At 38.1% G+C, this 144,179-nt stretch overlaps 1 protein-coding gene across 3 annotated transcripts; it reads right to left on the reverse strand.

Annotated features, from left to right (window-relative positions):
* Positions 1-5,081: 5,081 nt before the first annotated feature.
* On the reverse strand, positions 5,082-74,887 carry GK (glycerol kinase). 3 transcript variants are annotated; one of them, XM_080910467.1, is made up of 21 exons: positions 74,756-74,887; positions 61,595-61,668; positions 60,724-60,830; positions 57,695-57,772; positions 49,052-49,128; positions 47,336-47,473; positions 45,238-45,347; positions 44,424-44,490; positions 43,354-43,371; positions 41,478-41,513; positions 41,005-41,072; positions 35,142-35,184; positions 34,478-34,558; positions 23,506-23,584; positions 22,214-22,310; positions 15,233-15,317; positions 14,530-14,650; positions 14,273-14,416; positions 13,180-13,260; positions 9,255-9,341; positions 5,082-7,438 (listed from the first exon to the last, which is right to left on the reverse strand). In XM_080910467.1, exons 1-21 carry the CDS (start codon positions 74,831-74,833, stop codon positions 7,428-7,430), a joined length of 1,680 nt encoding a protein of 559 aa, XP_080766593.1. In that variant the 5' UTR covers positions 74,834-74,887; the 3' UTR covers positions 5,082-7,427. The 3 variants fall into 3 exon arrangements, with proteins under 3 accessions (XP_080766593.1, XP_080766594.1, XP_080766595.1); XM_080910468.1 differs by lacking the exon at positions 43,354-43,371; XM_080910469.1 differs by lacking the exon at positions 9,255-9,341.
* Positions 74,888-144,179: the final 69,292 nt, after the last annotated feature.

The following is a 144,179-nucleotide window of genomic DNA, read 5'->3' on the forward strand; positions in this document are numbered from 1 at the left end:
GTCTGATTAATAGGGAGGAATTCATGCCTGGTACTATAAACCAAGGCAGCTACCCATAGAACAGGCATATACCTTAGAGTAAAAACTACTACCACCATTTTTCTAAAGCAATTTAATTGCTAACTACATTCTAAATGTTTATCCCTTTACCCACAAATAAATGTAGCTCTCACCCCTCATCAAAGGAATTTGATTTAACAGCTGGTAGTGACTATGACAGACACCTGCCACTGTTAAATCAGAATAAGAATCCTTGCAGTGGCCAGTCCCAGTTGATACATACACACTGCAACTAACAGCCCAGGGGACTTCTCAGAACTGGAGGCAGAAAATCTAAGAGACAGAAGACCTGGAAGCCTGCTGTTAGTGTCTTATTTATGACAGGGAAGCTGCAGCCATGTGATCTCAGCAACATGGTTACCTAAATAGCATCCGCATAATGACAGCACCAATCAACATGGCAATGCGAATGATTAAAAATTTCACAAGGCCCTACCTCTAGGTGAAGAACTGTAGGCAAGCAATGCCCGCTAAGATGAGAATCCATTTTGTTAAGTTGTCCAATCCCAAGTTCTCAGCCCTAAACACACACACACACATAATGAACACTAAATGGTTTTAGTCGGTCATTAATTTGAGGATAAGTGAAGATGGGACAAATGGGAGGTGCTGGAGAGGGAGAGATAGAAATGATATAAATATAGGACTTAGAAATTTAAAGAAAAACTACATCTGTCTCTACATTTGCTAGTTCTGGATGTCATAAACAGTACGAAATACATAAACAGTCATACAACACATGGCACTTTTGTCTATCTGCCTTCACTTTGCATAGCATTTTAAGACTCAAGATTTTTAAAACATTTTGATGAGTATTCCTTCGTACATACGTATAACTTTTCCTTATTGACTCATCTAGCTATTATGATTAATGTTTCTATAAAAATCCATGTACAATGGCCTTGAATTGAAGTTTAAAAATTAATTTTGTAATTTGTATATTAACAAGTATTGATAGTATGCATACTAAGATTTAAAATAGCTCGTGTGTGTGTGTGTGTGTGTGTGTGTGTGTGAGTACATGTATGCATGTTTGCACTCTTCAACTTGTTTTTTTTTTTAGTGTCATCATATCATTTTATTCTATATCCAGAAGATCAACACAAATAGGCACTTGTGTTTTGACCTACAAAGGGGGTTTCAATGTAGACATTCTCAGGACTAAATTAGCCTATGGAGGTTTTTCTTGTTAATTCATGTGGGAAGACCCAGATTACTGTGGGCATTTCATAAGCTAAGCCCTGCACTGTATAAGAGTAGAGAAAACAACCTGGAGTATTATGCAAGCACGGATGTCTTTCATTTTCTTTGCTCTTGACAGTGGATGTGATGTGGTTAACTGCTTTAGTTCCTGCCTTGACTTCCCCAAAATGATGTAATTTGCAATTACAAGCCAAAACCCAAAACAAAACCTTTCCTTCTTTAGAAAAGGAAAGAGGAATTTTGGGGTTTTTTCAGCAGTTTTGATTTGTTTGCACATTTTTGTGTTGCTTGATGAACACAGAACTCTGTGTGTTCTAGCCAAGTGTCCTGTCACTGAGCTACATTTTTATCCTTATCTGTTTTTGATAGGACACACTTGTTCCATAAGGTCACTGTGATGATTTGAATGAGGCTCATATATGTGAATGCTTGTACCTTACTTGGGGGAACTGTTTGGGAAGATTGAGGGTAGTATGCCAATAGAGGTGGGCTTTGAGGTTTCAAAAGCTCTTGTTTCTAGGTAGCTTTCTCTCTGACTCCTGCCTGAGGGATTTTCTGGTACTAAAAAGAATCAACCAATCAAAGATTGTATAAATGTAATCCCAGAAGAGGGTGAGGTTCTAGGCCAAGCAAGAAGATCAACTTGTGAGTCAGGGGAATCCCTGCATTGAGGCCCAAAAGTAGCATTGTATGAAAGCTGTGAAAGTAAAGCATGGATTGTTTTGGAGACTCCAATATGTTGAAGATGTCTGCTTTTTGGTTTATCTGCCACATAGAGCTTCATATAGAGTAGAAGCAGCCAAAGAAAGGTATGCTGCAGTCAGCATCACTCCAAGAATAGGGCTAAGCTCTTTGGTACCAAACATGGAGCTACAGGATTTGGAGTTTAGGCTTCTGGGTTTCAATCTTTCTTTGGTTCACCATTTCCTCACTGTCCCCTTTCATCGTTTTTAGAATAGTAATGCATATCCTGTTACATTATATGTTGGAAGTGCATAACTTCCTTTTAATTTACAGGGGTTATAACTAAGAGATTGTGTTAAGTCTTAGAAGTGACTTTGGACTTTGAAATTGTGTTAAGATTGAGGTATAATATGGGGACCTTTGAAGTTGAGCTAAATGTATTATACATTATATGACTATAAGCCTGTGGGAGCCAAGAAGTGGAATGTGGTGGTTTAAAAGAAAATGGTCCAATAGGCTATGTTTGAATTCTTGGTCCCCAGGAGGTAAAGCTGTTTGGGAAAAAAAAATATGAGGTATGGCTTTGTTAAAGGAGATCTGTCACTTGGGGCAGATTTTGATGTTTCAAAATTTTCCATTTCAACATCTTTCTGCCTTCTACATATACATAATAAGGATGCAAACTCTCAGCTACTGTTCCAATGCCACACTTGCCTGGTACCTGCAATGATGACCGTGAACTCAAACTCTAACATTAGTTGTAAATCCCAATAAACTAAGACAGTTGCAGTACACCAGTTTGACATGAGTTTTAATAGCAGATTGATGGTGAATGGATCACATTTCTTTAAACAAGGAAACAGTATTCTAAAGATCTTTATCCCAATGCTATGACATACTGAATGTCTTTTTCATAAACTTCAGAATAGGCTGACATTGATTTGTGAAATTTACATTGATTTCTCACTAACAAATGATGAGCTAAAATATTTTTGGGTTTTTTGTTATATTTGAATTGATGATTGCATTCAATTATGTCCTAGCAAATTTAAGACATGAATTCATTGGTATTTACATTGTTCTACTAAAGGCTAATGCTACCGTGACTTTGCTTACTTTCTCCAGAAAACTAGACTTACATTGCAGGACTGTAATGCTTTTTTCCTAAAACAGACATTAAACTGCTGTTGTCGGGTGTTATTTGTAGCTCTTTAGACTGTCAGAACATTTATTTATGGATATACAAAAGAACGCTGCCAAAGTCACATTTTTTTTGGCCACATGAGAATGACATTATTTAACTAATGAGTAAATACAACACATTTTAAACACATCGTAATTTATTTTTTATTTACTTTGGAGGTGACAGAAATCTTTAAAAAGGTGAAAAGGTGGGACTTGTAACTAGGAGGAGGAGACAAACTATATGTAACACAAAAGCAGAAGGGGGCTCGTATTTGGCAGAATCAACAAACTGAAGAATGACAAATGTGACAGTATTTTAACCCAGCCAAGCCAAAAAAAAAAAAAAAAAAAAAAAAAAAAAAAAAAAAAAAAAAAAAAAAGAAAGAAAGAAAAATAGGGCAATGGCTTAGTGCTGCAATGAATAGCATTTTCAAGTTGGCTTTGTATACTTAATGTATGGTTTCTGCACTGTTTTACACAATATATTATGGGCTTGCAGTAATTGATATGTTCAGGATTTGATGTGCTTTAGTGATTTGACTTTGTCTATGCTTGCTGGTCAACACACAAACATAATTTTTTAACACTGTGTCACAATATTTTCGTTTTAATTTTGTGTTTGTTTGGATGGTACATGTGCGTGTAAATACCACTAGAGGCAATAGGAGTGCATGAGATGTCCTGGAGCTGGAGTTACAGGGACCTGTCAGTGTGGCTGTTGGGAAAGTGGACTTGAGCCCTTAAAATAGTTCATGCTCTTAACCACCAAGCCACCTCTGTAGCTCCAAGTCAAGTGTAATTTTTACTTCTAAGATTTTTAGAAGGAATAACCAGAAAGTTAGTTGATATTTGTATTTACTAAAATAATCCTAAAATTAGAGGTCCAGTTTAAAAAAATAAACATAAGCAACCTATGTATACTTAAACAACTAATGTGTACTTAAAGTGATAAATGTTTGCAAGTTTAAGTAACACCAAGAATATTAAAATACTACTTTTAATTAAACCCTTACTTGTTCATAAGTTACATATTTCATGTTAAAATGTGGTACACTATCCAGGAATCTGCAACTTGCTTTTCTATACATTCTAAATGTTTCCATTTGTTTCTAGACAGTGTCTTCATTTTCTTGCAAAGCTACACTTTTCTTTGTGATTGTATTATAGTTTATTTACCCAAGTTCTTTTTCATATGTATTTTGGCAATTTAAATATTTTGCGTTAACAAAATTCACTTGTGAATGAATTATGTAACAATTAAAAACTATTAATATTTATCATGTTTAATAATGAAAAATAAAGACTGGTACAATGGTGCACTTAGGAGGCTGAAGCAAGAGGATCACTGTTCACCTGAGTATGGTCTACATTAGAAAAAAACTCAAACACATACACACACTCTTTTTCTCACACACTGTGTTGGTTTGAATATGCTTGGCCCAGGGAGTGGCACTATTAGGAGGTGTGACCTTGTTGAAGTAGATGTAGCCTTGTTGGAGGAAGTGTATTAGTGTGTAGGCGAGCTTTGAGGTCCTAGGTCAGGCTTCTCCCAGTATGGAAGAGACAGACCCTCCTCCTAGCTGCCTATGAGATAGTCTCTCCTAGCAGCAGTCAGATCAATAGGTAGAGCTCTCAGCTCCTCCTTCTCCAGTACCATGTCTTAGAAGCTGCCATGCTTGCCAACATGATAATGGACTGAACCTCTGAAAGTGTAAGTGAGCCCCAATATAATTAGTGTCTTTTATAATAGTTGACTTGGTTATGGTGTCTCTTCATAGCAATGAAACCCTAACAAAGAGACACAGGTGGTAGAAGTGGGGGATAGAGATAGAAAGACAATGAGACAGAATGTAAATGTTACTTAATTTTAATACTCCACAAGAAAAATTTTAAAAAGACTTGACATTCTAGGCATGGTGGCATATGTTCCAGCAGTTGGAAGAGACAGAGGCAGGCAAATCTCTGTGAATTCAAGGCCAGCTTGCTCTACATAATGAGTTGCAGGACAGTCAGGACTACATAGCAAAACCCTGTCTCAAAAAATGAAAAAACAAAAAAAGGATGCCAATGAAGAAACATTAGTGCATTACTTATTGTATAGAACAATTGGAGAGCAAAATGTGGCGATGTTGGCATTAGTATGAAAGAGCAATAGTGTTCCAGACCTCACTGACTAACCCAGGTAGACAAAAGCTGAGGCAAAGGATGAAGCATATATGTGTGTGTGTGCATGTAGGTAGGTAGGTCTCAGCCAGGTGAGACTATACTGATAATGGCCTTTGGCCTTGAAAATGGATTTTCTGAAAATGTTGAGGTAGAAACTATTCAGTCTGTTCTGAGTGATTAAGGTGTCTATCATTCCAGAAACCACTTCCACTGATAATCAGCTCCTGGGTGCATGTGAACAAGTGCTAAAAGGTGGCTTTGTGTCTGCTGAAACATCTCTGTTAACTGAACTTTCATCTGGAAATGAGAAGTACAAATAAGAAATAAGGGGTGAATTTATTTTAAGTAAATTTACTATTAATTATCGATGGGTACAATTTCCAACATTTATAAATCTTCCATTTTGTAGAAAAATTAATGTTATTTTCAAATTACTGGAACAGTGATTTACACAATTATTTACAATGAACTCAACCTGTCTTTGTAGAAACATAACTAAGTTTAAAAGTATCACTGTCATAATCATTTCACAGTACCTTTCCGTATCTATGCCACTTAAGTGGCAGGTGTATCAGTAAAAATCCAGCAGGTTCAATCATTAGGAGCACAATCATAACAGGAAATATAATCTACTTAATTCCAAATAAAACTTTTTCTATTAATATATCAATATTTTCCATTCAAAAATAACAAAGCAAAATAATTAGAAAGCATCGTTTTCTTATTTCTCTTCTATAAAAACAAATATATTTTAAATTAATGTTAGGAAGCTAGCTAGGTTAATGAGTTATAACCAACAATTCTAAATATTTTAGAAGTTATTGGTTTCACTGTGAGGCATTTGCAGTGATAGTTGTTTTTTTTTTTTTTTTTTTTTGCCAGTTATAACATTAAGTAGTGACAATTTTCCATCATACCTGAAAATAAGAACATCTTATTAATCAGTAATACCATTTTAAAGGCATTATTGGCGTTATTCACACATTTTTCCACTTAGATTTTGAATTTGACAATTCCTCAATAAGAGCTCAAATATGGAAAACATCAATTCAAAGGAAAAATTTTATTTGGATTAGAATCATGTTTGAGAAGAGAATTTGCTGTTACATGCCATAGTTGCTTTTCTTCCAGCTGAGATAATTAAATGGTAGATTATAAGAAATATAGTTGAAATTATAATATAGTACATTTTATTTGATTGACACTGAGTATATACTTAAATTTTAAATGTTTGATTTTATAAGAAAAATTTCTTCTGGTATATAATATGCATAACCGTTGCCCAAAAATGTATACATCTTGCCCTCCCCTCAAATTTATATACATAGTAGTCCACTTAAAACCAGCCCTCTTATAACTTACTGAATATAATTTGCTCTTTATTTATAAATGAGCTACCCTCAGCATATAAAATATATAGGCATGTATGTTATACATACAGAATAAAAATATTAAAAGGATAAATGAAAAAAGAGCAGAAAGTGTTCTATCCCTGTAAGATCCAGACAGAAAGCCATGAAGCCATGATAATTAGTGAGACAGTGTAAAACACCTGATAATTTTCAATTTTGGCAAACACTGTACAGAAAACGTCTAAGCAATGAGAATAGCAAATCATTATCCAATAATTCTTGAGATGTTTCCATTGAAATATCCAGTGATGTTGTGGTCTTCTAATATGTAGAAAAGAAGACATCTGAACTGTTAAAAGCAAACAAGCAAGAATCCACTCAGTTTGAAGTGGTTAGTAACAACCCCTTCTTCAGACGTGTAGGCCACCAGCATCTGAATATACTGGATGACACATTTCAATGGACAGATTACAAATTCATCCTAGACCTTTAAGGGGAGTAGCATCATGACAGTGGAGGCAGAAGTCAGCCCCAAAGGAGACTGACCCAATCTTAAGTATCAATGAAACCAAAAAATTAAATGTTTCTGGAGGATTCTTTCTGCTGCATTTTCTTTATTTCAAGCCATAGTTCTGCTTGGACGATCATGCAGCAGGTGGCTTATGAAAAAAAAAATCAGAGTCTATGAATAGCATCATTATATTATGAGACAGAATAGTCAAATTTTTATATCACATTAAAAGGCTTGCATCTTGGGAATCCATGAGGTGGTATTATTTATGGGATACCTAAAAGGGGACAAAACCCATAACAGTCAACAAGGCATATATGCATTTCAGGAGTTAAAACAATAAAGATTATTCAATTATTTTAAACTACAAATTCTATATTTTCTATATAACAAACTTCGTTATTTACAACAAATGTAACTGGGTGAACTTTAAAATTAGCAAATATCACTCTTGATAACTTTTTACTAAGGCAAGTAGTAGCTACTAGCATTGAATCTCAGCAAATGTCACCAAAAAGAAAGCCTAAAAATGGTGACCAGAAAGGAAGCCTATTAGTTTTGACATTTAACATATTATTAATGTAGAGAAACACTAGATGGCTCAGTATCTGTAGAGTTCAGAAATTTTCATGCTATCATAGTATCAAAGGAGAAAACCAAAACAAAATCAATGAAGCTTTCCAGCTATTTCTTTCCCCTTATCTTTCCTAGGTCATCATCATACAGCAAAAATACTCAGGATAACAAAAAAGTAACAGAACATTTTCTAAAACAGTATTTATTGTTTCAAAGTTAAATTTCTCATTGCAATGTTGAGTTTTCAGTTAAACATTTCTCATGAACAGAAAGAAAACAAAAGTCTAATTTAGTTACGGTTTTATAGATATAACCTTTAGAATATTAGCATCAATACCAAACAAAATAAGGTGTTGTTAGTACAGAAGTAGGCAATTAAAAAATGTATCCTAAGTATGCTTAAGAATATAGAAAAATGTAATATAGTCTAACTTAGGTGATCAAAAATTTTATCCTGAGTATAATTGAATATGAAGAAAACAGGCAAAGGTAATACAATCTAACTTTAAATTTTTATGCAAATAATTCAGTTTTATTACTTAAAATATAATCTCATGTTCTGGTGATGAAACATTTGCTTCATATTTTTATGCCATTAAACTGATGATGCCAATTCAAAGAAATGCTTGTCAGCTTTCCATAAACAGATTCCCTTTACAGGACTGAAGTGTACATTTTATATCTTAAACCAAGGCCATCATCACAGAAAATACAAGGATTAATCTTCATTTTTCCTCTAAATATAAAGCTTGAAAAATAAAAGCATGTTTAACTTTCATGGAAACTATGAAACCAGAAATCAATACTTTCCACTTAAGGTAAAAATCTGAAGAAAAACTGAAGAATTATCAGCAGTAGCTTCCAAACTTGCAATTATGTTTAAATTAGTACTACTGATGGTATGCATTTCATAACATGCTAAGCCATTATTTTCATATAAACATTCAATAGAAGCTAAAGTTCAAAGAATATTTCCATTTTATTTCAACCTGAATTTATTTAATTAATTTAAAAGACTTCACAAATGTATTATTTTCACTAAAAGGAAAGTGACTGAGTTTTAGAGTTTTACAGAAACTCAGCTAACAAGTTCTGACCAAAACCTCTTTCAAGAATGGATCTAGTAAGACATACTGAGAAAATATTTAGAAGTCTCAAAATTATACATTTAAATCCAAAATGGTATTATTATAATTTAATGTCCATCAGTCATTCTTAAATTCCTTTCAGTTAAAAATTAGCATTTGTACTTTTTGGTTTTGGTTATTGCTGCAGCTGATGGCAGCATGTAGACCTTCAAAGAAATCATCTGATAAAACTTTTAAAAATGCTTAAGCAAAGTCCTTAATTCTAACCATCACCAAAGATGAACCGATAAAACTTATTGAGCCTTTAATTGAGTTTCTGGGTTTTCAAACATAGGAAGAATGAAAAAACACTCTAAGCTTTTTTCTGCGTTACAAGCAAACACATTAAAGCTAACTAATGCAAGTTGTCTAATGTAAAGAGTAACTAACCTGAGATGTACCTTGCTCCGATTAACATTACCATGCTACTCACTATAAAAAAGCCCAAAGGCAGACTACAGAAGATACTAGGGTCACCTGTGGTCATCCAAGTAGAAGGGAATTCCAGTCAAGCAAACCAAAAGAGAGACACATAATTACAATATTTATGTTAAGAATCACATGATAGCAAAACAAGTTATAAAAATAGCATATTCATCAAAGCTTGCAAAGAGTTATTACTTCCAATCAAAAATTTAATCAATATCAAGGCTTATGAAAGTTAATATACAATACAGATAGCATGCCAGAAGTAGCCAAGAGCATAACACACAGAGCCCAACATCAGCTTTCTACTGGCAAAGCCGAAGGGAGCCTATGGAGAGCTTTTTGGGAGGCTATTGGTTTGGGCTTTCTAGATTCTTCTCCCAGTGATAGTAAATGCGTAATGTAATTCACCCAAGAATATATTAGAGAGGTTTTATTAATCTACTTTAGATAAGTTTAAAACTCTTTGTACAAATAATTTTTACTAAACGTGTTCTTTGAGGACTTCATACATATATTACATGCATTTTAGTCACTCTAACCTCTAACAGTCTACTAAATAATCACTATAACGTCTCTAATATCCCCCTACCCTATTAGCACTCCCTTCTCCCTATACATCCCTTGCCAACACATAGATCTTTTTGGTTTAAAAACTGATTTGTTCTTGTGTGCAAAACAAACTGGTGTAGAATGAAATAAATATGGAAGTATTGCTAAGACAAAATGGTATAATAAAACTAAATTTTATTAATTACTGGAGAACATAATTATACTTGTGACTGAGCATATGCATTGCACATATCCCTTAAATTTAAAGATTATGTACCCATGGGCTGGCAAAAGTGGGTAGAAGTACTTTCTGTGCAAATCTGGCAGCCAGAGCTGGATTCTTAGAACCCATTGAAAAGCTAGAAGGAGAAAAATCAACTGCAAAGTTGTCCGCTGCCCTATACACATACATGTGTGTGCGAAAACACACTCCTCTATACACGGTGTATCTAAACCATGTAGTACATTTGGGGATGTTAAAGATTAAACCTAGGGCTTTCTAGCTAGTCTTCCAGACCCTAGAATATAAGGTTCATGCCCAAGTGTTATAAAAATATAACCACCCTACAGGATATCATTGAAATATACCAGATAAGGATTCTCCTGGGCATATCTTATGCTATGTGGTCTGAAGATATCTGCTTCTATTTTGTAAAAAGCCTTTCTCTCTCACCATGTATTTCTTTCTCCCTTAGAAACTGGATTTTTCAATAAAGGGTTTAAGCAACCATTTTCCTTATTCTGTTTATGTTTCTTATTCTTAAATGGAAGGCAAACCATTTTCTATCCGTATTTGTAGAAATCACAATTTTTATTTTATAATTAAAATGTCTAGTTCTCTTAAAGAAAGCCATTAATTATAACTTACAGTAGCTGGTTTTTCTGATGCCCTTACAGTGAGTTCTGGTGTGATTGTGGCTAGGGGTGTAGAATGCTTGCCTACCATGCACCAAGCTCAAAGGTTCAATTCCTCAATACCACAAAAGCTAGGTGGTGGAGATGGAGGCAGAATTTCCAGAAGTTCATGGTCATCCTTTACTACATAGTGAACTGGAGGCAATCCTAAACTATATGAAACTGAGTTTCAAAAAGAAGAAAAGAAAAAAAAATAAGAAAAAGGAAGATGTGTAAAGCTCCTATCAATTTAGGTGGTACCCATTCAGTGAAGCTGTTTCTTTTCTAGTGGGATGGTCGCACATATGTCATATATGGTACATAAATATTCAGAGTCATATGTAATAAATTTATAAAGTGTTTGATCACACATATATGGTACATAGGTATTCATATATTCATATGCAATAAATTTATATTTTATGCACATTTATCATATATAGTTGTGCATTTCAATGTTTTTCTACAACTATTAAATATGCTAAATGACTGGTATAACTTCAGCAAGAATAAAATTAAGACCTGGATCTGGCAGTGAAAACCTGAATATTGGCTTCTTGGGAGTCTAGATCAGGACAATTAGGAAGTTCAAGGACTGGCTGGACTACAGACTGAGTTCCAGGACATCCTGAGCAATGGAATGAAGCCCTACTCGTGATAAAAAGTAAAAAAAGAAATGGCTGGAGATAAATAAATTGTTATGCTATAAATTAATTTTAAATGTGAATAAAAATGTATAAGAAGAACAAAAGGAGGGCTGGGCTATGGCCTTACATGTGTGATGCTGGGTTTAATCTATAGGACTAAAAAAAAAATTACAACTCTAAACAAATGAAGTCACCTTTACTACTGATGCTGGTAGAAACAAAATATAAAAAGCATAAAACTTTAAAGTTGGACATAATGGCATATATCTATAATCCCAGCAGAGGTGGAGGCAACAGGACCAGACATTCAAACTTCTACAACATAAATTCCTGGAAACCTTGGGCTAGATGAGACCACATGCAAACTAGGAAAGAAAAATGAAACAACAACAACTACTATTACTACTACTACTAACAATAATAATAATAATAATAATAATAATAATAGAAATTCAATTTTAGTTTTCCTTTACCATTTTTTTCAAATGTTACAGATTCATTGCCAATAAAGAACATAAATGGAAAACGATCAATTGCTTTTGCGAACATTATATCTTTAAGAGACAGTGAAGAAATGTGTATATGAAGTATGGGTGGAAGGGAAGAAGCCAGGCTGCTTGCTTCATTAACAAAACAATCAGCTAGTCCAAGAAGTCACAGACCCAACTTCACATTGCACTGATTTCAGGGAATAAGCAAAGAAATCAGAGCCCACATTTGTTATAGCTCACACAGAAGCCAGGACTGTGCTAGGAGCGTACTACTTATGACCAAGAAATGGAATTGCCAAGGCTCTCAAAACTGCAGTCATAGCAAACAGAAGCTAACTCACCATCTTAGAAAAGGAAGCTGAGCATGGGGTGTGCATGAGACTTAGCAAACAAATATTTTTTAAAAAGGAGAAATAGGAAACCTGGTCTCAAACCAAAAGCATATTAAATTTGGGTGTGTAAAGGCACAATTTTAAATAGGAACACCCAGGGCTAAAACTCCAGCTCACAATGACGTAGATGTCACAGGCAGTAATGGGGTAACTTGGAAGCCGTGTAATACTTCACTTATAAACTCTTTTTCAACAAAGTGTGCTATTCATTCTACTCCATATCTTGAATTTTGGTAAGGACTGTAATACTATGTCATCAAATGCAGCCTACCAGTATTTAAATCTGAATACTTTACTAAACCTGAATACTTTTCTGCCTAAGTGAATTGAAAGCTAAATAGTTCTTTATTTCTTCCTAATGGTATTTCTCAATTATAAAACTTCCAACTTACTATATTTAGTTTACTTCCTCCTGCCTGGTTTCATAGGAATTCACATTGCATCATGGTTTACTCAGCCTGAGTACTTTCTGTAAGTGTCTGGAATTAGATCTGGAAGTTAATACACCTCTTGATTGCTTTTAGTGACAAAAAAAGCCTCCCAAAAAGGTAGAAATGATCAAGGAGAGAAAAAAATAAAAGAGTCTAGTTGATTTTTTTCATTAAGAAAGGAACCAGAAATAATAATTTTACTTTTGGAAAACTGAGTTCCTCATTGACATGGCAGGGATAAATCAGCACGGAGTGATACGGCAAGATGGCGTAGAAGTGCGCTTAGGGACCTGTAAATGCCACTTGATGTCTAGAACTCTGAAGTGCTTTCAAAGTGTAAGGAACTTTACATATGTCATAACGCTTTTCTTCAGAGCAGCCTGGCTTAGTATAAACATCCATAGACTTGAATAAACTAACACACTAAGAAAAAGGTCCCTAATAAATAAAAACTCAACAATAGCCAATGAAGAACAATTTACCACTTTCTGGAGACTGAGTTGTAACCCAACCAATTGACTTCATCACAGCTTTCTTCCATGTGGAGTAACGAATTTCACTTTCTGAAATTAGAATTAGGAGAAACACACACATGCACACACACACATATGAGATGCAGATAAATGAGGTGATCAAAGTTCAATACTTATGATCAATTATTCAGACTCAGCACTCCTAACAAATCCTTCCATGCATTAAACCAAAGTGAGGCTTTACTGGAACATAGGTTGGAGAATCTGCATCTGGTGGTGAGTGGCGGTGAGTGGTGGTTACTCTGAAGGAGGAACTGTAATAGAAACTTAGCGTGAGGCTAGGGGAGATTGTGAGACAGGCTACCTGCTATGAAGAGGGAGCTAGTCACAAGAAAGTGGTGGTGATTCTAAAATAAAATCTTGCTTGATTTGTTTTCTCTTCTTGTGGGGGTGGTGGAGGTGGGGAGAGGGCTGACATAGGCAGAGAGGTGAAGTAGAATATGGAAAAACCAGAATTGAAGGAATTAGCCATTCGGTTGCTTGCAAGGTTCAAATCATAACTGCCCCATCACCATCTTAAATGGGATTTTTAAATGTGAAAATCTATAATATAAAAAGTACACAAAAGTAAACAATGATGTTGTCCAATTATAGATGCACACTCCTGCACAGGACTACTTAAACAAGTATATCTCCCTTCCCACTTTATATTTTTTAGAGTGTCTTTTCTTCTGAGACAGTGTTTTACTGTGTAGCCCTGGCTGGTCCAGAGCTTGTTATATAGACAAGACTGGCCTGGAACTCACAAGAGATTCATCTGCCTCTGCCTCCCAAGTTCAGGCATTAAAGGTGAGTGCCACCACATCTGGTTGTCTCTTCTCACTTAAATGATGAAACCCTAGACTGACAAGCAGATTGACAAAGTGGGAGCATCATTCTCTTCAACAGTATAAATGGGACCCATTTCATTCATTCATGCTTGCTCAGCAAAAGTCAGTGAGTTCAGCAGCCAAATGATTTCTCTTCATAACTTGTAAACAAATCAAAGGGTAGAAATCTCCCCCACCTGAAGGCCATTGCAAGTTTTGCTCTTTAACTATACCTTCAGCATTGATCTGAGGTTCGAACCGCTCCATTGTGACAGCTGACAAATCCTCAGGGTCAAGACTCCAAACACCAACTCCCTCTGCAGCCCCAGCCGCCATGGCAGCTCCTAGAGCAGTTGTTTCAGGCATGGAGGGTTTCACTGAGAGGAGAGAGCTATATCAGCAATTGTGTAGTTATGTATGTCCAAAGGATCCATTCTTCCCAAAGCAGCACTAGTACTTCTAGGGTTTAAAGGAGCAAAAGGTTACTAACCTACTGGAATATACAGAATGTCTGCTTGTAGCTGCATAAGAATTTTATTGCTGGTCATTCCTCCATCTACCTGCAAATGACTGAGTGGAATTCCACAGTCGCGGTTCATGGCATCCAAAATCTTAAATAAAGCAAATGCAATTAGCATCATGAAACTGCTTCACAGTTACTATGTCTAAAAATGGCACAACCCTTCATACAGAACTCTGGAAGCATTTCTCAAAGTCCAAAGAGTGACACTGAGACATCTTCATACCATACTTCCAAGCCCTCCTTATCTGATTGTGGTCAACCTTTTCTGGACTCATACTTCCGTATTCATCCAACTATTCAGCAAGATAAGCAACTCTCTTTGACATCTTCATTTCCTGTCTTGATGCCTGCGTTCTTTCCTTTGTCCTTGTGTGCTTTCCTTTGCCTAATATGTACTATTCTAGTACCCAGTCTTCTCCCTAACCTAGAATGCCAGTGGTTGATGGTAAATGTACTTATAAGGTAATGGTAGTTGGCAGGGGAGAGAGGGCACACTTGTATTTAGAGTACTGTTTTTGTGGGCCACATTTTTTTCAATTGAGAACATTTCGGGTACTTGATAAATTTTAGATATAAATATATAATTGATATTTAATTCAAGAGTGATAAGAATAGATTGGCCGCACACGCATGCGCGCACACACACACACACTAGGCCTATGTTCATTACCTCTCGGGTTTGGAAACAAACAGCTTCTAATGCAGCAAAAGCGATGTGACATTTATTGGTGAACTGAGTGAGTCCACAGATGATCCTAAAAAGACACACAAAGATTTTCAGACTGGAATAGTATAAATAGGCCATGGACTTCTTTTCCTTTCTCAATCCTACAATGTTTTTGTCCTCTCCTGTGATGGTCCCTCACTCTTTGCGATGGGGGTGTGGCTATCCCATTTACAGAGAAGCACTTTACTGACATTTATTTTCTGCACTCTGGCCAATTTGTGAATCTCTATATTAACTTCCTCTTCTCTGATGAGGACTGAGAGCTAAATTCATCTATGGGTATAAAGATGTCTACCACTCTGCTGAACCCCAGCCCTGTGATTAAGCTATCATGTCCCAAATACGTAAAAAGTGAATCCAACAGACAGAGATGTAGGCAGGAAAGAAAACTGGATACATTCATTTAGTAGTTCAGCCTAAAAGCCCTACATCCATCCACTGATGGAAGTATCTGTGATCTAAGGGGATACATATATTAACACAAAATCAAATCACATTCATTTAGACGTTAGTGATTTAATCTACAATGTATAAGTAAAAACAGAAAATGATTACTTAGTTATTAACTAATTTAGCAGATAATCAAGACCGCCTAACACGTACATATTCTCAGTGCTATTCCTCTTTTATATTCTTAATTTTTATTAGCATTTATTACTTAAACCTAATGAAATTCATTATAACATTTTCACATATCTACATAATGCTTTTGAACATACTCATTACTACCTCACTCCTCTTCTTTAATTTGAGATGTTATCCCTTTACCCCACCCTGCTCCAATCCCCTGTCCAATTGCATTCACAAAGGTGCTCTCCCTTCTGGTCCACCTCTCCACCCAATTGCCTTGTCATTCCCCTGCATTGGGAGAATGTGTCCTCTCTGGAACAAAAGTCTCTTCTCACACTGATGCCAGACACTGCTATCTTCAGCTACATAAGCAACTGGATCAACAGGTCTCACAAAGTGCGCACAGAGGTTGGTGTTTTACTCCATGGGAGTTTTGGAGGGTTTGGTTGGTTGATAATGTTGTTATCTTCCCATGAGATTTTAACCCCTTTCAGCTCATTAGGTCATTTCTTTAGCAACCTCATTGGATCCCAAGTTCAGACCTATGGTTAGCTGTAAACATGTTCAGCTATATCTATATGACTCTAGCATAGGCCCTGAGGAGTCATCTCTGTCTGGTTCCTGCCAGTAAGTACTTTTTGGGATCAATCATAGTGCTTGGATTTGAGGCTGCATATGTGGTGGATCCCCAGGTGAGGCAGCTTCTGAGTGATCTTTTCTTCAATCCCTGTTCCTCTATTTGACCTTGCATTTCCTCCCATGAGAGTTTCATTCTCTTTTCTAAGAAGGACTGAGGCATCCCCACTTTGACCTTCCTTCTATTTGAGCTTCATAATGTCTGTGAATTGCTTCTTGGGTATTGGGTATTCCAAGCTTATTTATTTATTCACTTATCAGTGAGTGCTTACCATGTGTGTTCTTTTGTGACTGGGTTACCTAACTCAGGATGATAGTCTTTAGTTCCATCCATTTGCCTACAAAGTTCATGAAGTCATTGTTTCTAATAGCTGAGTAGTACTCCAATGTGTGAATGTACCACATTTTCTGTATCCATTTATCTGTTGATGGACATCTGGGTTCTTTCCAGCTTCTGGCTATTATAAATAAGGCTGCTATAAACATGGTGGAACATGTGTCCTTGTTATATGTTGGAGCATCTTTGGGGTATATGCCCAGGAGTGGAATGGCTGGGTTTTCAGGCAGTACTATGTTCAGTTTTCTGAAGAAATACCAGATTGATTTCCAGAGTGGTTGTACCAGCTTACAACCCACCAACAGTGGAGGAGTTTCTCCACATCCTTGCCAGCACCTGCTGTCATCCGAGTTTTTTATCTTAGTCATTCTGACTGGTGAGGTGGAATCTCAGGGTTGTTTTGATTTGTATTTCCATGATGATTGGGGATGTTGAGCATTTCTTTAGGTGCTTCTCAGCCATTTGATATTCCTTAAGAACTCTTTGTTTAGCTCTGTGCCCCATTTTTAAATGGATTATCTAATTCTCAATAGCCCAGCTTTCTAAGTTCTTTGTATATATTGGATAATAGCCCTCTATCAGATGTAGAATTGGTAAAGATCCTTTGCCAATCTGTAGGCTGCCATTTTGTCTTCTTAACAGCTTCCTTAGACTTACAGAGGTTTTGCAATTTCATGAGATACTATTTCTTGATCTTAGAGTATAAACCATTGGTGTTCTGTTCAGAAAACTTTTCCCTGTGCCTATGTGTTCTAAGATCTTCCACACTTTCTCTTCTAATAGTTTCAGTGTACCTGGATTTATGTGGAGATCTTTCATTTACTTGGACTTGAGCTTTGTACAAGAGGATAGAGAAAAGGATAGATTTGCATTCTTCTCCATGCTAACTGCCAGTTGAACCAACATTTGTTGAAGAGGCTGTCCTTTCTTCATTGAAATTTTTAGCTCCTTTGTCAAAGATCAAGTGACCATAGGTTTGTGGGTTCATTTCTGGGTCCTCAATTCTGTTCCACTGATCTACCTGCCTATCTCTGTACCAATATGATGCAGTTTTTATCACAATTGCTTTGTAATATAGCTTGAGTTCAGGGATGGTGAGTCCCCTAGAAGTGTTTTTATTCTTGAGAATTGATTTTGCTATTCTAGGTTTTGTGCTATTCCAGATGAATTTACAAATTGACTTTTCTATCTCTATGAAGAATTGAGTTGGAATTTTGATGGGGATTGCTTTAGACAAGATGCTTTAGATTGTAAATTGTAGATTGCTTTAGACAAGATGGCCATTTTTACAATGTTGATCCTTCCAATCCATGACCATGGGACATCTTTCCATCTTCTGAGATCTACTTCAATTTTCTTCTTAAGAGTCTTGAAATTCTTTTCATAAAGATCCTTCACTTGCTTGGTTAGGGACACCCCGAGATATTTTATAGCCTTTGTGACTATTGTGAAGGGTGTAGATTCTCTATTTTTTTCTGAGTCTCTTTATTCTTTGAGTAGAGGAAAGCTACTGATTTGTTTGAGTTAATTTTATAGCCAGCCACTTTGTTGAAGTTGTTTATTGTATTATTTATTTGCTGGAGTTTTCTGGTGGAATTTTTGAGGTCACTTAAGTATACTATCATATCTGCAAATAGTGATATTTTTACTTATTCCTTTCTGATTTGTATCCCTTTAATTTCCTTTTGCTGTCTAATTGCTCTGGCAAGGACTTCCAGTACTATATTGAATAGGTAGGAGGGGAGTGGACAGCCTTGTCTAGTCCCTTATTTTAGTGGGATTGCTTCAAGGTTCTCTCCATTTAGTTTAATGTTGGCTACTGGTTTACTGTATATTGCTTTTACTATGTTTAGGTATGGGCCTTGGATTCCTGATCTTTCCAAGACTTTTATCATGAAGGGGTGTTGAATTTTGTATAATGCTTTCTCAGCATTAAGTGAGAGGATCATTTAATTTTTTTTTCCTTTGGGTTTGTTTATATGGTGGATTACGTTGATGGATTTCCATATGTTGAACCATCTCTGCATCCCTGGGATAAAGCCTACATGGTCATGATGGATGATTGTTTTGATGTGTTCTTGGATTTGGTTTCAAAAGTTGTATTGAGTATTTTTGCACTGATGTTCATGAGAGAAATTGGTCTGAAGATCTCTTTGTAGTGTCTTTGTGTGGTTTAGGTATGAGAGTAATTGTGGCTTCGAAGAATGAGTTAGGTGGTGTTCCTTCTGTTTCTGTTTTGTGTAATATTGGAGAATATGGGTATTAAATCTTTGATAGATGTCCAATAGAATTCTCCACTAAACCCATCTGGTCCTGTGCTTTTTATGGTTGGGAGGCTTTTGATGACTGCTTCTATTTCTGTAGGTGTTATAAGACAGTTTAGATGGTATATCTGATCCTCATTTAACTTTGGTATCTGGTATCTGTATAGAAATTTATTCATTTCCTCCAGATTTTCCAGCTTTGTTAAGTATAAGCTTTTGTAATAGGACCTAATAATTTCTTGAATTTCCTCAGTTTCTGTTGTTATGTTTCCCTTTTCATTTCTGATTTTGTTAATTTGGATATTCTCTTTTTGCCCTCTAGTTAGTCTGGCTAAGGGTTTATCAACCTTGTTGATTTAAAAATAATAATAATTAAAAAAAAAAACAGCTCTTGGTTTAGTTGATTCTTTGTATAGTTCTTCTGGTCTCTATTTGGTTGATTTCTGCTAAGTGTGTGATTATTTCCTGCCACTTACTCCTCTTGGGTATTTTTGTCTCTTTTTGTTCTAGACCCTTCAGCTGTGCTGCCAAGCTGCTAATGTATGTTCTTCCAGTTCCTTTTTGGAGGTGCTCAGAGCTATGAGTTTTCCTCTCAGTACTGCTTTCATTGCATCCCATTTGCTTGGGTATGTAGTGGTGTTATTTTCGTTAAATTCTAGAAAATCCTTGATTTTTTTTTTTATTTCTTCCTTGAACAAGCTATCACTGAGCAGAACATTATTCAGCTTCCATGTGTATGTGGGCTTTTTGTTGTTTGTGTTGGTATTAAAGACCAGCCTTAGTCCATGGTGATCTGATAGGATGCATGGGAGGAGTATTTTGATCTTCTTGTATCTGTTGAGGCCTGTTTTGTGACAGAATATATGGTCAATTTTGGAAAAAGTGCCATGAGGTGCTGAGAAGAAAGTATATTCTTTTGTTTTTGGATGAAATGTCCTGTAGATGTCTGTCAATTCCAGTTGGTTCATAACCTCTGCTAGTTTTGCTGTGTCTCTGTTCAGTTTCTGTCTCCATGATCTGTCCACTGATGAGAGTGGAGTGTTGAAGTCTCCCACTATTATTGTGTGTGGTGTAATATGTGCTTTGAACTTTAGTAGAATTTCTCTTATAAATATGTGTGCCCTTGTATTTGGAGCATAGATGTTCAAGAGTGGGAGTATCTTCTTGATAGATTTTTCCTGTGATGAGTAAAAAGTGTCCTTCCTTATCTTTTTTGATTATTTTTGGTTGAAAATCTATTTTGTTTGATATTAGAATAGCTACTCCAGCTTGTTTCCTGGACCCATTTGCTTGGAAGGTTTTTCCCAGCCTTTTACTCTGAGGTAATGTCTGTCTTTGTCTCTGAGATGAGTTTACTGTAGGCAGTTTACATATCCAGTCTGATAGTCTATGTCTTTTTATTGGAGAATTGAGTCTACTGATGTTAAGAAAAATTATAAAATAGTGATTTTTGTTTCTTGTTGTTAGAGGTAGATTTATGTTTGTATGCTTTTATTCTTCCTTTTTTTGCGTGATTAATTTTTTGCTTTTCTTTGGGTGTAGTTTCCTTCCTTGTGTTGGATTTTTCCATTTATCCTCCTTCGTAGGGCTTGATTTGTGGACAGATATTGTGTAGATTTGGTTTTGTCCTGGAATATTTTCGTTTCTTCATCCATGGTGATTGAGAATTTTACTAGATATAGTAACCCGGGATGGCATTTATTTGTGTACTCTTAGGGTCTGTATGATGTCTGTCCAGGATCTTCTAGCTTCCGTAGTCTCTGTTGAGAAGTCTGGTGGAATTCTGATTGGTCTACCTTTATATGTTACTTGTCCATTTTCCCTTACAGCTTTTAGGATTCTTTGTTTTGAATATTCATTGTTTTGACTATTATGTGTCAGGACGAGTTTCTTTTCTGGTCCAATTTATTTGGCGTTTTGTAGACTTTCTGTATGTTCTTGTTCATCTCATTCTTAAGGGTAGGAAAGTTTTCTTCTATAATTTTGTTGAAAATATTTACTGTGCCTTTTAGTTGATATTCTTCGCCCTCTTCTACACCTATTATCCTTAGGTTTGGTGTTCTCATTGTGTCCTGGATTTCCTGGACATTTTAGGTTAGGAGCTTTTTGGTTTTTGCCTCTTGTCTGACTGTTTTGTCTATGTTTTCAATGTTGTCTTCGGCCCCTGAGATCCTCTCTTCCATCCCTTGTAGTCTGTGGGAGATGCTTGCATCTGTGACTCCTGATTTCTTTTTTGGTTTTCCATCTCCGGGGTTGTCTCTTTTTGTGTTTTCTTTGTTGTTTTTATTTTCGTTTTCAATTCCTTTATCTGTTTGGTTGTGTTTTCCGGTAGTTCTTTGAGGGATTTTTCCTGGTGCTCCTGTAATTGTTTACGGGAGTTATTTATGTGCTTCTTTAAGATCTCTATCATCATCATGAAGTATGATTTCAAGTGTGAATCTTGTTTTTCTGGTATGTTTGGTAATCCACTACTTGCTGTGGTGGGAGATCTGGGTTCTGATGTTGCCAGGATGTCTTGGTTTCCATTGCTTAGGTTTTTTCACTTTCCTCTTGCCATCTTGTTATTTGTGATTATAGGTGATCTTGTTGTCTCTGTGTGGAGCCTGTCTCTCTTGTGGATCCTTCCACTTAGGATGGAAAGCATCCCTGCTGCTCTTCTGAGCTCCCAGGGACCTGTGTGTGGGCAGGCCGTCCTTCCAGATGCAGCTGGGCTGGGTCTGGCCTTGGGCTATAAGTGTGCACCCCTTTCAGTTCTGCTGCTTGAACTGCGAGAGCTCTGTGCAGCTTTTCCCGAGGTAAAACATGGGTAAAAGAAGTTGACTCACCCTTCCGCTTAGGATGGAAAGCGTTCCTCTACCTCACTGCTAATAATCCCTTTCCTCTTCCTAACTAGCCTACCCTCTGTTTTCTGGTCTTTCATCATCATTTACTTTTTAATTAATAAATAATAGTTGTATATATTACTGTCATGTTGTATGATGTTTAGAGAGATGTACATAATATGATATCTGACACCCCATGCATTTATCTTATCTGTGTAAAAGTAACATCTAATATCCTTTTTTCTGGCTGTTTTAAAATAGGTATTAAATTACTTATATCAATAGAAATACTTACCCTCTTGCACTGGGCTCCCAATAAGGTGCATATAACCCTGAAAATGCTGGAACAAAGTAGCAGCCATAAGAAGTACCCACTTCTTTAGCAAGTTTTTCTAGTATTAAGAAGGAGAAAGAAAATCAAACCAATATCTTACTTTGTTAAATAAACATATTTAGATCAAAAATTTTGATTTATAGTTCACTAGTATCAAAGTGTCAGTAATTATAGTAGAATGCTAAGAACAATAAGAACAATTCCCCTACACTGAATGCCCCCATCCTAAATAAACAGAGCTCAAGAAACCAAGGACCTGGATTCATTTCCTTTAGCCAGTTTAGCTTATTTCCATGTGTATGTGTGTTGTATGTGTACATGGTTAGGGTTGCATATATTTAAGGGCCAGAAGTTAACTTTGGGGGTTGTTCCTCAAAAGATGTCTATCTTATTCATTAAGACAATGTCTTTCACTGGCCTAGAACATGCCATAAAGGCAAGACTAATGCGCTGCAACTTTCCAACCTTGGGATTGGATGTGGAAGCCACCAAACTTGTTTTGTTTTTTAATGTAGATTCTGGGGACCAAATTCAGATCCCCGTACTTGCATTTTAAATATTTTACCTATTGAACTGTCTATCTCCCCAGCTCTATTTCTGTGATTTTTTTTTAAAGTTTCTTGACAAGGAGATGAGGGGAATGTATTTCTGATTGTCTAACCTTCAGGTAAAGTTAAACAAGTCAATAAAAGTGGAAATAGTTGAGTTTAAACCCATAGGCTGAACACAGCCAAATTAATAATTGATAAGTACCAGAGTTCTAATATTCACTTTAATCCAGAAGTTAAAGCTCTTTGTCATCAGATAACATGGAACTACACTGCTTTACATACAGATTTGGGCACTCTTGGTGTTCAATTTTACATATCAGTAATGTTTATTCCTGATCTTACCAGTTTATTAATAATTACGTCCATTGATTCTGCAATAAATCTTCATAAAACAGGATTTTATGTACAAATCAAATTTATAAGACACATCAACATGATTCATAGATCAAGTTAGTGGCAAAGTTAATCTTGACAGATTGCAGGGACAAAATATTAACATTTTTTCATTCTTCTACAGTTTGTTTTCTTTTGAAACCAAGACTCCCCGTGTAGCTGTGATTAGCCTGGAACTTGCTATACAGACCAGGCTGGTTTAGAACTCACATGGATCCTACCCTTGCCTTCTGAGAATTGGGATTAAAGGCATGCACCAGAACGCCTGGTTTCTTTAGATAGTTTAACTCTTTACGAAAATATGCTCACCAATTTCTTCAGAGGACTTAATAATTCCAAGGTTGTCTCTTAGCCAGCGGATCACAGCACCAGCTATAGCAACAGAACCCTGTAGGGAAAAAGGAAGCAAAGATAAAATGTGTGTTGCCACTAGAAAGGATATTCTCTATGTATGCTACTTCTAATTAGAAAATGTTCAGGTAATTCAATTTGGGGATCCCTACAAACATGAAAACTATGACTTCTAATATGAAGTCTATTATACCTAGACTATGTTATGGATAGGGGGAAAAGTGAACGCTGCAGCATACCCTTGAAAATATCTCAACGGGCGGCGACCCATCTTTTAAGCAGCTTGATCACTGTACAATTTGGTAAGCTACTTAGGCATAGTATCACCTATTAAAAAAATCGTACATCATCCACAAAGATACTGCAATTACTCACACTAAAAATTTAAGTATGTTTTATATAACTAGTAGCATGGAAAAAATAAAACAAAAAAACCAGTAAAGACACAAGTGATTATTCATACATTACAAGGATAAGGCACTGGGTTAGATCTCTAGTATCCCTTCTACACTCAGCCAATCTCCAGGGAATTGGGAGGGAGAAATAAGGGTGAAAACATATAATTGTAGTCATATTCGAATGTGAATTTTATTACTTAATTGCTATCTGATCTCAGATAAATTATATAGGCTTTCTAAGTTCTATTTTTAACCTACAGAGTGATGGTTACTATTACAATACTTATCTAAACAATCACTACCCTTACTATTAAGAATACATGTCAAGGTTCTTACTAAACAAAAACACTAGCTTAATTGATCTTTAATTATCCATATCATATACTATGATTACATATATATAGAATGTCGACGATCAGTAAATCTATAGGAAAAGAAAGTAGACTGATGACTGCTCAGGTCTGAATGGGTCAGGGTAGGATAGCGTGAGGTAGAGCTGTAAATGGGGTTTTGCTTTGGGGTTATGAAACATTCTTAAGTTGTTATGTTGTTGTTTGCAAAACACAATCTATGACCACTTTAGAAACCACAGACTTGTACACATGACAAAGATAAATTTGTGGCTAGAGTTGTAGCTTGATGGTAGAGTGTTTTCCTAGTGTATACTAGGCCCACACTTCCATTCCCAGCATCACAAAAAAGGAAAAAAATTTAAAAAGATGTTTTGGTACATAGGCCAAAATAAAGCAATTATAAAAATATACTAGACCAGGGGTTTAGCTGTGTCAGAGAGCTTGTCTGGCATGATTAAGGTCCTGGGTTCAATCTCCAATCCTACAAAAACATAGACAAACAAACAGATCCTAAAGGCAAACATATATCAAAAACAATAATTAAGGCTGCTAATTTATTATGCTGAAGTTTCATTCAAAAAATTACTTTCGTTGAGTCATTCTACACCAAGTATGAGATTTTATGAAGTACAGAAACATATCTCCATGTCAATTATATAAAGTTTGATTTGTCTTATTGGTAATCGTATTGCACATCTATAATTCTAAATGTGAGATGGGGAGAGAAGGATCTGGAGTTTAAGGCCATCCTGGGTTACTTAGTGAGTTGGAGCTCGAGCTATATGACATCTTTCCTTAAATTAAAAAAAAATAGCAGGAAAAAAAAAACAAAGGCAGGAGAGATGGCTCAGGGTTTGAGTACTAGCTGCTGTGCCAGAGAACCCAGGTTCAGTTCCTAGCATTCAGATGGCAGCTTACAACCAACTGAACACCACTCCCAGGTGACTCAATGCCCTCTTCTGGCTTCCCTGGACACTGCAAACATATGGGCAGGCAAAATACTCATAGCCATTAAATAAAAATAAAGGTTTAAAAAGTAAAACTTCTTGAAGTCAGCTGCCAAAATGCAGGTGAATCAGAACATACTGATATACTCCTGCAGTTTCTATAAAAAATCATTGTATGTACCCACAAAGAACAACAGTTTTTCTTTATACAGTGACTTTATACATTTTATTAATGATAGATTTACTAATTATTAATGATAGAATAGCTAACTGGTAGAATCAATAGAAATAAAGTTAAAGAGGTAAAATCAAAACACTTAACAATACATTAATCAGAATTTGAATATGTAATCAATATTAAAGTCACTGAGTTCTCTTTTGTACTGAATTTAAAATATAATACACATTTAAAATTATTTTTTATGTGTATGTGTTCATACACCTCTGCTACAGTGTAAGTGTGGAGGTCAGAGAACCACTTTCTGGAGTCATGAGATAGCTTACAAGTTAAAAGAAGCTTGCCACCAAGCTTGTTAACCAGTGCTCCATGACAGGAGAGCAGTGGTGGTGCACACCTTTAATCCCAGCACTCAGGAGACAGAGGCCAGTGTGATCTATAGAGTGAGTTTAAGGACAGACAGGGCTACATAATGAGACCATATCTCAAAAACTAGAATAGATTTAAAATTCCTCTCTCGCTCCACAGTAAGTTTGAAGTTAATTGGGGCACACAAGGTCTTGTTGAAAAGCAAACAAAAACAGTAACAAACAGCAAAAGCAACTAAAGAGGAAAAAAACATAGTTTCAGCAGAAGGTAAAACCAAGGTTTTGATAACAAGGTGACAACTATAGAGAATTACTTCAATGAAAACAAATGCTTTTAAAACTGAAAGGCCACAGGCTACATCAGTAGGTAAAGGCACTGCCTACCAAGCCTGAGCCAACCCATAGAGGAGAGACCTGTCCTCTGACTTCCACACCTGAAGAAATACAGTGAACAAGCAACAATAAAAAGTAGCTAAATATGTATCTGAAACAAGGATAAAGATTTGGTATCTGGATATAATACACAGTATGATTTAGGCTTTAAAGAATTTAATAAAAATGAGATAAACCTCTTACTAGAAAGAAAATCACATATGGTTGGGGAGAGGGTTGATAGTTAAAAACATTTGCTGCTCTTCCAGGACCCATGTTCAGTTTCCAGCACTCACATCAGGTGGCTTGAAACCACCTTCAATTCCAGCTCCAAGTAATCTGATAGGAGCCCTGTTTTGGTCTCTTTGAGCATCTGCAAACACCCACATAGACAAACACACAAGGACATAAATAAATACTGTGAAATGAATTGGTAAAAAGACATTTAGTCTTCTGAACTCAGAGTCAGGAAACAAAATAGATACAATGTTTTGAAGCTGAACAGGAAAAGAATCACAGAAGGAATCATATTTGTCCACTCATCAGGTTACTATAAATTATATCCTACATGCAAAGCTTCAATTTTTCAGTGTATCATCTATAAAGAGGAATCAGCCCTAGTTCTAAGCCTTAATTTTAGGACCTTAGTAAACTTAAGACATTGGTAATGGTGAACACACATAAACATAAGCGTCAACAGTTGCACATTTCACTTGAAAATGAGAAGGTATTTTAAAAATCAAATGATAAAAAGATGAATGTATTATTCAAAAACTATACATGCACCTCCCATGTGTTTGTGTGTGTGTGTGTGTGTGTGTATGCAAGTCCTCAGGTTGCTTTTTTTTCTTTTTTCTTTCTTTTTTTTTTTTTTTTTTTTGTAGAAAGGATCTGTCACTGGGCCTGAGGCTCACCAGTTATGTTAGACTGTGTTTGCTGGCCAGGGAGCCCTACAAATGTACTTATCCCTGCCAAGTACAAATCACAATGCTCAATTGTTTTTTACTTGGGTTCTGAGGATCAAACTCAGGCCCTTATGCCTGTAAAGAACACACCTTTAAAACTGAGCTACGCCTTCACCCCCACAAGAATATACTTTATAAAAGTCCACAAAATGTTCATTAGGAGCATATATTCAGATTCTTAAATTCACATAACTTTCATAATTCCTAATATTCACACTCTTTTATGATTTCCTGGTACAATAGAATCAATTAGTTGTTGCTAATTAAAGGTGGCAGGGTTATACAAAGATGAGTGTGATTATGTATGTAAGACTACAGCCTTAACTTGCTGGGTACCTCTGCTCTCCTTTATCTGTTGAGGAAGCCAGAGAAGTCCCACATGAAAAGGAACTACACATGACTTCTAGAAGCTGAGTGTGTTCTCTAGCTGGCCTATGAGAAAGAGCTAGATTCTGGCTGAAAGCAGATGGAGTGTCAGGTAAGCCCAGAGCCTCAGCTCACAGCTCACTCTAGCCTTTGAGATGCTAGATACCCAGCAATGAGAGGCAATGAATGAGCACTATTTAAGTCATCCAACCTTGTACTAATGTTGCTATAAATCACATCACTGGCAACTACAGAGGCTTCCACCTAAGATGTGGAATCTTGCACAAGAGTAAAAATCTCTAAAACTAGCATTAACATGGTAACCCTAAATCATAGCAGTATAGACTAGGTAAACAAAGACACAGTTAAAGATGCTAGTGGAAGAATATAGAAGCCTCTAATGCTTACATTTAAAAAAAAGAAAAATAGAGCTTAACATAGGATTTAGTTTGATGGGGTGTTAGGATAAAGGGATGGACAAAACAGACAGGTAGTCTGGCCTTTGAAACCTATGATGGGAATCAAGCTGTCCTCTGAGCTCACACACATTCCACATTCCATAGCACACTCATGCAGCCATGTGCTTAGACATTCACACACACACACATACACACACACACACACAGAGAGAGAGAGAGAGAGAGAGAGAGAGAGAGAGAGAGAGAGAGAGAGAGAGAGAGAGAGACTGAGACTATATGTCCTAATAAGAAAATACAAAACATGGAAGTCTCAAGATCCTACATAAAGTCAAGTTCATGACTATATTACAGGCCCCCAAACGGAGGTTGGTTTTATGAAACAATACTTAGAAAAAACAAGCGGAACAAGGAAAAGGAAAGCATGGCTTCAGGACCATAGTGTCCTACGGACAGATGACAGAGGGAAGCAGACCATATAATTGCCTCCCTTTGTTCTACTTTCTTCCAGCACAGAGAAACGCTTTCCAACCAAAAACAGCAGGACAAAGCATGACAGCTTGACATGAGACTACAGTTTCAGAATAACAGAAAGATCATGTGCTCTGATTCCTTTCCACCTAAGATGAAGAGAGAACTTGGAGATTTAAAAAGGCCTAGAAGCACCTGAGAGAAAGAGGGAAAAAAATTCCTCCTGGCAATGAAGATGATGTAGATGCTTATATAAACATGACCAGTCTGTACTTCTAAAGAGCTGTTTTGTTTTAAACACTGGCAAAATAAAGAAAGAAATACGCACTTAAACACAAAGGAGCGCTCCTGTGGACAAGACTGGGAATGACAGCATAGGTAAGCGTGCAGCTGCAAGCAGAGTGGCTTCTGATTTATTTCTCTGTGTGTGACAAGAAGTGGGAGTAGTAGCCAGAAACTGCTTCCTCAAGAGGAAACGAGTCCAAAATGCTTTGTGCAAGACAGGGAATACAGTCAGGCTCAATGTTTGTTTGAAGCCGGAGGCTTAGTAAGAGTTCTGCTTGTGTCAACTTACAAAGACTATGCACAATGGAATGTGCACATTTTTTAATTCATGAAAAAATCCATAAAAGTTCAGCCATCAAATTTACTGTCTGCAATAGAATTCATTTCAGTCTGGCAAAGACCTTAAAATAAGTGCTAAGAGTAGCTTAAGAGATAAATTGGAGCACGGCTTCTATTAGAAACAACAAGCAGCCCAAATGCAGGCATGGGGCACACACTTCTAAGCCAAGGATTGGGAGGCTTAAATAGGAGGCTGGCAAGTTTGAGTCCTGATGGAACTATAGTGTAAGGCCCTTTCTAAAACAAACAGGAAATTGTGACAAGGGAAAAAAGGAAAGAAAATCAGTTAAGTGTGAAAAACAAACAAAAATCCTATACCTGTAAATATTAAATGAAATGAAAGGGGCCAGCTCTAGAGCACACTGCTGATGGGTACAGCTCCCGAAGATACTGTGACAAAGTGGTGGCAAGAAACAATACACACAATCTATGGCCTAGAGGGTCTACTCTTGTAAAACTGTGAGCATATATTTGGACATATGACTGTGCATGTGTGTATGTCAGAAAACATATATAAACATATATATTATAATATGCAGACACCAAAGCCAACTCATATGCAATCAAAACTTATATTCTAAACCACAGCAATGAGAAGTAAAGAATCAGCTGTCTCTAAAAATAAGGGTAAATGTTATAAGAATAATGCCGAGTGAAAGAAGCCAGACGAAAGCATACAGGACTGAGACTCACAAGCACATGGTCATGTTTTTTTTTTGTTTTGTTTTTTTTTGTTTTTGTTTTTTTTTTTGTTTTTGTTTTTTTTTTTGCTGTTTTGCTGATCTCTCTCTCTCTCTCTCTCTCTCTCTCTCTCTCTCTCTCTCTCTCTCTCTCTCTCTCCCTACCTACTCTAACCTACCACCATCATGTACAGTGCTTAAGGTTACAGAGTTGAGCCTTAGAACTATGAATGACTATGATAAAAGCTAGGATACTTTGTATCAGGCAACATACAGGTCGCTGTGACTGTGGATGACATAAAGGCTTTACTGAAAGTTAGTGGTGTTCCGTGACCTGACGTGAGCAGAGATTATATCATATTCTCTTTGTAATTATTTGATAAGCTATACAGTGGTTTAATTTATATTTTGTTATGTAGTTTATTATTCAAAGCAAATTTTAAACTTAAATATATTTTATTATAGTCTCCAACTCTCAGTAGCCATATTCTTGTTGAGATCTATTTTTATGTGTTTTTTGCTTGCATGCAGTATCCGTGGAGGCCACAAGAGGGTGTCAGATTCCATGGGTCTGGAGTTCTAGAAGGTGTGAGCCACCATGTGGGTGTTAGGAATAGAAACTGGGTCATCTAAACTGCTAAGCCATCTCTCCAGCCCTAGTTCATATCTCTTCAGGTGTCTTAACATTTCACAAAGCAAAACAAATGGGTCTTTGGGTTCATTTTCAAGAAGTAATTTGGAAATGGAAGATAGATACTGAGTAACTCACCAGGGATGCAGCACAGAGAAACAAAGAGATTAAATCTATATAAGCAAGAGTAGTTAACAGACATGGAGCATGGTCAATACATTCCAAGTGTCATCCAATAACAAGTCCAGAAGATGGAAGAAATGGTAGAGGAGTAATATCTGAAGAGATAATTGCTGAGCACTTTCCAGATCTGATGATAGCCTGGGATCCAAGTACCTAACAGGACAAATAAAAATAAATCCAAACCCGGGTACATCACAGCAACACTCTAGAGCAGCAATGATAAAGAAATAACGTTAAAAGCTCCAGGCAATGAAAGCAACAATCTGCAAAGGAACTCCAGTTAAAAATGACAGTAGGGGTCTCATTGCGACGGGCCCAATACTCGGGAGGCAGAAAGAAAAAGATTTTTGTGGCCACTCTGGGTTCCATAGCAAGACTATGTTTTAAACAACTAAATGCACCCTAGGAAATATGGGGAAAATAATTGCTAATATAGAAATGTATACTTTCCCCAAATGAGGAAAACTAATAAGTAAAAGCCTAAAAGCAAATGGGCTTACTATTCTACATTTTTTACTAAAAGAATTACAAAAGAATGGCCCTCATCAAGAACAGCACGCACACACACACACACACACACACACACACATGCACACATATATGGGGACAAAAAAGGCATGGAAGCAAAGAAATGCTCCTGGAGCTGGGTGTGGTAGCAAGTATGCCTAATGCAAGCACTTGGTGGGCTGGGACAAGTACACTAGAGGCCAGCTTGTGATACACAGCAAGAGTAAGTCTCAAAACAATGGTACTAGAACAAACATGTATATAATGAGTCAATCAGCATTAGTTCTCTCAGTTGCAAAGAAGACTACCATCCATTGTATGCTGAAGGAAAATGAGACTTCAACACTTCTGGCAGAGTTTCTAGGAATAAAGTATTTGAGGTTCTCATCATAGTTGGGAGATTAAAACTATGAAATATTTATATACACATTCAGAAAACTACATAGCTGAATTATATTTTTGCATTGTAAAAGAAAAAAATCAATAACTTGAAAAAATTCTAATTCATACTACTCTCAAATCAGCAGGAGAATGAAGGAAGTCTCAAAAACCTGGCCATGGAGGCCCATCTCTACAAGCCCTTCACTTGACAGGCAGAGACAGGAGGCCTTCCTAGGCTATGCAGGAGAGTTCAAGAATCAAAACCAACAAAGTAGCAGGGGACTAGAAGGGTAGAGACAGGCAACTATAGTTTTAGTTTCTAAAGAGGGCAGAACTTAAAGCTGTGATAGTTTTGATTCCTAAGCCAACCAACAATCTATCAAGTGAAAAGCATTAAGCTCATATGGGCTGAAAACTGACACAAAGAATTAGTACAAAGTTTAATAATTATTCCTCTTTTTAAGTTTGTTTTGATTTCTTAAATTATTTGTTAACTGTCCATTTTTTCAGTAAAAATGGAAAGGGGAAATCCTATTTACTCTGGTTATAATAGAGAATGTATATGCATATATAGCAAGTGAAAGTATTTTGGATAATAGCAGAATGACCCTGTATAACTATCTTGAAAAGAGAGAGAGATAAAGCCTTAGGTTTAATAAACTGAACAGTGTTTTACAAGTACACAATGCGGCAAGATTGGCTTGAGAAAGAGAATATTTTAGCATATACTCTAAGGACCTACAGCATAAAGAAGTTATTAAACAAAATTAAATACATATTCAGGCAAGAATAGCAGAAGGATGCGTGGAAGCACAAATCACACTGTTGAATACATTGAGAGTGTCCTTTTCTCGCTAGAAAGATCGGGCATTTGGAATGGAAGTTCAAAACTGCCAAGCATGTGAGTGATACCTGGTCATCTGGGCAGTTTAAACTGGATGAGGAAAACTCAGAGAAAATGAATGCTGACTCCTAGCCTTTGCAGATATGACAGATGACCCAGGGCCATTTCTAGGGATGCTACAGTTTATAACTATGTGTAGTGGTAATGCCATTCAAAAAGGAAGGTCAGGATAAAGAAAAGTTATTCATCCTTAGCTATATAGCAAATTTTAGGCCTGCTAGAGATACACAAGACCCTGTCTCAATTAAAAACAAAAAACAAAAACAAAGCTCAGACTTTCTATTTTGGGACAGAAGTTTGGGGGGAGGCTTTTATGGAAAAAGAGAAAGAGAAAGATTTCATATCAGGTGGCATTGAAAGTAAGGTAGGTGACACCCCTGTCTCAGGGGCCTTTTTTCCTAGATCTCAACTACCTAAAATTAGGTTTCTCATGCAAGCTCAAACAAAGTATATTAATAGTACTACAGATGATTCTACAATTACTGGTAACCCCCTCCCAAAAAATCCATTTTTTATGTGAGCAATACTGTCCTGAGTGGTCTCTAAATTGGGGACTAAAGGAGAAAAGGACTTCATGTGATTTTAAATTCTGAGAAGTGTTAAGATAGCTTTAATATACAGATACCTTTGAGTAAAGAAAAGGGGTTGGGATTGTTATGGATATAGTTTATTTATAGGACACCTACCTAGCAGGTTCAAGGTCCTGGGCTCAACCATCAGTGTTATGAAGAAGGAGGCACAGTTTGGGAAGAGAGATTGCAACGTTTATGGGAAGGGTAAGAAAACTGGACTAATGTTCATCATGCTGTGGGCCTAACAGCAGAGAAAATGTTTTAATTATGACTAGCATTCAAAGCCCTTGACTAAATTATCATTAGGCATTCTAAGAAATAGACTTAAGTCCTAGTAAGTTACCAGGTAGTCCTTCCAATATTAGGCACACAGGGTTAGGGAAATAGCTTTGTTTCCCACATATGTAACAGGATACTTGAGACACATGTGAAGAGAGTTGCCCGGTGATCCACGACTGAACACTGGGACATTTTCCTCACTAACACAACATTTTAAGCTGAAAGAAATGTGACTCTGCCAATCTTATCATTAAACTGTAGATTGTCCTGAAGCTGTTTGTATTTTAATGTTAATTCCACTTTCTCAGGAAGGGCTGCCTAGTCACGTGACTCCAACTGAACCTTCCCATTTTAATAAGTAAAATAAAAGAGAGCCAGTGACTGGGCTGGGCGAGGTAGGTGGAGAGGCTGAGAGGTCTGAGGAAGTCAGAGGATGTCAGACGATGCAGGGGAAAGATCGTGGCAACATGGAGCTTCCCAAGGACCAGCTAGACCCAGGTGGGATTGACTGATGTTAAAAAGCTATGAACATTAAGGATTTTACTGGTCTAGTATCTCATATAAAAAGGCAGTTTGTATCTTTGTTTATTTGTAGACTGAGGGTTGAATATATAAACCCATATAAAAAGCTATCAGGCTGTAGAGTTGTATATATGTGGGATTTTGGGGTAGAGAAACACTCTGGGACAGAGGCAGAGAACAGGCAGTAGTAAACCGCCAGGGAAGGGAGTTGCGCAGACAAGTTGGGCTGTGGTGGCTCACACAGGGCACCAGAGGTGTGTGCAGCTCTGTATCAGGGTCGGGCCTGAGGAGTGAGACCTCAGGGCCGGAAAAGAGATCAGCATTTTTATTTTTTAATATTACTGCAACATTAAACATTAAGGATAGAAAAATTTAAATTATATGGCAAGTACATAATATCCCCATGGTGACAATATCAATTGTTAAAAACCAGAGATTACCATCTTGTCTCATGGGATCCTTGACCCCTACTTTAACCCAAGGTTCTTTCTACCCAATCAAATTTCAAAAAAAAAAAAAAAAAAAAAAAAAAAAACTGAAATATTTTGAGTCCTATAACATTAAAATGTGTGAGAAAAGATTTCAGAAAACATGGTAATTTTTCCAGGTGTGTTTGGCTGATCATGCAATTGTAGAGAGAGAATTGCCATAAGTTGAAGGACAATTTGAAAGACAATACAGAGCCTTTGACCAGCCAGGGGATACATGACAAGATTCTGTCTCAAAATAATAACTCTCCCTCTAAAATGCATGGTCATTTTCATTAAGTTCAAATGTATGTCATAACATCTAGACTGATTGAACAGAACTTACTTCCAATGCATAATACACAGGTTTGTCTCTGCCAAGTTTGTAAGCCACGGTTGTCAAAAGACCATGTTCAGAAAATACACACTGTAGGAAAGAAAAATAAATATTTTAGAGTGGAAAAACATTAAAAATAGTATGAAAACATTTTGGTTTTGACACAAAGTTTTACTGTGTTATACTGGTTAGCCTAGAACTCACTAGACTAGGATGGACTTGAACTCACAGAGATCTGCCCATCTCTGCCTCCCAAATGCTGGGATTAAAGGTGTGTGCCACCATGCCTGGTTAAAATAGATAATGTTTGTTCATAATAATTCTATCAAAATAATAATGATTAAAAGTAAGTCTAAGTCATTGGTAATAAGAACACAGCATTTTTTGTTTTGAACTGGATTTTCACTAAGGATCTGACATGGCACCAAGTCTATATTTTCCATTAATACAATCAAAAGGACACATATGAAATTTAAAAAGGCATAGAAGACCTCTTATTAAAACCACTCAAATTTTATGATTTCCATCATTTCTATTGAACCAAATTAAACCAAGATAAAGATTAAGTAAAAGATGAAGGCCCCAAAAGCACATTAATAACTAATTATATCTAAGCATTATATAGGAATATAAAGAAGACTTTCATTAATCTGAATTCAAAAGAAAAACCAACCTTATGGCCCGTGTTACACAGTAAGAAGCATCCTGTTCCATACCTATAGGTGGAGGCAAAATGAACAGATTGATAATTTTATCAAAAGCAAATAGCAAAACCTTAGCACTATAAGTGATCAAAACTGACATTTTACTAAGCACAATTAAAGTCATATTATGAAAAGTTCTGAAAGCTAACAAACATCACATAGTAAATCCTCTTTAAGAGTATTTAAAAAGTAAGTCTAGAAGGAAATATTGGGAGCAATTAATGAGGAAAAATGCAGGTATAGAATTTAGTTAGCACTTAGTCATAGGCCAAGGGTTGTGCTTGTAAAATATGACTGGATTGCAACAAATTATACATCCAGTTGCAGTTAAGTTACTACCAGTCTACACAGGGTGATCCATTATCACTAATAGCCATTCACCAATAAAGCTTGTTAGCTTAGCTCTATCACTAATAATAGCTATACGACTGAGAAACTCCACTAGGTTCTTGCAGGGAGAAGGGTGGAGCAGGGAATAGCAGAAAGGGTAGCTCAAAAGCTAGGATAAAAGTGGCATACAAGGGAAAGCTACTTAAAGCCTACTAATCTCATTTCCCCTGTATTTCCCCAGTGGTGGGATAATCAAAATCAGAACTCAGCACAGTTGACATGAAGAACCTGAACTTCATGGCAATCTTATTAATATAAGCTTTGGACTCAGCCACAAGCCTAGCACTTGAACATAATGGATAGTTTCAACTTGTGTATGGAAGATCAGTTACTAACCCCAACTGATGCTAGCAAGGGTCACAGAGAAACAGTTTTAAAGTGAGCAGGGATAACAAGACTGCTACAGCCACAGTTGACTCTGCCTGTGGTAGATTTAATAGGAATACCTCCCTCCCCATAGACTCGTGTTTGAATGCTTGGTCATAGGGAGTGGCATTATTAGGTGTGACTTTATTGAAAGAAATGTGTCACTGGGGTTTGGCATTCGTTTCAGAAGCTCAAACCAGGCCCAGTGGCTCATTCTTTCTTCCTGTTGCCTATAGATTCAGATACAGAATTCTCAGCTTCTTCTCCTGCACCATGTCTGCCTATGTGCCACCATACTTCCTACCATGACAATAATGGTCTAAACCTCTGAAACTATGAGCCAGCCCCAAGTAAGTGTTTTTCTTATCAAGAGTTGCCATGGTCTTGGAGTCTCTCCACAGCAATAGAAACCCTAAATAAGGTGATGCCTGAGCTTAGAAATCCTACCCCACATAGCCCCTATGCTATGTGCAACCATGGTTTTAGCTGTGTTGGTTCTAATACTGTGTAATCTCCTCGCTATTACTATTATCCTACTGGTTTCATTGTTTTTGGGCAACAAACATAAGCCAAATACATTTTCCTGATAAATACTTTCCTCATATAACATTATTATGAGTAAGGTTTATCCTAAAATATTTCATTTCTAAGTGGATTTTTGGCTTGCTAAATGAACAGGTGACACACCCAAGAGGTATGGGACTATGGAATACTTAAGTTTGTAGAAACACTTGTCAAATACACTAAGCATAGGCAATGCATTTACAAATTAAAGTACTTGAGTCGCAGTACTAATTTTTACTGCCCCATCACTAAAATGGAAGCTTATTATCTCTCCATGTTTTTTTATGAAACTGAGCTGAGATTTTATTAAAAGTACAAAGAAAGACACTCAGGAAAAAAACAAAACCATACCTAAAAATATGGGCTTTTCAAAGAGTTGCAGTTTACTGAAATATATTTTTAAAGCAGATTTTATGCTTTTTTTAGTAGATTTTATTGGCCTAGCTGACCCAGAACTTGTTATGTTGACTAAGCTAGACTTGGAACCCTGCAGAACAGCCCCAATAAAATGTTTTATTTCCATAAGAGTGGTCCTGGTCAGTGTCTCTTCACAGCAACAGAACCTAGGACTGAGCTTAATTTCTTGCCTGACAAGTCTTGATCCTAGGCTAGATCTTCCTGCCTGTGCATCTAGAGTGTTAGGATGATAACACAGATGACAACAGGGGCTGGAGAAGTGGCCCAGCAGTTAAGAGTACTTCTTGCTCTTTCTTGGAGGGTTTCTATTCTGAGCACCTACAACTATCTACAACTCCAGTTTCAGCTAAAATAGATGCTCTCCTTTGACTTCCATGTATTCTAAGCACATGTGGGCAACACACATAAAACCACTTATATTTAACTCCCATTTCATTTACTTGTAAGTATAATACATAACTGAGCAGTACCATAAACATGATCCAAACACAAGTTGTTTTACTGGACCTTTCCCTTACACTGAGTAATCCTAACCCACTGGTCTGTCACTGGCTCAAGGCTACACAATTAATTCTTCCCCCTTGGCTCTCTACAGTAACCTATGTATCCCTGCAGTCTCGCTTTCTGTCCTTGTCCTCTGAGTGTGTAATTTTAGGGTACAATGGCTTATACCATGGGTTCCTGCTCTCTAGCTTTTTCTTTTGTTGACCTAAGACTATCATCATATTAACTGACAACTCCAGTCACACCTAAGTACCAGTTCATACATGTTCAGAAGTTATCCATTACCTATCAAGTAGAAAAAAAAACAAAACAAACAAAAATCTTGGCCTGGAATTTATAGCTTTATAGAGTGTTCTACATGGTGTGAATGAAATAATCCCTTATTGACTCATGATCTGAACATTTGGTCCTCAGCTACGGAGGCTATTTTGGGAGGTTGTGGATGCTTTGGGAGATGAGCCTAGCTAGAGGATGTTTGTCACTGGATGTTTGCCTTTGAGGGTTATAATAAGTCCTCAATCTACTGTCCTCTATTTCTTCTTCCTGTTTGCCAGGATGGGAATTTCTCCAAGACATGTTCCTGTCATTACGTTGTTCTTCTAAGTACCACCTACTCCCACAGCTCTGACTTTTTTTTTTTTAATGATGAGTATCTTGGGCTGATGTGAAACTCACCACTTAGCACAGACGGTCTCCCAAGTGCCTGGAATACAAGCTAGAGCCACTGCGCTCATGTCTTATTTTCAGCCATTTTCCTAGCCTAATGTTCTCTTTATTCTCTATACTAAAGCTTCCTATTTGTACCCTTGTTAAGTGTCAACACTGCTCATTGTCAACAACAGCTCACTACTAGCATCATGGATTTTTATACTGCTGGAATCAAGCCCAGGGTGATCATCTGTGGTTTTTCTGGCCTCTCTTTGAAAGCCCATGACATTATTGCAATGTTTCTTATGTCATAGGCACTCAAATAATTTTTACCTAACTTCAATTAATAACTTACTTGGTAGACAATTATAAAAAGAGAAAGAGAAGAGAGGAGCATGAAAGCTATTTTACTGGGCTCCTATGATATACTGTATATTGTATTAGATAATAGAGATATCATCTGATTTACTAGCATTAGTCTTCCTGGTAGAGGAGGAAGGGGGAAAAACAGACTGCTTTTCTGTAACTCCTGATTCGGTTGCTGGAACCCCAATTCAAAGAAAATGTTTCCACACTTATGTTGACTCAAGTGTTCCTTTATAACCTGAGGTCAGCACAGCCCACACAGATTTTCATATATCCTCTTTCACGCAATCTTTCATTCAAATAAGGTCACCCTCTCACATGAGGATGGCTGGTCTTGCTGAATTACAACAGCATTTATTTTAGGGCTGCTAGATCTTTCATTATTTGTAAAAAAAGAACTTAATCACTTAAGCACAAAATAATGAAGTCATCATGGCAGTGCATGCCTGAAATCCCATCATTAATTTCCCAGAACTAAGGAGATAAGGACAGGAGTATAACAAGTCTAAGGACAGACTGGGCTACATGAGCCTTTGCTGACACATGCCTATAATCTTAACACTTGGAAGACTGAGGCAGAATGATAAGTTTCACAGCCGGCTGAGATGCAGAGCAAGCTCCAAGCAAAGGGTCTACTTAACAAGACCCTGTCTCTAAACAACAACAACAAAATCAAAATAAACTTTTAAAAACTAAATAATAAATCTAAACCAACTAACAAAAATCCTTGATGACAGAACTAGGAAATCCTCATGAAAATAAAAATCATTAAAGATACAATCCTCTGGCCCACAGAATCAGCTGACCAGGGCTCATGGCGGCTCACAGAGACCAGGGAGCTCGTAGGGATCTGACCCAGGTCCTTTGCACACATGCTATGGCTATGTAGCTTGGTGTTCTTGTGGGAATACTAACAGAGGGAGGGGAGAGAAACGGAGACACTGTCCTTGAAGCTTTTGCCTACTTGTGGGACCCTTTCCTCCTACTGAGTTGCATTATACAACCTTAATATGACAGCATATGCCTGGTCTCATTGTAGCTTTTTGTGCTGGGTTTGGTTGATGTCCCTGGGAGACCTGCTCTTTTCTGAGGGTTGGGGGAGCAGAATGAGGGTCGGGTGGGGATGGAGACTGGTAGCTGAAGATCTGGGAGAAAGGAAAGGTGGAAGAGAAGGAGACTGTGGAAGGGGAAACCATAGTTAGGATGCAATATATAAGAGAAGAATGAAATAAAAAGCTGGGCTGGAGAGATGGCTCAGCAGTTAAGAGCACTGACTGTTCCTCTAGAGGTCAATTCCCAGCAACCACCTGTAATGGGATCCGATGTCCTCTCCTGCTGTGCCTGAAGACAGTGACAGTGTACTTACTCATGTACATAAAATAAATAATTTTTTGTTAAAGGCTATAAATATATTTAAACGTTTTAAAAAGCAAACAAATATTTAAAAAATAAAAAAACAAAGGTAGGGGAAGTTATAGTTTTATTTTAAGTTTATGGAAATATTTTCTATATAGGGCAGCTAGGAAAGCTATAACTAAGGAACACCATGAATTAATGTATAAATATTATGCTTCTGGCTTACTATCTTCATGACATTACATGAATTAATTATTCTCTCTAAATCTTAGTTACCTGACTTATAACATAGGAATAATAGGGTTCTCAAATACTAGGATTAATGTGGGTTGAGTGATATCTCAAGTATATGGACCATTACATATAACACAACAGCCATTTTCTGAGCATATATTTTAATTGTCACTATTATTTCAGCTCTTGGGATATATAGTTTCTGCCACTGGAATGGGGTAGGTACTTTTTTAATAAAAACAAATTAAGAGAAAAGAATAGAAGGAAAATAGCATTATCATCAAGTTTTCTTTTCTTTCTTGCTGCTCTTAATCAGTGAATGGCATCAAATGTCCTACAAAAATATACTTTTGAGAACATAAACAGGATAATACACTGAAAATTATTTTTATTTTCCATTTCCTCAGTTCTTCACAACCCTCACCCATCAATTCCATCAATATAATATAGTATTTTTTTTAAAAAAAAGAATATGGCCTCGGGGGTAAACAACAAGACCAACCCCTGAATGGAGACAGGAGAATTTCCCAAGAAATTTGTGACTATCTTCAGCTACCTAGTTTGAATTTCTATAAGTTAGAATCAGGACCTATCTCAAAACACCAAAACCAGATTAAAACTGAAAAAACAAAATCAGACATAGGGATGCGGTTGATTTGACAGAATGCTAGCCAAACGTGTATGGGGTCCTGGGTGTAAGCCCCAGTGTGGCATAAAACCAGGTGTCCCGTGTCCTGGCATATGACTGTAAGTCTGGTACTTGAGTCAGGAAGATCAGGGATTTCCAGCCAGCCTTGGTTGTATAGGACTGAAGGCAGAGAGAAAAGGGTGAAGGGGAGAAAGGTGGAAACAAATTGTAAACACAGTGCGTATCTCCATACTGAAGTGACTGAAGTACTTTCTGCCTTTTGGCTGAGCTTTGATAGCGCCAGGAGAGAGAAGTAAACAAAACAACCTTGTTTCTTAAGCCAGGTCTCTTAAACTCACGTGTTTTTGGCCTGTCCATCCTGGAAGCACATTTGTCCCACCAAAGCAGCAGACTGGTCCCCCAAACACTAAAATTATAAATGACAATAAAAAATAAAAATACGGAGACATTACTCACTTCCTTCTCTGAAGAGTCATAAGTTTATTTTAGTGTTTTTCTTTAAAGTTATCAAGGAGTGAGCTATCTATGCCTCACATTTCCTCCCATTAGGATCTCACCCAGTTATTAATCAAGATTCCAAGTGCTGGGCTCGTACTACACCACATACCGGGCTTAGAATTCCCTCAAACTATTTTCACTGACCCATCCTATGTCCCAAAAGAAAAAAAGAACTGACCAGCATTGCTACTCTTATTCCCCACCCCCTTCAGAAAAGGCAGAAAGATTAAGATTGACAAGGTGAGGTACAACAATGGAGGACAGAGGTGGGGAGTGGGGGAGAGACAGGAAGATATTTGGTGCTGATACTTACCCCAGATATTGGCACACCTTCCAAGGCCCCGGCTTTCTGATAATTTTTTTTAAGAAAAAGGGATTAGGAATAGTCACAAAACTTATCTCTAGTAACATAACTACAATAGTAATGAACAAGAAGAGCCACATGCCAAAGGAAGTGAGCAGACATGCTAAAGGAAGTAAGCAGACATGACAAAGCAAGTGTTTCAGCTACATAAGCAGGACAGAACCAGAGACTATAAGTATTCATAGAGTAACAAGAAGAGACAGGGCATTGGAAAACGAACATAAAACACTCATCTGGCAGTCAGGAGACACAGGCTCTTCTGGTTAGTTAGTGTTAGGCCATAATCATTCACTGAATCATGCTACACAATTTATTTACTTACAAAGTGACAACTGGGCTATATGGTCACAGATCAAAGCTAGTGCTTTGATGTGGTTGCTGTTTTTATGGAACAGCCAACATATTTTAAAATAGCTATCAAACTAGCATGGAACAGAGTTTCCAGAAGGCTGCATTCTATCAACTAACTCTTCTTTCTACTCAAACTGCTTTTAAGAAACAAGAGTGCTCGGATTTTAGATGTTTGTTCAAAGAAAGTTAAATTTAGACAAATAACAATCTTTGAATATTAGTTGTTTATTTTAATTTCAACCAGTGTGGCCAACAAGAAGCAAACTTAAGTGGTTGGTCACCCAAAGTTTATAAAACAGTTTTTGAAAAACACATCTTACAAGGTCGAGGATACATCTGAGTGCTACAGCCTACTGCTCCCAGAGACCATGGTGGAGAAAACGTTCCCACAGAGCAATTTGTGCCAACATTAAGGGATTAGAGGAATTAAGAAATGTGATCCCTAAAGTAAGGATGATGTACCAGAAAGAACCCTAAGTGAAAAGCTGTGCATTGGCTCCTTTGCCTCCCATTTGTTAGAAATGGCCCTGAGACCTGTAGTGCCCTAGCCATTAACATGAAGACAGTGAGACTCTTATCCTTCTCATGAATTTCTGATAATGCAAAACACCATATAAATGGAGGCCAACTGCAAAATAAAAAATGTCCTGCATATTTTTACTATTACTTGCTTTCTTTCGTGCTTTCTGATAAAAGACCGGGTCTTTTTGAAAGCTGGATTTTAGTGCTAGAGATCAAATCCAGAGCCTATGAAAAGTAAGAAAGTGGTCTACTACCGAGCAATACTCCCTGCCTAAAACCTGATGTTTTGATTTATTGTATATATTCTTTGAAATAAAGCCTGGATACTAATAAAACCTAGACTCAATAAAAGGCTTAACTATGAATTATTATGAAACCTAGAGGCCTTCTATTCTGATATGTTTATTATAGAAAGGCTGCTTATACTTCCAAAATTATCAAACTTTTAACACTATCTAAGAAATGTTCAGGAATAAAAGCGCTGTTTTCTTTACTGGGACAGTCTTCTGGAGGGTTCCAGGAGGGTACTCTGAGGAAGCATGCAGAAAAAGTGACAGTGCATTTCCAACTAACTGCTCTGAGACACTGGGCAAGATATTATATCAGACAGATACACAGAATGTTTAAAATCCATGTCTAATGTCCCTGCTACATTTAAGGCCAAAGTATATCACAACTGTACGTTGTAACGGGTAGCATGCAAATCTCTGGATCCCCCAGAATTTTAGAAACATTGATTTTAATCTTATGGAAAACATAAATGAATAAACAAGATTCTGCTCCCTGTAAAAAACAAACTAAAATATGACTGCAGCTTATAATATTTTAGAAGGTCATGGAATTTCTAAATACATGTTTAGTAAATGAACTTAGGCTCGTCTGAAAAGAAATGGAAATGCACTGTATCTTTTCCGAATGAATGAGTAGCATAATCCATGGGTAGCCGACTCACCAGGCTATGAGAGATTTTCTAGTGTCAGCAAGGGCGAGAGAGGGGGACACAAGCAAGATATTTTAATGCCGATTTAAAGTTCTCTTTCATCATTCTCTGAAGCTAGTTCAAAAATAGCTTCCTTTTCTCTGACCCAAGTAAGTTTGTGAGCATCCTGAAACTATGAAAGCACTGTAGATAAGCAGTAACTACGCCTTCTCTAAGCAACTGTGCATTGCCTTAAAAAGCCTTATTCCACACAGAGCATTTAAAAATTCCTGCTCAACCATTAATAAAACATTTGGCATTCATTTTGTTTTTATTAACTCTACCAATGGATTTCCTAATATTTTTCATTTAATGGGTACTTTTGAAGTTTCCTTCCTTAAACTTATTTTGAAGTTTTATCATGCATTTAAAATTTGTGTGCTCAAATACTAGTTCATACCCTCCTAAAGGTTTCTATTCCTGATATGTGACTACACATTTTCAAAAATGCTAAGCACACTTACTTTTCTCCCTCTGGGTTTAAGTAAAATGCCCATTAAGGAAATTGCCTTAATTAGCAACTTAATTTAGAAACAGATTCTTTGCTTTTAGTTTCTTTGTTAAATTGTTCCAAACTGACAAAGAAGGAAATATTTCACAATGATTTAGCCATTAAAAGGGAGAATAAGTGAGAAAAAGAACACTATTAAGATGTGACTAGTACCTGTTCTAAATTCACAGCAGACATCACAACTACCACAGTTATATGGAAGGATAAACTATCCCAAACATCCCCAGACCACTGTTGAGTTATGTTATCTATAGTACTTTAAAATATTAATATTCAAATGACAAAACAATATTATTGAAAGGAAAGCCAATTAAAGTTTATAAATAGAAAATCAATGGGTAGTCAGGACTTGAAGGTTTTAGTTATAAAGCCATTGAAAACCATTAAATTCTTATTTTACAGACTACCAACATTCATAGAGAAAGTCTCAAATCCCAAGCTATAAAAACATAATAAAGTGAACTGTTAAATTCTAAATGGCATAAGTCTTCTTTTTTAAAATGAAATCCTTTTCTCCTACTATTTACTTTACCATTAGGCCATAGATCTCAGAAGAACTCCTAACATTGGGAAGAATTTCCATTGGAATTCCAAAAAATCTGAAAAAGAATAGCTTGGTGTATAAAACACTGTTTTGAATAAACGTGTAGAAACAGTTTAACTATACATAATTATAAAGTAGCATCTGGTCACAGCATTCAATAGTGGCAAAGACACAGCTTTATGTAGTCAACAGGCCAAACTCACAGTATAAGTCAATAAATTTTAAAGCGTGCTCAGGAAGAAAAGGACTGTTGTAAAAGAGGCTAACCCACGAAGAATAATCAATATGACCTGTTTATTCTATGTGCAGTATTCACTGTTGGTGCGATGGCTCAACAGGTATGAGTACTTACCAAGGAACTAAATGACCAGAGTTTGATACATGAAAGCTAGAGGACAGAAAGAAACCGACTTGTACAGGTGCCCTTTGGCATACATACACAGACCTTAGCTCTTGTGTTCTGGAATGTGAGTGTGCACGTTCACACATAATATATATATAAAGTTAAAACACACATACACAATAGAGTCTGGGTGTGGTAGTTCATTCCTATAATCCCAGACCTCATGAAGCTGAGGCAGGGGAATCACCACAAAATTCAAGATTAGCCTGGGCTACAGTGAGAAAAGATGCCACAATAATGCCCCCCAAACAACAAAACAAAAAGCTTCATACAAATATACACTTGCATCCTGTAGTTGAAATACCAACAATAACTGTTAGTACACAATGGCCATTCACAAATAGTACAATTCAGGTTCTAAATGTACAGAAAATCTATCGGGAAAACTGTGTAACTTACTCGCAGAGCTCTTTATCCCATTCCAGAGAATGAATGTTAAAAAGCATGGTCCTGCTGGCATTTGTTACATCTGTACAGTGGACACCCCCATTGATTCCTCCAGTTAAACTCTAGATGGAGTGAAAGGAACAGATAAACATATAATAAACAGATAATAAAAAAGTGGCTACATTAAAAACAAAGAAATAGAACTATAAAATATAACTGTATTTCCTATATTTCATCATATTTTATATTTAGCTACTATATCATATATAAAATAAGATATGGACATATAATCAGTAAAAATATTATCACTATACTTTCTTTGGTCTTAAATCTGAAATCTAGTATATCTTTTATATTTGTAATATCTCACGGTTCAGCCTGACAGCACTCCAATATTCACGGCCTCACTGGTGTGGATACTGTATTCATGCAATTCTAGTTAATTCCTGGCTAAGCAAAAGTCACTTTTGTTCTTTTAATCTTCTATATTTGGAAAATACTGAGCAGTAGAAAATTTGAGTAGGTGGAATTTACCCCTTCAAAGGTTCATAGACAACCTGTAAATTCACATTTTCTTTTTTAATAACATGTATCTTTTGCATGTATCTTGAAAGCAGACTTTGAAGCTCTCTATGACACCTTGGGAGGCAATGGTGCCTTCTTCCTTCAAGTGTAAGGAGAAGGAGGCAGGAAAAGAACAAAGGAGATAAATAGCATCCCATGGGTTGTAGCCCCAAAATGTTCCCTCCTGTCTCCTCCATATGACGTATGAGAAAACAGTCAGCGTCTACAAAGCACAAAGTATCCGTTCCCTGGCCAACTACAGAAGAGGAATAGGTAACTAACTCTTCCAGGACATGTTCTAAAAGACCTGCTGTATGGATTCAATAAATGAGAATAAGGACAATACTAGCTTGAAGTTCCTGCAAATGTTGAAAAAGTTCCTCGCATAGTTACTGAAGTTTTCACAAATGGAATTATGTGAGTACAATTATAGCAAGATTGGCACAAAGGTTTGTGATCTTATAGTTGGCTTTCTGTATTGCCTATATTGGCTATAATATTGTGAGTTTTGGAGCACATTAACAAAAAATGCCCATAAAAATGTAACAGATAAAAAGGGAGAGAGAACATGAACCATAAGAGGACATATACTATAAAGATACATATTGTGGAGCTGGAAAGATAGCTCAGTAATTAAGGGCATTAATCTAGGTAGGTTCAATCACCAGCACCCACATCAGTTCACAACTATATAAAGTCTAGTCCCAAGGGATATGACTGTCTCTTCTGACCTCAAAGGACACCTCATACACGTGGCAGACATACATGCAGGCCAAATACCCATTAATACAACTAATAAAATAATTTTTAAAAAAATAGAAAAATTATCTGCATTTCAAGCCAAGTGTGATGACATACACATATAATCCCAGAACTTGGGAGACAGAGGTAACTGGGTAGCTATGGTCTTCATAGAAAGTTCTAGGTCACCCAGAACTACACAGTGAAATCCTGCCACAGAGAGGGGGGAGGGGGAGGGAGGGGGGTTATAAATGTCTAGTTGTAGTGACCCTTGTGTGCATGTCAAGGCTCAGGGGCCAGAGGTGGAATGATTGGCAGAAGTTTAAGTCCAACAGGGTCTACACAGTGAACTGCAGGCCAGTCTGGTCTGTATACTGAGATTGAATGCAAAGAAAAAAAAGAGAAAAAAAAAAACAGAAAAATAATGGGTAATATAAATATCTGAAATGTTAATTATTAGTGACCCATGTTGAGGTCTGGAGAAAATATTTTAATACAAACTTCTGCTATGGTTTAGCTTTGTATCCTGGCATGATTTCACTAGAGAAAGTTATCAAATGTTGTCAGTAAAGAGAAAAATGTAGATTTTGGTAATTATCTTTCAATGTCACTCAAATCAAACAAGAAAAGGAAGAAGAGAAGTAGATAAAAATCTGTCAAATTGAGGCTGAGCCATTCTGCTGCCTTTTGAGTAGTTTTTCTAATTAATAATGCTAAATATGAGTCCAAAATGTTGATAGAAAATAGGAAAGTTAAAAAAAACCCCTCAAAACATTTTCTACACATACATCACAGTTAAACGTACCCAAATAAGCCATGAATCAATGGTCCCAAAAAGAGCTCTATTTTCTTCAACAGCCTCTTGGACCTTTCTCACATTGTCAAGGAGCCAACGAAGTTTCACTGCACTGAAGTAAGTGCTAAGTGGAAGGCCTGTCTTGGACTAAAACAGTTAGGAAGTTCAGTCAGTAAACTATACTTAGCACAGTTGAACTTTGAAATGAAAGCACTTTTTCTAACCCATGGTACATGAAATCATGCTCATGGACAAAGATCAGAGTGATTATGTTGGCAGTTCAAAGAGCATCCACGTAAGCAAGGTAAAGAGAAAACTAAGCAATACATCATCTTCTAACTAGATAGTGACAATATAATGCCATTGTACAATAAACTGTTCATCTGTAGATCTTAAACCAAAAAACCAAAATTCTACACTTTAGTTTTCATTTTTGGTAGACTGTGATATTTAATAGTCATAATTAATAATAAGAAAATCATTCTCAAATACATAGTTTAATAACATACTAAATTATGTGCAAATACATAAATACTCAAATAATAGAGTAATGCAAACTTAATGGGAAATGAGTGTGCCAGAGCTCAGTGACATGCCAGATTAAAGCAATGTGGAATTGTCATTCATTAGAAAGCAACTGGCTAAAGTCAGCAAATACAATGAATGGGTAAACAGGGGTGGATGAAACTCATGTATGCTTATTGATGTTTCTTGAGAATTTGGGTTTGGGGCCAGAAAGAATCAATGCTCACAAATAATGGAAGAAAATAACGTATCACAGTCTTGTGAACATCCGGGTATATTATTTGACTTGTCAGGGTCATCCCACAAAGGGACATTCCAAAGGATGTCCTCAAGAAGATCTTTAAAGCTAATGACACTGAGTCTTAAAATGATGCAGGTAGAGAGTGTAATAGTTGCCTGCAGTGGTGATGCAGCAAAAACTATGCAACCCTTGAAGCAGATGGAGGAATGGAAGGGTTTGCAGGGTGGGACAAGATGGAAACAACTTAGGCAAGGACGGGTACAGATATGGGATCATTTGCTAGCCTGTAATACTTAATGGTGTTTGAACATTCATTTCATATCTAAGAACCAATGTGTCCCACTGGCAAATAAAAAAGGGAACACACCTCACCAAAAACAAAATAAAACAAAGCACCAGAAAGAAAAATAAAAACTTCTCTTGCTGTTCTAGAATAACTTGAGCTTGCTAAGAAATTAATTTCATTTACCCAAAGAGAAAGAATCTATATGAGAATTTAAACTTAGATATTTTATTCTTCTTCGTGTGAAGAAAGTTGTTTTTTGTTTTTGTTTTTTAAGGTCTTTAGTGAATGTCTAGAAGACTGCCTATTTTTTTTTTCTCCCTGAATTCCTAAAAGCCTAAAAATCACCCAGAACTTTCAATAAGAAACTATGCTGACAGATTCTTAAACTATGAGTAACTTAAAGAAATACCCTTAGGGAGTATGATTTAAGCTATTAGGATGAATATAATTTCTACCAATCTATTCTCTTGGGGTATTATTACTCCAGTTACCTCACAGAACAAAAAAGACAGAAAGGTTAAGAACCAAATTGTCCCCAGATATATGAAGGAAATATTCTATAAGGTATATAAAATAATCACATTGCTATGGACCAAGATAGTCTGTCTCATGAAATCTGTGAATATTTTTTAAACAAACATTCTTACAGTGTACTTCTGAAAAGAGCTCTTACCTTGACAAAGTTGTTATTTCCTGGAATTCTTTTACTAAGGTTCTCAACAGTAGACTGGGTTCTTAGGTCAAGCCACACTATAGATCAAAACATAATAATATACAGATGAAGAACTTCATAAAAATAAGAACCTAGTGAAATCACTGTCACAGATATGAGACTGATTAGTTTCCATACGCAATTAAATTTAAAGGACAGAAATTAGAAGATTAGAAATAAATGGACATAATGTTAGACAAAAATATATTTACAAAGAAGAGTTGAAAGCTTTTATGCAAAATTACAGATCAAAAGTTTAAGAACAATACAAACCTTGGGGCTTTTATTTTGATAGGAAAAATAAAAATTATGGCAGAATTTTTGGAGTAGGGATTTTCCAAACACATATGAATGTTCAGAAGGCTTGAAACCAGAGCCGACTAGTTGACAGTGTAAGACACTCAGCTCAGGCTAGAATGTATAATTAAAAATCTTGGGAGAAGACTGTGACAAAGAGTAAGGGGAGAAGCTGATCCTATTACTGAAGTAATAAAGAATTCAGTCTCATGTATGGGATGTTTATTTACATTAAAATCTTTCAAAGGATACAAGATGTGAAATCATTAAAAGATTTTCTTTAATAACAATTCATTTCTTTGCTGGATTACATGGAGAAAACTCTTATGAACCACCATTTTCATTATTAAATTTCTGTTAGTTGCTTTCTGATCCCCAAGGAGAAAATATCTCATTTTGATTTGTGGTAGAAACTTGGGAAATAGAGAGCACTAAAAACTGTATAATAGTTTACATAACAAACAACCAGATTTGCTTTCTTTTTTTTTTATAAGACAGGGTCTATTGTATTTAACTTCTATAGCTTTTAATCTTGTAGTGGTAACCTGCTATTTTTAAATACTATGCTCAGATGCCTCCTGAGAAAATTCAAGGCCCACAGTCTATTTAAAGGATTCTGGGGGAGATAATGCAAGCTTGCACACTACATTTTTTAAATGCTGACAGATACCTAGTTTGACTCATTTAACTGTGCTATTGTATTCACATGCTTTAAAATCAGTTCTTTCCTGTAGTAAGTTCCAACAGATTCCTTCTAATTATTTAAATAGCTGTATGCTTCATTTTGATAGGACTGATTCCCGTGAGATTTTAACTGGAAACTTCCAGATGCAATACTGATTTTCACAGGCAGAAAAAGTAGCAAGCAAATGACCCATATGACAACCAAGACAATAGGACGGTAAACTTCACGCAAACACATTGGCCTATTGGTAAAAGCTACATATGGTACCCAGCACCTACTCCTCTTTCCACCAGAAGCATCATCTCCAATTCTCTTTGGGGATTTAGATTTCCATAATCCTCGGCCATGTGGTTGATCTGAGAATTCACCCTACCCCACATTCCAGGGTGGGGTAAAAACCCTAAATTATCACACAAGAGATCCTTCGCCAAATGACTCAACTGAGATTTATGTTCAGTCTACAACTGCCATTTATCTCAGCTTCATTTGGCACAGTGCATTTGAACTTGCTGTTCTCATGAGAAAAGACATGTCATTCTGTCATGTCAGGCGCCATCTCATCTGTATTCACAATGAATCGAAACCTAAACTAAGCTACCAGTGAGTAACTAGAACCATTAGTAAAATAAATCACTTTTGTCCTCACTTGACTTAATTGGAGTTTTCTATCACAATGTCAAAACACAAACCCCTAGCAATATCAGAGGTGGCGACACCTCCCACACCGAAGGAACAAGAGTCAACTACAGCTACTTTTTATAAGGAATAGCATTATGTGGTGGTGTCAAAAATAGACTTTTCTCCCAGACAAGCAAGCTTAGCAAATGTTACTGGATTAATGGGAATAATTGGGGGGAAACGGAAGAATTCAAAGAGAAGTTTTAAATCTGGAGTATGTATGATAAATGAGCACATCTTAATTTTCAGTGCTTTGAACCACAATGAACTATGAGTTTAAAACTCAATATAGTGAATTTTAATTTCTACTTCAAAAACTTAAACAGGATAGAAAATATTAGAATTAATCATACTTGGTAGGATTAAGGTGGATTTAGGAAACATTTGTTTTAGTTATATGTGTTTGCTGAATTATGACATAAAATACATTTCATAAAGAAAATGCTAAACAAATAGATTGGAAACCCACTGACTTGGCTTTCTAGCCTCATTTTTGATCATGTAAGCCTCCTATACCTAGTGTTCTCCCTCTTTCTCTCCTCCCTTTCCTCCCTACGGCCCTGCCCTCTCATTGAAGGGTGGGTAGAGGTGAACAGGGAGTGATACAAATGCCATACAAGTGCTCTTCCACTGACACTACTCCAGCAGTCCCTACTGACTCACAACTTACTGGATGCAACACTTATCAGGATGCTGAAAGCTGGGCCCCATACTCCACAATTCTGGGACAGGTGATCCATGAATAGGGCACACAAATTTGTCTTTAAACAAGTATCATTCTTTTCAGAAACTACTATTAGAACTCCACAGCCATAGTTCTTTTTTAGGAAGCATAAAGAAATCACCTTGAAAACTTTAAATTTATCTAACAATAACCTACCTTTCAGGATTCTGATTCAAACCTAGGCCAGGGTTGAGCCTATGTACTTTTCTGTGAGTATTCCAAGTTATCCAACAAATAGCAATGAGTGTGTCTTTTATAGGGCATGTTCTTTAGAGCAGCAATGTGTTCCAATTACTTAATTCAAAACTAAACCAAACACTGTCCATAAGGTAGCACTAGGAGTCTCAGTGGTCCTATGATTCTATTGCTCTTTAACAAATACAAGTTAACCAGACTTGTAGTTAAATTTGATAGTGGTATCCATCCACAGAAGTAAATTCTCTCCACAAAGAACCAAAACACTGAATGTAAAATCATGAAACCAACGTTCTAAGTTTGGCTTTGCTACCATCAAGCTTTGTGACTTATGTATTTTTAACCCTTCTTGACCTGGATTCCCTAAATATAAGATAAGGATGCTTTAGTGGATGGCATCCAAAGTCCTTTCCTTCAACTGTTCCAGAACTTACGGAGGTTGTCGTGATATTTACTTTGTGCAATCAGCAAGTCCATGGCAATTAGAGTACACAGAATGAATTAGTACAAATTGCAAAGGAAAAAAATGTCAGTGGTTGATACACTACCAAAACAATTCACAAATGTTCAAAATTAATTGAATTAAGAAAAAAAACAATTAGAAAACTCATTACAGAAGCTAAGATGACAGAATTAGATTTGCATAATAAGAGACCAAAAAGCCAAAGAGAAGATCCCGAAGCTGGAGGTAATTTCTGAGATCGGAAGAAGTGAAAGATCCAGATCTGATGGCAGCAGTCAATTTCCCCAACATGTCTGAGTTGGAAGGCTGGAGAGTGAGTGAGCAATAGCCAGAGCACCAATACCTGAGGAAGCACCAGCAGCTGGAACTGAAGAGCCAGAGGGGACAACGGCAACTGGAACTGAACAGCCAGGAGAAACTGGAGCAGCTGGAGCATTAGGAGAAATAATGGCAATTCATGCTAGAGATAGCCAGGTTCAAGGTTGATGTACGCTTGCTTTGAGATGGCAGATACTTGGGCAAGTTCATTAGAATGAATGGTGTTCTACACACGAATGTAGAAAAAGAAATGGAAGAGACATAGAGTAGAAGGGGAACAAAGAAGTCCAGTCTGAATGTCTCATTCACTAGTACATTTGGTAGTAGCATGTAAGTATGTGTTGCTCATTCAGAAAGATTTCCCTACATGGCAACATATATGCAATCATAATTCAAGGAACCACTGAACTGAAATCATGCATTATATATTACAGGAGCACATCTTCAGGGAATGTAAAAAAGAAATGCTCCCAAAGAACATCTAAGTTCCTGCCATGGTCATATGCCATAGGACATGAAAGAGCTATTTTGGGAAAGCACAATCCCAAGAAAGTACTTTCCTCATTGGGCAGCTGGAAGTAAAATCATTTCCACAGACAGGAACAACAATTTCTTAGGACATAGCTAACTGCTAGCCTCCAAGCTTATACATAGGAGGGAAATAATTCTAGGGTGTGCAAAATACTATATAGACCCCTTCTAGAAGGTATTAATAACATTTATTTAGAATAAGAAAATGAAAATTTCAATGGTCCGGATGATCCAATGAATAGCTTAGAAAAGTAGTTTGGAAGGTATGAATAGTCACACCTAATGCATGTGTAGTACATTTAGTTTGTCCAGATAAAAGAGTTTTACAAATGAAGAGAAATTTAGTTGCCTCTGTCTTCGTGAGCCAGGTAATTAAGTGATATACACAGTACAGGAGAAATCATCATCTTTAGAGGATACTAAATAATAAATCACACAAATCTGTACAATTTTACCTACTCATCACAACAGGAACCACACACATATAAGAAACAAAATAGAAAAAAGCCCTAGGGACCATCTAAGTCTGGTTGGCTAAACATAAAGAACATCATAAATCTCTTCAGAGATAATTTGTCCTGAGCAGTTTATAGTGTAGTAAGACAAAGAGGAGGCTCCATGTTATCCAACACACCATAAGCAAAGACCACCAGAGTTTTGCAAAATGCTACTGTCTTCTTTCCTTTCAATAATATAAGAATTGTAAATGTCAATAGTTAGGCTCTTAATGAGAAGAAAGGCAGGAAAATTAAAACCTCTCTCTCTCTCTCTCTCTCTCTTCTCTCTCTCTCTCTCTCTCTCTCTCTCTCTCTCTGTCTGTCTGTCTCTCTGTCTGTCTCTCTCTCTCTCTCTCTCTCTCTCTCTCTCTCTCTGTCTGTCTCTCTGTCTGTCTGTCTCTCTCTCTCTCTCTCTCTCTCTCTCTCTCTCTCTCTCTCTCTGTGTGTGTGTGTGTGTGTGTGTGTGTGTGTGTGTGTACAAATGCATGTGCATATACATGTAGGATCTGAAAGCAACTTTAGCTGTTAATATCTAAAAGCCAAAATGCCAATGACAGACTTTAGTGTTTAGGAAGCAGTAAAGCAAAGTGATGCTCCTCCTTAGATATTACACTAGACTCTACCTTGTTGATCTCAGAATTAACACACTAATTTTACACATATATGGTACATCTAAAGGTGGGCCATATGTACCTATGGGACCCACTCAGCTTTTACATCTGTTTCCAACTGGAAAAGATACCAGTATATACACAGCCTTACTGCAAGTCAGCAAAGCCTTTGTCAGGATTCAATTTGTTCAATTAACCTATGCCACCACTGAATCCTAAGACTCTTGTATCTTATTTTCCATGTTAGTATTCTAGGGGTAATCATACTTGGTGCTTATCACAAACATATACTCAAAAAGAAAGCCACATGGAAGGGATTGTTTTCATCATTTATTACATTTATTCATTCAGTATGTGTATACATATACATGTGACTGTGTACATTGCCCTAGCATGTGTGTGGAGGTCATGTGACACTTGCAGTTTGTCACTCTCTCCTTCTACATGTCCATCCCAGGACTCAAGCTCAGGTGATCAGGCTTGACAGCCAGCACTCAATGAGCCATCTCGGGAAATGTTTAAAGACAAACACAAATAGTTCTTGTTTGCCTGTTCACAATAAATACTTCCCATCGGTTGTTCTATAATTCAGTCAAGAAAATAGGAAAATGACAAGAACAGGCTAGAATGACAGAGCTTTACAAGGGAAAGAGGAAAAGGAAGGAATACTATGAACTGATTTGTTTTGTCTCATGTATCCCAGGCTGCCCTCAGAGTCACTGTATAGTTGAGAGTGAACTTGAACTCCTGATCTTCCTGCCTCCATGCCCCAAGTGCTTAGATCAAAGGTATCTATCTCATCATGACTGTTTAGACTGTGAACATGTCATAGAAAATTTTCATAGTGAATTCCTAACCCTGAATTTGAAAGAATCAGGATGAGAAACCTTTGGGAAATGATTCACTCAGCACCAGCAAGTCTTAAAAATGGGATTTGTACACTTATAAAAACACTGGAAAACCATCACTTTCTTACACTGTGCTCTCCACCATATGAAAACACAAGACAGACCAAATCAACTGGCACCTTGATTTCAGTCTTGAACTTTTAGCCTCTACAACTATAACAAACACATCTCTATTGAATAAGCTACTGACTCTATGGTGTTTTGGCTCTAGGAGCCTGAACTAAGAGAAAAAATTCAGATGTCAAACACTGCATCATAATTCAAACAAGCCACAGAAGCTTGACCACAAAGCCATGGGGCAAATCTAATTCTGTTCCCACTAATCCTGTCTGATCTTCCTTTTGAATAAAGCTGCCAAATATTTAATACCACAGTGAAACCCTCAACAGAAACCCACAAGTATGGATGATAGTTCCATGTTTTTTTTTTCTGGATGAAGTTAGAAGAGTCTAAACCAAGCATGTTCTTTGTCCAATTGTCTACTCTCTAGTTCTCTTCCCATTTCTTCTTCTAGCTCCCAAATTCCTACTCAACATCCCGGACAGAATGGTGACAGGCATCCTTGGTTTGTTGTGAGCTATACATAAGGATCACCACAGAACATGAAACACACAAAGGCATCTAGCTAAGGTTTTAGGTTTAATTGTACATTCATTTCTATGGTGAGATCATCTATAGTAATTTGAAACTTTCAAATCTGCTTTTAAAGAAATTTAAAGGCAAGTATGGTGGTGTGTAGCAGTAAACTAAGCCCTTGGGAGACAGAGGAAGGGAAGGTCAGGAGTTCAGGGACTGTGAGGCTCACAAAGGAGTATGTTTACCAACAGTAGAGCAGAGTCTGCTATCCCCCTGGATGGCCTAAGACTTAGCTCGGGTGTCTTCCTGGCCTGATGGTTGCCTGTGGCACTGCTACCTCAGATCATTATGTTATCCTCAGTGTTCTTGGCTAGGTGGTCAGGGGTGGTCGGAAGAAATCTGATGTTCCTTAAAATCAAAGTTGTCATGGCTCTCCTGGAAGCTCCGGGCATAGTAGAGGTCTCCATCACAGCCAGCACAGCGCATCCTCATCGCAGATACAGCACCAGGAGAGTTCTTCTTCTGCCTCAGTCTCTGCCTTGCAGGGTTGGGCCTGAGATCCGGGAGCTGGTTCTTCAGGGATGTTAAAGCCGCATCCAGGACAGCTTCTTCAGTGACCTGCTGCATGACTCTCTGGTTGGCTGCCATATATGTGTCAACTGTGTTAGCAGACCACTTCTGCTGGGCCTGGGTCCTGGTATCTGGTGCCTGGTATGTCATTCTCATGGTGTGAGGAGGCAGGACTCTGCCCTGCAATGCTGTAAGCCAATCCTCCATCTCTAGTATGGAAGGAATGGGGCCCTAGACCTCATCCTTCAATGAGGCTAGCTGTGCCTCTATCTCTGCTTGTGCGGGTACTGACTTGGGCTTGTTTTCCTGACGAAGCCAGGCTAGTGGCTCAGCCATGACTTGGTCTTTGTGGATCAGGCCTTGGCTCTGGGAAGTGCTGGGCTTTTTCTTGGCTTCCAAGGGCTGCCACATGCTTCTTATAGTTCTGAGGTGGTAACCACTTGGAGGCAGTGTCAGAAGACCCTCTGGTCAGGATGGTGTGGGACTGCTTACAGACTTTCTGTTGTGTGTTGCCAGCCCAGGATATCAGAGTGCTAAAGCTAAGATAGCCATTACAGAAGGCTCGGCCACAGTTCACAGCCATGCTCCTGGAAGACAGTGAACTCGACAGCACAGTTCTTGGTGCTGCAGAGTCGGTAGCTCTCACCAGCACAGTGCAGGCCTCTCAGACCCTCGGCTTGTGCAGCCCAGTCCCACATGCCTACCCGCGCTTCCAGGGGCGGCCTAGCGCTCCTTCTTTCTCTTTGAACTTAATTGTTTGTAACTTATTATGATAATTATTTATTATTTTATCTTTTCTTCTCTCTCTCTCTCTCTCTCTCTCTCTCTCTCTCTCTCTCTCTCTCTCTCTCTCTCTCTCTCTCTCTCTCTCTCTCTCTTGGAAACAGTTTTGCTTTACAGCACTCAGTGATCTAGAACATGCAAGGAAAGCCAGGTTGGCTCCTAACTTGAGGTAATCATCCTTCCTCGGCACTGGATCTACAGGCCTGTGCTACCCTAGCCAGAAAGATTTGCTACTTGTCACAGAAATCTTGGAGGATTATGAATGTAGGACAGTTTTCCTTTCAGGAAGTACCACGTAGTGCTCTGCAACTGCCGTGTGCTAAGGATGTTAGTCCAAATGGAGTAGTTAGAACTGTAACAGAGGCAGCTAAAAGTCTGATGATAAATCAAGTTCAAAATTTTTAGATAAGAAGTAGATGTACAAATAGTTTATAGATAATTTTGAGCACTTACAATTTTTATTTTTCAGAGTAGGAGATAGAAAGATGTCAAAAATACAGTGGGGAGTCAAGAAACCATCCTGGTAATATCCACCCACTTATAGTAATACCAAGAATCAGCAGAAAGAGCAAGCATGAGAGGAAATTCAATATATGAATAATATGATCTGAAAATTTTAAGTATACAACTCATCTTTTAAGAGAAGTCTGCTGGCCATCTTATCAGATTGAAAACATGAACATATGGTTTTTCAGTCAGATATATTAATGCGGATACCCGTGCAGTTGAAGCAAGACCCTGCGGGGCCTCTCTGCATGAATGACTCACCCACGGCATTGTAGAGTGGCTCTCCAGTTAGCTTGTCCCAGACTACTGTGGTTTCTCTCTGGTTGCTGACACCAATGGCTTTAACAAGAAAGCAAGCAGAAAGAAGGGAGGAAATCATGTAGACTATTAATTCAGAATAAAAGAAACAACTAAACATTTTTTTAAACTTGTAATTTTCTGAAATAGGCACTCACTATATGTAGCCTAGAGCTTCCCATGTAGTAGACAGACTGGCCTTAAATTAAGAGACCCCAGCATCCCACTACCTCTGCCTACAGCATGCTGAGTAAAATGCATATGCTACAACACACAGACTTCCATTTGAAATATTTTTGGTGGTATCTGGTTTATTTTCCTCAACTGCCCCTGGACGAAGTTAACATGCAATATAAAATTTTTAACTTCACTACAAGCACACCATGACGATCCGATTGTCTCGGGGGATGTAGTAACTTCACAGCCTTACAATTAGCATTTAGTTGCTCTGTTCTGAGTGGCAATAAATTCATTGTTTAATTCTTATTATGTGAAATTTCCCTTCCAATGTATATGTATGTATGTGTGTGTATGTATGTATGTATGTATGTATGTATATCTGCATTTTAAAAAAATAAACAGCCAGGCATGATAGTAAGAACGCATGCCTGTAATTCTAGTATTTGGGAGGTGAGTGAGGAAGGGGACCAGGACTCAAGGTCAGTTGAAGCCATATACAGAGCTTAAGTATTTTCTCTAAAAACAAAACAAAAAGGTGGCTGTTAAGATGATGATTCAACAAATGAAGGCACTTGCCACATGGGGCTGATGACTTTGGAGTTTGATACTTGGAATCCACTCAGAGGAAAAGAAAACTGCAAACACTCTACAAAGCTGTCCTCTGACCTGTATACACATGCCATGACACACACAAAACCCCACCCCCCACAACATACAACACATTGCCAGACCATGTCTGAAAGAAAGAAAGAAAGAAAGAAAGAAAGAAAGAAAGAAAGAAAGAAAGAAAGAAGGAAGGAAGGAAGGAAGGAAGGAAGGAAGGAAGGAAGGAAGGAAGAAGGGAGGGAGGGAGGGAGGGAGGAAGGAAGGGAGGAAGGAAGGAAGGAAGGAAGGAAGGAAGGAAGGAAGGAAGGAAGGAAGGAAATAGGAAGGGAGGAAAAGAAAGAGAGAAGTCTTAAGGAAAAATTCAGAAGCACTTAGGCTCACCAAAGCCAAATGGCTGGTGTTTAAATTCCAATCTTCAGTGCCCTTGCTTTGTCGTCTTACAATTTTATTTCATCTAAAGAGAGGAGACTAAAATCCCCACCTAAGTACAATAAGTCACTGTACATTAAAGCAGATGTCTGGGAAAACGTCACTCCTGTTCTCATCACCACTGAGTACAGAACAGAGTGACAGTTGCAGACAATAAGACTGAACTGAGCAGGACAACAGGACTCCCTGGGACCTCAGAGAGCACAACAGCAGGAGCCGAGCAAGGGCGGCTACAGTGGACCATTATGAAAGTGATTCGTTTCAAAATGAAAACTTCACAATGTGAATTCACAGCTAAGCGTCCATTTCCTTCTTGTTAATGTCCCTGTAAATCAGCTGGCTGCTCTTTTTAGTCACAATCCAAATCACAAGTCTGTCATCCTGCTGTTTTTTATTGGCTCCTCTGACTCATTGAAACTTTAATCTAGAGCTATTTCTATCTGATTCTTAGTCTAGGATTCCTCCCTGACCATTCCCTCTTTCTCCAGAATCTCAATTCTATTCCTTCGTGCCAAGTGAAACTAAACTGCCTTCCTTGTAGACAATCAAAGTCCAGAAATTGCTTTTCAGGATTTCTTTTTCAGCCACAGAAATTGTTATTACTGTACACGGGCCTCACACAATGCCGCTGAGCTTTCCCAGTGTTCCGACCTCCTACTTTACCCTAAAGTCCTCTTTTTCTTTTAAATTGCATTTACTTACATACATTTTTGTGGGGGGATTCTTGTATGTGAAAGTCAAAGAACAACTTGCAGAAATCAGGTCTCACCTTCCACTATGTAGGGCCTGGGGGCTGAACTCAGGTTGTAAGACTAAACAGCAGGTGCCTTTACCCACTGAGCCATCTTACCCACCCAAATCATTAATTGCGGCTAGTTTTGATTCTTGCTTTTACAGAAAACTGCATCCAGGTTTATTTCTTGCCCTCGTGGGACTATATTTAGAGATACAATCGTTCATATAAATAGAACCCAATGCGTTGGTTTTATATCGATTGGGTTCAGACTTTGCCTAATATTTTTAGGGGCTCTTTTCTCCTCAGTGACTGTTCGTAACAAAATTAAACTATGAAAATCTAGTAACCAAAGCCTAGCATGGTTTTGTGGGCCATGAGTATAGTCCCAGTATATTCTGAAGGCTGGAAAGGAGGGTTGTTATAGGGTTGAGGTTAGTCTTAGTACATATGAAGTTGCAGCAGCATGTCTGCCTGTGTGCCACCATGCTTCCTGCCACAACGATAACGGACTCAAACTCTGAACCTGTAAGCCAGTTCCAATTAAGTTTTTTTTTATTGGAGTTGCTGTGGTCTTGGTGTCTCTTCACAGCAATAGAAACCCTTCCTTAAACAGACCTTGTCTAAAAACAAAACTAACATAAAAATCAACAGTAACAACAAATATTTATCCCCAGTCACATGACTGACCCCTCAAGTCCCTTGAAATCTCAGCAAACAAAAAGAAAAATGATCTCCTCAGAGAAGAGAACCCTCTCGTGGCCACCTACTATGTGTAAGCCATATAGGCACACTCTATCATATCCTTCATTTTTTTATTTTCCACATGGCATTTGTTAGTATATAAAATTAACTTGAATAGTCTTTTATTGTTGATCAGAATAAAATGTCAGAGTGAACAGGGACTGAATCTTGTTTATTGTTGTGCCCACAAAGTCTTGCCAAAAAGGATTACAGTGTTATAAAGACTAAATTATAAGCTGAAAAATAAATTTATGAATGGGATTGGTTGACCCGGACTATATCAGGAAATTAATGAAAATACCTTTGATGTTGGAAATATCAATATTGAGCTGTCCAAGTTTCTCACACGTTTTCTCTATACACTCATAAACAGACTGCAGAATTTCCTTTGGGTCTTGTTCTACCCACCTTTGGAACAAAAGGGTAAACGTGTTAGTTTCCAAAAATACAATATAAATCTAAGATATTTCCATAAATACATTAACTTACTATGTGTGCCTGGTACATAAGTAAGAAAATTAGGGCAAACAAAGAATACCTGTATTCTACATTTTAAAGGAATAAAAAAAACTATTTCCCATACATTTTTCTTATTCTTCACAGACTAACAATAATCCATCCTTCTAAGGATGGTCATTAACCAGGTGTGGTGGCTCACACTACAAATCCCAACACTTGAGAGGCTAAGGCAGGATGACTGTCTAAGGCTGGTCTGTAGATTGACACTATGCTAATTCCAAAAACCATAAATAAAAGTAAAACAGAACAAACTCCTAAAAAGTAATCATTTTAGCACTGCTAGTAACAGGGACACAGAAAGAAATCACTTCACACTTAATGCATACTTTCTGATAATTAATATTCCTTTGTATTATAGTTCTCCCACCCCCCCCCCGTGTGTGTGTGTGTGTGTGTGTGTGTGTGTGTGTGTATGTGTGTGTGGGGGGGTATGTTACTTATACTTTGCTTTCTGTCAATGAATCCCTAAGTTACCCATTGTTCAGCTATGGTTGCTGAATTACTACATCATAGCTTCATTTCTTGACCAATTCCATTCTCTCAGGTCTTCTCCAAAAGGTGTTTGGCTAAGTTTACAATACCAATCCACAGCATACATTGGGTGAGATAACCAATAAATGTGATGTCTTTACATATTAAATTAAGAAACATACCCTTCTCTTGGGAATTCCTGTTTTATTTCTACTTGATGATGACTAAGAAGTTCAGCTGTTTTTGAATTGAAAACCTGAAAAAGACATCAGTATAAAATTGCAAGTTGATATCAAATCTGTTCGAAGTTACAGAGTAAATGAGGTTCTTATTAACATATAGAAAAGATTGACCCCATGGGAAAAACAACAACATCAAATAACCAAACCCTCCAGAGCTCCCAGGGACTAAAACACCACCAACCAATGAGCTCACATGGAGAGACCCATGGCTCCAGTTGCATATGTAGCAGAGGATAGCATTGTCTGACATCAGTGGGAGGAGAGGCATTTGTTCCAGTGAAGGCTCATTTCCCAGTGTAGGGGAATGCCAAGGTGATGAGGTGGGAGAGGGTTGTTGGGAGAGGGAGCACCTTCATAGAAGCAAGGGGAGGGGAGGGGGAAATGGGATAACATTTGAAATGTAAATACAGAGAATATTCAATAAAAATGAAAAAAAAATAGAAAAGACTGAACCAGATGGAATGACGACCAATAATGTTTGGCTTATTCTTCAGACAGAATCACAAAACATTACAATGTGGATGGCTGCAGAGATGATTCAGTGGTTAAGAACACTTGTTATTTTCCCAAAGGATCCAAGTTCAATTCCCAGCAATCAGTTCAGTTGGCTTATAACCTCCTGTGACTCCAAACACACACACGCACACACACACACACTCATTCACGCAAACACACACACACACACACACACACACACACGAGGAGGGGAGCATAAATACAGACATATGAATATGTATCTTAAAATTGTAATATTACACGAGAATTAACTTCTCATAACTGGGATCCATGGGTACTCAGGAGACGTGGGCAGAAAAATCCAGACTTTGAGGCTAACCTGAGTTATAATGTGACATTCTGTCTACAAAAATTGTAGACAATTTCTCAAAAAAGAAAGAAAGAGAGAGAGAGAGAGAGAGAGAGAGAGAGAGAGAGAGAGAGAGAGAGAGAAAGAAAGAGAGAGAAAGAAAGAAAGAAAGAAAGAAAGAAAGAAAGAAAGAAAGAGAGAAAGAAAGAAAGAAAGCTGGAGATGGATCCGCTGTTTAGAGCACTGGCTCTTCTTCCACAGGACCCCGGGTTCCATCTGTAGCACCTACAACACTCTGGTACTCCTGTGCCACATTTGACACTTCTATCCTCCATGGATATCAGGCATGCAGGTGCTGCACAGACATATGCACAGGCAAAACACATAAAATAAAAATAAGTCTTTTTAAAACAAAAGAAATGAAGGAATTTCTTATAAATGGAAACCTGGTCAGGGTCCTATGGCTAGGAACAGTATAGGTTCAGAAGGGATTAAACTGCCTTCTAAATACCCCTCCAAGACTCAGGAAACATCAAACAAGAAAGGATGAAGATGATACAAGAGCTGGAGGATGAGTAGTCACGGCACAAAATGTCTTCTGGACATGACATGGCTGTCATCATAAACTAACTGCAGCTGTGCTTCCCTGCACAGCACCTACATCAAATTCGGTCTGTAAGCATTTCATCAGAGATAGAGAGGCTCATGGGGCATCACTCTCCATGACTCACTTTCTGCAGTACCACTCTAATTAAAGTCAGTAGACCAATAAAAGGCAAAGTACAGCAAGCAGGTCTTCTTGGGCAGAAGGGTTTCAGCCGCAAATGGAGGAAAAGACGAGAGAAGGCAATGGGTGAAGAAAACTAAATTCATTGTCCCGATGATTGAACATGTTGAAGACTAAATGAGAAAACATATTTAAGAGAATTTCTCCTGAGAAAAGGAGACATAATAAAGCATTTTTAAATGAGGATGTTCCTGCCAGGAGTTGTAGTATACACTTGTAACCTCAGCACATACGTACATACTGGTATATATGTACTCTGGTACTTGAGTATCCATTTTCTTATGGTTCAGAAGAATGCATAACTTAACTAAAATTCACTCTCCAAATAACTGTAATTACAGCATAAAAGTCATTTCTATTCCGTTCCTAGAGTAGTGCCATGCCTCAGTTTCCTGTGGGAGAAAATTACCTGCTCAGTGCAGACTACAAAAAACAACAGTAAAATGAGAACACTCTCCGACCAGCTGTTTCCTTCCCTTGTCATAACATTGCCCGTTTTTCTGGAGAAGTGATAAACATAAAGCAAGAAAGCAAATTCTAAAGTTCTGTGAGAAGATAAGATATCTTATAAATCAAAGGTTAACTCAACGCCATAAAAAAACTGACAGAACTCCATGTCATATCTTATGATTTACAACTCACTACTAAAGTTATGTGACTAGGATGGAGGCTCAATTAGCAGTAATTTATTGACATATCCCCAAGACATAGAATGGTACCTTGCACATTTGTTGAAGATCTTAAAAAAATGTTCTATTGTAAGTACTACTTCAAGACAAATTATCAGATGAGAATAACCAAGGTAGGTATGGTGGCTCACATATGTAATCTAATACACTGGGAGACAGAGGTGGGGACTTGCTACAAGCTTGAGACTAGCTTGATATTAGATATCTACATATTGAGTTGCAGGTCAGCCAGGGGAACATAGTAAATAAACAAACATCTCAAACAAACGAAAATAAGGAAGAGATAAACTGTGGTGGTAGAGTGCTAGGGAGGTGTCGTTCAGGAGGAAGAATTGCTTGCCAAACATGTACTACAAGGCTTGGGTTTGAAACCCAGAACTGTAGAGATACATACCTATAAACCTACAATTCCGGCATTTAGGACTTATTGGCAGGAAGATCAAGAGTTCAAGGCTACTTGAAGCCTTGTAGGGTATGTTCTGAGAGAGGGCCCAGTCTATTATAGAGAGAGACAACCCTCTGCTGGTGGTCCCAGTTTTTATAAGAAAGTGGGCTAAGCAAGCCAAGATGAACAAGCCAGTAAGCATGGCCTTTGTATCAGCTCCTGCCTTCAGGTTCCTGCTCTGCTTTCAGTTCCTGTCCTGACTTCCTCCAATAATAATGTGGAATTGAAAGCTGAATAAACCCTTCCCTCCCCAAGTTGCTTTGATCGGTTGTTTAATCACAGCAAACACAGTGCTTTCCTACTTTGACACCATACTACCAAAATTATTACTTTTAACTACCTATTCCATAGTAATGATACAGAGAAATCTTTCCACAGTACAACTGCTAGGGATATGAAGAGCAAAAATCACGTCGCATGCAGACATGTGGGAGTCAGGTAAGGGCTCCCAGAAGAGGGATATTCTAAAGTGATTGAACAGAAATGGGTTACCTGAGGCAGGAAGAACATGTGTTCAGGGTGTATAGGTAGGGAGAGTACACAATGACCTCTACTGCTGTGGTGTAGACTACAAGACCTACTGCTGTGGTGTAGACTACAAGACCTACTGCTGTGGCGGCTGTAACATGAGGCAAGGCTGGGCCCAGGAAAGCTACAGTTTTGTACCTACCTTAATAACAAATATGACACATGGAAGGTTCCATCAGGAGAGCAGCAAGCAGTCGAAACTGACACTTGTAACAAAGAAAAAGGAAGCATTCCGAGAGCACATGGCATGTGGCAGGCTAGCATGTGGAGACAGTGTTATAAGGCAAAGAAGAGAGCAGGTACAGAACAGGAAATTTCTTTAAAATTTGGAGGCTTTAGGTATAACACAGTAGTAAAACATTTGCTTGAGTCCTGACTTAGATTCACAGTATCAGAATAATAAGGGGGTGAAGCTGGAAATATAGCTCAGTGATTAAGAACACTGCTACGCTTCCAGAGGACCCAAGTTTTGTGTCTAACACCCATATGGTTGCTCACAAGCCCAACTCCAGTTCTCGAAGACCTGATGTCCTCTTCTGGCCTCCTTGGATACCACATACATGCAGGCCATATACTCATGCACATAAAAATGTGAAGTACAAGAGAGCAAGAAGTTAATATATTGGCTGGAGATACAGTATAGGTGATAGAATATTTGCTAAGAATGCACAAATCCCCGAGTTTGATGTTCCACATGATAAACCAGGAATGGCAGTACATACCTATAAACTCTGCATGCAGGCAATAAAGTCAGGAGAATCAGAACTTGAGGTTATCATCAGCTATAGACTAAATTCAAGGTAAGCCTAAACTACATGAGTTCTCATGTACATAAAATAAAAGTTAATGTAGGAGGGACTTAGGCATGGTGCAGATATAGTACATATCCAATTGCTGTTTCCAGTACTAGAGTTGTCCCTCTCCTTCTACCTTTTTACTCTGATTACCTAGAAATGATAGGGACAGAATTAGATGTCACAAGATCTGTGCTAAGCAATAAGGCAAACACTTGGAATCCTAACACTTGGGAGATAAGAGGCAGGAAGATCTAGAGTTCAAAGCCAGCCTTGGCTATGTATCAAATTCAAAGGTTTGGGCTACATGAAATTCTGCATCAAAACAAATACATAAACAAACAAAAAAAATTAAAATTTCACCAGATCTCTATTTCACAACTAACGTACTATTTAATTTCAGAGATAGTATGAACTGCAGAATCAGAACTGTTATCTTAAAAGTTTTATAATAATCTGTTGAAGCATTTTGATGTATACATTCCCTGACTTATAAGAGTCATAGAAAGAGGATATGCTCAGGATCACTTTCCTAAGTGTCCTGTAGGGTTTGCCTCTGTCATCTTGTAACTAATTCAGCCACACCATCATAAACATGCACATTCCTTTTCCTACCCACACAATCCTTTCATCAGCCTACTCTTTATGGTACACTAAAATTTACTACATGATAAAACATTACATTATTCTGGAATGTCGGCTGGGTATGGTGACGCATGACTATAATCCAACAATTTGAGTTGAAAGGCAGGAACATTAGCAACTCAAGGTCATCCTCAACTACATGGCCAGTTTGAGACCAGCCTGTACCACATTACAACCTATGTCAAAACTCAAAAACAAACTTGGAAAAAGAAAACCATTTTACATAAACTTGAATGTCTAAGGGGCTAGAGAGATGGCTCAGTGTTTAAGAGCACTGACTGCTCTTCCAAAGGTCCTGAGTTCAATTCCCAACAACCACATGGTGGCTCACAGCCATCTGTAATAGGATCAGATCAGATGCCCTCTTCTGGTGTGTCTGAAGACAGCTAAGGTGTACAATAAACAAACAAATAAATAAATAAATAAATAAATAAATAAATAAATAAATATTTAAGAATTAAGTACTGACAAAAAATATTCATATAGTGTTATGCCAAAATGCCTTTAAAAATCTGTATATGTATCCCTCTTCTTTAAAATAAAGTTGTAAGAGGAGAGAGAGGAAAAAAAGAATGTCAAAAAACAAAAACAAAAAAATAATAGCCACAAATGTGCTACATTGCAAAACTGGTTTAATTGACTAATGCCACAGAAGATAACACAGAAATTATATATTTTTTCTCTTTTCTTTTCTTTTCCTAGAAAAGATCTTGCTGTATAGCCCAAGCTGGGCTCCAATTTGCAATCCTTTTGGCTTGTGTAATGGCTATTCTTGGTTGTCAACTTGACCATATCTGGAATGAACTACAATCCAGAATTGAAAGGCTCACCTGTAATCTAGATCTTGAGGCAAAGTCAATATGAATCTCAGGACACTAAGGCAAGGAGATCTCTGAATTCAAGTGCATCAGGGACAAAGTAAGTCCAAGATCCAGGCATGGTGGTACAGACCCTTAATCTGGGCTACATCTTCTGCTGGAGACCTACATTGGAAGAAGAATCTCTTCTTTGTCTGCCTACCTTGTGGGACCGAGCAACTACTAGATCCTTGGACTTCCATTCACAGCCTCTGCAAACCATTGTTGGGGAGTTGCACTATAGACTATAAGTCACCAAAAAATTCCCTTACTATGTAGAAACTACCCATAAGTTCTGTGACTCTAGAGAATCATGACCTGATAAGATTCCTAAGAATAAGATTCTTAAGAATAAAATTGCAGGGACCAGTGAGAAGAGTCATCAGGTACAGGCATTTGCTATCAAGCCAGATGACCTAAGTTCAATTCCTAGCATGTACATGATTGAAGAATCAACTCTGACAAATTGTCCTCTGACCTTCACACAAACACACATACACAGAGATACACCTTTATCAAATAAAATGTATCTTTTAAAGCATTTTGAATGAAGTCCATGCCTAGAGAAATGCCTCAGTAGCTAAGAGCACTTCGTGAAGAATCATGAGAATCAGATTTGGGATCCCAGTTGGGATAACTTCAGTTCCAAGTGATCTGACACACTCTTCTGACCTCTATAGGAATTGCACAGACACATATATGCATACAAAAATTAAAATCTTAAAAAAAAACAAGAACTGAATAAATGGCCCCACATGTTCTTCTAAAGGAATCAGATTCGAGTCCCAATAACCACATTGTAACAACTATTTATAACTCCAGTTCCAGGGGATCTGATGCCCTCTTCTGACCTGATTGCATCAGACATTCATGTAGCACACACAGGCACAGAGGCACACACACAAAGACATACACATACAATGCAGGCAAAACACCCATACATGTAAAATGAAATAAAAATAATTTTAAAGGCAAAATTTTTCTGGTACGATAGTTCAAGGGCAAAGGTGCTTGCTGCCATGCCTGACAGCCCGAGTTCAATCTTCAAGACTTACATGGTTAAATGACAGAATGAGCTCCGAGAAGTACAGGTTTTTTCAAGTACATGCACAGAGACATACACAGACACACACTATATTTAATTAGAAAAATTAATGAAATTTTAGGCTAGGTGTGGTGATACACATCTGCAAGCCCAGCACATGGGATGTGGAGACAGGTGGATCAGGAGTCATTGTGGTTATACACTGAGTTTAAGGCAAGCCCGGGTTTCTGAAAGAAGTTTGTAAAGTAAGGCATGTATGTAGCTCAGTTATACAGCTCCTATCTAGCATTTACAAGGTTTGGTCCCTAGCACCACAAAGTATCTTATTTCAAGACAGGCTGACATCTAATAGCTACTGGCCAAATTTTATATTTCCCAAGTTTTTCATTCAGTCAACACATCTCAATCCCAAGATTGTCATGTTGACTCATGCACTTGCTCTTATACAGTAAGTAACTATTGCATGCCTTTAGGGAAGTTCAAATGTGAAAGCTCCTAAAAGCTGGGCATGGTGGTTCATTCCTGTAATCTCAGTACTTAAGAAGTTAAGCAGGAAGATAGTCATGTGCTTAAGGCTAACCTACATTATACTGTGAGTTCTAGGTAAATATGGGCTCCAGTGATAAGACTGTCTCAAAACAAACAAACAAAAAACCCAAAAAACAAAAACATATTGTTGAATAAGAAAGGAAAAAAAGGAAGAAAGAAAAGAGAGAAAGGAAGCAAGAAGGGAGAGAGAGAGGGAAAAAGGGAGGGAGGGAAGGAGGGATGGAGGGAGGGAGGAGAGAGAGAGAGAGAGAGAGAGAGAGAGAGAGAGAGAGAGAGAGAGAGAGAGAGAGAGAGAAGGAAGAAAGAAAAAAAGGAAGGAAAGAGGGAAATCTGTCTATTAGCCTTTTGAGATCTCTAAGTATAACAAGACAACTGGGGCCAAGGCAATGTTTCTTGCCAACATAAGAATGGAACAACAATTCTTGTCATTCTTTATAAATACTGGCATTTGGAACAAACTGATTACACAACTATTATCCACAATGACACACCTGAGCCCTACCCAGGACCCACTGCACCTGAGTCACAGAATGATCATAACCTGCAGGACTTACTCAAAGCAGTATTTATTCACATCTTGTGAAACCAATTAGTAAGAATATTTTTCTTGGTGGAAATTCATTCATGTATGGCTCTAATCCTATAATCAGAGGTGACATGTGACTGGCTCGTCCTCCTTCAATCTCTCCCCTTTTCACCACTCTCAGAGTCTAAAAGACTTAGACTTGAATTCTAGTTCCACCAGTTATTAGGTGGCATGTGACCTTGGGCCCAATCCTCAAATCCTCAGGCACAATCTCATCACCCAGGTAAAGGTGTGTCCTTGAATACTATCTACACCCCATCAAATGACAGTCTACTGTGTCTTTAACATATTGCAAGTCATAACAGTCTCCAAGGCTTTTTGTAAACATTTGACTTAACGGGAAAAAGTTAAGTTACCAAAGTAAAGAAGGAAGTTGACTGCTTTGGCTGACAGAAACTGCCCCTCCTTAAAACCTGTAACTCTAATTCTCTTTCCAAGAAGTCCCTACTGTGCAACCTGTGTAGCCATGTGCCAACACAGGCTGACTTTCCTATCAGACAAGTTGGGGATTTTCCTCTAGTACAAACATTTGTGCCAGATCCCAAAACTTAGTTCTGTGACAAGTTGAGAAGTAAACATGGGGGTGGAGGAAATGGCTCAGTGGGGAAATGTGTGTTCCACCAAACTGGATGATCTGAGTTCAATCGACCAGACCTACAAGAAAGAAAGAAGTGACTCTCAAGCCAGGTAGTAGTGGTTCATATCTTGAATCTCAGCACTCAGGAGGCAGGAGGCAGAAGAAGGTGGATCTCTGAATCTGGTTTATAGACAGAGTTCCAGGTCAGGTCAAGGGGGGGGAGGGGGGAAACTAAAACAAAGAAACAAAAAAAGTCTCTTGGCTCTCGGAGTTGTCCTCTGGCTTCTACACAGGTGCCATACTGAGTACTAACACATACTAACACAGTAAATAATTAGATAAAAATATAAGAAATCAATTTGAAAGAAAGAAATGTGATTGAAATGAAAGGGCCAGGGGCTAGAAAGATGTTCAGTAGTATGGAGCACTTGCTCTTCCAAGGGACCCAGGTTCAAGTCCCAGCACCCATGTGGTGGGCTATAACCAGCCGTAACTCTGGCTTCAGGGGATCAGACAGACTCTTTTGACTTCCTTGGGCACTGCACACATGTGATACACATACAAGAATGCAAGCAAAACAGCCATACATGTAAAGAAACAAAGGAATAAATTGGAGGGTCTACTACTAACATCAAAGAGCACTTACTTCAGTATTCGTGAGGCTCACAATTGATCCTCAGCACCACAAAAAATAAAAATAAATAAGTTCTACAAGAAGAGGGAAAGCACTGATTAAGGGCTGGAGGAAAACTACTAAGCAAGAACAGGTGAACTACTATTTATAGGTAGAATAGAACCATATAAAAGAGATAAGCAACATGGAGTAAGAGGAGGCAGTCAACTTGGATGAAAGAACAGAAATATTTTTTACTAATAGAGTTTTACTAATAGAAAAGGGGGAAAAGCTTAATGAGGTTACTGGCCTCCAATAATTCAAATATGAAAATTAAATGAAGACCAATTAGACTGTAAATATCTTTACCTTTGTGAGTTTCCTTCCTATAACAGTTCCTACACACTGCACCCTTTCCTGAGAAGGTAAGCAATTAATTTTGAGTCACCATTACAACATGGAACAGTAATACAGGAACAACTCCTGGGAATCACCTTGTGACTGAAACACTTATTCAGCAAATCCACTATCTCCACTCCCGGGGGAGTGTTTTACAACTAAAGAGAACACTGCCTTGCTAAACCATTCCCCATTCCCAAGTTTTCCCAATTACCCACTCAGCCTTGGAAGCATGCTTTCTTAATTGTTTCTTAAGGAATGCACAATATTTTCTGTCAACATCTATTTTTATTTATTTGCCATTTAGTTTTTTTTCCTAAGACAAAGTCTCACTATGTAGCTCGAGTGGGCCTACAACTGAGTAGTCCAGGGAACTCAGCAATCTTCCTCCCTTAGCTTTCTAAGCACTGGGATTACAAGTGTGTACCACCAGGACTGGAGAGACAGTTTAAGGGATCTTCTAGAAGACCAAACTTCAGTTTTTCACTCCTGAATCATGCAGCTCCAGGGATTCCTTGTCCTCCAAAAGGACCCACACACATGTGAAATACACACACACACACACACACACACACAAACACACACACACACACCTAAATCTAAAGCAAAACAAAATAAAAAGGATAAACCACGCCAGACTTCTAATTTTTATACATCTTTTTTCCGAGCAGGGAAGACTCTTTTCAAATTGAACATGTATATTTTTAGTATGAAGTATCTACCTAGGACTTTATATATCCTAGGTAGTGCTTCACAAATGAGTAAACATTCCCAGTTTGAAACATAATTGTTATTTATTTGGTTTTTTTTTTTTTTTTGCTGTTTTTTTTTGGAGTTTTTTTGTTTTTTTTCCAAGATGGGGTTTCTCTTTGTAGCCCTGGCTGTCCTGAATTCCCTCTGTAGACCAGGCTGGCCTTCAACTCAGAGATCTGCCTGCCTCTGCTTCTCAAATACAGGGACTAAAGGTGTGTGCCACCGCTGCCAGACAGTGTTGTTGTTTTACATCAACTTCCTGTAGCCCAGGCTGACCTAGTGGATGTGAACTTCTCATCCTTCTGCCTGTCTACCACATGTGGGAATTCCACCATACCCAGTTTTTGAAACTTAATATTGTTCAAGTTACAAACTAAAAAATTCCTTATAGCATTATGAACTTGATAATTTTTTCTCTATCCATGTAAAAAAATGCTTTTAGGCAACAAAATATGAAGGACCAGAAACAATCTGCAGTGTATAAGAAACATGGACTACAAAAGTAGCACTATGAAGATCCCAAATGAAGGCAAGCTCAGCCAGCTGGCTAAGAAGGAAACCTTTAAAGTTATAAACTATTTTACTCATATTCATATATGGCTATACAAACTTAGAAACAATCATGCTTTGCTTGGCTTTCCATAATGCTTTGAGTTAACACTTAACCACTTACCGACTGGGAAGAGAAGAACAGGAAAGTTTTGCCAGGGACTCTAAAGCACCATCTCTCATTAGAATAAGTTATTACAATAATGCCACTGTGCTTGTGCCCTTCAACCTGTCTGACCCCTACAGTCATTAGCATGCGAATTTTAAAAATTATTTGTATTAAATGTATTTCTTTTTGTGGCATGTGTTCATGTCATAGCACACATGTGAAGGTTAAAGGGCAACTTGTGAGAGTTGTTGCTCTCCTTCTACCATGTAGGTCCTTAGGACCAAGATCAGATCATTAAGATTGGTGGCAAATGCCTTTATCCATCCACTGAGCCATCGCTCCAGCCCTTAGTGTGCCAGTCCTCAAATAAGGCTTCAAAATTCAACCAACATGGCTAATTATGGTGGCTTGTGCTCATAATTGTAGTACTTATGGGACTGAGGCAAAATTATTACAAGTTTCAGACCACCCTGTGCTACTAGTGAGTCATTAACAGCCTGAACTATAGCAAGATACTATCTTAAAATAATCCGCTCATGGAGAGACGGCCTAGGATCTGAAAGCACTAGGTGCTCTTCCAAAAGATCTTCATTTGATTGCCAACATTCACAGGGTAGCTCACAATTGTCTATAATTCAAATTCCAGGAGATCTGACACCCTCTTCTGGCCTCCTCAGGCAGTAGGCACACACGTGGCTTATAGATAAGTGTGTAGACAAAAATACCCACTCACATAAAATAAATACATTAAAAATATCCCCAGTTATTTAGTTCATGTTTTAATAAGCTCAGAAAAAAGATAATGACTTTGTAACTATATTATTGTTGCAGACATATAATTGAAATCCAGCCAAGCAGACTTATGTATGATTAATAATTACTTTATAAACATTTATATGAATGCAAGACAAAATGAACCCTACCTTTTGTTATCAAAAAGTTTAAAATGCAGATGTGAAACAATGTTCGGGAAACTCAAACCAGGGTTGTCACTAAGGAATATTTAAATTGAAAGTGGACTGAAAGTTTCTCAATTACAAAAAAAAAATAAATAAATAAAGACTTCTCTCGATCACAGCATAATCCATTTTCAGCCAAGTTCTAGTTGAAGAAAATACACACAGGTGTACGTGCTCACACTCACCATATAATACAGGAAGAGTTGGGGGTGTAGCTTAGCGATAGATTGCCTGCCTGCCTACCGTGCTACAGGCAAAGAGCACCAACCCCGAAGGGTACAACATAAATCAATAATTGATGAGAATCCATGTTTGATAAAGAAATAAAGAGGAAGGTAATTAATCACTAAATATTTACATCAACTTTCCAGGTTAGTCAAATGTCCACCGAAGCATGGGCTTTTAGCGGCTCTTTATTCACTTAAATTACTTTAAAATGATCTCACTGAACTGAATGCTTGATTACTTCAAAAGCTCGTTTCCTAGCTGTGAGCAAGCAGTGGCTCCTGCCCGTAATCCCAGCATTTGCCTGGCTGAGGCAGGAGGATCATGAGTTCCAGGCTTCTCTGGGGTAAATAGGCAGACCCCGTGTCAAAAGCAAAACAAGAAACGAAAAGGAAAAGAGCTAAACTTCTGTACTGCAAAACGAACCAGCCAAGAGATGTTTAAACAGCACCTCTTCATGGTACTTCTTGTCCTGCATACAAAATAGAATTGCCCTGTCACATTAAACAGTCGAGAAGAGTGGACAATATCTGGTGATAACTTAGGTCAAAGTATCTGAACTGAAATTATTAAGCTCTTGAAATGAAATAAAGATTACAGAAAATTGTAATGTGTCTGTTTCCTAATATGTTCCGCCACCCCCTCAAGAGCCTACCCTGTGCAATTTCTGTGGCAGAGGATGGCAATGCATCAGCATGCTAAATACTTTATTCGTTCTACCGCTCGAAAGGACACTATGTTGGGTTACCACAGCCGTGACACAGCTTTCCCTCCATCCAAGGACGTCCTGTGCTTAGCAGGCCAAACGCTGCTAGGGAAGACCTCAGCAGTGTCAATGTGACCACCTGTCCCCTACTGCACCGGGGTTGTTCTGCGCGGATGCTCCAAGAGTATTTACTCTCTTTGGGGGAAGAATCTCCCTATTGCTATGTGACTTGGCTTCACCACCAAGGCTGAGACTGCTCAACTCTACTGCGGGGGATCCTAAGAGGCTAAGGTCTCCCCAGGCCAGGACAGGGCAATCCCAAACATGGTAGGTCCCCTCTTTGGCCTCCCTTCCTCTTCCCAGCAGCTATGGCCCAGGAGAACAAGAGGCGCGGACTGAGGACGCAACACCCCGCCTTTCTGTCCTCCAGCTAGTGTCCCAGTTCAGTTCAGGGGCTGAGAAGATGTCACCCCGAGCTCACCAAAAAACGTGTCGAGCTGGTACCCTGGTCCACTGCTCCCACCAATGGCCCCAGAACTGCTTTCTTCGCGGCTGCCATGGAAATCAGTCAGCTTCAAAGCGGAGAGCTTAATGGGGCTGGTCTCCGGGGTGACTGTGGAGGGCTGCGGAGGGCGGAGCTGGGAGAGTGGAGGGCAAAGCAGCGCGCTTCTGCTGAGGGCTCGCGCGGCTCCTAGGCAGCCCTTTACTCGCGCCCGGCCGCGTCGCCCCGCCCCTCGGGCTCAGGCCCCGCCCCGCCCTACATTCCCTGAGGCCTCGGGAGGCGTGGCAAAGGGGGGGCGCTGTCTTCCGGGCCGGCCAATGAGCGACTACAGAAAGAGGCCCAGCGGCAGGCCAATCTGAGGGTTGTGAAACGTCACGGAGGCGGGGTCAGCGCACTGCGGGGGCGGTGGTCCGCGCGGTGGGTCACGTGGTTGGGAACAGGCGGAGCCTCTGTCTTTAGCCAAGCTAAGTCTTAGGGGAGGCGGGGCCTCACGGAACACTCCCTGCACCCGGCCCTGAGCCTTGCACCAAACCCTGAGACTTAACCCGCAGGAGCAACCTGAAGTGCAGAGCCGCCTCTTCCCTGACTGGTAGGCTGTGCAGAGTGCGATCTGAGTCGCCTGGTGGACGTTCCCGTCCTTTCGTCCCACCCCCCCGCTCCCCACGCCCCGCGAGCCCCTACTAATAACAATAAGCTCTTCTACCGGCATCATATCAGGGTGCGACCAGCTGCTGGAGCCAAGCGAACCCCTCACTTTTGTAGGCCAGGGAGAAGGAATGCCAAAGTTATTTCGGTTTATCACTGTAAGGAAAACGTGTCAAACCATTGTCTCCAAGTACCGCAACTCAGTTTGACCAACCGCTTAGGAAACACCCAGCACCTCTCAGTCCTGAATTGCCCTTGCCTTTTTCTCTAGGCTTCAGTGAGTGTGCCCTCCCCTGTGCGCCATTTCAGCTCTCTTTCTCACACACTGTGGACTAGGTAGGGAGCTAATTGGGATTCACACTTGACCTTGAATTTGCCTTGCCTCGATCCTTTGGAGGCCTATGTTCTAAAGGCTTTCAAACTTTGGGCTGAACCCACAGTGAGAAATAGTTTGCAAAACAGCCTGGGGCTGGTGTTTGTGGGCTGCTCACTGCATTTGCCTTTTTTGTGTATGCTTGTGTGTATTTTAAAATGTTTTCCAAAAGCACGTCTATCCATGCTATGCACTCTATGTATTTCATCCTATGGCATACCAATTTTTAACATCTTAATTGGGGAAAAAAATCATTAAATTGAGCTGGGTGATTTAGTGCAAGGCTATAACCCACTATGGAGGACGATCAGAAAGGAGTTCAAGGCCATTCTTGGCTACCTTTCAACCAAAAAGGGTGGGCGGGGGTGAGAGAAGGAAGCAAGCAAGTTCAGACATTGATTTTGTAAGCTACCATGCTGTCTGCCATTTTCAGAATTGATACTATTTCCAGTGTCTTTCCATTTATTTCTCAAATCTCACACTATTTTACAGCACCCTACAGTTTTCACTAGTTTACTCTATACCAGCTCATTCATGCATATTTGTTTATATACTTTGTGTGTTTATATAGTTTTACCCCACTTGCTCTTAAAGCATAGTTTCCTGTCCTAGTGTTCCAGAAGAGATGCTATGCTTGCTGAGAACTGATAAGCTTTCAGATAAGTCAGTATTTTTCTAATTTCCTGGAATAGAATAAGAAGCAAATAGGCAGAATAGAAAAATATTAAGATACTAGGCCAACTTCTCTGTCAAATTTGTGATAGGCAATAATTTAATAAATTATATGTGTAAGGATTCTCTTAGTTCTAGAAGTCAGTAAGAACAAAGCCACAGTCCTTATTATGTTGAACCATTAAAAAATCCTGACCACATCTGAACTTTAGCAACATAGCGGCTCGGATTCCTACAGGACAGCAAATCATTTGTTCAGCACCACAGTGGGGAGCAGACCTCAGTTACTTCAAATGAAATGAAAGCAGAAGCACGTGGAAGAGCCTCAAATTCATTTTTCCCATGATTCTTACAACAGTGAACATCTCACAACTTCAATGTTGTCACCATAACAAATGTGAAAAGCAACAATATTATTTTAATGTTCCCAAACCACTCATATCTCAAATGTCCTCTTTAAAAAAAAAAAAAAAAAAAAAACAGAAAAATACCCTAAATGGAAAACTCTAGCTCAGGCTATCTTAATTCCATACCCTAAATATTTACTCTAAACTTCAACAAATTTACTATCTCCCTTTTATCTGGTCAGCACATGTGTAGGTAGCGGCAGAATGATCAGGAATCCAAGGTCATCCCCAGCTACATAGGGAAGTGATACCAGACTGGGCTATGTAAAACCTTGTCTGAAAAGGAAGGCAAAGAAAAGAATTATTATGCTTTTCTTCCCCCCTTTCCCATTCCTTCAAGCCACAGCTTGAGTCCAAAAATTCTGTATAAATGTAAAACTGAATAATAGGGAATATAGCGGTTTTGATATTGTCAAATGAGACACTATTGAAGTGTTAAAAGTAACACTAAGACAGCTGAGTCCCAGAGAGAACAAACCATCTACATATTTGAGACCAGCCTCCAGTGTCACATCCAAGACTAGAATTTTATTTTGACCTGAAACCTAGTGCCCTTCATAACAGCCTTAGGGAATGGAGGCTGAGGGGAATTAGAAAGGAAAATGGATAAGAACAAGGAGGTGAAACACTGGTAGTATATCATCCTTGATCAATCATCCTTGATCAATCGTCTTTGCTCATCCCTGTCCACTAATACATATGTGAAAGCAAAGCAGCTGATGAAAGACTAGTGTCTCAGCTCTGCCATCCAACACTTAATCTTGATGACCTCAAGTAACCCATGGCTTCCTTTTGCTCACTGGCAAAATAGGGAAAATGTCACTTATAATGACGTGAATGAGTTACCGAGACTTAACTGATGTAATAATGTCTCTGGGTGCACAGTGTGAGCAGGGCAGCTCAGCAGGAAAGGCAAAATTCATGCTGTTTTATTGTCAAGTCAGCTTATATCAAGAAAATCCACATGTGAAAGCTAGGAGGGATGTGCTTCATGCAAATAGTTTAAGGAGTCCAAGTCATCTGAAGGATACATACACTGGCATTGTTTTTCTTCCCTTCCTCCCTTTTATTTTCCCCCCACTGGGTCTTAGGTAACCCATCCCAGCCCTTTCATCTCTATTTTGCCAAGGGCATTTAGGTAGATCCTTCTCCCTCCACTTCCTAGTGTTGGGATTGCTGCTATATGCCACCATTTCTGGCCCTTCCTGTCATGATTTCTGACTGGTAGAACAGGAAGCCAGTCTTAACCCCTGCTAGAGAATCTTCGGTGGGTTCAGCTATTCCTTCTCTGGATTTTCCTGTTGTTAATTTACTTATGTGGACTTTGCATAAACATAGAGTGTATTTTTCCCTAGAGAATAGTTTGGTAACACTCCTTGATCTTCTTATGTTTGCCCAATAACTAGCAGGAGACTGAGGCGGAGATTGCCAAAAATTAGAGGCCAGCCTGGCTACAGCAGGAGATCCTGTCCTTTTAAACACTTGTACTTAATTTAAAACCTAATCTATTTGGAAAGCTAACATTTTCTTAATACCACCTGTGTTTAATGATGTATATGGGTTGATATTAACAATAAAAACAAAAGATGGAAAGTCAGTGTTTAGAAATGTTTATTATTGAAAAGCACAGGCAAATATCACTTTATGGGTTTTGGGTGAATTAAGCAGATCTGTCAAGAGTTTGTGAAGAAACAGATAAAGAATTTAAACATATTCAATTTTTAGCCTCTTGGCAATGTAGAACACCTATTCTTATGCATGTTAGTAATCTAAATGTGATCTTAGCCTTGTGCCAAAGTCCTGTAATTCCAGATAGTTGGAAGACTAAAGGAAAAATAGTCAAAAGATTAATACCTGCGTAGACTAAAGAGTAAGTTCAAGGCCAGCCTAGGCAATTCAGTGAGACCCTGTTTCAAAATAAAATGTAAAAATAAAAAAGACTGGTGGGAATATGTTACCGGATATTTGAACTTGTTTCTAATTAAGGTGTGGCTCAGTCCTTAGAACATACCTTTAATCCTCCCCTCTGGCTGGAATACAGACACACCCTTAGTACACACCTTTAATCCCAAACAGTGAAGGTAAAGTTAGTTTGTAGAAGGAAGCACCTAAGCTTGAAAGTGATGTCTACTTGAGTGGAAGAAAAAAAGTGACAAAGCAAAGAAAGATTTGGCAGAAAAGGATCTGCCCAACTCTCAAGAAGAGAGAGAGGAAAGGGAAGCTACTTAATGGAGAGACGGGACAGGACGACAGTACAGTGCAGGAGGGATACAGTGCAGTTGAGATGGAGAGTCGAGCAGCCCAGAGAGGAAGGAGGCTGCAGAGAGAGAACAAGCTAGACACAGGTGAAGACAGAACAAACCAGAGGATGAGAAACAGCCAAAGGATCAGAACAAGTTGCTAGATTTAGTTTGGTGCCAAGCAGAGCTATTCAGGGGAGGCTGAGATAAGCCAAATTCAGTCAGTCAGCTTGGAGAGGAGTTTGTGCCAGAACAGCTAAGTTGAACCAGCGAGACAGCCAGAGCTCAGAACAAGGAAGGGATAAGCTTATTCAGCAACAAATCTCAGAGGCAGAACACATTCTAGGTCTAGATTAGGTTGTACAGAGGCTAGAAGCATCCAGGACTTGGCCTAGGTTAGCAGACAGATGTAATAAACCTCCTAGATGATAATTACATCAGGCAAATAAAAGTTACTATTACAGGAACCTAACTGTAAAGCACTTCCCTACCATGTGAGGTGGGGAAAATTGGTTTAGTATCCAGTACAAAAGAACCTGACTATTAATTGCACATCACTTTACAGTGTTGTGATCAGAACATAGTGAGACTATAACAGTGCCCTAGTAGCATTTTTTTGGTTTGGTTTGGTTTGACTTGGGGTTTTTTGTTTGTTTTATTTTTTGGTTTTTTGGGGGGGGGTTGGGGGGTGTTTGTGTGTGTGTACTTGACACACACCTCAACATATCTAGGAAGAGGGAATTTGTATTTAAGAGAATGTCTCCCTGAGATTGGCCTGTAGACAAGTCTGAGGTGCATTTTCTTAATGTAGAAGGGTTCAATTCACTGTTTTAGATGATCTCTGGACTGATGTTCCTTTTACTACGAAAAACATATTGAAGAAGCCACAAAGAATAAGTCACTAACACTAGTCCATGGCCTCTGCATAAGTTCCTGCCTCCAGGTTTCAGCATTGACTCCCTTTGGTGAGGGACTATGATATGGAAGTGCAAATCACTTAAACCCTCTCCTCCCTAAGTTGCTTTTGGATCATAGTGTTTAATCACCACAACAGAAGGCCTAGCTTGTGATAATATTTATAATTCCTGCACATTTAGAGATTAATAAAGAGAAAGGCTTGTTTTTTTCAGAACCTTTTAACTGTCAGCTTTATATAAAAAATACAAATATTTTCACATTTTTAAAGCATCATACAACAAAGAAATCTACATCAAAAAAATTAAAAACACCAACTCTGTCCACTAACTTAATACTGCAGTATTTAGGATGAGTCAACATTTTTTCATATTATCAACACTTAAGAAAAAAAGTTATTTCTAATATGTTGCTTTGATTAAAATAAAAACAACCACTTTTCTTTTTTCTTTTGGTTTTTAGAGAGAGGATTTTCTTGGCTGTCATGGAACTCACTCTGTAGACCAGGCTGGCCTCAAACTCAGAGATCCATGGAGTGCTGGGGTTAAAGGCTTCTGCTACCACTGCCCAGCAAACCAGTTTACAGCACCAAACTAAGCACTTGCATAAGACCCAAATCAAAATGATAGTGAATTGATGTAAACATTTCACATCTGAGAAAAATGCACTTCTTGTGAATTCTAACACTTAGCCACATATAATATCGTCTGTCAAAGGAACACTGTTGGCACTGTGACTGCAGCCAGGCTCTCTCAAGGTTTATTTACACTACTTGTGGCAAGCTCCTAGTGGGAAGATGGAATGGGATGAGATAACATAAGATAATTTGCCAACTTCTAGGGGTGGTGTGATCAGCTTTTCATTAATAGTTACATATTTGAACAGAAATAAAAACCAAGTATTTTGAAATGTTTATGTATCAAACTGAAATTTCTATCAAGGTCAAATCTGAAATTACATTTAAACATGTCTGTCTTGCAGAGAGTACATTCAGTATATACTTGTGTATTTTGTTCACAATTGCTAGACCATAGGAATTTTAGAAATATTAGTTACTTTAAAACAAGAATGAGTTCTTCTCATTTATGATAAATATAGTTCAATTATTTGGCAGGAAAAAGCATCACACACTTTCAGGCTTTATATCTCAAACACTCCGGAGAAAATAGTAAGGATAAAAGCAACTTTTTATGCCTTTTTAAAACCTCTTTTTCAGAGGCTGTTAAGATGTCAACAGATAATAACATGAAATACTAGTTAATGGGAAAACTAAAGGAACTACTGTCCACTTACATCTAACAGGGAAAAAAATTAAACTGACCTATTAACTGCAATGTAGAATGTGACTCAAAATGTAATGGAGCATGGTGTCTTTGCTAAATATAAGATCAAGTTTGTTCACTCACTTGAAAAGTACTCTCAGTGACATTATGAGTGCATTTAGTTTGGGGAAAATAGTTTAACAATTTTCTCAGGAAAAAAGTTTCACTTTTTCATAACAAACAAAATAGTGGTTACGAAATCCAGCGCCACCAAGCAACCTTCATATTCTTCCCATACTGCTGAGAATGAATCAAAGGCAGGACACACATCCAGGATAGTGAACTGGTAGTCCTTTTCCTCATGAAAGCACAGGGGACATAATGACAATCAGGACAGGATGTAATGATGGTTTTGACCCTGCACTGCTTCCTTGCACTGCCCCTTAGAGGCATGGTCTTTAATATGATATAGGCCTAATGGCCCATTGTTTGGATAGCTCTCTGAGCTCAGAGCAAAATGGGCACTCCTTTTACCAGCCCTGGGGTTTCTCTTTCTCTCCTTGTCTGTGGAACCTGAACCCCCACATTCACTACATGGAGAAGGTTGAATAGTCCTTGGCAGACCTAAAAGTTCAACTTCCTCTTTTCCCCTCCTCCCCATAAGAACCTGCCCATCAAGTACTTGGGATGCCTCTCCATGAAAAAAAGAAGCATTTATAGGACTTTAACCAATGATTTTCATTTACCCTACAAACTCATTTGAACTCTCCAAGGTCCATACAAGGGAACCAAGGTCCCTTGGTTTACCCTGAATAAAGTATATATGTACTAAGCCACCCCAATAAAGGTATATGCACAAGCTCACATTGTCTCAGAGAGCTGTTTTATTGAAGATCCTCAGAGAAGGCCTTTGCCTTAAAAAGCTGTAACACTAAGATCCTAAGAGAAAACCTTTCCCCCTACCCTCACTCAACCCCCAGCACTCCGAGCCAGGCTGGGATCCTATAGGACCCCACCCATTCTGAACTCTGCATCACTCTTCCATCTCTGTGTGCAGCAGCTTTTGCACACTTTGAGAGCGAGGAAGCAGAGGACAAGGAACCACGGCTGGCAACCCAAAAACAGAACCACAGATTTCTTTGTCAGGGTTTTCTCCATTTGCTGTGGGAACAGAACCTAATTGGATGTTACTCCTGGTGAACAGTCAACACACTTTCTCAGCATCCTTAAGTGTCAATTTTGGTACAAAATTGTCTTTCCTGCAATTTCTAACCGTGCTGGTTATTATGCTACTTACCTCCCTTCATCTAACTTAGTTTCTTAGTAAATCCTTTATAACTTAAGTTTTATTACTTCAAGTTTATCCTGACTAAGACTAAGATAAGCAGCAATTATCAAACTTTTCTTATAGCATAACAGCCTAGAAAATTTATTATAAATTCAGATAGCTGCCAGGCAGTAGTGGCACATGCTTTTAATCCTAACACTCAGGAGGCAGAGACGGCAGATATCTGTGAGTTTAAGGCCAGTCTGGTTTACAGAAAGAGTTCCAGGACAGCAGGGCTACAAAGAAATCTTGTCTCAACAATTCTGTTTCGGTGGTTCTAAGCTCTTCCTTAGCATACTTAAAATCCATGGTTCCATTATCAGCTTCTCAACACACACACACACACACACACACACACACACACACACACACAGAGAGAGAGAGAGAGAGAGAGAGAGAGAGAGAGAGAGAGAGAGAGAGAGAGAGAGAGAGAATGTCAATGGTGACAGGGAGAGAGAGAAAGAAAACACTACTACCATGCTTCCTAGGTAAAGCCTCTTCATGGCTAGAAAGTTACCTGGTGATTCTGCTGCTACTATATGGGCCACCCTTCCTTGTGGATACTCTCTATGAGAAGTTTGACAAAAGTGTTGAAAGGCTACAAGATTTTAAAAAGTCTTCTGGGCTGGGGAGATGGCACAGTGGGTAAAGTCATATGTCACCAAGCTTGACCACATGCATCAATCCCTGGGTCTACATCATGGAAGTAGAAAGTGCTCTCCTACAGGTTGTCGTCTGCTATCCATGTGCATAGTGCCACACGTCAATGCGTACATGAATGCACTGAGTACATTAATACCAATAGTTAAGAGGCTGACATTTGGTAGCATTGACTACTGTTCCAGAAGATCCAGGTTTAGTTCCTGGCACCCACATAGTATCTGTGACTGCAGGCCCAGGAGACTTGAGGCTCTCTTCTGGATGACATCTGCATTACCATATGTTGTTACCCAGACATACACACAGGAAAAACATCTATACACATAAAATTATTTTTTAAATGTAAGCCCTTTTTATGAGTTAGTGCCTCTTTCTCTGCAGTATTGGGTCTCTGTTAAGAACTGAGTAGCCCATCATTCTAGTAACACGTGCTTTCACTCCCAGCACATGTACAGACTGATGGAGGAGGGTGGTGAGTTCAAGACCAACCTAGACTGTATATCAAGTCCATATCCAAAAAGAGAAAAAAAGAAAGTCACAATTGATGTAGCCTCAGCACTCCAAGAGGTATAAGTAAGAGGATTGGGTCAAAATTATTCTCACCTATATGTTAAGTTTGAGGCCAGCCTGGTCCACATGAGACCCTGCCTCAAAAGACTAAATAAAGCAACTGAAAGAAATTAACTAGGATATTTGTTTTAAAATGCCATCTTCTTTTTTGAGGATAATTGGTTTTTTATTTTTAATTGAAATAAAAATTACATCACTTCCCCTGCTTCTTTCTTCCCCCCAGCCCCTTCAGATTCCTCCTGTTTATCTCCTCCAACTCTCAATTGATAGCTTTTTCCCTTTGACTACTATTATTACATGAATGTTTGTATATACACATATGTGTATGCACAAATATATATGAATACAACCTACTGAGTCTGTTTTTGTTAGTGATGTTTTTATGATTTCAAGGCTGATCCCTCTTCATTGAACAGCCAATAAGTGGACAAATCCCTAGTAGAAGCAAATTATTCTTCTTCTAGCAGCCTTCTTTTGTTTGTAGTTCTTTGTGTAGAGGTGAGAGCCCATGATTTCTTTCCTCTTTCACATTAACATGTTCATTGATAAGTGACATTGCTCTGGTCTTGTTTATGCAGCAGTTTCTAGGAGAGACTATTTCACAGCAGCCTTACTCAGTGTTCTAGCTTCATCCACTCTTCCGAGATGTTCCTTGAGCTGTAGATGCAGGAGCTGGGATGTCGATGTATCCATTGGGGCCAGGCTCCTCGTGCTCTCTTGACCTTTTTATTCTCTCTATTTTTTATGTTGATCTCCATTTGCTGTAAAGAGTAGTTTCTTTGAAGGAAGATAGCTACACTCATCTCTCAGTATAACAGTGTCTTAGTTAGGGGTTTAATTGCAATGAGGAGACACCATGACTATGGCAATTCTTCCAAAAGAAAGCATGTAATTAGGACTGGTTTATAGTTCAGAGGTTTAGTTCATTACCATCATGGTGGGAAGCATGGAAGTGCACTGGCAGACTTAGTTCTGCAGAGTTAGCTTAGTGTTGTATAACCTGATCAGCAGGCAATGGAAAGAAAGTGACATTAGGCCTGGCTTGAGCTTCTGACATCTCAAAGTCTACCTCTAGTGACACAGTTCCTCCAACAAGTCCATACCTACTCCAGCATAGCCATACCTCCAATAATGCCACTCTCTATAAGTCTAGGGGGTCATTTTCGTCAAACTACCACCAAAGAATAAGATTTAGAATGTAGTAATAAATTATGCTGGTCAAACAAAGCCAGAATCATGTTGTTGAAGCCACCACATTCTGCTTGCTAGTGCTGGAATTTGGTCCCCTCATTCAATTACATTTGCATTTGCCTTCTGTTGTTGATGGTTTCTTTCACTGCTTAAGCTCTCCTTCAATTTTTTTCTTAAGTGGGGAGCTATGCGGGGAGGAATCTTGCCCTAAAGTCACCAATCTCTTCATTCCGTTTGGCATCAGCCTTTTCTCGAAACTTTTTATCTATTTGGCAACTGGCCTTAGCTCCATTACATTTATTAGTGCTCCTTTTCTTTTTCAACTGTCCATTTTGTGTTTCTCTGTGCTCCACATGCTCCTTTTCATTGTAGATCTTCATAAGAGTCATTCTAACTACAGGCACAGTCAATACTAGGCTGTTTTCAAATCTCTGCCAGAACCTTCTGGCAAGTTTTTATGTCAAGTGAAGAAAACAGCTACGTTTTTGATAAAATATCATAAGAGCAGTCTAGTCCCCAAGCCACTTACTAATAACAGTTTTCCCTTCTGAAATTTCTTGAGTTGCCCCCTGCCCAGTTCAAATCACCTTCAGCACTCTCTTGCATGTCCTTGCTATAGTGACCCATTTAAGCTCCCACCAAAAGCATAAAACCCCTTTCTAGTCCAAAGTCTTTCATATTCTGCCCCCAAACAACATGATCAGGCCTGTCACAGCAATATCCCACTCCCAGTACCAACTTCTGCCTTAGTAAGTGTCCTATTCCTGTGAAGAGACAGTATAACAAAAGCAACTCTTATAAAAAAAAAGCTCTTAAATGGGGGCTTCCCTATACTTTTAGAAGATAAATCTATCATCATCATAGTGGAAAACAGCATGGTAGGCAGAAAGACATGGTCATGCTGGGAAATAGCTGAGAACTTTATAACCTGATCCACAGACTGAAAGAAACATACAGAGACATTCGAGGGAGGAAGGGAGGAGAGAGAGGGGAGGAGAGTGGATGGGGAAAGACTGGGCCTAGCATGGGCTTTTGAAACTTCAAAACCCAACCCCCAGTGACACACTTGGTACCAGGTAGGTTCCTTTGTACCAGGAATTTTGCCCAAAACAATATTCCTTGGGCCTGCAGTTTCTATCACTGGTGATTAAATGAATCTAGTTCTTTCTCAGGTACACACAAACAGTAGCTACTAGATAGGGGGCTCCTAATCACTGGTGTTTACTAGCAATAATGTTCTTTGTTTATCCCGCCCATGCTGAACGTGTGCTTGGACAACATGACTTATACAAGTGATGGAGTATTAACAAACACAATATATGCAGAAAAGCTTCTATGTAGAAGTTAGCCCTGCTCTGTAGGAACTCATCTATTATATTATGAGAAAGATAATCTATGCTGGCAGGAAATGAGATAGATACCCAAGGCATTCCAAGTTACCAGTCACAACGTTTAGAGATGGCAATAAAATAATCTTGGATATTGTAGTCCCAGCAAGTTTCCAGCTATTGAAGCTACTGGATGAGTGATCTAGTTAAATGAATGACTTTAGTCAATTCTGCATAGAACTTAAATTTCATTTTGCTGTGTCTATAATTAGTCTAAAGCATTATGGGAAGTAATAAACAGTTGTTGTTTTGAGCTCTTTATTATTTTGAAAGATTTATCTGCGGTTATACATATGCTAGTGTGTATATCTTTGTATTCGAAGGACAAAGGCAAGTGTTAGAGTCCTTGGGGCTCTAGTTATAGAAATTTGTGAGACATTCAACTTATTATGTGAGTGCTAGGATCTAAAATCTAATCCTCATGACAATACATTAATTGGTCTGAAATGATTAGCTATTTAAGCAACATATTCCATGTAATTTAAAAGTCACTTTTATGTAATAAATAGTGCATTTTATAATTTAGAGTCACCTATATGCAAATTAACACTTAATTTTTTTATAACTAAGAGATCATTTGGAAAAGTACTAATATGAGTATGCAAAATTTCTCTCTTTTCTAGTCTGGTATGGTGACACACAACTTAATCCTAGCACTGAAAAGGAATTGTATCCCTGTGAGTTCTATGCAAGCTAGATTAGTCTACAGAGTGAGGCCCAAGCCCTCAATACAATATAATGAGACCAGGGGGGGATTTCTCATTTCCAAACATGTTTGAAATATTAGTAGCTGCTACTTGTTGAGGCATTTATAGTTTGGAAACTTGTTTTGAAGGGAGGTTTCATGTGCCCCATTTTTCCCTGAAGATACATATGTACATAATTAATGAAGGATGAAAAAAACATTATCTTCAGTGGTTTACCCACTAGTAAGAAACAAGTGCTCCTCTAAATTCCTCCTTATTTTCCTGTAAACAACCATAATGAAGTTCATTGGAACACATACACAAATACATGGAAGCCGGGGGGGGGGGTGTTTACTTGGGAAGAGGAAGGAATCAATAATAATGGGAAGGGGACAAGAAAGGATAGCAGGGTTAAATATGGTCAAAATACTTTGTTCATATATAAAAATATCATGGTAAAACCTATTATTATTTTCCATGGCTATTCTCTGGCCAGAGCAGCCACCATCTTCAGCTTATTTGTACATACTTTCAAGAGTCTATCAAGAACAGACCTGCAGAATGTTGATATTCTCCTATAGAAGGAGAGTATGGTGGTGGGTCACTGGAACTTTGATATTCCTGCTACTTCTCCCTTTTAGATGCAATTTTGTCTTAGTTGCACATGGCATCACGGTCTAGGGGAAGTACAAGAAAATATTGACTGGGGGAAGACTAACCATAGGAAAACCATTGTTCATGCTGGGTGATGACCTTTCACTGAACTACTTTAGTGTCACCTATGTTCCTGCCCATAACTCTTCACCCACGCTCTGCAAATATGGCTAATAAATTCAGTGGTTCCCCAGAGTGAACTTTGTGGAATAATACATTGGTAGCTGTATTTGTTAGGTTTTCCATTGCTGTGAAGAGACATCATGACCATGGCAATTCTTATAAAGGAAAACATTTGAATGTGGCTGGCTTAGAGTTTCAGAGTCTATTATCATCATGACAAAAAGCATGGCAACATATAGGCCAACATGGTACTGGAGATGGAGCTGAGGGCTCTATATCTAGATCTGAAGACAGCAGAATAAGACTGTGTATAATAACACTGAGAATAGCTTGAGCATATATGACCTCAGAACTTACATCCACAGTGATAAACTTCCTCCAACAAGGATATACCTACTCTCACAAGGCCATACCTCCCAATAGTGCCATTCCATATGACCAAGCATTCAAACACATAAGTCTATGAGGGACAGTCCCATCAAACCACCACAGTAGTCATTTAAGTCTCCCTGGAGAAAAAAATCTTAAAGCACTTGGAATAGTCTGCAGGCTATGACAAAACCAGGGATCTGAGTTTCACGAACAATGGCATTGCTTCTGCTATGCATAATGAGACAGACAGATTCGACTAAATGTGTAGTATCCCCAGGGGAATTTTGACATGGCTGTCCATCCTCCACATGGCACATAATGGTTTGCTTTTTGTAGGTAGTAGCAGTGTCATGGCCAGTCTAGAGTATAGTGAGATATATAACTAAGGCAGGGCCATCTGAAGATGGAGTATCTATAGTGGCAATCTCAGAGTGGTAGCTTCTTCTAAGTGATATGGAGTAGCATGCTTGTTTATTGGGTGGGGAATGCCATGTACATCTAAAAATTATTTGAGAACTGTACAATGTTTTCAGCAGCTATTACATAAATAATCAAATTGCTGAGAATAAGTGACCATTGAGTACTCAGTCCCAAATTGAACACTATATCAAAACTTTTCTCACCAAAGCTCAGGAACCATCACTGAAGGAGAAATAGAAAAAACAGAAGAGCCAGAAGATGGTGAAGACTGGTGTAAAATGCTGTTCTCTGGACATTATATGGCCATTATACTTATGAACTCATAGCATCTGTGGTCACCTGCACAAAATCAAGCCAGCTGATATTCTAGCATGGATGGGAAAAAGGCTTGTGGAAAGCTCTTGGGGCTACTTCTAGAAATTTGGTAAGAATTTGAAGTTAGGCTTGGACAAGGAAGTAGGCTCAAGATCTTGACCATCTTGATACCACGGGACATTGCTTATTGCCTTGTTTGTTCAGTGACTATTTTTGTTTATGATTTTGTTCCTTGACCTAGAACTGACCTTATTCCTTGCATGTACTTAGAATGGTATAAAAGCAGGCTGGAAGATCATCCTATGACATGATTCTTCTGGTCTCCATCTGTGCTCAGGAGCTGAGGCTGTCCCACAGCTCTCCATAACCAAATCTCATGTAGAGAGAGGTGGTCTCCCAGGAATGATGTTACTCCTAAGCCCACAGGTGAGAACACCATTTTAGCTCCAATAACTGTTCAAAGAGGGACCCAACAGGAGTGCACATGGCACAAGAACCATGGAGCAGCCATTCTTCTGCTTTATATCTGTGCCCCCAAATTAATGCTATTCCATACCCCTCTGGACTCAAATCCTACCTGGAGGGAGCTGGTCTCCCAGGAATAATGACACACCTAAAATCACAGGCTTACGGGACCACAGGAAGGGCAAGTTCCAGTCAGAGACAGCAAGACCAAATAACACCAGAGATAAACCGATGGCAAGAGGCAAGTGCAAGAAAGTAAGCAACAGAAACCAAGGTCACTAAGCATCATCAGAGCCCAGTTTTTCCACCACAGGAATTGAACAAAACCATCTAAGCGTGGAAATAGAAACAGTAAAGAAAAAACAAAGGAAGACAACCCTGGAGATAGAAAACCTAGGAAAGAGATCAGAAGTCATAGATGCAAGCATCACCAACAGAATACAAGAGATGGAAGAGAGGATCTCAGGGGCAGAAGATAACATAGAAAAAACATTGACAAAACAGTCAAAAATGCAAAATCTAAAAGACTCCTTAACCAGAGCATCCAGAAAATCCAGGACACAATGAGAATATCAAACCTGAGGATAATAGGTATGTAAGAGAGTGAAGATTCCCAACTAAAAGCGCCATTATATATCTTCAACAAGATTGTGGAAGAAAACCTAAAGAAAGAGATGCCCATAAGCATACAAGAAGCCTACAGAACTCCAAAGAGAATGGGTCAGAAAAGAAATGGTCCTTGTCACATTATAGTCAAAATACCAAATGCACAAAACAAAGAAAAAATATTTTAAAAAGTAAGGGAAAAATGTCAAGTAACATATAAAGGCAGACCTATCAGAATTGCACCAGACTTCTCAACAGAGATTATGAAAGCTCCTGGGGAGATGTCATACAGATCCTAAGAGAAAACAAATGCCAGCCGAGGGTACTATACCCAGAAAAACTCTGAATCAACATGCATTAAGAAACCAAAATATTCCAGAAAAAATCCAAATTCAAACAGTATCTATCTATGAGTCCAACACTGCAAACGATAATGGATGATAAACTCCAACACAAGGAGGGAAACTACACCCTAGAAAAAACAAGTAAGTAATCTTCTTTCAACTAACCAAGAAGATAGCCACAAAAAACATTTTCACTTCAAACAACAAAAATATCAGGAAGCAACAATCACTATTCCTTTAATATCTCTTAACATCAATGGATTTAATTCTCCAATAAAAGGACATAGACTAACAGATTGGATACATAAACAGGACCCAGCATTTTACTGCATACAGGAAACATACCTTGGTGACAAAGACAAATACTACCTCAGAGGAAAAGGCTCAGAAAAATATTTCCAATCAAATAGTCCTAAGAACAAAGATTGAATAACCATTCAAATACTAAATAAAATCGACCTTCAAAAGAAGTTATCAAAAAAGATAAGGAAGGACATTTCAAACTCATCAAAGGAAAATTATACCAAAATAAACTCTTAATTCTGAACATTTATGCTCTAAATGCAAAGGTACCCACATTCATAAAAGAAACTTTCCTAAAGCTCAAAGTACAAATGGCACCACACAAAATAATAGTGGAAGACTTCAACACACACTCTCAGCAATAGAAAGATTGTAGAAACAGAAGCTAAAAAGAGACACAGTGAAACTAACAGAAATTTGAACAAAATTGATTCAGCATATATTTATAAAACATTTCACCCTAAAACAAATGAATATACCTTCTCAGCACCTCATGTTACCTTCTCCAAAATTGATCATATAATCGGTCACAAAACAGGTCTCAACAGATAAAACAAGTTTGAAATAACCCCACGTATCCCATCAGATCACCACGGACTAAGTGTGGCCTTCAAAAACAATAGAAAGCTCACCTACACATAGAAGCTGAACAATGCTCTACTCAACGGTAACTCAGTAAAGGAAGAAATAAAGAAAGAAATTAAAGACTTTTTAGAATTTAGTGATAATTAAGGCACAACATACCCAAACTTATGAAACAGAATGAAAACAGTACTAAGAGGAAAACTCATAGCTCAGAGTGCCTCCAAAAAGAAACTGGAGAGAGCATACACTAGCAGCTTGACAGCACACCTGAAAGCTCTAGAACAAAAAGAAGCAGATACACCCAAAAGGATCAGACAGTAGGAAATAATCAACTCAGGGCTGAAATCACCCAAGTAGAAACAAAAAAGAACTGTACAAAGAATCAACAAAACGAGGAGCTGGTTCTTTGAGAAAATAAACAAGATAGATCAACCCTTAGCCAGACTAACAAGAGGGCACAGAGAGAGTACACAAATTAACAAAATCAGAAATGAAAGGGGAAACATAACAACAGAAACTGAGGAGATTCAAAAAATCATCAGATCCTGCTACAAAAGTCTATACTCAACAAAAGTGGAAAATCTGGATGAAATGTACCATTTACTAGACAGATAAAAGGTACCAAAGTTAAATCATGATCAGATAAACCATCCAAACTGCCCCATAACTCCTAAAGAAATAGAAGAAGTCATTAAAAGTCACCTAATCAAAAAAAAAAAAAAAAAAAAAAAAAAACAAAAACAAAAAAAAAAACCTAGGACCAAATGAGTTTAGTTCAGAATTCTATCAGACATCCAAATGACACCTAATACCAAAACTATCCAAACTATTCCACAAAATAAAAACAGAAAGAACACTACCCAATTTTTTCTATGAAATCACAATTATGCTTATACCTAAACCACACAAAGACTGTACAATGAAAGAGAACTGTAGGCCAATTTCCTTTATAAATATTGATGCAAAGATACTCAGTAAAGTTCTTGCAAACTGAATCCAAGAATACATCTAAATGATCAATTACCATGATTGAGTAGGCTTCATTCCAGGGATGCAAGGATGGTTCAGTATTATATGGAAATCAATCAATCACTATATAAACAAACTCAAAGAAAATAACCACATGATCATCTCATTAGATGCTGAAAAAGCATTTGAAAAATTCAACACACCTTCATGACAAAAGTCTTGGAAAGATCAGGAATCCAACGCCTATACATAAACACAGTAAAAGCAATGCACAACAAATCAGTAGTCAATATCAAACTAAATGGAGAGAAACTTGAAGCAAGCCCATTAAATCAGGGACTAGACTAGGCTGCCCCCATCTTCCTGCCTTTTAAATATAGTACTCAACATCCTAGCCAGAGCAATTAGAAAACAATAGGAGGCTAAATAGATATAAATCAGAAAGGAAGAATTCAAAATATACCTATTTGTAGATGATATAATAGTATACTTCAGTGACCCCAAAAAAGTCCACCAAGTTCAGACAAGTGACTGGGTATAAAATTAATTTAAACAAATCAATAGCCTTTCTTTACTCAAAGGATAAACAGGCTGAGATACATATCAGGGAAACGACACCCTTCACAATAGTCACAAATACTCCCTTGGTGTGGCTCTGACCAAGCAATTGAAAGATCTGTATGACAAGAACTTCAATTCCCTGAAGAAAGAAATTAAAGCAGATCTCAGAAGATGGAAAACTCTCCCATGCTCATGGGTTGGCAGTATAAATATAGTAAAAATGACCATCTTGCTGAAAGCAATCTACAGATTCAATGTAATCCCCATCAAAATTCCAACTGAATTCTTCATTGAGTTAGAAAGCAATTTTCAAATTCATTTGGAATAACCAAAAACCCAGTATAGCAAAAAATATTCTCAACAATAGAAGAACTTCTGGGGAAATCACCATCTCTGACCTCAAGCTGTATTACAGAATAATGATAAAAATTTGTATGGTATTGGTACAGATACATGAAGGTAGATCAATGGAATAGAACTGAAGCCCCAGAAATGAACTATATACATATGGTCACTTGATCTTTGACAAAGGAGATAAAACCATACAGTGGAAAAAAAGAGCATTTTCAACAAATACTGCTGGTCCAACTGGTAGTCAGCATGTAGAAGAATGAAAATTGATCCATTCTTATTGCTTCTTATTGGTCCAAGTGGATCAACGACCTCCACATAAAACTAATAGAAAAGAAATTGGGGAAGGCCCTCAAACACATGGGCACTGGGGAAAATTTTCCTGAACAGAACACCAGTGGCTTATGCTCTTAAGATCAAGAATCTACAAATGGAACCTCATAAAATTGAAAATCTTCTGTAAAGCAAAGGATACAGTCATTAGGACAAAACGGCAACCAACAGAATGGGAAAAAATCTTTGCCAATCCTACATTAGGTAGAGGAGTGATATCCAATATATACAAAGAACTCAAGACTCCAGAGAATCAAATAACCCCCAAAATTCAGGTGACAGTAGATGCTAGTGGAGAAAGAGTAACACTTCTTCATTGATGGTGGGACTACCACTAACCAAAAGGTGCTTCAACATATAAGAAAGACACATGGTCTACTATGTTCAGAGCAGTCTTACTTATAATAGTCATAAGCTGGAAAGAATTCAGATGTCCTTCAACAGAGAAGGTAAATGTGGTAAATTTCCACAATAAAGTACTACTCTGCTATTAAAAACAGTGACTTCGTAAAATTCTTAGGCAAATGGATGGTATTGTAAAATATCAATTTTAAGTGAGGTCACCCTGACATAAAAGAACTCACTGATAAGTGGATATTAGCACAAAAGTTCAGAATACCCAAGATACAATTCACAGACCACATGAAGCTCAAGAAGAACAAAGATCAAAATGTGCATGCTTCAGTCCTTCTTAGAAGGGGGAACAAAATTCTCAGGGGAGGTAGAGGGTGAGAGGGACTTGGGAGGAAGAAAATTTGGGGGAGGGGAAAGTAAAGGTGGATGGTTTTAGAATAAATCGAACAAAATAATGCAAATGAGAAGAATTATCTTGCTTTAGCCTCACTGCATGCTGAAGTCAAGTTATATTATTGTCTAGTTGACTTTTTCTTTTCAATCTTCACTTTAGACACTGTCTGGCTGACTGAGCTGGCTTGCTTGGTCAGATAGTGCCTCAATGTAGGAGCTCAAGTGTGAGGGGCACTTTGAAGGACACTTCTGGGAAAGATGGTCCAGTGGTAAATAAACCCTGTAGAAGGGAAGGGACAAGGTAATATTTTGCTTTCCTTCTGTTTGTGAGTGTTGGCAGCAGAATCATGGTGGGCATGATGGAATTTCCCAAAGTTGTTTGTATCAATGCCAGCATGTTAATACAGTATATTGACTAAACTGTGTGCATTGTGGGGAACCTGGAAAATATCCATCCCACTGGAAAAATGTTTATTCTTTCAGATGCAGAAGGAAAACATTGAAGCATTGAATTGGTGGATCCACTTGACAAGACATCTCTAGAATTGTAGAAGTAGTTAGAAAAAGCCACACCCAAGGCAACCATACTGTGTGCACCCTATATCCTGTTTAAGGAAGATTGTCATTGCTTTGATCTTGAACTTCACAATAAAGTTGTATAAATTGTCAATGAGTTTCCCACGTTTTCTTTTTTTAGGACTTATACAACATGAATTAGCGTCTTGAATTTCTTAAGATTGCCAGTGATCCACATTGTAGGCAATTAAAGAAGACTTCTTCAGTTTAAGGCAGAGACTCCTATAATTTCTAATATTTAATTTTCTTTTTAAATATATTTTCTTGCAAATCTAGTACGACAGTTTACAAGTAAGTCTTTTATAATTTTTTAGTTGATACTTCAATATGTGGTTCAAATAATAAAAATCAAAATATCAAAAAGGGACAAGGTAATGGTAGAAGGATTGTTTAGAGTTCTGCTAAAATCAAGAGGAGCAAAGATAATTCTCATAGATGCTTTTAGTCTTTGGAACCTGATTAGGGATAGTTTAGACCTGGGGCATGAGAGGGAAGATGGGTTTCAGAAAAACAGTCCTCTCCTGTTCCAGGCATGCTTTGTTTAAAGAGAAGAAAAATGAACATAAGCTGTTCTAGATCTCTCCTAGGGACAGGAGGAGGGCAGGAGACATTCTGTTTCTTCTCTGGGTCCTACTGATGGACTACTTAGTTCTGGTTCTTGGTCCCGTAGGTAGAATATCTGGGTACCCTTGGGACATCTACTTCTCGTCACTCTCTATTTATTGTCTCTCCTTGGTGTGCTAATCTGTACATGTCTGTCAATTTATGTCTGTGTTGTCGTTTTGTTGTATGATTATTGCTATGTGTTTTGTATTCAAAAGAAAAAAATTGTTAAAACTTTATCTGCTAGACATTCACCTCTTGATTTAGTTTTAACTCATTTTCCTAAAGCAGTCTGGATTGAAAAAAAAATTCTGATAAACTGCCTTTGGAGCTCTGCTCCTGTAGCTAGGAGACTAGCACAGCTGTAGAAGCCCTGCTATGAGCTTATTGGGGCCGCTCTTAAAGGGGCCAGCAGCTTCTCTCCCTCTATGGTAAGAAATCTGATGGTTGTTTCTCCTAGAAAAGTTTCTGTGACTGTGATTATTGGGTTCTGCAAATGACAAGTGCTCCTCCCTTGAAATTACAGCTAGAAAAAGTAAGAAAATTTTATCTATCTATTTTAAATATATAAGACTGTGTAGCCAATTAATGTTTGTTTCTAAATGTTCCTAAATGATTAAACATGTTCTTCATGTCTTGGTTATAGATTATTGGCTTTAAGTTATTAGGTATGGTTAAAATTTTGTAACATTGGTGACAAAAAGTTGGCTTAAGACTGGTAACTCAGGGTTGGAGTCATTCTAGACAACAACATAAGAGAAACCCAGGCAAACAGGTCGCTAAATTGGGATAATATTTTGTGTAATTCTTGTCCTAGAAACCAGAAATAAAGATGGGACTTAAAATAATGTTTCTTTAATAAGGTATTAAAAGCTACACCATCATGTCATGCATTCATATACAAGAACTGGAAGCCAAACTTTAATATGAAAATGATGTGTTTGGTATTGATTTATAGAGAAAATGGATTGTTTACGCTGTTAAAATTTGGTTTTGCTTTCCAAAAGTATAGTTATGTTCTGATATTGCAAAAGAAACTTTTAAATTAAATATATATATAAAACTAGTGAAGCATTGGGAGTTTCAATTACTAGCTCAAGATTTTAATTCCCCTTGGAACTCGCCCAAATTTTGTGATAAAAATTAAATCAGTCACATGGAAATTATTGCAAGATTTAGAAAAGGTTAATGAAACTATGGAGCTTATGCAAGCATTACAACCTACTCCAGTTGCCATTCCACAAAATACATACAAAACCATCATAAATTTAAAATATTGTTTTATATTATTCAATTGCATCTTGATGATTGTAAAAGATTTGCATTTAGTGTGCCTCCTTGTAATTTTTAATAACCCATGAAGCGATATCCTTGGGAGGTTTTGCCACAGGAAATTGCTAATTGCCCTATATTATGTCAAAAAATTGTAGCTTCAATACAAGAAGTTAAGGCTTTAAATCCTTCATTGTCTATTATTCATTATATAGGTAATATATTATTAGGTTATCCCTCTGAAGAAATTTTACTATAAGCCTTTGCTCTTATACAACAAGCTGTAAAATTTTAGGGATTAGTTGTTGCTCCAGAAAAGTTTCAAAGACAATATTTTTTCAATATTTGGAGCTTCAGCTATATCTTAAATTGTGGCACAGAAAATTCAAATAAGAAAAGAAAATTTACTTACTTTAAATGATTTTCAAAAGCTGCTAGGAGCTGTTAATTCACTAAGATCTCAACTTAACCTCAGAAAGAAAAGAAAAGAAAAACTTCTGTTTGATATTCTCAAGGGAGATGCAAATCCTAATTCCTCATGACAATTAACTGATTAGGGACAAATAGTTTTGCAGGAAGTAGAGGAAGCTCTTAGCTAACAACAGATAACATATAGACTATGAGCAATTGTTGGTTGTTTGTGTTCTTGCTACTTCTCATGCACCAACAGCAGTATTTTTTTTCATAAAGGAGACCATTAATGTGGATTCATCTTTCTTCATCTCCAAGTAAAGTCCTAACACCTGTTTCTGTGTTAATACAGGATTGTAAGATAGAATCACAAAAATATTTTGGCAAAGAACCTGATGAAATATTTACTCTTTATTCCAAACAGCAATTAAGTTAGTTATTGCAGAATACTGATATTTGGCCTGTTCAGCATGCAAACTTCTCAGGCACAATTGATAACCATGATCCAAAAGACAAGTTACAAGATACCTCTATGCATGCTTTTGTATTTCCTGTATATTTACGAATGTAGCCCATAGAGAATGTGCTTACTGTATTTACAGATGGGTCACCTAATGGGAACATAGCATATGTAAATTGGGTTTCACGTTCATTCTCTTGAGTCCCCCTTCCCTGCTTCAGCACAAGTAGTTGAATTATGTGCTACTGCCATTGTTTTTGGAACATTGAAAAATCAAGCTTTTAATTTGTATACTGATAGCCAATATATAGTTCATGAGTTACAATTGCTTGAAACTTCCTTTTTTAGATACTGATAATTCTCGAATTTTGCAATTATTTATGCAAATACAACTTGATATAAGAGATTGCACTGTTTTTTACTTCATAGGACATTTAAGAGTTCATACTGGAATGCATAGACCCCTTAATGGGGGCAATGCCTCATTAGATTTATATACTGGCAGATTATAGGCCTTATACAGAAATAATTAGCCAAACATTTTCGTTTTTACATCATCGAAATAGTAATAGCTTGAGACAAGTATTTGGTACTTATAGAAAATGTGCATGTCAAATTGTAAAGACTTGTCCTCAATGTCCTCAATTTCTACCTGTACCACATAATGGTGTTAATCCTCAAGAAATTGTACCTAATACATTATGACAAATGGTTGTTACTAAAATTTCTGATTTTGGAAAATTAAAATATGTACATGTGACTATTGATACCTTCTCAGGCTTTCTTGTTGCAACTGCTTTAACAGGAGAAACAACTAAAAATGTAATTACTCACTGCCGACATTGTTCTTTATGCTGGGTGCTCCAAATCAGATTAAGACAGATAATGGAACTGCTACTGCAGTCAAGCATTTGAGATACCTTGTCAACAATTTAATATTACCCATATTACTGGGATTCATTAAAATCCTCAAGGACAAGGTATTGTGAAATAGGCCCAAGAAACTTTAAAACAATATCTTCATAAAATAAAAAAGGGGAAATATCCCCATACACCACAAAATTATCTAAATCATTCTCTTTTTATCTTAAAATTTCTAAAATTTGGATGCCAAGGAACTCTCTGCCAACCGTCTATTGCACACCTCAACTAGGCATACTTATGCCTAGGTGAAATTGAAGAATTCGATCCATTTATTGGCATATGACATGGTTGTAATCAGGTAGTAATATGGGAAAGAGGGCACATTTGAGTTTTTCACCCACAGAATGCTGAAAGAACATGGGGGCTTCTGGAGTGATTGGTGAAATATGCTGATAATGGGACAAAGAATGGTGCTGACCACGAGCTTACTTAGTGCCCTGACAGTGGTGACAGAGAAGCCGTATTGACCGTATGTTCCTGAACTATCCTTGCTTGCCTATATCCCAGATTGGACAAGCTTCCTTGCCTCAAGCTTTTAGACCTTGTGGGTAAGAGAATGTGGAGACTGTAGAAACTGCTTTAGAAAAAGGACAGCCTCTTCAACAAATGGTGCTGGTTCAACTGGCAGTCAGCATACAGAAGAATGCAAATCAATCTTTTCTTATCTCCTTGTACAAAGCTCGAGTCTTAGTGGATCAAAGACCTCCACATAAAACCAGCTATGCTGAAATCAATAAAACAGAAAGTGGGGAAGAGCTTAGAACACATAGGCACAGGGGGAAATTTCCTGAACAGAACACCAATGGCTTATGCTCTTAGATAAAGAATTGACGAATGGGACCTCATGAAAAGCTTCTGCAAAGTCAAAGGACACTGTCAAAAGGACAAAATGACAACCAACAGATTGGGAAAAAGATCTTTACCAATCCTACATCTGCTAGAGGGATAGTATCCAATATATACAAAGAACTCAGGAAGCTAGACTATAGAGAATCATATAGTCCTATTAAAAATGGGGTACAGAGCTAAACAAAGAATTCTCAACTGAGGAATATTGAATGGCTGAGAAGCACCTAAAGAAATGCTAAACATCCCTAGCCATCAGGGAAATGAAAATCAAAACAACCCTAAGATTCTACCTCACACCAGTCAGATCAAAACTAAGATCAAAAACTCAGATGACAGCAGATGCTGACAAGGATGTGGAGAAAGAGGAACACTCCTCCACTGTTGGTGGGATTGTAAACTGGTACAACCACTCTGGGAATCAGTCTGGTGGTTCCTCAGAAAATTGGACATAGTACTACCTGAGTACTCAGCTATACTTCTCCTGGGCATATACCCAAAAGAAACACCAACATGTAATAAGGACACATTCTCAAACATGTTCATAGCAGCCTTATTTGTAATAGCCAGAAGCTGGAAAGAACCCAGATGTCCTTCGATAGAGGAAAAGATACAGAAATTGTGGTACATATACACAATAGAGTACTACTCAGCTATTAAAAACAATGACTTTATGAAATTCCTAGGTAAATGGATGGAACTCAAAGCTATTGTCCTGAGTGAGGTAACCCAGACACAAATAAGCACTCATAGTATGTACTCACTTATAAGTGGATACTAGCCCAAAAAGCTCAGAATACCCAAGAAATCATCCACAGAACTTATGAAACTCAAAGAGAAGGAAGGCCAGAAAGTGGATGCCTCAGTTTTAGAAGGAAGAACAAACATTCATGGGAGAAAATAAATGGACAAATAGAGGAGCAGGGATTGGAGAAAAGATCATTCAGAGACTGCTTCACCTGGGGATCCACCCCAATATCCACCCAATAAACCCAAGCACTATTGCTGATGCCAAGTAGTGCTTACTGGCAAGTACCTGATATAGACACCTCCTCAGAGGCTCTGCCAGAGCCATACTGATAAAAAGGAGGATGCTTGCAGCTAACCATCAGTCTGAACATGAGGACCCCAAATGAAGAAGCTAGAGAGAGGACTGCATGAGCTGAAAGGGTCTGTAACCCCATGGGAAGAACAAAATTATCAACTAACCAAACCTACCACAGCTCCCAGGAACTAAAACATCAACCAATGAGCACACATGGAAAGACACATGGCCCCAGGTGCATATGCAGCAGAGGATAGCATTCTCTGGCATCAATGGGAGGAGAGTCCTTTGGTCCAGTGAAAGTTCTTTTTCCCAGTGTAGGGGAATGTCAAGGTGCTGAGGTGGAGAGGGTGGTTGGGAGAGGGAGCACCTTCATGGAGGCAAAGGGAGGGGGAGGAGGAATGGGGTTGTGGGAAAGGGATAACATCTGAAATGTAAATGCAGAGAATATTTAACTTTAAAAGTTGAAGAAAAAAGAAAAATTAATCAAATAGAGAAATTGTTATAATGACCCTTTTCTTTCTTTTATTATAACCAGTTATTCTGATTCAATCATGGGCTTGTCTGGAAATTATTCAAATACTTGAGAAAAGGAAATAACAGTGTTCAGCTGTTTCTGGACATTTTCAGAGACATATTTGAAAATAGACAACTGCCTTGTATGAACTTATATTTCCAGTGGATAAAATTGGGATAGGATCTTGATTTAGAACAATGACAGGATCTGGATTTCAATAAGTGTTAGTACATGTGTTAAGGCTCCTAATCTTTTTTTTTTCTCTTTTGTTTCATTTTTTAATTGCACAACTTTATTTTTTTTCTTTTATTTCTTTTTTTAAAAATTTAACTTTATTTTACTCCTAATCTTTTATTAATTGCTCATGTTAAAAGTACTTTTATTTCTTCTTCAGTATTCAATGTAAGTTGTGTTGACTGTACACTTTCTTTTTTGTTTTGTTTTTTGTTGTTGTTGTTGTTGTTTTCAATTGTTAATCTTTTTACTATATTTTGTAAAATATATAAGATGACAGCCTACATGGTTGTATTTTACCTATACAGAATGCAGTCAAGGCAATGGAATTGAAAAGAAACATTAAAATAAACCATCACACAGAGACTCATTTCAAAATTGTGTTCACAACTAAAAACTTCATTATTTATGTATAATATTTTATATCATATATGTACATATACATACACATATAAATAAATGCATGTACACTCACTCATTCTCTTTCTCTCTCTCTCTGTCTCTCTCTCTCTCTCTCTCTCTCTCTCTCACACACACACACACACACACACACACACATATATATATATACGTATATATATACATATATATATATATATATATATGGGGAGAGAGAGAGAGGCAGAGAGAGAGAGAGAGAGAGAGAGAGAGAGAGAGAGAGAGAGAGAGAGAGAGAGAGAGAGAGAGAAGAGGCAGAGAGAGAGAAAGAGAGAGAAAGATGGAGAGAGAGAGAGAGAGAAGCCTTGAACTGACTGGGATGGTTTAGAAATATCTCATATATATAATATGTGTGTGTAGTGTGTAAAATGTAAAACTCATGAACCTATTCTGCTGTATGTGTGTATCACACATGAGAGTCTGAAAGACAGACAGTCTAAAAGAAAAATAATGCATGAACTGGGGCTCTTCTTTTCTTTTTTTTCCCCTTTTTTTATTTAATCCACATCTGGGAGGTTCAGACAAATAGTTCCAATGCATAATTTGTTTCTTAGCTGTTCTTTATCAGAAACCCCTTTGAACAAAAATAGGTGCGAAATTAGGGGAGTTTGTTGAGACTGTACACTTTCTAATTGTGTTAGTGTATTGATATCTGGTATGTCTATTGTGGTGGTTTATCAACCAGCTTTCATTTTATTGCCTGTGAGTATTACAGGACCTTCCATTTTCTGAAAAGCTTCCAAATATCGGAAGAAATAAGTAAGGATTTAAGCAGAATAAGAGGGTAGTGAGCTGGATTATTGTTAGTATAGCAGGTTTGATTACATTAATAGCTAGCACAACTGCTTCTGCAATTGCTTTGACATAAGAAATTAAGACAGTTACTTCTGCTAATCATTTAGCAAAAATGTTACTAATGCTTTGAGTATTCAAGAGGATTTAGATAGGGGTTTAGAACAACAAACTGATATTCTTTATGAAACTATTCAAATCATTGGAGAAGGGGTTCAGAGTTTAAGAGTAAGAAGCCATCTTGGGTGTCATGCTAATGCCAGTGGATTTGTGTCACTTCTAAAATTTACAGTGATAGTCACTATAATTGAGAGAAAATGTGAATATATTTGGCATAATTCTAATGACTCTCTGGATGTTTTAACTTTGCATAATGAGATTATGAATTTAAAGAATGTTGTTCCACTGAGTTTTAATGCTGTGGATACTTCTGATAAAATTATTCAGGGATTAAGATCAGTATTTTCATTTTGGTCAAACTTCAAGAATAGTTTATATAGCTTGATCATGTTAGCCCTTCTTGTCCTGGGAATACTTTTATTCCTGCCCATTTTGATAAAACTTGCCTTTAACAACATCAACATGGCTAAAATACATGGCTTGAAACTGAAACTGGATCCCCAAACAGAGCCATTAATTGTACATGATGACAGTCAATGACAGATAAGTTTCTGCACAGAACCTTACCAACATAAAACAGAAATGGAAAGCTTTTGACAGTGCATATTCCATGACAGATAAGGAAGACATTTTGTCAGAACAACTTAAGACAGATGCAGTCTTGTTTATGAAATAAATAGTGGAAGATGTAGAGAGCTCTTGGGGGCACATTTAGGAATTTGGCAAGAATTTGACATTGGGCCAGGATAAGAAAATAGGCTTAGGCAGGAATTGACATTGGGCTAGGGAAAGGAAGTATGTTTAAGGTCTTGATCATCTTGATAAGTCACTGTACTGGCTGGTTTTGTGTCAACTTGATACAAGCTGGAGTTAATCACAGAGAAAGGAGCCTCAGCTGAGGAAATGCCTCCATGAGATCCAGCTGTAAGGCACTTTCTCAACTAGTGATCAAGGGGGGAGGGTCCAGCCCATTGTGGGTGGTGCCATCCCTGGGCTGGTAGACCTGTGTTCTATAAGAAAGCAGGCTGAGCGAGCCAGGGGATGCAAGCCAGTAAGTAACATCCCTCCATGGCCTCTGCATCAGCTCCTGCTTTCTGACCTGCTTGAGTTCCAGTCCTGACTTCCTCTGGTGATGAACAGCGATGTGGAAGTGTAAGCTGAATAAACCCTTTCCTCCCCAACTTGCTTCTTGGTCATGATGTTTTATGCAGGAATAGAAACCCTGGCTAAGACAGTCACTGAATACTACAGGACTTTGTTTATTGCCTTGTTTGTTCCTTGACTATTTTTGTTTATTGCTTTGTTTGTTCCTTGACCTAGAACTGACCTTATTCTTTCCATATACTTAGAATGGTATAAAAGCATACAGAAGAAAAATAAAATTGCTTCAGCCTCAGAACTAACTGGAGTCATAATGTTATCCAATTGTCTTTTTCTATTCTATCCTCACTCCCTCCCTTGAGATACTGTTTGACTGATTGAGCTTGGGTAGGGGCTCATGAAGCCCTATTCTTAGCCCAGTATCTATTGGCAATTAATAGCTGCTGTAGGAAAGTAAATCATTGTTTTTGTCAGGGGTATGGATACTCATAGTTGAATAGCTTCACACTCCTGTACATGGAAGCAGCTCTAATTGGTGTGTGTGTGTGTGTGTGTGTGTGTATGTGTGTGTGTGTGTGTGTTTAAAGATATGGATATGAGAAGGGGGAGAAGGAAATAAGTCTGGAGGGAGTAGAAGGAGAAATAAAGCATGAAATTTCCATTTTTAAAAAATTCTAAAATATTTGTAATTAACAGGGGTTCATGGACAGGATTAGAGCATGTGAGATTTTTTAGGATGTTAAAACTACTCAGTACGGACACTTAATGGTGACTATAGTTCATTGTATATATCTCAAAAGCCATAGAATGTACAATACCAAGAGTTATATTAATACACCTGGCATAGTGGCACATACCTGTAGTACCATGAGTTGAAAGGTAAAGTCAGAAAGATTAGAAGTTCAAGGTCATTCTGAACTATAATCACATAATTTTGCTACATGAAACCCTGTCTCAAACAAACAAACAAACAAAAATTAAACTAAAACAAAGAATGACCCCAATGCAACTATAGGCTTTGATTGATGATATAACAGTGTGGGTCTACCAGTTACAGTCATTACTCCACTCTGAAGTAGGAATCTGGCAATGGAGGAAGCATGCATATTACAACATTGGAGAAAAGTGTGTATGTGTATATGTATGTGTGTGTGTGTGTGTGTGTGTGTGTGTAGAGAGGGGGGAGAGAGAGAGAGAGAAAGAGAGAGAGAGAGAGAGAGAGAGAGAGAGAGAGAGAGAGAGAGAGAGAGAGAGAGAGAGAGAGAGAGAGAGAGAAAGAGAATTGGTGCATCTCAATTTGACTGTGAGCCCTAAAAGGCTTCATATAATGTCCATATAATAAAGCATATTTACCTGTTTTTTAAACTGCAGTATGGTGTTTATTGATTTAGATGTGATTCTCCTTTACCAGGTACTTATTTCATGCTTAGAATATATATGATGTTATTAGATTACCTTTTAGTTGTATTTAAGTATGCTTATTAATTTAGTATTTTTAAAAGATGAGGCACTTGCACATATTTTATAAGTTATTAGCACAAAATTAACTCACTAGTTTATCCAGAACAGATTTTCCCTTTATAAAGGGAAACTCTAGCATTAATCCCTGCATTGGGGATCTAGTTCAACTGGTAGATTGATTGATTAGTATGCCCAGAGCCATGTCAAACAAGTGTAGTAAAGCACCTTATCATATCAGCTCTTTGGTGGTGAAAGCAGTAGGTTCAAGATCATCACTCTATAGAGAGTTAGAGACTACCCTGGGTAAGAGAAGAACCTATCTCTAAAGAAATAGGGCTGGAAAGATGACTCAGTCAATAACGCTGCTTGCCACCAAGCCTGATGATTTGAGTTAAGCCCTGGGATCCACAAAGAAAGGAATCAACTGCTGAAGGTTGTCCTCTGACCTCTAGAACACCACAGCACATTCAGCACCCCCTCACATGCACTCATACATATACAACAAAAAGAATATTATAAAAATCCCACTTTCAATCCATGATAGGCCAAATTCAAGTACCTTTTCAGTTTAAGTGCCCTTAGCTTTTCTCTGCCCTTCATGGCCTTTCCCCTAATTGTTGATTAATGACACTACAAGCCACAAATGGAAATTTTTGTCATATTCAGTTTGTATCTGGCTGCTGGGAAATGAAGGTGATGTCACAATCATTGGTTTAAGTTAAGCAACATCCTAAGAGGAACCTGGTTAAAGGGGAAATGACTTCTATCTAAATGGGCATGTGCACAATGTAGAAACTCTTCAGTTTGCGTCTCATCTCCTGACTCCTTTTCTTCTGGATGGTGTAATGTGGCAACTTCCTACTAAAGGCACTTTGATGGTGTCCATGGGTAAACACTTCCCATGTCACTATATATTTAGTCTGTATATACAGAATACAGGTTTCTGAAATCTCTGGAAATCTCCAGTCTTTCAATCTCACACTGAAAATTAATATTTAGATCTACATGGCTGCCTAAAAGACTGACCACGTTGAACTTGGGATTCACAGCTATATGGTAATAAAGATGCAAGCCATCTCAAAGTGCTTGGTGCCTTTAGTTTTATACTTTGCTGAATCATTCTGTGCAGAATAGTTTTTTTTTCCTTCTGTAGTGGTGCTTATTTTTCTCTCAAATACAATAAAATTTGGAAGATAGGCATGACGGTTCTCACCTTCCAGGATGCTGATGCAGGAAGATTGCCATAATTTTGAACCCAGTTCATTTGTCGTTTTAAATTCTAGACCATCCAGGATTACAATATACAACACAAGAAAACAAAAGTATAAGTTCTATCAGGCTGGACAGATGGCTCCGTGGTCTAGAGCATGAGGGCTCTTTCACAGAGAGGAGTTTATTTTCCAGTACTCACATTGTGTGGCTCACAACTTACTAGAGCTCCAGCTCTAAGTGATCTGAGGCCCTCTTATGCATGTACCCACATACATATGCATACATACATATGTGTACACATAAATAAAAATTTCTTTAAAGGAAAATTTATGATATGGATTATACTCAAAAATATTTTCATTTTATTCATATTCCCTTGTTATTTCTGTTTTAATTATGTTTTTCTCAAGGAAGAAAGATGGAGCCTGGTGTGGTAATGCATGCCTGTAATGGCACATTGAGAGGTAAAATCTGGACAGTTTAGAGTTTAATGTTGGCCTTGAGTGCATAGCAAGATTGAGACCAATCTGAGCTACATAAAACTCTCTCTCAAGATGTCAAAAATAAAAACCTTATAAAATAGGTCTAAATATTCTCATTTGATGGAGTGATTTTTCTCTACCTACAATTCTCTCTGTATGTTCACCAGCACTGCATAAAACTGTAATCTCAGCATACAACAAGTGTAGGTTAGAGCCTCTTGTGTACTAAGTATTTTAGCATTTAAACTACACCCTTATCTCAGTTATTTTAGCACTATTTATTTATTTTTGATGTTTTGAAATAGGGTTTTACTTTGTACTCCAGACTGACCTCAAAATCATAAAAATCCCCCTGCCCTCAGTACCAGGAGTTCTGGGATTATAGTCAATCACCAATACATCTGATTCTGGATTAACTGCTTAAATCGATGTTTCCATGGTTTTGGAATTACGAGTCTATGAACACAAATATTATATCCTCCAAAGATGTATAATATTACTTTACAGAAAGCAGAAGGTAACTAAGTGTAGTAGCTCATATACTCCCTGAAATTCAGAGGCTGAGTCAGAATGTTCAGCTTGAGTTCAAAACCATTGCAGAGTCCATAGGGAGAAGGAACCCATCTCAAAAAGGAAACTAAAAAGTCGGGCTTGGTAGTTTGTGCCTATTAGCCCAACATTTGAATGACAGATAGAGGATGATCTGGACTTCTAGAAGATCCTCAACTACATATTAAATTTGAGGCCAGTCTAGGCTACAATAAGACCGTCTCAAAACCAAAATAATAAATCCAGAAGTAAAGAGAAGCATAGAATGGGAAAAGAGGGAGGGAGAGGACAGAGAACTGGAAGCTGAGGGTTTAGGCCTCATATGGCTGTAGAGTGCCTGCTTTGCATATGTGAGCCCCTAAATTCAGTCCCTGACATCAAAACAAAAACAGAAAATACCACACACTGGTAGTTTACTTAAATACATCTCGTTCGTTCCACTGGTCTTTGACCTTTGGCAGTTGCTTGAATACCCTTCCTCTTTTATCAGTATTTCCTTTCCTCCTCTCAAAGGCAATCTTTTATATACCGGGAATAGTAGCTTCCAGTGTGCTTACACCTCCATAAATTCAAGCCTTTCCTTAATTCCCATTCCCTCCAATTCCACGCTTACCCTGGTGACCAATGGGACAGTAGTCGATAGGATATAAACCGAGATTTCAAATGAGCTTCTTACTGGGGAATACTGGCTTAGTGCTCTAAAGGTTAGCAAATGTGAGACCCTAAATTTGATTCACAGTACTACAGAACAAAGAGCTTCTGGGAGACTAGTGGGAAAGGGAAAGAAAGGGTAATGGGGGCATAATATGATAAAAATACTATATGTACATGGATGAAAATGCAACATTGAAGTTCATTGTGTGTAGTTCACATATGTTAAAATATTTTCTAAAGCTTCTTCAGTGGGGTTAGACCGTCTTTGTTGCTCAGTTGGGAGCCCTTAGACCTTTATGTAAAGAAGCTTGTTAGAGAATCAAAGATCCCACAGAAGAGAGACAATTCATTTCCTGGAATGTTCCTCACAATAACCAGCTTGACAATCACAACTATGAGTGACCTACCCTAGAGCACTCTTCCTCAGCCTAGCCAGTGAAGACCAGGAACTTATCATGAGTATCCTGAGTATCACATACAACCCAAACAATTCCCCAAATTGTCTAAATCCCTAAACTTCAAGATGGATTGTGCTTATGGAAAAACAACTACACATCCCAGGTCCACCGTCAGTTCACTTTCTCACCATTTCAAAGACTACTGAATACATAATTGGTTGTCCCACCATTCCCTTTCTTTCCCTGTGAAAAGCATCCTACTGCTTCAGTTGCAAGGAACATAAACAAGTAAATGTAGCTAAAACCAAAGGTTTACGTGTCTACATGTATGTGGATTATACAAGTACATGAAATGAGTTGAAAATAAGGTGAACTTTTGTGTTATGTTGGGATTTAAATTCCATGTGTTTTGCCTACTAAGCAAGTGTTCTGTCATTGAGATATGTGTGTGTGTATGTGTGGTGTACGTGTACATGTGCATGGTGTGTGTATGCATGTGTACATATGTGTGTATGGTGTGTATATGTGCATGGTGTATATGTGTGTACATGGTATATGTGTTCATGATGTGTGTGTGTGTGCATGGTGTGGGTATATGTGTGCATGGTATATGTGTCTGTGCATGGTGTGTGTGTACATGGTGTATATGTGTGTGCATGGTGTATATGTGTGCATGATGTGGGTATATGTGTGCATAGTGTGTGTGTGCATGGTGTGTATGTGTGTACATGGTGTGTATGTGTGCATGGTATGTGTGTACATGGGGTGTGCATGATGTGTGTATGCATGTTGTGTATGTGTGTGCATGGTATGTGTATTCATGGTGTGTGTATGTGTGCATGGTGTGTGTATGTGTGCATAGTATGTATGTGTGTGCATGGTGTGTACATGTGCATGGGGTGTGTGTGTATGCATGGTATGTGTATGTGTACATGGTATGGATGTATGTGTACATGGGGTGTATTGTGTGCATGGTGTGTGCATGTGTGCATGGTATGGGTGTATATGTGCATGGTGTGTATGTGTGTGTGTGTGTGTGTGTGTGATGTGTAGGCCATGGCACATGTATGGAGGTCAGAGAATAACTTTCTGACTTTGCTTCTCTGCTATGGTTCTGGGGAATTAAGCTCAGATTGTCAGGCTTCACCTGCTGAGCCATCTTACCCTCTCATTTTGTTTTCTTTTGTTCATTGTGCTAAAGATAAAATTTAAGGTCTAGGAGAGAAGTTTCTGTGTTTACTGAGGAGTAGAATGTCATGTCTCAGATGCAGAGAATTGGTGTCATAAGATGATGTACAAGAAAATAGCTAAAACATCATCATTATTATTTTATGGATGAAACATGGGAATTTGTGCTTACATTTTACCCCATTAATGCTTCTTGGACAAGCAGATCTTGAATTGGCAATTCTCCTACTTGAGTCTCCCAAGTTTAGATTACAGACATACACTACCATACCCAGCTGAGGTGAGGGAAAATTTGATGACAAAACATACAATGTTTTTGACATAAGAACCTCAGCGTAAACAAGTTTTATCTTTGCTAGTGCTAGGACTGGACTCGGCTGAATCCACCCACGCATCCATCCTCTTCTCCCTCCTCACACTCTTGTCATCATCTGCTCTATTTTTCTTCTTCACTCTGAAGATAAGTTTTCTCAAGCATTCATCAGGATGCCCAGCTCCAAAGGATTCCTCAGTCTCCAAGTCCCCGGGACATCATTCTTTTGTGATTACAATCTATCCATAAATATAGGCCCTCATGAATAAATAGTTGCCTACTGCTTAGCATGAAATGGTCATTTTGATCTGGCCAACTGCAGTGGCGTGGAACAGATGGCGTGGGAAAGAAGTTTGTGTGTCTGCTCATTGCCTGAAGTTTTGTTAGTCTAGTTTGGCTTCAGCTTGATGTTCCTGTTTCTGGCTCAAGGAGCTGCACTAATCAGTGCAGGTGATGTCTTGGGTTGAATAGCTCTGCTCTATGTGTTCTCATCATCTTTGGGTCAGTGACAAGGTTTTCTCCTATACATACTTTCCAGGTGATGGCAAAAGGCAAATGGAACTGGGCATGGTGGCACATACTTGCAATCCTAGAAGAGGATCACTAGTTTAAAGCCATCATGAGCTACTCTATCAGTTAATTTTCTATTGCTGTGATGAAATAGCATGGGCAAGACAACTTAAGGAAGAGTTAATTTGGTGCAAGGTTCCAGAACTATAACGGGCCATCGTGGAGGGGAGGCATAGCAGCAAGACACAGACGACATGATGGCAGGAGTGGAGAGCTGCAAGCTCACACTCTGAATCACAAGCACAAAGAAGAGAGAGTAAATTAGAAGTAATACAAGGCTGTGACCCTTCACACTTCCCCACGATAGACTTCCTCCAGCAAGGCTGTATCTCCTAAGCTTTCCTAGAGAGTACCACCAATAGAGAACCATATGTTCAAATATCTGAACTTATGAGGAACATTCTCATTCAAACCACTACTTTCCACCCCCAAGCCCATAGACCTAATGGCTATATTATGATACAAAATGCATTCAGTCCAACTTGAAAGCCCCCATAATCTTTCAGTCTCAACACTACTTAAAAGTTCAAAGTCTCTTCTGAGAATCAAGGAAATCTCTTAAGCGCATAAAACAAGTGAAAAATCAAGTTACATACTTCCAACATATAATAGCACAGAGTAGACATTACCTTTCCAAAGTGAACAAACAGGATCAGAATATGGAAATCCTGGACCACAGAAAGACTTCCAGCAGGGAAGCCAAACCTTATAATTACATGTTGTTTTCTAGAACTTTGGTTTCAAACGCTTACTTGGATCTGCTCCTCTAACTTTGCTGCTTGTAGCATACATCTCTGTCATGGGCTAGTTCCAATCTCTCTATGCAGCTTTTCTTGCCAGACATCCTATGACTCTGGCATGTCCAACATCTTGGGTTCTCTACTGTAATCCAGACTTTACTTCACCAGTTTCATACAATGATCTCTCACAGCTTCCTTTCCTTGACAGACCCTTCATGTGTGGAATTTCCTGCCACACACTGTCTGACTTCAGTGCCTATCTGAAACAAGGTAGGAAGAATAGAGAACCCTTTCACTCTTGCTTCCTTTGTGTTTCTAAAACCAGAACCATGTAGATGACACTGTTAAATTTGGCTACCTGACTGGGGTGGCCCCTCCCCTCCTTTAAATTAAATTAGCATCAGATATTCTTTTTATAGGAATAGAAAACGTCTTACATTTTTATTCATGGGTTAGAAAGTTAACTAAGTGGGGTTTTCCCCTGAGTGTACCCTTTCCTTTATCTCAGCGTTGAGCATGAACCTTCTCCTTAATGGTACTAAGTCCCTTTATTTTTTTACGTCATGAGTCTTAGCTACAACATTAAGCGTCCTAGTGTTCCTTATTTTTGTTCACACTTGTTTTGTATTTATTTCACCATAGTTTGTTCTTTCTCATTGTAAACCTGCATAAAAGTTATTATAATAACCATGAAATAAATTCAGTATTATGCTGCCTTAAAATTGCCTCCACCAAAAAAACTAATACATTAATTTTTAATTTAGCCTCAGTCCAGTTCTTAGTGCAAGATCAAAATCCAACTAAATTCATTGCCAAACATCACAGACTGGCCTTTGGCCTACTTCCTAATATTGTCGCCTTCTGAAACCTTTTCAGCTGGGCCACCACAGTCCACATTTTTCTCAGCACTACTGTCTTCTAGATACACACTAGATAGGTCCTGTAAACTCTTCTCACACCATTTAACCACTTGCCTAGTATCCAAAGCTTTCCACATTTTTCTAAAATGTATTAGATTCTTGACATCGACAGCCTACTCTATGATGCCAACTTCTGTACTGGTTCATTTTTTGTTGTAGTGATAAAATGCACTGACACAGAGGTTCACTCTGATCATCCTGGGACCAACTACTGAGGCAAGGTACTTTCTGTCAGAGGGAAGGAGGCAGTTCCTTTGTAGTCTTAGAAGAAGTGGGGGAGGAGATAACTCCCAGCACTTAGGGAAAAAGTCAACATAAGCCTAACAGGACTGTGAGCTCTTTAAATGTCCTTATTTTTGATTTCAAAATAAGCTCCTATTTATCTTTCTATCCCCACAACTTCCCTCTGTGTGCTCTAATCACTGCCAAATGAGAATGTTCTTCATGTTCCCTTCATCTAAGAGGCTGTCCTTCTAGTTCCTATCAATCGAATTGTTCTTATTCAAGGCCTGTCAGCAGTTCTTCCTCCGTTCCCTTTTTGAGACTGTTCATTTGTGACAGTCTCAGGTATAAATGTCTAAACAAAATAGCTGCTGACCTTGAGCTGTCATTCCCCTGCCTGCACCTCACATGCCCTCAGATTTCAGGTATATTTCACCATCTTCAGCAATGCATGGTTGAAATGAGCTCCTGAGGCTTTACCCGGTGGTTACTATGTAGCTGAGGCTGTACCTAATCTTATAATACGCTTTTTCTCTGTTCCTGAATATTGAGATTATAGGTATATACCATGGTGTTAGTTCAGAAGGAAATTTGCGGTGACACTCCTACCTATATATCATAAATTACAGAAATGTGCCAACCACACCCAGCTTCTAAGATTATTATTATTATTATCATTATTATCATTATTATTGTCTTACCAATGCTTGTTGTATTCACCTTTTTCTCACTTTCCCATTTATTAGTTATCTTTTGTGCATCCTGTGTTATCTAGACTTAACATTAAATTTCCTACTGCCTCTTTTCTTGAAAGACTCCAGTTGCTTCAGAAGGATTTGTATTAGGTAAATAAAAATTGCAACATTTAGTGAAAACTAAACAGAAGTAAGCATAGGTGGCATGAAGGTCTCACGAAGGGACTATAATCTATTTTAAAAACAGTCTCCTGTAGCTCACACTAACCAAAAACTCATTACGTGGTTGAGGGTGACCTTGAATTCCACCTTCTAGGTCCTCAGATTACAATTCTGAAGCACCAGTCCTGGCGCCCGAACAGTCTATCAAGAGACTAAAGGGCAGAAGTCACTGTAGCAGAGCCAGTAGTAGATCACTTGAATTTCCTGGGATTTGTTTCTAAGTACCAAAAGACCCAACACATAAAAATTCATGTTTAGATCTTGATAAATTGATAAACTAAATATGTAAGTTACACAAATGCTTTTATATTTGTTGTATTGTCTGGCAGACTTTTATGAGCTGTTATTAACCTCAATTTATATATGAGATAACCAAGCTTCAGGGTTTAAATAAATGACTGTTCTGGAAAAAGCCAAATTTAGAGCAGCAGAACAAAGATGCCAAGTAAGTGCTCTTTCCTCTATATCCTGCTTCTCAACTCTAGTTTTCTCTGATAGTACAGAACTGAGCAAAAGGTCAAACAGAGGTTAAAAGTTAGGAACTGCACGGAGGTTTGTGAGGGTGGGGGTGTAAGACCTTTACATTTTCTGCTGTAAAGAACATTCTGGTTAAAAGAATTATACAAAATCCCATGTTCAGTAGATGTCTTCATTCCTTTTTATGACCTCTTCTCTGTTTCCCATGGTTGGCACTGACATTCACATAGGTAATAAAAACAGAGTCGGGAAGCAGGATGACTTCTAACCTACTTAAATAACGAACATAGAGGTGGTGGTGGGAGCCAACAAAGATGTCATAACATGGAAAGCAAGCATAAAGAACTATTGTAGAGAAGTTGTGCAAGTTACTTGACTGAAAACTTCTTTCTTATTTCTGTTTGCTTTGCACAGAGTCTCACTATGTAACCCAGAGGGATCCCAAATGCATGATCCATCTGCCTTGGCCTCTGAATACTGAGATTAAAATTGTGTACCACCAAACTGGCCTATTTGAGTGAAATTATATTTTATGTACCATATCACTCCAGTACTATGCCTTTGAAATATCAACCACCAAACAATAAGATAGTACCATATTCTAACACAAAGCAGGTCGTTCTTTGGCTACAAGGCAAGGACCTGTAAAAAACTGTAATGTGAGAAATATGGGGATAATATAATATAATATGACCAAAATACATTATATTAAAGGCATTGTTATTATTATTGTTGTGGTTGAGAAATGGTCTCACTACATAGCCCTAGCTTTTCTGGAAGTTTCTATGTAGGCCAGGCCTACCCCTGACTGTTGTGCTGGGATTAATTGCCCATACCGGACAATATGTATTTTTAAATATATATTATATTTATATATATATATTATAAATTTATATAAACAACATTATATGTGACAAATAATTATATTGTTTATATGTGAAAATGTGGGTCTCTATAGAGAACAACACTGCCACATTTAGTAAGAAGTGGAAATTGCAGTTATCAAGGAATGCTATATTTTTAAATGTATCAACAATCTTGTGAATGATAGAATGTTTTGAAAAATCACTGGAGATAGCAATTGGAGACAGCACTTTTTCACATTATGTGAGTGAAAACAAGAAGTAGAAAAGAAAAGGACATGATTAATTCTAGTTATCACAGAGAAAGTTTATTGTAGATAAGATGGCTAGCTTAGCCAGCAGCAGGGACATCTGGGAGAGTCCAGAGAGAACATGACCAGTCTGAACGGAGTTATGTAAGGAGAGGGAGAAGGGGAAAGGGAAGAAGGAAGAGAAAAGAGGGAAAGAGCAGCTACTCACCAAGAGGGGCGGCCTGCACCAAGAAAACAGATAAAAAGGCCATGTAACCAAAATAGTTGGATTATGTAGGGGTAGGCATCTGAGGAAGGGCTATCCAGCCAATGGGCTGGAAAATTTAGGGTAGAGGGTAGGGTACACCAGGCAGTAGGGCCCTGTAACTGGTAGGCTCTGAGAGATTCAGGGAGAACTTGAATTTCTGCTTTGATATGTTAATGGACAACTCACATAGTCATTTGTTCAGGACCTAACAATAAGTTAAAAGTCAGGCATGGTAGCCTGTTGGCTGGGTTGGTAGCTTGGTTGCTAGTTCAGTAGGTAGCTCGTAGCTAATGCCTATGTTATCCCAGCACTTGGATGATTGCTGAAGAATCACTGAGAGTTAGGGTACAACTTATTTTCCATGGCAAGACCCTCTCAAAAAGAGGGAAGGGAGAGAGAGATGGTGACTATTCTAGTGACATATCTGGCTATTTTTATGTACACATTTCCTTTGAAAACTCTCAAAGTACACGTGACAGCCTGTCTTCACTTTTGGTTCAAACAGTTTAAAATTTGCCATTAGCACATGCTTAATAAATGAGCAGACTATCAGTTTTCTGCTTGTTTTGATACCATGTGATCTTCTTGAACTTTTAACAATCTTTAAAAAATTAGATTAAGAAATAACAACGTTGAAATGAAAATGGGCGATGGGCTTACTTTGTCTCTGTTAGTTGGGTTTCGGTTCTCAGTCTTTTCAAACGCTAAGCAATTTTGTTTGGGTCTAGATTTTGAGGCTTCTGCCCACCGCCATGGAGGAGCCATCAGAGAAAGTCGACTCAGCTGTGGACCCAGAAACTCCTCAGTCAAAACATGAAGAGGACTCATCTGATGATTCAGTTTCAGAAATCCTACAACCAGAAACACTAGTGACGGTCAAGGAAAGCTAACCCTGAACCCCAGCGCCAAGCGGTCAGCACGTCACTGCAGCCTCCCTTGCCGGATTGAGAGCAGACCTGTGGAGAACAGAAGTGAGAAAATCTTGAGGGCTGTTCAAAGCGCCTTTCCAAAGGGAAAGGTCCGCACATTGCTGTCGGTGCTGAAGGATCCCATCGCTAGGATGAGACTTGTTCAGATTGAACAGAGACAAAAAGGGCTTGAAGGAAAGGAGTTGGAAGGGAACGATGAACCATTCAGATGTCTCTGCATTTTCTGCCATTATCAAAGATGGGATCCTTCTGAGAATGCTAAACTCGGCAAGATTTGGACAGTCAGTTTAAATTGTACACTGCCATTCCTGTTAGTGATGCCACACAGCAAACAAACAAAAAAAATAATAATCTTAATCTTTTGTTTAAGATTAAACTTGTCCTGGTGTTGGGGAATCTTGTACCTTGTTGATAAGCCGTTAAATTATGTAGGATGTGTGATGTTTGGATTCATGTAAATGACTTAAATTTACCCAAAAATGGAGACTGAGTCAAAGCGTCCTGTGGACTTGAGAAGCTCAAGCCTGGGGCTGAGAATAATGTAAACAGAATTTGGAGTAGTTTGGTGTAGAAGGTGATTGGAATAGATCTTTATATTTTCTAGTTTGCAGAAATTTGTAATAAAGGCAATTTTGTCATCTCGGGAAAAATGAAAAGGGGCATTCTAATAGTTTCTTCTTTCTCCTCTTCTTCAAGAAATGATGCCATAGCTTTCCTGTGATGCATACAGATTAAAACTTGCCAATGACAGTTTGACTCTAAATTTTTACTTGATGTATTATTTTATTGATTTTTCAAAATAATTTATTTATGTTGCTATGGTCCACGTGCCTCTAATCCCAGCTCTCAGGAGGCAGAAGAAGAAGGATCTCTGTGTGTTCAAAGCCAATCTGGTTTATACACTGAAGCCCTGTCTCAGAAAAGTTTAAAAATACAAATAAAGTATGATTTCTACTCTCTATGACTTTCTTGCATGTATTTATCTGTACCATGTTCATACATAGTGCCAAAGAATCAAGTGAGTGTCAGATCATGTATAATGTATCACAGATGGTTGTGAGCTACCATACAGGCCTTTATTTATTATTAATGTATTTATCTGTTTACAGGTACGGGCATGTGGCTATAATGGAGGTCATATGTGGAGGTTAGAAGAGTCAGATTCTCCTTCTATCATTATGTGTGTTCTGGGTATTAAACTTGCGCTGTCAGGTTTATACAGCAAGCACTTTTACTGGTTGAACCATCTCACTAGCTCATCAGTTTGGCTCCAAATGTCTAAACACTGCTTATATGCTGAAAAAAAATCTTCAAACTAAAGCATATATTCCTAAATAAAATTGTTTTTCAATCACAAAGAATGCCAAAAGGAACCAGTGAGATTGTTCAACAGGTAGAGGTACTTAGTTCAAAGTTCAGAGATTGACGTCCAGAATCCACATAGAAAGTGATTGGCTCCTTCATGTGTGCTCTGACTTCCATCCACGAGAGTTAAAAAAGTGTTACTCTCATATCTCACCACCTAAATTTATACCCCAAACCGGAGAAGGTGCCAGTCCTAGAGATGCTAAGACATCAGATCACTGCATAGAGTGGCTGAAGCAAGATGGTTATTCCATCTCCAAGTTCCAAAAATCCATTTAATTTGTTGTCCTTAGAGAACATTCCAAGGTATTAAATGTAAAAGAACAGGTATTATATAATTTATCCTAGGCAGAAGACCGAAAAATTACAAATCCTTTATTTTATAAATACTTTTTAAGCAGGCTCTCATGAAGCCAGGCTGATCTAGAACTTACTATGTACGAACAACCTTAAACCTCCTGCCTCTAACTTTCAAGCTCTGGGAACACAGCTTTGTGTCATTACATCAAATTGTTTTTTATTTGGGAGGGGTGTTTTGCTTGTTGGTTTTATTTTTTGAGTCACAGTCTCACTAAGTAGCCCAGAATGTCTTAGAAGTCTTTTTTTTTTTTTTTTTTTTTTGCTTTATCTTCCAAGTATTAGAGTGTGGATCACCAAACTGAGGCTGAAGCTTTATACTAATTTCTAATACTATTTGATCTTTAGCTAACTTCTTAACATCTATATCTCTACATTTAACAAATTTTATGCTTTAGTGTGTGTGTGTGTGTGTGTGTGTGTGTGTGTGTGTGTGTGTGTGTACAGGTAGGCCAGAATGGGACATTGGATTTCATATAGCTGAAGTTACAGGTGTTTATAATCTGCCTAACAGGGGTGCTGGAAACAAAACTTGTGTCCTCTGGAAAAGCAGTGAGAACTCTTAACCACTGAGCCACCTCTCCATACCATTATATATCTACATTTCTCAAGACATCTTCTTGGAATTTGACTCATCTCAAAAGATGTCTCTAATGAGATAATGAGTGGGAAATGCTGTTTTAATAACAAAATGTTAGGTTATTATATAAAAAAAAAAACACTGGACTTGGTCCATTCTCCAGAAGTGTAGAAGATATAAATCACACACAAACACACATTATTTCAAGGTGTGGTGACACATACTTGTAATCTCAGGACTCGAGAAAATGAGGCAGAAGCATTGCTACAAGTTTCAGGCTAGCCAGTACTACATAGTGAGAACTCACCACACATAAAATAATGGTATTGTATAGGGACTAATACAATGATAAATATGTAATTTATAAAGGGGTGTTTAGCTACTATAACAGTGGAAAGATAACTCTGAACACAAGAAAAAATGTGTACCTGCGGGGGGGGGGGTTGGAAACAACATGATAAAGAGCTATTATAGCACGACTGTCCCTGGAGCTCTATGGTCTTGGCCACTGCTATACCAAGAACATCCAGTCCAAGACTACCTAATAGAGACATGCTACACTGGGAACATCCAGATAAGATCTGCCCTCCTGATATCTGCTACACCAGGAACATCCAAAGACAACCAGATGGCTAAAGGTCAGCTATACTAGGAACATCCAGAGACAACCTTGCTAAAGGCCAGCAAAGAGCACAAAATACAAGAACCAGGCTAACATAACACCTTCAGAGCAAAGCTATCCCACTACACTATGTAGATTGTCCTGAAGCTGTTTGTATTTTAATGTTAATTCCATTTTCTCAGGAAGGGCTGTCTAGTCACATGACTCCAACTGAACCTTCCCATTTTAATTAGTAAAATAAAGGAAAGCCAGTGACTGGGCAGGGCAAGGGAGGTAGAGAGGGCTGAGAGGTATGAGGAGGTCAGAGGACAGAGTGGGAAGGTCATGGCAACATGGAGCTTCCCAAGGACCAGCTAGACCCAGGTGATATTGATTGGTGTTAAAAAGCTATAAACATTAAGGATTTTACAGGTCTAATATCTCATATAGAATGGCGGTTTGTATCTTTGTCTATTTGATGCAATCTTGCTGTGGACTGAGAGTTGAATATAAACCTGTATGAAAATCTATCAGCTGAAGAGTTGTATTTGTGGGATTTTGGGGAAGAGAAACACCCAGGACAGAGGCGGAGAACAGGCAGTAGTAAACCGCCAAGGGAAGGGAGTTGTGGGAACTGAGTGAGATCCGGGTGGCAGCTGGGACCGGACACAAGCAACTCTGTATCAGGATCGGGCCTGAGGAGTGAGACCTCTGGGCCGGTAAAGAGGTAAACCGTTTTTTATTTTTTAATATTTACTGCAACAAAACTACTACCTGGATATCCTAAAACAACCAAAGCACAAGACCTTCTAAAAAATGATAGATGCCTTTAAAGAGGAGATTAATAAATCCTTCTAAGAAATAAATACAGAAAAATACAATCAAAGAAGTAGAGCCTTTAGAAAAAGAAACTAATAAATCCCTTAAAAAATACAAGAAAATACAATTAAATGGGTGAAAGAAATGAATAAAACTGTTCAAGCCCAGAAAAAGGAAATAGAAGCAATAAAAAAATCAATTTGAGGAAATCATGAAATGGGAAACCTAGGAACAATAGACAGAAACATCACCAATAGAATACAAGTGATGGAAGAAAGAATCTCAGGAGTAGACAATACAATAGAACAAACTGATACATAGTCAAGGGAAATAGTGAATCTAAAAAATTCCTGACCCAAAACATTCAGGAAATTTGGGATAATATAAAAAGACCAAACCTAATAATAATATGAATAGAAAAAGGAGAAGAGTCCCAGATCCAAGGACCAGAAAATATTTCAGCTAAATCATAGAAGAAAATTACCCCAACCTAAAGAAAGAGATTTCTATAGAAATAAAAGAAGCTTACATAACACCAAAATAGATTGGACTAGAAAATAAAATCCTCTTGCCACATAATAATCAAAACACAAAATCTACAGAACAAAGAAAGAGTATTAAAAGCTGGAAGAAAAAAAAGACCAGATAACATATAAAAATAGAACTATCAGAATTATCTCCAGTTTCTCAACAAAGATGCTAAAAGCCAGAAAGGTCTGGACAGATGTCTTACCTAGACAACTATACCCATAAGAACTCTCAATCACCATAGACGATGAAAATTAGATATTCCAAGACAAAACCAAATATAAACAGTATCTAGTCACAAATCCTGCCATACAGAAAATGCTTGAAGGGAAACAAAAACCCATGGAGGTTAACTACACACAAGAAAACACATGAAATAAATAATTCCACACCACTGAAAACAAAATAAGGGAAGTATACACACACACACACACACACACACACACACACACACACACCACTATCAACATCAAAGTAACAGGAATTAACAATCATTTGTCATTAATATCTCTTAATATCAATGGACTCAATTCCCTAATAAAAAGACAGCGGCTATCAGAATAGATTCAAAGCAAAAATCTACCATTTTGCTGCATACAAGAATTATGCCTTAGTAACAAAGATAGACATTACCTTAGAGTAAAGGGCTAGAAAAAAAAAGTTTTTTAAGCAAACAGACCCATGAAGCAAGCTATACTAGTCATTATAATATCTAATGAAATTAACTTTCAGCGAAAGGTAAACAAAAGAGATGTGGAACAATACTTCATACTCATCAAGGAGAAGTCCACCAAGAGGCTGTCTCTGTTCTGAACATACATGTTTCAAACTCAAGAGCACCCACATTCATAAAAGATAAATTACTAACTAATAAATCATACATTGAATCCCACAGATTAATGGTGGGAGACATCAACACCCTACTCTCACCAATGGACAGGTCATTGAGACAGGAACTAAGCAGAGAAATAAAAAAACTAACCGAGGATATTAATCATATGGACCTAACAAATATCTACGAAACCTTTCACCCAAACACAAAAGAATACACCTTCTTCTTAACACCTCAAGGAACCTTCTCTAAAATTGACCATATAGTCACTCACAACTCAATCCTCAACAGATACAGGAAACATTAAATAACTCCCTGTATTTTATTAGACCACCATGGATCAAAACTCTACATGAACAACATAAAGCTTACAAACTCATTGAAACTGTACAATTTTCCACTGAACGATTCTTGGGCCAGGGAAGAAATAAAAATAAAAAATAAAAACTTCCTAGAATGTAATGAAAATTAAGGCACCGCATAACTAAACTTATGGGACACAAGTGAAAGCAATGTTAAGAGGAAAGTTAAAGTTAATATGACTGAGTGCCTTTAAAAAAATAATTAGAGAGTTGTCATACTAGCAATGTAAAAGTACACCTGAAAGCTCAAAAAAAAAAAAAATCCTCAAAACTAAAAACAAAACAAAACAACAACAATAAAAAATAAGCAAATACACCTAAGAGTAGTACATGACAAGAAATACTCAACACAGGACTGAAATCCATAAATTAGAAACAGAAACAATAAAAATAATCAACAAAAGCAAGAGTTTGTTCTTTGAGAAGATCAACAAGATAGCCAAACCACCTAAAAGGTAAAGAAACAGTATCCAAATTAATAAAATCAGAAATGAAAAGGGAGACCCTGATAAAATTCAAAGAATCATTATTTCTTACTTTAAAAGCCTTTGCTACACAAAATGGAAAAATTAAATGAAATAGATAATTTTCTAGACAGATACCAACTTACCAAAGTTAAATTAAGATCAAGAAAACAATTTAAACAGCCCTATAACCCCTAAGAAAATGGAAGCAGTCATTAAAGTTTCCCAAACAAAAAAGTCCAGTGTAAGATGGTTTTCACTCAGAATTCTATAAGACTTTCAAAGAATAACTAATACAAAAATTCCTCAAACTATTACATAAAATAGAAACACAAGGAACATTGCTAAACTCATTCTATGTGGCCAGTTACCCTGATACCTAATCAATGACTCAACAAAAAAAAGAGAACTTTGGAGTAATTTTCCTCATGAACATTGATCCAAAAATATTCAATGAAATACTCAGAACTTGGATCTGAGAACTCATCAAAAAAAAAAAAAAAATCAGCCATTGTGATCAAATAGGCATCATCCCAGGGATGCACAGATGGTTTTTTATACAAAAATCTATCAATGTAATCAACGAAATAAAGGAAAACTTATATAATTCTCACTGGATGCTAAAATACCTTTAACAAAATTCAACACTCCCTTCCTGATAAAAGTCTTAGATACATCAGGGATACAAAGTACATACCAAAACATTATAAAAGCAATATACAGCAAGCCAACAGCCAACTTCAAATTTAATGGAGAGAAACTTGAAGCAATTTCACTGAAGTCAGGGACAAGACAAGGCAGCCCACTTTCTCTCTATTCAACATAGTACTTGAAGTTCTACATAGAGCAATGAGACAACAAAAAGTATCAAGGGAAAGTAAATCGGAACTGAAGAAGTCAAAGTATTGCTATTCGTATATGACATGATAGTATATGTAAGGACCCCCCAAATTCTACCAGAGAACTCTTATAACTGATAAGTACCTTCAGTAGAGTGGCTAGATATAAAATTAACTCAAATAAATCAGTAGCCTTCCTTTATACTACTAATAAATGGGCTAAGAAAAAATTTTGGAAATACTCTATACAATACCTACAAATAATATAAAATATCTGGATGTAACTCTAACCAAGCAAGTGACAGAATTGTATGACAAGAACTTCTATTCTCTGAAAAATGGATTTGAGGAAAATATCAGAAGATGAAAAGATAGCCTCTGCTTCTGGATGGGTAGATTTAGCATAGTAAAACTGGCCATTTTATCAAAAGCAATCTATAAGTTCAATGCTATTCCCATTGAAATTCTAACACAGGTCTTTACAGTCCTTAAAAGAACAATTCTCAACTTTATATAGAAAAGCAAAATATCCAGAATAACTAAAATATTCCTGTACAAAGAAGAACGTCGGGAGGTAACACCATCCCTGATCTCGAGGAAAGCTACAGCACAATGCTGCTAAAAATGCCATGGTATAGAAACAGACATATTGATCAATGGTATAGAAATGGACAGATTGATCAATGGAATAGAAACAGACAGATTGATCAATGGAATAGAAACAGACAGATTGATCAATGGAATAGAAGAGAAGACCCTAAAATAAACCCACAGGCCTAGACAAAGAAATTAAAACCATACAATGCAAAAAAGTAAGCATCTTCACCACCTGGTGTTAGTCTAACTGGATGTTTGCATGTACAAGAATGCAAATAGATACACAATTTACCTCCCAGCACAAAACTCAAGCCCAAGTGAATCAAAGACCTCAACATAAAACTAGATACACTAAATCTAATAGAAGAGAAAATGGGGTACTGCACTGAATTCATTGGCACAGGAAACAAATTTCAAAACAGAGGACCGCTAGTTCAGACACTAGGATCAATAATCAATAAATGGGACCTCATGAAAAGCTTTTGTAAGCCTAAGGACACAGTCAACAGAACATAATGGCAGCCTACACAATGAAAAAAGATCTTCACCAACCATTCAACCAACAGAGAACTAACTCAAGGAATTAGACAATAACATACCAAATGACCCAATTTTAAAATGAGGTACAGAGCTAAACAGAGAATTCTCAACAGAGGAGTCTCTAATGGCCAAGAAGCACTTAAAGAAATGGTCAAAGTCCATGGTCATCAGGGAAATGCAAATCAAAATAACTTTAATATTCCACCTAACACCAGTCCGAATGGCTGAGTTCAATAACTTTCTAGCACATGCTAGAAAGGATATGAAGCATGGGGAACACTCTTCCATTGGTGGTGGGAGTGCAAACTTGCACAACTATATTGGAAATCAATTTGGTGGGTTCTCATGGAATATGGGACAGTTCTACCTGAAGACACAGCTATACCATACCCTGGCATATATCCAAAAGAAGCTTCACCATACCACAAGGACACTTGCTCAATTATGTTCATAGCAGCTTTACTCCTAATAACCAGAAACTGGAAACAACCTTGATGTCCCCTAACTGAAGAATGGATAAAGAAAACGTTCATCTACACACTGGAATACTATTCAGCTATTAAAACTATTAAGACACCATCAAAATCATCATCCTGAGTGAGGTAACATAGTTCCAAAAGAATATGCATGTATATACTCACTTGTAAGTGGATATTAACCATAAGGTACAGGACAACCACACTGCAATCCACAGACCTAAAGAAACTGTGTAATATGTAAGGCCCAAGCGAGCATGTATGAATCTCATTTAGAAGGAGAAACAAAACAGTTATCAGAGGTATATGAAGAGAGGCAATTGGGTAGGAGACTGTGTGAGCAGGATCCTGGGCCCATGGGGGTTCCCACAGACTGTGTTGATACACAAAGGGGGCTTCCCACTCTCTGAGAAGAGGACGGAGTAATGTGAGGAGAATTTGTAAGGGTCATTTTGGGAGATGAGGGAGGGGCATGTAAAGTGAATGAATGAATAAAATATTGAAAAAGGGAGCTTACCAGGGCTCAGGGATAGCCATGCAGTCTGGGACCAGACTGATCTGGCCTCTACCTGAGCCCAGAGCCACAGGCAGATCAGGCACACTGCCATCAGGACTCAAGGCCTGTCTGCTGAGAACTGAGCACCCAGAGGAGACACAGGAGCACTCTCCCTACTGAGCCCACAAGTGAGCCCACACTGTCTCTCCACTGATTATCTGGGGAGAGACCTCTGAGATCCCTTAGGGCACAGGTATCACACTACTGCTAAGTCTATGCCCTTCTGCAGCCAAAGCTAGGGCCAGCCCATTGCCACTGGAATTCACAGAGAGCTGAACACTCAGGATCAATCTCCCTCTGGAGCTCACAGCCCACAGACTCATAGGAAAGACAAGCTCCATTCACAGACAAAAAGAACAACTAACATCAAAGAAAAGAAGATGGCAAGAGGCAAGTGCAAGAATCTAAGCAACAGAAACCACGACAATCTGAAGAGCCATACTGATACAGAGACAGATGCATCTAACCATTTGGCTGAATACGGAGACCCAATGAAGGAGCCAAAGAAAAACGGAAGGATCTGAAATGGTCTGTAACCCCATGGGAAGAAAAAAATTCTTAACTAACCAAACCAACCATAGCTCCTAGGGGCTTAAACACCACCCAATGAGTTCTTATGGAGAGACCCATGGCTCCAGGTGCTTATGCAGCAAAGGATAGTATTCTCTGGCATCAATGGTAGGAGAGACCCTTGATCCAGAGAAGGCTCATTTTTCCAGTGTAGGGGAATGGCAAGATGCTGAGGTGGAGAGGGTAGTTGGGAGAGGGAGCACCTTCATGGAGGCAATGGGAGAGGGAGGGGCGATGGGACTGGTGGGAAGGGGATAACACCTGAAATATAAATACAGAGAATATCCAATAAAAAAAAGAGAAAACAAATTTTAAAAAGAGAAAAAAGAGATTACACAAATGTATGTGTATATTCAAAATATCATTATCAAATCTATTACCCTTGTCTTTTATTAATTCCAGCCAAGCCAGTCCTGGAGATACTGTAAGTACCAATACAGGGCTTAAAATATCCTGTCTATAGTTGACATCAATGAGAAAATGTTTTACAAATATCTATTTTTAGAAATAAAATGATACTTAGTTGGACATGTTTGTGTACTTGGTTGGCTGAGTAGAAGGCTTGTGAAGAGGTTTCTAGTCTGCTAAGGCTTTAGTACAAGACCTTGTCTTACAATTTTTTTCTATTTTTTCCCTGATTTTATTGGATATATTTTATTTACATTTTGATTATTATTTCCTTTCCAGGATTCCCGTCCATATCCCCTATCCCATCCCCTCTCCCCCCACTTCTATGAGGGTGTTCACCCACTCACCCACCCCCTCCTGCCTCCCCACCCTGACATTCCCCTACACTGCAGCATCAAGCCTTGGCAGGACCAAGGGCTTCTCCTCCTATTGATGCCCAACAGGGCCATTCTCTGCCACATGTGCAGCTGGAGCCATGGGTCCTTCCATGTGTACTCTTTGCATAGTGGTTTAATCCTTGGGAACTCTGTTTGGTTGGTATTGTTGTCCTTATGGGGCTGCAAACCCCTACAACTCCTTCAATCCCTTCTCTAACTCCACCATTGGGGACCCCATTCTCAGTTCAATGGTTGGCTGTGAGCATCCACCTCTGTATTTGTCATGATCTGACAGAGTCTCTCAGGATATATCACACTTTTTTCAGCAGGCACTTTTTTAAAATCAGGCTTGGGATCTTTCAGGTCTAACCCCAGGATTTAGAAGATATTGTCAGGATGAAAGTTTAAGGTTGACCTTTACTATACAGAGAGGTATTATACTACATAGCAAGCCATGGCTATGTCAGAACTTTCTTTGGGGACAAACCAAAATCAAAACAAAGCAATAACCAAAAATTCTTTACTGCCCCTCTTTTTTTTGGTAAAAGACACTAAAGATGAACTTTAACTTCTGAATCTTCTGCCTTTACTGCTCACGTGAGAGGATTATAGTTATAAACTACCACATTGTTGCTGGGATTGCACATATTCACCACCACTCCTGGTTTATGTGGTGCTGGGTGATCACAGGACTTTATAAGTTTGTGTAAGGGCTCTCAACAAACTTAGCTTCTCCCCTGAACATGTTGAGTCTGGTCTAGAACTTATTATGTAACCCGAGTTGCTTTTAAATTTACAATTATCCTCTTGCCTTACCCTCTCAAGTGCTGTAAATACAAATATACAATACCATGTCTGCCTTCCTTGTTTGGAGGATCTTATGTACTCTAAGCTGTTCTCAACTTCATTATGTTGCCTACACTGGCCTTTATCCCTTGACTCTCTTGTCTTCCAATCATTGGATTATACATATGCCAACGTGGTCTACTTTTTGTTTGTTTGTTTTTGTTTCCTGAGACAATTCCTGCCTACATGTCTGGCTCTGTTTTTAGACTTACTATGACCCTAAACCGGCCTCAAAGATGTAACAACCTTTTGCCTCCATTTCCTGAGTGTTGAGATTGTAGATATGTACCACTACGACGGTCTTACATTTCAACATTCACATGAGTTATAGTCTCATATTAGATGACCTGAAACGGGGTCCATGAGATCTCAAATGAAAACTATGTTGCAAATTGGAATTTTTCATTAAAAAGACCAAGAGAAGTATGAGTACTAGAATCATTGCCTCCACAATCATAATAGGCAAAAAAAAAAAAAAAAAAAAAAAAAAAAAGGAAACCACCTTTTTTCTTGTATGTACTATAAAACAACCAATTTATTAAAATCCAGTGAAATTAAAATATAAATGTAACCAACTGGTTATATGGGGCATGTTTAGTTTCCTGTAACTCCTATGAAAGACAGTAATAACATAAAATTTGTTGTTAAATACACACAAATTTATAATCTTACAATCCTATGGTTAGCAGTTCAAAATGACTCCTACTGGGCTTACATTCTTATGTGGAAGATCTGTCGGAGAGTTGTTTTCTTGTCTTTTCCAGCCTCAGAAGTTACCTGCATTCCTTGAGTCAGCACCAGTGTGTCTATTCTTTCTCACCTCTTGCTCTTCTGACACCCTTGTCCACTTTCCAGTGCACTTGTAATTGTACTGAGCCCAGCAAAAGTAAGTTAGAATAATTTCCCCATTGTAGCTCAACTGGTTACTAGCGTTTATGAAATTTGAAACCTTAATTCTCTGTTGCCATTGTATGTATTCATAGTTTGTGGTGATTAGAATCTGCACATTTTGGGAGATCATTATTCTGATCCCCATGAGATCTAAGGATAATACCTGCTTTCTTTGACTAATGAAACTTCTAGTGCAAACCCGAGAACATAGAATGCTAGTGATTTACCTGAAGAAGACAAATCTGATATCAAAGTCTCATCCCAACAGTTCTTCAGCCCAGTACAGTTTGAAGGAAAGCCTGTTATATTCATTTTGTACCTACATTGAGCCTAGGAAGCAAGCAAATTCCTAATACCCTAATACCTGTTTCTTCCGTGTGTGTGTGTGTGTGTGTGTGTGTGTGTGTGTGTTTGTGTGTGTGTGTGTTTGTGTGTGTGTTTGTGTGTGTGTGTGTGTGTTTGTGTGTGTGTGTGTGTGTGTGTGTGTGTGTGTGTGTGTACAGTCATGAGCACCATGGTGCACGTGGGAAAATCAGAGATCAACCTGTAGCTGTCAGTTTTCCCTACCACGTTGATCCCAGAGAAACCATGTTCCATCAAGCTTACTGCCCTGTGTATTTGCCAACTGAGTAAACTTATCTGCTCCTTTGTTTAGGTTTTAAAGACAAGGCCTCCTTCTGTAACCCAGGCTGGCCTAGAACTCAAAACAGTGCTCATGTCTTAGCCTCCTGAATGCTAGAGTAACAAGCTTGAGCTTCACTACACAGCTGGATATGCTATCTGATCATTACATAATTCACACGTGTATCAAAATATCATATTGGACTCCATAATGTTATGCAATTACAAATGTATAAAAAACATTAATAGTTGCCATTTCAGTGATTGAAGCCTTATTGGGAAGCTGACTAGGAGTATATCAAAAGTCAAGGCCAACCTGATCTACATAGTGAGTTCTAGTTCAGACAGGTCTCAGTAATGAGAACTTGGCAAAAAAAAGGGGGGGGGGATCTTTTTTCAAGGCCGGACTCCTAAACATCTCGCAGCTCTCTCCCTATGGCAGGTCTGATCTTGCAGCAGCAGTAGGGTAGAGTCTGAGTTGTAAAGGGAAGAGTCATGGCAAGACAGGCAGTAAAAATGTCTCTTGTTACTTGACAGAGTTTTAACTGGAGGAATGTAGCTGAAATTGAAACCAAAAGGGCCATTGTGTTCCAGAAGAAAATCTCACGGTAAAGCAGTGCAAGCAACAGATCAAGAACTAAAGGATGGGGCGGAGAGATCCAAACAGATTCTGTGAAAGTTGAAGACCAAATTCTTCTCTAAGAAGTTACCAAAGTAGTTCTGGGTTATAAGGATTAATATTTTGTATTTCAAAAATAGGGGGTTGGATTCTAGCTGAGTTGGTGGTTTGTCTAGACTACATGAAGCCACAAGTTCAACGCTTAGCACTGCCTAAACCAGGTGTCTGGAAGTGCATACTTGTAATTCTAACACTCAGCACATTGAGGACATGCATGTTTGAGGACCGGAATCTGAATCTCTAGATTCCATTTAAAGCTGGGAATGGTAACACACACTGTAATCCCAGAACTCCTGTGGAAAGACCAGCAGGAAAATTCCTCCTTGCTCCTAGAAGGTGATGACTCACATCCCAGGTTGTTCACTGAATTCTACTTTAGTGTCATGATATATGCATACCACTCATACACAGGAACATGTAAAAACATATGTGCACAGACACCACACACACACACACACACACACTAATAAGTAACACAAGTCAAATAAAATAATACATTGAAATAAAACAATAATAAATAAATAAATAAATAAATATCAGAGGAATTTCCCTGTAGCTGAAAAGAATATGAACCTGAGAGACAAGGAATCAATGAATGGCTCAGGATGTACAAAAGAAAAGCAAGAAACAGTATTGAGCAAGATGATATCTATAGAGACCCTCTTTCGGAGGCTTAGGAAATGTCGATGGAAGGCACCTGCCACAAGTACCCAGGTAACTGAGAGGTGGGGTTTACAGAATCCCAACAAAGGTTTTATGTATACATAATAGCTAAATGCTGGATTTCCCCTATCTATGAGAACTAGTTACTAGTTGTTTGCCAATAATGGCAAATTTATATTCACACCAAGTTCTGTGTGCATTTCTTGATTTTTATTAACTATCATATGAGTTACAATGCTACAAAAGTATTGTCCATTCCAGAGTCCTCAAGTAGTCTTGGCTTTATTCTATAGATGTAACAGCAGTGAAGAGGGTGGGGTAGGAGTATGGGTAGGGGGTCACTTAAAAAAGATGGCTTAAACGGCATGATAACACTGTGTTCATCTCCCCAGTTGACTCATCTCTAATGGGGAACAAAGGAAAAAAGTAATGTAAGAACTATGTATTACATCGGCAAATATTTTTTGATTGGGCATGGTGGCTTCAATTTACAACTCCTGGATCTAGAAAACTCAGACAGAGAATTGCTGCAAGGTTGAAGGCAGTGTGGGTTGAATAGTGATTACTAGGGCAGCCTGGGTCACAAAGTGAGGCTGTGTCTCAAAACTTTTAAAAATAACTAATCAATTAAAATAAGTACCACCCTTTTAAGAGAGCAGGGATTTCTTTGGGCTCACAGTTTGAAGATACAATATGTCATGATGGGGAAGGCGTGGCAGTAGGAATTTGAAACAGCTAGTCACATTATATCCACAGTCAGAGGCAGAGATGAGTGCTCACCCTGCATTGTTTCTTCCTTTTTAGTTATTCTTTAGCATCACTTAGGGGTTTGTGATGGCTCTTGGGACTTTGTTATGTAGCAACAAAGACAGGGTCTTACTTTGCAACCCAGGCTGGCCTGAAACTCACAACCATCCTCCTGCTACTGCCTCCTCTGGTTACTGATCTGAGCCCCCACGTCTAGCTGCTATTGTAACATCTTTCTTACCTCAGCCCATATGAATTAAGTTTCTTTAAAGTAATATATTAAAAGGGAAAAGGACAGTTGATGGACATGGAAGTCCAGTTCCCGGGGCCCAACCAGATCTTACTTAATTTAAATTTTATTTTTTGTGTATAATTGTTTTGCTTGCATATATGTCTCTGTATCATGGACATCTCCAGTGACCACAGAGTCCACAAAAGGACATTGGATCTTCAGGGACTGGAATCATAGAGAGTTATATGCTGCCATTTGATGGCTGGAAATTATACCCAGGTCCTTTGGAAGAGCAGCCAGTGTTCTTAACTATTGAGCCAACAGAACTCCCCTTTTAAAAAGACAGTATCAATCTAGTTGACCCCTATATTGGCCTTAAAATGGAGATCTTCCCGTGTCTTGTGCTGTGTCCTGTGTTAAAATCACCTAGCACCACTACCCACCCTTTCTTTGAATTAGACAGGGTGTTGAAAAAGAGGAGAAAGATCCGGTGTTCTGGAAAGAAAGACCCATCCCAGGTAAGGTCTGGTTTTCCTCACTGTCTTATTATAACCACTTCATGTCCCACAAAAACTATTCCCACTTCTCTTTCTACATGGAGACTTTCTTGGTTTTGGCAGTGTTAGGGACAGAAGCAGGGTTGTGAGTATACAGGGCAAGTGCCCTTCCACCAAGTTTCATTCCGAGATACCAAGATGGAACTTTGAGAGAGAAAAGTCTCCATCTTGTCCCTAAGACCAGCCATGACAAATCTATTTCTTTTAACTTATTTCTGTTTCTGGGTTCAGTTGAGAAGTAAGCAGTATACAGCTTCCGTTTCAGGAACAGAACTAAGTTACTGACTTTCCTTTACCTAAGTAATTGCTTGCCTCGGCACCCTTTACCTGCTCTTCCATAACAGCCTCCTAGTTTCCAAAGAACAGCAAATATCTGTAAAATATTGGCAAAGAAACACAAAATAAATAACATTTTAAAAAAAAACTGTTAAGGAAGAAAATTGCTTGTCCCTAGTTCTTCATTAACTCAAAAGCTTATGCAAGTTAGAGAAACTGTCTGAACTTTGATTCCTCCACACAAAGCAAAGATGAGCTTTAAAGCATTCTAAATGACCTTCATGAAAAGGTGACCTCAGGTAACTGCCTTTTCCTTAGCACAAATATTTAACACGTATGATAGAAGTACCAACAGTGCAATGATTTGTGACTTCTCAATATGTTCTTCCTTGCAGGAGGACCTTTACCTAGCCTTAATCAGTAGTCAGACAGATAGGGTAAACTCAGTTTTGCCAATAGTAAGGACACACAGACAGGAAAATTAAACCATGAAATAAAAGGGGAGAAAGCATGACGCTATTTAAATTTTAATACTAAAGGTGTTTATCAGCTGACTCAGGAAACATAGCCTTGTTCGGGTTGAACTGGGGGTGTTATAATTGTTTTGGATTTTATTAGCACAAAACACCAGTCTTTCTGCTGACGTGCTCTTTCATTTGAATTCCAAAGCTAATGGGAAAGTTGATATTCAACTTTGGGCAAAGGCAAAGGGGTGGGTACCCATCTTATACTAACTGCCAGTAAAGATACTACCATTCTTTGTTGTGCGTTTCACAACCAGATTACATAACCTTCCAGGGTATGTCAGCAGCAGCAGTAACATATTTAAATAACATGGGAAGTACACGTGGATGCCGGGCTCCTCTTTAGGGAGGTTGTAAACACACTGCATCACTCCCTGTCTTCCCTGTTAGTATGTAGAATGGGAAGATAAGAGGGCAAGGATGACAGAAATGTTGTTACCAGTCTGCTAGGAGAAACTCATGAATATGCTCCCTATCTGTTTCATTGTCCTCTCAGCCACACCCACACCCACATTACATAAGGAGCTCTTAGCCCATGAAAGAGGCTCTTTATATTGCCTCAAAAATGACACAATAATGATGTGTTTCTCAGCTTTCTTTCCTTGTATTTACATGCCCAAAAGCCACACATGATTTCCCCTTCTGTTCCAACTGGGACTTTTCCTCATACCTCATTCACTCAGTCTTGATCCATTTCCTTGAGACAATTTTAGAGACTGTCTTTCATTTTCTGATATAGTGCAGCTTTAAACATGGTGAAAATATATTAGATGAAGAACTGCATCAAGCAGGAAGTCAATATTTGCTGAGAACCTGCTACTGGCCTTCACCTTTACCTAATGGCAAAAGCATGAAATGCAAGATGTCGACTCTCGTTCAAGAGACTAATTCTATCCTTTGATAGCAATGAAGCATTTTCCTGCCTGCATAATTACACAAAGACTTAGCTAAAGAGATTGCTCAGTGAATAAAGTCAAGTCATCTGCTTTCAGTCTTGACACTCAGAGTTCAATCCCTAGTACCTACATACACGGAGGGCCTCAGCATCAGATGTATAAAGTAAGGACATGACTGCTCCAAATATGGTTGAGGGGAAGGCTTTTGTTTTAGCTATTGGCAGTTATTACACTCAGAGCCATCTGGAAGAGCCTAGAGCAGGGAGAGAAAGTAGACCTAAACAGTAGACTGAACCAGGCCATGACAGAAATGAGGGAGAGCAAAAAGAGGGAGGAGAGAGAGAGAGAGAGAGAGAGAGAGAGAGAGAGAGAGAGAGAGAGAGAGAGAGAGACAGACAGACAGACAGACAGACAGACAGACAGAGAGCAGCAAGCTAGGAGAATGGGCCAAGACAAAGAGGACCAAGAGGAGACCAAGAGAGAGCCAAAAGAGCAAGAAGTGCTAATGGTCAAAATGGCAGGGTTATATAGAAATCAGAAGCTGGAGGAAAGGAAGCCCATGGGCTAGAAAAATTTAGAGGAGGGGTGAGAGGATCTAAGAGGAGCAAGGATGCCAGCCAGCTGGACTCTGTAACTAGTATTTGTGATGCTGAGGGAGCCTGGAGGCCAGAATGTGCTTGGCATGCTAATAGGCTCCAGTTAGCCATTTGCCCTGAGTTTCCTTTGGACCTGACAGTACCCTCATGGTAAAGGGAGAGAACTAACTCTGGCAAGGTGTCCTCCAACCTCCACTGAACTGTATCACTCCTGCCGTGCTCAGGTCACTGGCACACACAGCAAAGAAAGGAGGGGGAAGGAAGGAGACAGAGGGGAAGATTGAGGAGGGAACAATCAAGGAGAAAAATTGAAAGGAGAAAAGCCAAAGCCAGTTGAGGTGACTCCTATAACTCCAGCCCTCAGGACACTGAGGCAGGAGGATTGCAGCAAAAGCAATCTGAAAGTTAACTTAGCCTACAATGGGAGCTCTAGGCCAGAAGAGAGCATCAGATCTCCTAGAGCTGGTAGTTGTGAGCCTCCTGACCTGGGTACTGAGAACTGAACAAAGGTCCTCTGGAAAAGCAAATGCTCTTAGCTAAGAAGTTATGTCTTTTACCATTGTTGTTTTTGTTGTTTGTTTGGTTTGGTTTTGGTTTTATTGTATTTACACTCCTACTCTTCCCTCTCCAACTCTTCATAGCTCCTCCTTCCATATCTCTCTATAAATATGTCCTTTTTATATAATCTATAAGCCAAATTAGTGCTAGTCATATACACATGAGTATGGGGCCATACTATGGAACATGATTAACCTATCAGGTATTTCGCTCAACCCTAAAGAAAACTGACCCTTCCTCCACTAGCACCCATTAACTATTAGTAGCCCTCTAGATAGGAATGGGTGCTTGAATGCTACTCCTTCATACAAGCTGGATCTTACTGTTTTTGAAACAGCATCTTTTTATCTATTTCTGAGTAGCCTGGCATTCACTATGTAACATTTGTCTGGGCTAGTAATGGGAAGTCCTATCCTTCTCTGTATGCTTGGCAGCAGCAGTTAGCCATGACCCTCCTCTGGTCGCTATGGACACCAAGCTTGAATATGGTTCCTACTTACCCATGCATACAGAGCACATAACATAGAAAGTAAGTAAACCTTTAACAGAAGGGCACCAGTGCTGGCAAAAAGCAGAAAAGTAGGATTTAATCAATTGTGTAATAAAAACTGAGTCTTTAAAAATTATTTTAATGATTATTCTCTGCATTTCAACTGGTATTCCCTTTCCTTCCTGCTCCCACCCTCCTGACCCACCACTTGCTTCCATGAAGGTGCTCCCTCTCCCAGTCACCCTCTCCATTTCAGTGCCTTGGCATTCCCCTACACTGGGAAAATGCACGTTCACTGAACCAAAGGCTTCTTCCTCCCTTGATGCCAGAAAATGCTATCCTCTGCTATACATGCAACTGGAGCAAGGGTCTCTCCATGTGTGCTCAGTGGTTGGTGTTTTAGTCCCTAGGAGTTCTGGAGGGTTTGGCTGATTGATAATTTTGTTCTTCCCATGAGGTTGCAAACCTCATCAGCTTCTTCAGTCCTTTCTCTAGCTCTTTCATTGGGGTCATTGTGTCCAGTCTGATGGTTATCGACAAGTATCTGTAACTGTGTCAGTATGACTCTGACAGAGGCACTGAGGAGACATCCATATGTTTCCTGCCAGTAAGCACTTCTTGGCATCAGCACTAGTGCTTGGAATTTGTGGCCGCATATGGGGTGGATCCTCAGGTGTACTGGCTGGTTTTGTGTCAACTTGACACACACTGGAGTTACCACAGAGAAAGAAGCCTCAGTTGAGGAAATGCCTCCATGAGATCCATCTATAAGGCATTTTCTCAACTAGTGATCAAGGGGAGAGGGCCCAGCCCATTGTGGGTGGAGCCATCCCTGGGCTGGTAGACCTGGGTTCTATAAGAAAGCAAGCTGAGCAAGCCATGGGAAGCAGCCAGTAAGTAACATCCCTCCATGGCCTCTGCATCAGCTCCTGCTTCCTGACCTGCCTGGGTTCCAGTCCTGACTTCCTCTGGTGGTGTAGAGCAATATGGAAGTGTGAGCTAAATAAACCCTTTTCTCCCCAACTTGTTTCTTGGTCATGATGCTTGTGCAGGAATAGAAACCCTGACTAAGACACCAGGTGAGGCAGACTATGAATAATCTTTTAATCAATCCCTGCTCCTCTGTGCTTGCATTTATTCCCTTGAGTGTTTTGTTCTCCCTTTTAAAAAGGATTGGGGCATCCACATTCAGCCTTTCTTCTTTTTGAGCTTCATAAGGTATGTGGATTGTTTCTTGGGTATTCAGAACTTTTAGGGACTGGTATCCACTTACCAGTGAGTGCATATCATGTGTGTTCTTTTGTGACTGAGTTACCTCATTCAGGATGATAGTTTCTAGTTCCTTCCATTTGCCTAGAAATTTCATAGTCATTGTTTATAATAGCTGAGTAGTACTCCACTGTGAAATGTTCCACAATTGGTATCCATTACTCTGTTGAAGGACATCTGGGTTCTTTCCAGCTTCTGGCTATTATAAATAAGGCTGCAGTGAACATGGCAGAACATGTGTACTTGTTATATGTTTAGAGAATCTTTTTGGGTATATGCCCAGGAATGTAATAGTTGGGCCTTCAGGTAGTACTATGTCCAATTTTCTGAGGAACCACCAGAATGATTTCCAGAGTGGTTGGACCAGTTTGCAATCCTACCAACAGTGGAGGAGTGTTCCTCTTTCTCTACATCATTGCCAGCATCTGCTGTCACCTGAGTATTTGATCTTAGCCATTCTGACTGGTGTGAGATGGAATCTCAGGGTTGTTTGGATTTGCATTTCACTGATGACTAGGGATATTGAGCGTTTCTTTAGGTGCTTCTCAGCCATTCAGTATTCCTCAGTTGAGATTTTTTTTTTTTTTTGTTTAGCTCTGTACCCCATTTTAAATAGCACTACTTGATTCTCTAGAGTCTAAGTTCTTGAGTTCTTTGTATGTACAGGATGTTAGCCCTCTGTCAGATGTAGGGTTAATAAAGATACTTTCCCAATCTCTTGGCTACCATTTTCTCTTCTTGACAGTGTCCTTAGCCTTACAGAAACTTTGCAATCTCTTTAAGTCTCATTTAGCCATTCTTGATCTTAGAGCACAAACCATTAGTGTTCTGTTCAGGAATTTTTCCCCTGTGCCTATTTTTTCTAAGGTTTTTCCCTACTTTCTCATCTAATAATTTCAGTGTATCTGGTGTAATGTGGAGATCTTTGATCCACTTACACTTGAGCTTTGTACAAGGAGATAAGAAAGGGTCTATTTTCATTCTTCTGCATGCTGAGTGCCAGTTGGACCAGCACTTATCCATTGAATGTTTTTAGCTCCTTTGTCAAAGATCGAGTGTGTGGGTTTATTTCTGGGTATTCAACTCTGTTCCATTGATCTACCTGCCTGTCTCTGTACCAATATCATGCAGTTTTTATCACCATTGATCTGTAATACAGCTTGAGGTCAGGGATGATGATTCCACTGGAAGTTATTTTATTGTTGACATTTGGTTCCGATATCTTGGGGTTTTTGTTATTCCAAATGATTTTGCAAATTGCTTTTACTAACTCTATGAAGAACTGAGTTGGAATTTTGATTGAATCTGTAGATTGCTTTTGGTAAGATGACCATTTTTACAATGTTGATCCTTCCAATCCATGATAATGAGGGATCTTTCCATCTTCTGAGATCTTGAAATTCCTCCTTCAGAGACTTGAGGTTCTTGTCATACAGTTCCTTCACTTGCTTGGGTAGGGTCACAATAAGGTATTTTTTATTCTTTGAGACTATTTTGAAAGATGTCGTTTTCCTAATTTTTTTCTCAGCATGATTGTCCTTTGAGTAGCAGAAGGCTACCAATTTGTTTGAGTTAATTTTATATCCAGCCACTTTGCTGAAGTTATTTATCAGCTGTAAAAGTTCTCTGGTCACTTAAATATACTATCATATCATCAGCAAATAGTGATATTTTGACTTCTTCCTTTCTAAGTTGCATTCCCTTGACCTTCTTTTGCTTTCTAATTGGTCTGACTAGGACTTCTGTTACTATATTGAATATGTAAAGAAAGAGTGGGCAGCCTTGTTTAGTCCCTAATTTTCGTGGGATTACTTTAAGTTTCTCACCATTTACTTTGATGTTGGCTACTAGTTTGCTGTATATTGCTTTTATTATATTTAGGTGTGAGCCTTGTATTCCTGATATTTCTAAGGCTTTTTAACATGAAGGGGTATTGAATTTTGTCAAATGCTTTCTCAGCGTCTAATGAGGTGATCATGAGGATTTTTTTTAAGTTGGTTTAAATCATAAATTACATTGATGGATTTTATATATTGAAACATCCCTGCATTCCTGAAATTAAGCATACTTGATTATAGTGAATGATCATTTTGATGTGTTCTTGGATTCGGCTTGCCAGAATTTTACTGCGTATTTTGCATCAATGTTCATGAGGGAAATTGGTCTGAAGTTCTCTTTCTTTGTAGGGTCTTTGTGTGGCTTAGGAATGAGCATAATTGTGGCTTCAAAGAATGAGTTGGGTAGTGTTCCTTCTGTTTCTATTTTGTTGAATAGTTTGGAGAGTATTGGTATTAGGTCTTCTATTAATGTCTGATAGAATAATGCACTGAACCCATATGGTCCTGGGTTTTTTTTGGGGGGGGACGCTTTTGATGACTGCTTCCATTTCTTTATGGGTTATGGGGGGGTGTTAGATGGTTTACCTTATATTGATTTAACTTTAGTATCTGTTATCTGCCTAGAAAGTTGTCCATTTCCTCTAGGTTTTCTAGTTTTGTTAAATATAGGCTTTAGTAGGATCTGATGATTTCTTGAATTTCCTCAGTTTCTGTTGTTATGTCTCCCATTTCATTTCTCATTTTGTTCATTTGAATACTCTCTCTTTTTCCTCCAGCTAGACTGGTTAAGGGTTTATCTATCTTGTTGATTTTCTCAAAGAACCAGCTCCTGGTTTTGTTGATTCTTTGTATAGTTCTTTTTGTTTCTACTTGGTTGATTTCAGCTCTGAGTTTCATTATTTCCTGCCATTTACTCCTCTTGTGTGTAGCTGCTTTTTTGTTGTTGTTGTTGTTGTTGTTGTTCTAGGGCTTTCAGCTGTGCTGTCAAGCTGTTAGTGTATGCTCTCTCCAGTTTCTTTTTTGAGGCACTGAGAGCTATGAGTTTTCCTCTCAGTACTGCCTTCATTGTATCCCATAAGTTTGGGTATGTTGTACCTTTATTTTTGTTAATTTCTAAAAAAAAAAAATCCTTAATTTTTTTCTTTATTTCTTCCTTCCCAAGTTATCACTGAGCTCATTCTTCAGCTTCCATGTGTATGTGGGCATTTTGTTGTTTTTGTTGGTATTGAAGACCAGCTTTAGTCCATGGTGATCTGATAGGATGCATGGAAGTATTTACATCTTCTTGTGTCTGTTGAGGCCTGTTTTGTGACCAACTTTATGGTCAGTTTTGGTGAAGGCACCATAAAGTGCTGAAGGTATATTCTTTTATTTTAGGATGAAATGTCTACATATGTCTGTAGTTTCACTGTGTCTCTGTTCAGTTTCTGCTTCTATGATGTGTCCATTGATGAGAGTGGGGTGCTAAAGTCTCCCACTTTTATTGTGTGTGGTGCAATATATGCTTTGAGCTTTAATACGGTTTGTTTTTATTGTCGTTGTTGTTTTGTTAATGTGGATGCCCTTGTATTTGGAGCATAGATGTTCAGGATTGAGAGTTCATCTTGATAGATTTTTCCTCATGTGGGTAAAAAGTGTCCTTTATTATCTTTTTCAATAACTTTTAGTTGAATATCTATTTTATACAATATTACAATGGCTACTACAGCTTGTTTCTTGGGACAATTTGCTTGGAAATTTCTTTGGCAGTCTTTTACTCTGAGCTAATATCTTTCTTTCTCACGGTGATGATTTTCCTGTATGCAGCAAAATGCTGGATCCTGTTTAAGTATCCTGTGTGATAGTCTGTCTTTTTATTCAGGGAATTGAGTCCATTGATGTTAAGCGATATTAAGGAATAGTAACTGCAGTTTCTTGTTATTTTTGTTGTTAGAGGTAGAATTATGTTAGAGGTAGAATTATGTTTGTGTGCTTTTCTTTTTTGTTTTTCTTGCAAAAAGATTATTTCCATGCTTTCCTAGGGTGTAGTTTCCCTCCTTGTGTTGGAGCTTTCTATCTATTATCTTTTATAGGGTTGAATTTGTGGACAGATGGTGTGTAAATTTGGTTTTGCTCTGAAATATCTTAGTTTCTCCATTTATGGTAATTGAGAGTTTTGCTGGATATATAACCTGAGCTGGCATTTGTGTTCTCCTAGGGTCTGACATCTATCCAGGATCTTCTATCTTTCATAGTCTCTGTTGAGAAGTCTGGTGTAATTCTGATTGCTCTGCTTTTATATGTTACTTGTCCTTTTTCCCTTACTGTTTGTTTTTAGTATTCTTTATTTGAGTCAAACATTTTGTGTTTTGACTATAATATGTTGGGAGAAGTTTCTTTTCCAGTCCAATCTGTTTAGAGTTCTTTGGGTTTCTTCTATATTCATGGTCATCTCGTTCTTTAGGTTATGGAAGTTTTCTTGTATGATTTTGTTGAAAACATTTAGTGGGCCTTTTAGTTTGGAGTCTTCGATTTCTTCTATACCTATTATCCTTATGTTTGGTCTTCTCACTGTGTCCTGGATTTCCTGAATGTTTTGGTTTAGGGGCTTTTTTGATTTTTGCATTTTCTCTGACTGATGTGTCAATGTTATCTTCTGCCCCTGAGATTCTCTCTTCCATCTCTTGTATTCTGTTGATGATGCTTGTGTGTTTGAATACTGATCTCTTTCCTAGGTTTTCCATCTCCACGGTTGTCTCCTTTTGTGATTTCTTTATTGTTTGTATTTTCATTTTAAATTTCTTCACCTGTTTGGTTGTGTTTTCCTGTAGCTTTGAGTGGTTCCTGTGTTTCCTCTTTAAAGGCTTCTACTTGTTTAAATGTGTTCTCTTGGTTCTCCTGTAATTCTTTAAGGGAGTAATTCATGTGCTTATTGAGTACCTTCAGCATCATCTTGAAGTATTATTTTAAGTCCATATCTTGTTTTTCTGTTATGTTGAGATATCCACTACTTGCTGTGATGGGAGAACTGGGTTCTGATGTTGCCAGGGTGTCTTGGTTTGCATTGCTTAGGTTCTTGTGCTTGTCTCTTGCCATCTTGTTATCTGTGATGTTAGGTTATCTTGTTGTTGCTGACTGGATCTTATTTCTCCTGTAGGTCTATAGGTCTGTCTGCTCAGGTGGTTTATTGCTCCTCAGTGTTCTGCTCTCTCCGGGCAGCCCTGAGTCCTGAGGGCAGTAACCTGGCTCTGTCTCTGGGTCTGAACAGACCTTTCCCAGACAGCACCTTGCTACCTGTACCCAGAGAGTTCCATGCAGTCTGTCCCCGGATAGTCAGTATGGAAGAAGTTGGTGCTCACCTATGGGCTCAGGTGCAAGAGCGCTTCTAAGGCTCTTCTGGGTGCTCAGCAGTCTGTGGGCAGGCCCCAAGTCCTGATGGTGTTGTCCTGGCTCTGTCAAAAACTCAGTCTTTAAGGAAAAAATGAGGAAGATATCAGAAGATAGAAAATTCTTATATGCTCATGAATTGGTATTATTAACATAGTGAAAATGACCATCTTACCAAAAGCAATCTATATATTCAGTGCAATCCCCATCAAAATTTCAACTTGACTCTTTATCAACCTTGAAAAGATAATTTTCAACTTCGTATGAAAAAAAAATCTAGGACAAGTAAAACAAGCCTGAACGATAAAAAAGTACTGCTGGAGATACCACCATTCCTGATTTCAAGTTGTATTACAGAACTATAGTATTAAAAACTTCATGGTATTCTTATAGGAACTAACAGGTTGATCAGTGTAATCAAATTAAAGACCTAGACATAAATTTACACACCCACAGATACCTGATTTGTGATAAAGAAGCCAGAAAGAAAAAAATATACACCAGAAAGAAAAAAAAAGCATTTTAAACAAATGGTGCTGGTCCAAGTGGATGTCTGCATGTAGAAGAATTTAAATAGATCCATATTTATCACCCTGTACAAAACTCAAATCCAAGTGGATCATCAAAGACTTTAACATAAAATCAGACACACTGAACATGATAAAAGAGTAAGTGGGGAACAACCTTGAGCATATTGATAGACAACTTCCTCAACAGAACACCAATACCACAGGCAGTAAGATCAATAATTAATAAATGAGACAAAGGATATTATATCTTACCACAAGAACACTTGCTTAACCATGTTTATGTCTCTTGACAAAAGAATATATAAAGAAAATGTAGTGATCTATACAATGGAATACTGCTCAGCTATTAAAAACCAAGACATCATGAAATTTGCAGGCAAATGACTGGAAATAAAAAATATCATCCTGAGTGAGGTAATCCAGACCCAAAAGAAAAATATGGTATATATTCACTTGTAAGCAGATATTAACATTTAGTAAATGATAATCAAGCTACAATCCACAAACCCATTTTTAATATATGTCTAATTACATATGATCATCATCATATATTCATATGGAGACAATAGAATATCTCTCTGGGAAGGCTGCAAAATAAATAACTCCTCTTTTTTATAGGCTCTAGCTATTTGCACATGAAATGAAAGCACTGTCATGTAGTTTATACCCATCACCCTTGTCTGCATTTATCATAGGAGGAAAAAGAGTCATAGCTTAGAATGTGAAGTAGATTATATTCAAGGAGTATATATAATAACATCAAGAGTCAATTGGATAAAATACAGTTTTACTTGGCATATGTTAGCCTTCTCATTTATCATTAACTATTCTTAAAATATCAGTTGTGTTGATTGAAATGAGAATGAAATGTCTTTTACATGTTTTTTAAATGTCTTACTCTAATTATTGTTGTTATGCATGCCATGGCACAAGTGTTTCTGGCCTAAGTGTGGAAGTCAGAGAAGAACACTGTAGAGTCAGTTCTGTTCTTTTACATTTTACATGGCTGTAGGTAGCCTGGCATGCAGAGCAAACTTCCTTTACCCAGTGAGCCATCTTGTTGCCTCCAAAAAAAGATCTTCTCAAGTGTGCAATTCCTTAAATCACACATGAAATATGTGTACTTTTCTCTGACTTTTATATGTTTTTGAGACAGAGTCTCATGTAGACCAGGATGGTCATGAACTTTCCTTGTCATTGAGAATGACCTTCAACTCCTAGTATTCCTGACTCCACCTTTCAGGTGTTGAGATTATGAGTGTGTGTCACCATGTGCAGCTGAAATTCTACTTTTATTTAAAAATGACTTTCAAAATAAGTATATAATTATAGGATGAATCATAGCATTAACTAGGGTCTGTTTTTTCTTCTCATTACTGAGATAAACCATGTAATTTCACAGGTTATAAATCTACTTTATTTTTACTTTTTTATGTTTAGAGACAGGCTTTCACAATGATAGACAGTTGGGCCCGGCCAGAGTATGGGTGTATGAATGTGAATGTGTCAGTGGATATTTGCCTGTTATGCATTTTAATATTTTCCTTTCCTTCTTCCCTGGTTCACAAAAAGTTAATCAGCCTTGCCAGAAAGACTTCTGGCTGCCTAGACAGAGAAGAGTGCTTTATCAACAAATCCATTACCTAATCACCCTGCTGTTACCCAAAGTGTCAATAAATCCAGAGGCCTGCAGTTTATGACTTCTGAGTAACTTAATGTAAAGATAGGCATATGTTATTATACAAAGCAACCCTACTCTCTCTTTTTATTTGTTTGGTTTTGTTTTTCTTACATTTTACTTTTTCTCATTTCAACTTTATTTTAAAAAAAAACAGAGACACATGTACAGATTTTTAAAAGCATTTTGGCATAAAACTATATGAATATATTTTTGTCAGTACTTGATTTTTTTAAAGGTTTGATAGTATGCATTGAAATCTTACTATTTACAATGATCATAAAGTACATGTAAAACAAAACGTAACATGGAAATAGTCAGTTTTCTTGGTGTGTAAAGATTAAACATAATGATTTTTAAATACCAAATACATCCACAAGGCTATATTCTTAGCTCTTGAGGTATTAATGACTTAAGGTCTAGGTGTACCCCACTCTGAGAGGATGCTATACACTTTTTTTTTTTCTAAGAAGGACTGAGGCTTCCACATTTTCGCCTTTCTGTTTTTGAGCTTCATATGGCTTGTGAGTTGTTTCTTGAGTATTCAGAGCTTTCTAGGGCTAGTATCCAATTATCAGTGACTGCATATTATGTCTGTTCTTTTGTGACTGGTTTATCTCACTCAGGATGATATTCTCTAGATACATCCATTTTCCTAG

The sequence above is a fragment of the Micromys minutus genome, assembly GCF_963924665.1.
Source record: "Micromys minutus genome assembly, chromosome: X".
In the NCBI taxonomy this organism is placed as follows: domain Eukaryota; kingdom Metazoa; phylum Chordata; class Mammalia; order Rodentia; family Muridae; genus Micromys; species Micromys minutus.

Excerpts from the sequence above, each read along its gene's own strand:
- GK (XM_080910467.1), bottom strand. The coding sequence starts at position 74,833 with ATGGCAGCCGCGAAGAAAGCAGTTCTGGGGCCATTGGTGGGAGCAGTG. Across the intron at positions 15,318-22,213 it reads TGGGAGCCCAGTGCAAGAGG|GATCATCTGTGGACTCACTC; the intron begins GTAAGTATTTCT and ends GTGTCTTTTTAG. Across the intron at positions 14,651-15,232 it reads TTTGTTTCCAAACCCGAGAG|ATTTTGGATGCCATGAACCG; the intron begins GTAATGAACATA and ends GCTTTATTTAAG.